The 124,209-nt window shown below is 38.6% G+C and overlaps 1 protein-coding gene across 4 annotated transcripts; it reads right to left on the bottom strand.

Annotated features, from left to right (window-relative positions):
- Positions 1-62,140: 62,140 nt before the first annotated feature.
- On the bottom strand, positions 62,141-119,166 carry Cytip (cytohesin 1 interacting protein). 4 transcript variants are annotated; one of them, XM_051184666.1, is made up of 11 exons: positions 119,050-119,166; positions 88,942-89,040; positions 86,751-86,910; positions 78,942-78,991; positions 78,597-78,651; positions 76,130-76,232; positions 75,879-75,972; positions 73,173-73,242; positions 67,462-67,528; positions 65,298-65,399; positions 62,141-63,637 (listed from the first exon to the last, which is right to left on the bottom strand). In XM_051184666.1, the coding sequence occupies exons 3-11, from the start codon at positions 86,817-86,819 to the stop codon at positions 63,171-63,173; spliced, it is 1,077 nt and encodes a 358-aa protein (XP_051040623.1). In that variant the 5' UTR covers positions 86,820-86,910; positions 88,942-89,040; positions 119,050-119,166; the 3' UTR covers positions 62,141-63,170. The 4 variants fall into 4 exon arrangements, with proteins under 4 accessions (XP_051040623.1, XP_051040624.1, XP_051040620.1 ...); XM_051184667.1 differs by having other exon boundaries at positions 86,751-86,830; XM_051184663.1 differs by lacking the exons at positions 88,942-89,040; positions 119,050-119,166 and having other exon boundaries at positions 86,751-87,016.
- Between the last annotated feature and the right edge of the window lie 5,043 nt (positions 119,167-124,209).

The raw sequence follows: 124,209 nt of genomic DNA, 5'->3' as shown, positions 1-124,209 counted from the left end.
AGAGTCTGTGAGTGTCTTAAAAAATAGAAATGGGATTTATATGTGTATTTATAAAACCACAGAAAGCATTTGTGCGCACAGAGTCTTTAGTGGTTTGAAAGCATTACATGATCCTCCTGGGGAAGCAGAATTATATTGACTATAATGTGGATGTCAGCATAACCCATCTCCAACTATTTTCAATGTCAGTAAGATTTAAGGCAACATGTCTCTTAAAAAAAAAAAAAAAAAAAGAAAGAAAGGCAAGGAAATATTGAGCACAAATTCCTTTAAGAAGAGAAGGAAAGGGAATCTATTGTGAGTCAGCACCTGTAGGAACGCGTAATGGTGTAAGCATAACAAACAGATTTTCTTAGGCTGCACCTGTCAATTATGCTGACTCAGTTTTGTTTCAGTTAATAAGAAAGATTTCCATACTGCCAGTGAGCGAAGCAAAGACAGACATTGTTGGCCCTCCTATCGAGCCTCTATACAGCTGAACAGCTGTGCAGATCCTACTGACTTTTGGATGATGTAAATAATGGCATGAGGCCTCTATTAATGCTAATTTCTTCATCTTTCCAGGAGTAATGAGGCTGGAGTGATGGCTAAGGACACATGGTGTTCTTCTAAAGAATGGAGGTCTATCCTCAGTATCCATGTCAGATTGCCCACACCACATGTAATTTCAGCTCTAAGGGATCAGTTGTCTCTGGCATCCTTGGGTACTTGAAATCGTGGTGTGTTGTATGTGCCCTGCCACCACATACACACAACTTAAAATGAAATAAATCCTTTAAAAAGTAAAAGGAGACACAGGACTTTCGGGACTTGGTGGGTAAATGCACTTGCCACAAAACCCAGATGCCCTAAATTCAATCCCCAGAACCCACATCAAGGTAAAAGGAGAGAAACAAGTCCACAAAGATGTTCTTTCATTGCTATTAATATATTGTAACATGCACATGACCCCCACACAGTTACCATTTGCATACACACAAGAAAGAAATAAAAAGGAAGGAAAGAAGGAAGGAAGGAAGAAGGAAGGAAGAAAGGAAGGAAGGAAGGAAGAAGGAAGGAAGGAAAAAAGGAAAGAGTGAGCTAGGTAGTAAATGCACTAAATGTGTTACTGGGAGAAGAGAAATGTAGGGAGAAAAGTATTTAGCAGACTGTGGTTGTGGTGGTTTGAATAAAAATTGCCCCCATAGGCTAACATTGCCTGGCTCTGTTAGTAGGTGTGGCCTTGTTGGAGTAGGTATGATTTTATTGGAGGAAGTGTGTCACTAGGGGACAGGCATTATTGTCTCAAGTGCTCAAACCAGGTCTAGTGTCACATTCACTTCTGCTGCCTACAAATCAAGATTTAGAACTCTCAGCTCCTCCAGCACTATGTCTGCCTGCATACTACCATGTCCCACCATGATGACAATGGACTAAACCTCTAAAACTGTAAGCCAGCTCCAAATAAATGTTTCCCTTTAAAAGAGTTGCCATGGTCATGGTGTCCCTTCACAACAATGGAAACCCTAACAAAGACATAAGTCCACCACAAATTAAATATAAGCCTCCATAATAGTTCATCTGGGCCACTGTGAGAGCCATTTAACTGGTCTCCCTACTCCATCTGTCAACCTACCAACACCAGATTAATATTCTGACAGGCTTCTAAATTACATGCAACAGTAAAACAGCTCAGATGAGATTGGAAATCTGTCCAGTTCAATGGATGTATTCAACAAAAGTATATACTTGTAAGATTCTCTATTTGCCCAACTTCTACAGTGGCAGGGAGTGACAGACAGACATAGAGAGACAGAGATTGAGACCCCAGGCCTCTAGTCCTCTTCATGTTAATCACTGTCTCATGATAGCACAATTCCACAATTTTTCAACACCAGGTGCTGAGTTCTTTTGCTTATCCTCACCACAGTGAACTCTGTGTATTACCAAGCCTAGTTCCCTGCATTGATGTCTTCCCTTATTCTTTCCTGCCTGGAATGCCTGCCTCCTTGCATAGCCTACCATCCCTTGTACTGTCTCTACCCAAGTCAGTGCAACTCATGACCACCATTCTCAAACACTGCATGTTTGCCACAGACCATTATGAAAGTGTCACCCAAAGACTCCACTTGTAGCTGTCTTCAAGCCCACTTGGAAATTTATTTGATATTATTTAATGGTAACACACCATTCTGCCTTGCTTTAATAATTACATGATTGTTTTTCCTTTTGTTTAAGTAGAAAAATATCAACGCAAATCCCAGTTTGTCATGAAAAAGGTATACTATCTCAGACAAATTCTTTAAATGCATGGATCTTTGGGGCCTCTGATTCATGCATTCTTCATGGAGTTTTGAAAATACTACATCCCATGGCAAAATATATGTGGTTCCATAGCTTGCAATGCTATTTGTGGATATATGGTCATATCATTGCTGGTATTGTGTGAATGTTTTGCATTTCTGCATGGGCAACCACAACACTTGTTTCATGACCTGTTATATAAACATACTTTGAGTTGGTAATAACTAGCTAATTCAGGGATTAGATTATGAAAGTAAATTTATTTGAAATATCCCCAGCACCCATTTCCATCCTTTCTGTCTGCATAAATTATAGAGATTCAGGATCTTGGTTCTGGATTTCTGACAGAAAGAGGTTGTTGTGTGGCAAATAGGCAAAGAGAGTTTAAGTTGGTAGCTGGTTCCATTCACTTCAAACTCAAATGTGCATATCCACTCACATTCCTAAATGGCTGATAGACAGGCTTGCTCACTGGGATATACAGTCTTGTTTGGAGTGGTCAGTGCTGTCTTTGACTCATGTGATGACTCATGAGGAACAACTGACAGAAAACTCTCTGGCATGGTCATGAGCACAGAACCCTAGCCAGACAAACCTGATTCCATCCCCAGTATGCACTGACCAATAATTTAACAAAGGAATTGCATGGGCTACAGTATCTAATATGAAAAGTTGAGCATATGCTAGAAGCTGTCCTCTGAGACTGCCTGTGGTTATTAAATAAGATCCTATCCTGAGAGATCAGTGGCTCTGTATAGCATAACTTGCAGACAGAATTATTGTTTTAAGTATGAAAAAGCAGGCCAGGCTTGCTCTGCTCTGTTATCTTCTGTCTCCAGCTGGCCTGAGAATCCTCTGGATACCTCATTTAAAACAATGCATTTCTAGACTACATCCTCTGGTATTCTGATAGTTTTGCTTCCCGGAATGTGCATTATAAACAAGTACCTGTTCCACCTGATTCTGATGTACACATTCTATGAACTAATGATTACTGTAGTAGTAGTAGTAGTAGTAGTAGTAGTAGTAGTAGTAGTAGTAGTAGTAAGCATCTCTATAGAGAAAGATGTCATACAACAGAATTCAAACGGAGGTTTATTAGTAGTAGTATTAATTAAGGGAAAAGGATTGTAAATGGGGGAAGGGGAGGGAGGAGATCAACCTCCTTGGACAGGAGCAGCAGGAAAGAGAAAGGAGAGAAGAGAGACAGAGACATAGAGAAAGACAGAGGCAGAGAGAGGGAGAGAGAGGACCCTCTTAAAAGGGAACAGAGTGAATAGGCACAGGTAGCATTCTTAGTGGCTGTAGCTGAGAGCATATCCTGTCAGAACTCCAAGGACAGGCCAGTACAGATGCTTAAATACTAATATTTCCTGATTCCCAGCCCATACCCAAACAGGGAGAAATAAAAGGCAGAAGATCTCTTGGAGCAGAAAGTAGTTGTTTTTTTATTTTACATTCATCTTTCTTAGGAACTCAGAGCCTCAGGGCAAGTAAACTTCTCAGAATAATGGAAATACTGATAAGAATCATGCATAAAGCCTTTACTGTGAGCCAACAGTTAGTCATGCCCTTTTCACAAGCCTTTAATCCTCTCAATAGCCTTTTAGGACAACTGTTCTCTTCCATAATTTTATATGTGAAAACATTAGGGTGCAAAAGTAGGCAACTTGTCAAGCTTATCTCTATGGTGAAGGCCAGAACTCGAAGCACAGGGTATGATCTTAACATACATCTGTTTTATAATATGAACATAGCAAACTGAGCTGGGCATACAGCTGAGTGAGAACACTACCTATCTAACATGCATACAGCACTGGGTTTGACCACAGCACTTCAGAGTTACTTCATAGCAGGAGGGTGAGGAGTTTAAAGTCAGCATGAGATGCATGAAATGCTGTCTCATGCAAAAAACACACATGTGCCCGCATGTGTTCATGCATGTGTGTTGACCATATCATATGTAATTCTTCAAATTAAGAAAACAGATTTCTTTCTGTTTAATTGTGGATCCAAGTGAAAAGGTAAAAACATCTGAAAGTGGCTGGCCATTTCCCCCATTCTATCAATGTGTGTGTGTGTACACTAACTTAAATGAGATTATCTCTGTTTTCTTCCTTTATGTTGCAATATCCAAATGCTGAATTCTCATTATTAACAATTCTTTGGTCCAGGATTCATGGACATCTGCAACTTATCCTTAGAGTTGTTTGCATTCCTAAAAAAAAAAAATCAGATGCATAATAAAACAAACCCATTCTTTATGGTAATCAAGATTTTGCAAAGAACAAAAGGATGAAGAAGTCCTAGGAAAAACGACTGACATATGCCAGAATGCACAAGGCTTACACCTACTCTTCCCATTCACAGCATGGCATAGTTTGATGGTTAGCATCTCCCAGGCTTTTATAGCTGAGAACAAAATCTATGCCTACAGCAGGTTTGGGGATAGAATTTGGGGAGCCACTTATTGCTTCTTTCCAAAATCCCAAGGGAGAAAAGGAAAATGACTCAGAGAACAAGAATCAAAGTTCAGTCATTATTAAGGCAAGATTGGTGGCAATTTCACAGGAATTTGTTTACTTTCTCACCTCTAACCCCTGTGCTCTTTGTGAACCGATTTGGATAAATTGATAATATGCATACAGGTGATAGGTTCTAATCTTTACAACCCTTTCACTAGAGAGTCATTTGATATGCCAGAGTTAAATCATAGGAGAGGGATTCTATTGTGAGCTTTGCAAAAGCAACACCTAGAAGCCCAGCATCTTAAGCATCTGGTCACTGACTTAGAAAAATCAAAGGATGAAAAGGGAGGGCATCACAAAGTGCCAGGTACTGAGTATGTGCATTTTAGATGATGGCTGGATGATGACACAGAATTTCATCCTATGCTCTCCTTCACAGATGAAAGATCCCGTGCTCATAGAGATGGGGCTGTAGGAGGCAGAAGTAAAGGAAAGGAAAGTAAGAGCACAAGTAAATAAAATATACCACCCTTCCACTTATTGCACTTGCCTTTTCCACATTCCTCATCCTTTCTTTGCATGTCCTGCATCTTAACATGTTGTTGGCCTCTCCTTCACTAAATTAGCTGGAATTAATAAGAAACTACAATACATTTATGTGTTGAATTGAGACAAAAGTGAATATTTCAAAATTCTTCATAAGAAATAAGCTCGCCTCGTTTAAGCTGCTTTCTCTGTGATAGGGAATTTCTTTTACTCATCCCTCTTGGGATTTGTTATCTTTAAAGGTAAACAAGTCCTCAAGTTGTTCTGTAATTTATCAGAAACTTGTCTTGCTATTTAAATTGCAATATTATCAGGGCTACAGATGGGACTAAATTTGATAATCTGTACAGAATTTGTTCATGGAGATGTCACAGTTACCACCAAGCCTCCATGCCTCTTGTACCAATGATACTTGAGATTGACATTATCTGCAGAATTAACTGTATCTCCTCCAGAACATCTACTTAACATTTGACATCTATAGAGTTTACTCTGTGTTTCTGAACATCTTTTAATAATGGCGTATGTGGTACTTCATGGGAGCATCCTCTAAACTTTGCTGAATTCTAAAAACTATTCCTTATCTAGAGCTGAACTTTCATGCCCTATTGCTTTCATATATTAACTGTTCTTGATTGAACTCTTTAGCGATAAAGCTAAAGTCTAGCCTGTCTTCCACCTGACAAGCCTGTAGATTATTTGCAGACAGTTTCCTGCCCACCCCTTTCCCTCAGGTCTTTGCCTTTCTTGGATAAGCATCTCTGGCTCTTTGAGTTGTTTCTTCTACAGCACTGCATTATGTGTCTTTGCCCTTTATACATTTTTCTCTGTATCATGTGACTATGTGAAAGCCGACAGTGGGCAGATGTGTTAGTATAGATATATATGTATGCTATGTACTAACATACATACACTGAGTATTAAAATATTAAACTAGTTTCACTGTTATTGATATAAATATCTAATTCATTTTTTTAGGTTGTAACTGTTTTTTGTTTGTTTGTTCATTTCTTTCTTTTTATTAATTTTTTTATTTTTTATTTTACATATCTATCCCAATTCCTTCTTCCTCCCTCCCTTTCTCCCTCCCTCTTTCCTTCTCTCCCATCCTTTCATGCCCCCCAACCACCCTTTCCTACCATCCCCCCACTCCACATGTACGGTGATGCCCTCCAGGGGGGTCCTCTAAATCTGTCACATCATTTGGCGTAGGGACTAGGGCTTCTCTCCTGTCTCTAGTTTAAGGGAGTATCCCTCCACGGGGGATGTACCCTTAAAGTCCTTTTGTGCACCAGGGATACATCCTCGTTCCACTGTCTGAGGTCCCTTAGACTGCTCAGGCCTTCTAGCTGAGACCCATGTTCAGGGTCCTGAGTCATTCCAATGCTGAATTCCCAGCTATCAGTCTAGGTACCCATTAGTCCCTCCTTGTTCAGGTCTGCTGTCTCTACGTGTTTCTGTAGCCTGGTCTTGTCCTCCCTTTCTGCGTCTGGATTCCAGTTCTACTCAGTGTTTAGTTGTGGGTGTTTGCTTCTGTTTCCATCAGCTACTAGATAAGGGCTCCATGGTAGTGGATAAGCTAGTCGTTGATCTCATTATCAGGGAAGGGCATTTATGGTAGCCTTTCCACTGTTGCTCGGATTGTTAGTTGGGGTCAGTATTGCAGGTCTCCGGACGTTTCTCTAGGTTCAGTTTCCTCTTCAAACCTATAATGGTTCCCTCTTTTATGGTCTTTCTCTCTCTCTCTCTCTCTCTCTCTCTCTCTCTCTCTCTCTCTCTCTTCTTATCTATTCTCCCCCCACTCAATCTTCCTAGTCCCTCGTGCTCGTGCTTTCCTCTCCTCCCCTTCACTTTCTCCTAGTTCTCTCTTCACTCACTGCCCCCTCCCCCGCTCCCCTTGAGCTCTGGAGATCTTGTCCCTTTCCCCTTCTGTAAGGGATCTTATACGAATCTCTTAGAATTCTCCTTGTAATATAGTTTCTCAGGCGGTGTGAATTATAGGCTGGTGTTCCTTTGCTCTATGTCTAAAATCCATATATGAGTGAGTACATACCATGTTCCTCTTTTTTATTTGAAACAGGTTTGTTTTACATGCCAATTCCAGTTCTCGCACCCTCCTGTCCTCTCCACCAACCCCTATCCCATCCTCTTTCTCCTCCCCAGGGAGGATGAAGCCTTCCATGGGGAGTCTTCAAAGTCTGTCATATCATTTGGAGCAGGGTCTAGGCCCTTCTGTGTGTGTCTAGGCTGAGGAGTATCCCTCTATGTGGAATGGGCTCCCAAAGTCCATTTGTGTACTAGGGATAAATACTGATCCACTACCAGAGGCTCCAAATCTCTGGTTCTTATACTTATCTTAATTGTCCACCTTTACCCATTTCTTGGGACCCTCTTCATAACACTATGAATAATAACAGTCATAGCCCAAATCATAACAATTGTTAAATATCTCAAGCATGATTTATTTCTTACAATCATTTTTAAGGCAATGTCCCCCAAAGAAAGAAAAAAAAATAGTAACTAAAAATCTGTAACATTGATTCAGTGCTCTCTCTGAGCTCCAGCATGATAACAAATGTTTTAAACATTGTTCTCATTTAGTTTCTGCAGCAAGACTATTAGAGGAATCATCATTCATATTCAATGCCCTAGCAAATTGGATCATCAGAGATTATGTTTCTTATTCATCACTTCACAATTTTTAAATGCAAAATCCAGAACGTAAGAACACATCATGGTCAAAGAAGTGTGGGAAATGCTGCAGGATTTGGTTTTTGGGAAATCACAATTGACTCTAGAACACTAGTGTTTCTAGGTTCTCTGATAGAGAAATTAGTTCAGTTTGGTGTGTTCAGAATATTGAACCTCTTCTTTAATGCCTATAAAGCACTTAGGTGAAATGGTACTTTAAATATTGGGTATTTGATCCTCAACACTGACTCATAGTAACCAGAATAATGATTTGGATGTTTTTACTAAACAAGATGGAATACTAAGATTCACCTCAATTTCCTATCCTTGTATAATGAACAGGTGTTGAACCCTAAGCTTAGTATGAGACCTTTAGTTAAATGTATACAATTGTTTCAGGGAGCAATAGGATGGATATGCTTCCTTACATTGTTATTTTCCCTCTTGATGCAATTCCATTCAGGCTGTCTGACCACATTCTTCACACATTCACCTATGATGGTTATAAACAGTAAACTTAGAAGAAATTAGAACCCCTGTTTATAGGTCCAATATGTATCAAGGTTGGAAATTGTCTCTTCCATAATATGACAATGAAAGGCTGAATGAAGTGAAAACCAGTGACTTCTCCTGTACTCTTAGGAAACCAGAGTTTGAGGATAGAATGTTTCCCTTATAAAGCTGGAAAAACATGTTCATCTAGAGGCACACAGGTGCCTACCTGGAACAGAAGCTTCTAGAGACATAAGCTATGGAGAACACTTAAAAAAAAATCTCTTGTAGCTGAATGTGGACTACAATGAAGGGAGAAATTCATAGGGCCAGTGTTAGGCACACCCTGCCATCTCCACGAGCACACATTCCCAGGTGCCTATTATGCAAAGCTGACCAGATGTCAAGATGAATATCTGAGGACTATTCTCAACTTGATAAGACAGGACAAAATATAAAGGATATTCCCAATTCCTTCTCCATAACAAACACCTATTTGACAGGTGAAGACTTGCCCTGAGACTTTTCCCAGAGGGATAAGGGCACTTCTCTTTCCCCAGATCCAGAAACTATCCAGCTGTTCCTAGAGAACTCTTAAACAGGACATGTCCTTCACCCAGCTGTTGGAGTGGTAGCTGTTAAGAACAGTTAGCCAACTGTTCTGTTCTGAAATAGTAGATCTTTACTGCATCCAATAACTTGTATTTCTTTGTAGTTCTTCTGACTTTTGGTTGGTGTGTCTCTGATGATGGGGAATACAACTCCACATGGCACATTATGCAATCTTAGGAGTCATCTTGGAATGCAGGTCCCCTACTCACGTATAGCTGAGATTCTTGTCTCAATTGCACAGAAGAAAATTTGAGAAGTGAGTGGTATCAGAATGAAGTTAGTGAGTTTAATGATTGGAAGAATGGACAGACAGCTCAAAGATTCAAAGTGCAGGAATCAGAGGAGGAACTCAGACAGTGAATGCTTCAGCAACCTCTATACAAGTGGTTTGGGGGCTTTGATGTTACATTGCTTAAAGGAAATGATTCATAACTGAGGCTAAGGGAGACACAAAGTATGTTTTTCTACTCCTTAAAAGATGGCTGTGTGTGTGTGTGTGTGTGTGTGTGTGTGTGTGTGTGTGTGTGTGTGTGGCTGAGGGCAGGTGCCTGAAGAAGCCAGAGGAGACTCTGTGTCACCAGAACCAGTGTTACATGCAGTTGTATGCCACCAGACTTTGGTGCTGCAACACAACCCCAGGTCTCTGTGAGAGCAGTGCTTGCTCTTAATCACCGAGTCATCTCTTCAGTCCTGATAATTGTGTTTTTAATAAAAGAAATCACAGGAAATGTATTAGTATACTTTGCAAGCTTCTACTGATGAAAAATGTAGCAAAAACAAAAACATAGGTATGATTTCAGAGTAATTTTGCTATATTTAAATTACACGAAAACTTAAGACATGTTTTTATCCTGAGGATGGTTCATTAGCATTTTATTACATCACTTGTAGTGTACTAAAGAAAAATGGATGCATTCTGTATATAGTCTGTATGTAGGACAGTTTCCTCTCAGCCGTGTTAAAACTCTGGCCACTGTCAACAAGAGTTGTAAGTCAGGTTTGGGTGAAAGGGGAGAGCTTTCTCCCTTTTCCATGTCCTCCCAACCTCTCCCTGTCTTCTATCCTTTCCTCATAAGGCTGGAAGTGATGACTTGAAAATTTAAAGCATATGAGCCCTGTAAGAACAGAATGTCTAAGAACTTCAGGATAGTTTAAAAAAAACACAACATTCACAGGGTGCAAGAAAGGGGAGAAAAATGGAGCAGAAAAAAAATAGTCTAAGTAAAAGAAACCAAGAACTTTCCAAAACTGTGGAGAACTTCCAAATCACAAATGCAGAGAATGTCATGCAGCTTAAATGCCCCAGGTTTGATGAACTACTTAATCATATAATCAAACTAGAGGAGAACAAACACAAAATGAAACAATCAGGGGAGAGTCCAGAGACAGGAAGACATATTTATAATAGGAAGTGCAGCAGTCTCCTGTCAGAAAGCAGGCAAGCACGCACAGAGCCAAGTAAAGCATTCAGTGTTTAAACGTGTACACACTAGAAGCTGACTATATATCCATTAAGAGGAAGTCCATGGACAACAGAGTTGACATAATAATGATCCATGTAAATGGAGTTGAGGACATAACATTAAGATTCTCCTGTTTGGATGGCACCATTCTGTCAGGCAGTACATGTGCAAGTGAATGTAAACCATCTTCCTGATAGATATTTATCATTGTATTAAGCGCATTCTTTTCCATGATTTCTCCAGAGACTTCATGTAAGAATTGAATGTTACAGAATATCAGGTGCATTCATTTAACAGAGAGTATTTCTTACCACAGAACAAAGTGATGTTACTGTTATAAACTGATTTTAGTGAACTGTAAGTTGAATCTGTTCTAGGTCTTCAGGAATCTTCCCTTTAGTAATTCACTCTGAAGCATTATTCAGAATTAAGTTAAGACTCAAAATCTGTCCTTTGCCTTGCTATAAGCCTCATTTAGATGCTGAAGGGCCCTGGATTGGTCAAACAAACTGGCTAAATAAACTTTTTTCTCAACTCTCCTATGAACATGTCTGATTAAACCCCATGAACTGGGCATCAAATACCACTGCTCTCACACCCAGTTTCCCCAGTAATGCATGGCATTCCTCTGTTCTCTTTCATTGCTCTTTATGCAGACCTCATCTAGTGGTAATCATGTCTTCTTAATGTCTCTTCTAAGCCAGTCCATCAATGACTTATTTCCTTAATACTGCTTCAGGTTGTGCCAGCCATTGTCTGATGGAAGATGTCATTCTGTATATGTTTCTCATACTGGTTAATGAATAAAGCACTGTTGGCCAATAGGAAAGCAAGATAGGTGGGACTTGGAGACAAGGAGGAAAGAGGAAGTAGTAAGGAGGAGTCAAAATGGAGAGTCTGGAGAAGGCAGAACTGCCAGCCGCCTCTCCCTGGTAAGACCATGTGGAAATACATAGAAATGGGTTAATAATTAAGACAGCTAGCTGATAAGAAACTAGTACCTGGCCAACAGCATTATATCAAATTACAGAGTCTCAGTGTGTTAATTGGGGCTGGTGCAGCGGCTGGACAAGACCAGGTGGTGGGCAGAAAAACCTTACTCATTACAATTGTCTCAAGAATTATTCAGTCTCTTTGCTTCTGCGGCACTCAGATTCATACCATCTACCCCTGTGATCCACAATCTCATGATCCAGTCTATGAGAGGGTCTTTCAGTGCTTGTGTTTCTCTATTTCAGTAGTTCAGACTGTAAATACTCCTTGATTGTCATAGTTAAGTGTGTTGGTTTGTACTAAGGCCCCAATTAGCATGGTGATTAGTGGATTTTCCTTCCTCTATATGAAAGGTGTCTTCTCTCACCTCTACCATGTTTACTTTCATCTCACTGTCCAATTATTTCCAAGGTTCTATAGAGTTCTATAGAGGGGTAATAACTTCCCTTTTTGTTTAATCCTCATAGATTTCCCCCCTCTTTTCTTAGTTAATCCCCAATTGATCTGTTCATTAATAAAAAGCTGGATTAGAGAATATGTTCTGGGGTCTACATTTCTTCTAGGAAATCAGTAGTACTCTAGTAAAGGCAAACATACTTCCATTGTCTCATGTAAATATCCTCAGTATTGTTTTTCAACAGAGAAATTATTGTAGCCCAATAAATTTCACAGATGAGAAACTGAGACCCAGAGTTATTAATAGACTTGTCATAATCTCACACAGAAACACTTTGTCAGGAAACTATAAATTTATTGTATTAACATGTTAATATCCATGTTTATACTTGGAAAAGGAGTTCTGGAAATAAGTTTAATGAGAAGGCAGGTTAAGACCTTACTGAGATGATGAGGGCAGATATGGACCACCCTGAGACGTCTGAAGAAAATTAGGAACAGATTGATGCACTAAAGGATAATGAACTGCTTCTTCCAAAATGTTCCCATAACACACACACACACACACACACACACACACACACACACACACTATTAATTATAGCAATATCATTTATAGCTATTGAAGTGTTCCTTTCTAGTGTAGGAGCCAGAGGGGTCAAGGACACCATGGAAAAGCTTACACAATCAACTAACCTGGGCTCACAGGGGCTCACAGAACCAAGAACCAGGGCCTAAGCATTCTGCATATATGTCACAGTTGTGTAGTTTGGTCCTCTTATAGGACTCTAAGCAACAGGAACAGGGACTGTCTTTTACTGGCTTCTGAGACCCTATGTCTCATACTGGGTGACCTTAGCCAGCCTGAATAAATGGGAGTTTCTCAGTCTTACTGTAACTTGATATGCCTCAGTCTTACTGTAACTTTATATGCCATGTTTTATTGATACTCACAGGCACAGGAAACCTGCCCTGTCCTGAATGAAGACAGAAGAAGAAGGGATTGGGGGATAGGAGCAGGGAATGGGTGAGAAGAACTCAGAGGAGAGGATGAGGCAGAGAGACTGTAGCTAGGATGTAAAACACATAGATGAATAAAAAATAAATCCTGCTTTATTCCCGACATTATAAAGAATGCCCATATTCATAAAAAGATAAAGATACCAATTTCTTATCCACAGATCCACCTACGTCTATCACCTGGTATATTAAATGTTTATAATGTTCCTTTTTTTAGCAGTGATACCCAGGTTGGGACTAAATTTCCCCAAGAGGAGGAAAGTATTGAGTCAGCATCCTTTCAATGTTTTGCTGATAAACCAAAGCCCACCCCCAATAGCATTTACTGTAGAATAATTACTACTGGGATGAGACCATGAGAAAATAAAGGAGAAAATAAAGTAAAATGGTCTCTAATATACTACCTTAGCCAGAAATTTTATTGCTGTGAATAGATGCCTAGACCACAGCAACTCTGTGAAGGAAAAAAGCTCAATTGGGCCTGGCTAATAGGGTCAGTGATTTAGTCCATTATCATTATGGTAAGAACCATAGTGACACATAGGCAGATGCAGTGCTGGAAAAGGAACTGAGAGTTCTGTGTTGACTGGCATGTATCAGGAAGATGGGGGTGGGGTTGGGGCTTGACTTGAGCATTTGAAACCTCAAAGCACAACCCCAGTGACACACTTCCTCCAACAAGCCATACCTTCTAATAATGCCATTAAAGTTTTCTTCATATCTCTAACTCTTTTTATCTTTTTTAACTGCAACACACTTCTTTCTCTTGAGTTGGTTCCCCTCCATTAGCAGCTTTCCTCAGCAGGTATCCCATGACTCCAGGATCTTCAACACCTTGAGGTCTCTAAGACAATCCAGACTTTACCTCCACAGCTTCATGCAAAGGCCTCTCTGTCCCTCCATGAAAGGACATCCAGGATATATTCTTGGCTTCAGCAGCTTTCCTTAGTCACGAGGGAGGTTCAGTAAACCCTTTCTTATATCCTGAGTTTCAGGATATAAGCCAGAACCACATGGCTGAAGCTGTTAAGTTCTATTGCTTGCTGGGGCTGGAACATGGCCCCTCATTCAAATACACTTTAACCAGCTTTGCCTTTTTGATGCTTTACTTCACTATCTCTGCTTGGCTGTCCTGGAATCAATCTGTATATCAGTCTGGCCTCAAAGTTTGCTTCTTTCAGCAAATCCTACTGGCATAAACCAAAAGTGGCCCTAAGTTTTTATTTAATTCCTTTTCACAAATTGGAAGCTTAGCAAGATGGGGTGTTACTCTCAGGTCACCACTCCCTTTGTACCACTTAGCATCAACTTTTTGTTTAGTTGGTTTACACTTCTTGGATCCCCCTTTTCCCTCAAACTGTACATTTTGTATTTTTCCTTTTTCAGCATGCTCCTTCTTCTTATAGATCTACACAAGACTATTCACTATTAACCAAGCAATGCAGTCAATACTAGGTTGTTTTAAAATCTCCTCTGCTAACTACATTATTTTAAAACTCTTAAATTTAGCCTCACAGAGACTTCAGACAAGGGGAAAAAGTAGCCACACTCTTTTCCAAAATACCACAAGAATGTACTGTAGGCCACATACTAATATTCCTCCCCTTCAAAATGCCTTGAACTGAACCTTCATAATACAAATGGCCCCCAGCACCACCATCTTCCATGACCCTACAAGGATGACCCATTAAGCTTCCCTTAAAGTGTTGAACTGCTTTCCTAAAATCCCAAAGTCAACATTCCTCCAAACAAAAGCATAGTCAGGTCTGTCAGAGCATTACCCCACTCCTGGTACTAACTTCTGTCTTGGTCAGGGTTTCTATTGTTGTGAAGAAATGTCATGATCATAGCAACTCTACAAAGGAAAACATTTGATTATAGCTGGCTTACAGGTTAAGAAATTTAATTCATTATCATCATGCTAGGAAGCATATCAGCATGCAGGCAGACTGAGAATAAATGTCCTTCTAATACTTGTCTCACTTTCAAGCCTTCTTAAATATTTTTGTGGGGTGGTAATTTGTTGGGCTTTTTGCTTTTGTTTTTGTTTGTTTGTTTTTTGAGAAAGGGTTTCTCTGTGTAACTAGCTCTCCTGGAACTCATTTTGTAGACCAGGCTGATCTCGAACCCATAGAGAGCCACCTGACTCTGCATCCTGAATACTAAGAATAAAGGCATTACCTCCCAGCTTTAAATATTCTTTTTAAAATAATTTTTACCAAGAGATAAATAGAAAACAGAAAAAGCCTGAAAACCTCTTTAAAATTTAGACAACATGACTTTGATACTTTGAGTTGATTTGAAACCATTTTTGAAAATCCAGAAGGAACCTGAATAGATAGCTCTGCAGTTAAGAGCTTATATTTATTTTTAAGAGGCCCAAATTTGATTCCCAGCACCCATGGGTATGGAGAGACTTACACTGTGTTAACTACAGCTCCATGGGAATTCAGCACCTCTGGCCTTTGCAAGTACCTGGACTGATATATAAATATTCCTCCCCAAACATATATGCATAATTAAAAATAAAATATTAAAATAAAGGAAGTTTTCACTAACATTAGAGTCCAATACATGGTCCTTAGAGCAGTGGAAAAAGGGATAGATAGAGGAGAGTGTCCAATCCATAGCAGAGGCACACAGGGTCTGTGTGTCTAGAAAAGTTCTCAGGATACAGTTTCTGACTTGATGTTAATGAAATTTAGCTGACTACATGGAGATTTAATTTTATAAAGAAGACTAAAATAACCCTAAGTCAAAATGGATACTGCAAAAACAATAATAATAAAATAAAAAAAGAAGAAAGGATACCTAATATTTGTGGAGGAAATAAACACAAACATTTTCATAGGGTTACATGACTAAACATAGTAATCTACCTAGAAAAATCACAGAAAATGCAGCAAGCTAAAAAGAAATGTTAAATAGAGTGAAACAATAATCATCATGTTCTGAACCCTTTTCTACAGATCATACACTACAAGGCTTCAAATACAGCACTTCCTTCTTGCTCATAGGACACTTGGGTCCATTTTCAGAATTTGAAGGGCATGCTCCCAAAACAAACAAATAAAACTCATAATGTCTGTATACTTCACTGCATTTTTGAACCTGTTAATGTTTTTGCAGAAGATGAATTAGAAAAGACAGCAAAAGAATACCACTAAATCAAGTAACTATGACTACAATTAATTGGCATACATTTCAATCCAATGTCGATGTTTTAAGTCCCATTATGCAAGAACATAATTCAAGCTCCCTGTGCCTTATAAAGTTAAGGTCTACTTGGCTGCCATGTATCTGGAGACAAGACTGGATATTACTAAAATTTAATTTATAAATAAATTTAATTTTTTATTTAATTAATTAATAAAATAAATAAATAAAATTTAACTGATGTACTAACAGGAGAAGGCTGTCTTTACCAAAGTTAAGATGAAACTTTAAATGAACTATTAAAAGAGAACCAATGTTGGGGGTTCTGTGTAATATGTCACATGGTGTTATATGGAATTGGGGTGGGGGGATGGGAGGGGAGGGTGTTTAGAGTGCATATGAGAGGGCAGAGAGGGTAAAAGGGAGGGAAGGAGGGAGGGAAGGCTGGGAGGAGGGAGGGAGGGGTAAGGGAGGGAGGGAGAGGGAACTGGGATCGACATGTAAAATAATAAATCAAATTAAAAAAAATGCTTTGACTCCAAAATTTAAGTTGAAGGACAAGTTACTGGGGAAAAGGATTTCTATTTTTGTTTCCACAGAAAATGAAAAGATGTGGATTCCTTCCAGACTAATGTGGTTTGATCACGCCAGACCGCCTGAAACAGAGTACAAGGTGATCCTACATTCAAAACAGCTGGACAAAACAGCCCTACAGACTACAGCCAGGATGTCTGAATCTTCTTCGAATCCCCCCAAGACAGTGCCCCTTACCAGCAGGAAGTAGTTTGGAAAGAACGACGCCCAAATTCCCAAATATTGTGTATAAATGTTTGTTTTCATTTAATTGGACTTTGTTATATAAAATTAAATAAAATAAAAAAAGAAAAAAAAGAATCTTGGACTATTTTATTGGTATAGATATATGTCTAGAGGTTTAAGTTTGATGCTTATATTCTTATATTAAGTAGATTGTCATAAAGATAATAATTTAGTCTTAGTTTCTACTTAGTTTAAATTTCAATTTACAAAATGGTTCGATAAGCTTTCTCAGAAGAAAATGAACTAGTGAAAAACTGGAGAAAATTCAAGCAAAGATTTGCTAGATTTTACTTAAAAGCTTCCAGGGAACAGAAACAATTTCCAGTTATCCACTTACTACATGTCTCATTCTAAAAACAACAAAAGAGCCTCAAAAATCTCATAGCCATATTTTTAAAACAAAGTTAATTTTACTTAATGATTTCTGTGATTCACAACATCTTCAGTCTTAGAACTATTGACTTAGTGGCACTGACATCATCTCTGACCTCATTTCACTTCTGTTCTGATTCATTTTCCCCATACAGCTAACTCAGTTGTTCACATGGCTTTTACTACATGTGTATATTTACAGGCTTTACCTGCTCCATGACTTCTCATTGCTGGTTCCTTTCCCTCCATTTGGCTTCAGATATCTCTACTATTTAATAATTTTCCCTGGACTTTCTTTAAATCCCCCTAGTTTATAACTATTGGATTGTCCTGTCACCATATAGCACCATCACTGCTAGAGTGCTTCTCAAGTCTACTAAAGGACATGTTACCCAAATGTCTGCCTCTGACACAGAATCCCAGCTGTGTGCAAATGAATAGCAAACATTGTGACCTAACAAAGTTTTGAAAAGGAAGCAAAAATGACAAACACTTTAATGGGCTACCCAGAAACACTATTTGATGCCATTAGTTCACAAACAAACTTTTGAACTAAAGTGTAGGTAAGATCTAGTCTATACTTTTGACAAAATTATAATTCATTCTGTTACATTAGAACAAAATCTATTATTCTTCTCTAAATCAATAACCTGAATCTCAGATTTTATGGTAATAATAAGATTACTAGTGCCATGTTAATAAAAAGCATAATAAAGCTCATACAAATTCTTTGACAGAAGCCTCTAATCCAGGCCACTTACCAGCAAGAGAAAAGGGGGATAAAAAAAAATGAGAGTAAGATTCAAATAGACAGAGATGTAGTAATTTATTTCCCATATTTCACCTTGGCCCTTTCTTATTTAAGCAGATCTGTCTACATCTCTGAGATTAGGTTTAATTATTAGAAACATGCATAAACTCTATCCCGATTTTCAGATGGTGGGAATTAAACTTTGTAAGTATAATTTTTTATGTATTAGCAAATATCTATAAACTCTTTACCAATAAGTCCAAATGATTCAAATCACAGAGCTTTCTTTCTATCATCATTCGTGGTGGTGTGTAGGATAATGTTCTTGTTCACAGTAAAGATTTATCATTCATATTGGCTTAATAAAATTGTGATTGGCCAAGAAGGATAGGTGGGTCTATCAGACTAGGAGAATTCTGTAAAGAGGAAAGGCAGAAATGCAGTTGCCAGCCCAATGCAGATGCAGAGGATACAAGATGAGAATTCTTTACTGAGAAAAGCTACAAAGCCATGTGGCTAAAAATAGATAAGGATTATGGGTTAATTTAAGTTGTAAGAGGTTGTTAGCAATAAGCCTGTGCAATAGGTCAAACAGTTTGTAATTAATATAAGTCTCTCTGTGTTTATTTGGTACTCGAACGGCTACAGGACCAGGCAGGACAGATAATTCCTTCTACAGAATAGAGTGGGTTTTTAGATATCTGCTTGGTGCACAGAATAAGAACAAGGTATTTGGAATTCAAATGGACAAAAATGTTCAGTCATTCCCCCATAACTATTTTACCACAAGGTAGCTCTTCTTACATCTTTCCCTCCCCTTGTTTCTGCCATTTGATTTCCTTTCACGATTTTTAAATATAAAGAAATCAACTGCTTTCTATACCATATTAAGCTCTACGAGACACACTGAGTTCTAACTTAGGCAACAACTCCCAGGGGAGATGTTCAAAAGCCTGTCATGACACACCTTTTGTTCTCTGACATAAGCAGAGTAAGTATCACAGAAAATAAACTAGACAGTAGAAGAAATAGCAACAGAGATGGGAACCAAGAAGAGTTTACAGTGTGTGACTTGAGCAGGCTCTCAGAGAAGAAAAGAGTTGAATGGTGAGAAGATTTCTAAAGAGTAAAGAAAGAGGATAGCAGTAGAAAAAATAGTTGTGCTCCAGGAAAAGAGGGCAGCGTGTGTGGCATACAGGTATCAGAATGCACTCAGAGAGTGCACATAAGGCAAAAGCCAGACTATGGATGCATACTCATTGTTATAAGTAGATTTTTCCACCAGCCTCGTCCCACAGCCACACCAGCCCCAAATAACACACAGAGACACTATACTTGAGATAAAGCTGTAGGCCAGTTACTAATTTCTTATCAGCTAGTTTTGTCTTAAATATTAACCCATTTCTATTTATCTAAGTATTTCCACGTGGTCTTATCTTACTGGAAAGGGACTCCAGAATTCTTCTCTCTCAGTCCTTCATCTTGAATCTCCTCCCTACTCCTTCCTCTCTCCTTGTCTCCTACTCCCGCCTATCTTGCTTTCCTATTGACCAACAGTGCTTTATTCATTAACCCATACAATAACGAGAAACATATTTACAGAATGGCATCTCCCATCATCTCTGCTTCTCTGTCTAAAATAAAAAGAAGGGTTTTAACTTTCACATAGCAAAATATATAACAAAACAGTTATCAAATAAGAACCATGGTTAACAATTAACATTTAGCAAGATTTAAAGAAAATATTCCATCATCTATCCTATCTTTGTGAGTCTGAAGTCCTATATGTAACTTATCTTTAATCCTAACTAAGGAAAACTATAACCATAACTATCTGTCTTCAACTCCATCAAAGACCACAGAAGGATAATATATAAATTCTATAATTGACAAAGACATCTTGCTACCTGATTAGTCACCTGAAGTTCTTCTGTAATGTTTCATCTTCAGCCTATAGGCCATAGTGTGACTGACTCAGCAAAGCAGGAAACTTTCTACCTGTATTGGCAGTTTGTCAGTCACTCTTTTCTGTGTCCTGCAGAATGTCTGGCAGACTCTTTTATGAAGCAGGAACCCAGTAGCAATGTCCATCTTGAATCAGCAGTCACTTGTCTGTGGGTCCTGCATGTCTAGTTTATACAGGATAAAGTTAAACAGTCTACACAAGAGCAGTATCTTGCCCAAATGGCTAGTCTTGCTATATTGAAAGCAAACTCCATAACAAATTTCTTTGATGTCCTTCTTTTTTGACACAAGTGGTGTTACCAGGATCAGTTGTGCCTCACTGTTAAGAAAAACCCTATACTGTTTTACATGCCATATTCTGTAGGTCTTTGAAAGCTTTTAAGAATTCCTATCCATCTCAAATACATCTTGAAAACCTAAATAATTTAACTCTGTTTTGACTATCATAGGTAACTATCTATAATTTGTACTAAATTATACATTATATTTTTAAATGATCTACATAAACACAATACATAAACAAAAGGAATATACATATCACAAAATTGACCTTAAATTTGTATCACTAAATGAAAATCCATTCTAAAACAAAGTATTCATATCTATACCATAATCCCCTTTTTTACCTTTAAAGATATTGGTTATGATCATTAACCATTTAAACCAACCCCATATAAATGAAAATAAAAATTTATAAACAATATTTAAGAATTTGGGTGTTGTTCTATCCAAACTGCTTCCTGCTGGTAGGGGGTTCTGTCATGGGGATCCTAAGAAGACATAGAAATCTTGGCTGTAGTCTGTAAGGCTGCCTTTTCCCAAATGTTTTGAATGTTGGATCACCTGGGACACTGTTTCAGGGGATCTGGCTTGATCAAACCATGTTAGTCTGGAAAGAATCCACAGCTTTTTATTTTCTGTAAAAACAAAAAAAAAATCCATTTCCCCAGTAATCTGTCCTTAAACTTAAATTTTGGAGTCAAAGAATTTTAAAAATATATAAATTGGATTAATCCAGCAACATTTATTTTAACAATTGTTGCTATTTCCTCAACAGTCGAAGACAACAGAACAGCATATAGCATCCAGACTCTTTTTGTGTTTTCCATCATTACATGGCTTTTTATTACTCTATTCTACTTCTGTTTTTTCATTTTTTGAGACAGGGTGTCTCTGTATAACTTTTGCCTGTCCTGGAATTAACTCTGTATACCAGATTTACTTTGAAATCACAGAGATCTGCTTGCCTCTATCTCTCGAGTGCTGGAAATAAAGGCGTGTGCCACCACACTCAGCTACTCTTCCTTTTTATTATTCTTTTTTGAACCATTTTATCTTGTTTCTTTTTCTCTTTCAAGCCTATATATATTTTAAAACACACTGTATACCTTTAGAGGTTTTCTTAATCTGAATCTGTCCTTACTATAAATCTTTATCTTTTTCTGGCCACGAGTCTTTATCTGGTAAACAACATCACTGCTAAAATGAAAGTCACAGCTGTATTAGCCGCAGTCTATGCAATATGGCAGTGTGTACTTTTACCCACCAGAACTGAGAGCTATGCTCAATGCCTTGGTCTACGCTGCCATCCAGCAGCATGTTGCTGGCTTGGAGATGTGGTCACTGCCACTGCCAGCTCTCATACACACCATTCAGTTGTTAGCAGAGCTCTTTAGAAGTCTTGCGATTCTTTTGCCACTTATGCTGAGTCAGGAAATCTCCCTTAAAGGAGCCGCATAAGTCTCTGCTTGTCTCTAGTAAAAGAGTCCAGCCGAGAAAAATGCTGTTACCAAGAAACCTTGTTTGTCTCTGTTCTTTTGTTTCTAAAACCCTTTTTAAAGCTTAAGTTTTAAGTGGAAGTTCTTAGTAGCCACATTGCCGGCACCATTTTGTTATGAGCAGTTTTTCCCTGCCGGTCTGGTCCCACCTCCACGCCAGCCCCAAATAATAAATTGAGACGCTGTATTAGATATAATGCTGTAGGCCAGTTACTAGTTTCTTATCGGCTGGCTCTGTCTTAAATATTAACCCATTTCTATTAATCTAAGCATTTCCACATGGTCTCATCTTACCGGAGAGAGGCCCTGGCATTCTCTCTCCATCCTCCATCTTGAATCTCCTCCCTACTACTTCCTCTCTCTTCTTTGTCCTCATCCCACCTATCTTGCTTTCCTATTGGTCAATAGTACTTTATTCATTAACCAATAAGGGAAACATATTTACAGAATGACATCTCCCATCAACTCATGAAAACCAGTTTTTAATATAATACAACTTCAATATGCAGCAATTGGACAGCAGAACATTTATAGTTAAAAGCTCAGTCTGGTTATGTACAGGTGGAGGTAGAAATGAAAAGAAGTAAGATTTCCTGTGGGGGTAGAAATGAAAAGAATTAAGATTTCCCCCTAACACTCCATGCTTGCCCAGCTTAACCTTGATCAGATCACACCTCACTTCCTCATCACTGTATCCTGAAACATACCTCTGGCCCATCTAAGGCCAGGCCAGCTCTTTGAAAGCCAGGTAAGATACCTCTTTCCACTGTCCCAACTATACCTGCCCAATATAACCCTAACTGTCCCTCCTGTCCTTGTCATTATATCCATCCTGAACCCCAGGTGATACTAGATCCTACCCTTCCCATGTTCAACCATCCTCTGCTCCACATCACCATAGTCTGGCTCACACCTCTGGCAGGAGTCATCCACCCCATCAGAGGCCAGGCCAATATCCTGAACTCCAGAGACCAGGCCAACTTCCTGAAAACCAGACAGAAGCCTCCTACCCACCAGAAGCCAAGTCACAATCCTGCACCCCAGAGGATCCCCGGCCAGATCAGAGGCCATACACAAGCATAGCCAGAACTTAAGCCCCAACTTAGGCAGCAACCCTCTGCTAGACCAGAGGCCATACAGGTCATCAGAAGCTTAGCCCCCAATGCAGGTGAAGGCCCTCTATTCAACTACAGGTCATATCAGCACAGAAGACCAGAGAGGAAAGAGAAACTAAGAAAGAAAAAAAACCCATCCAGAAATTAGCACCTAGGCACCTAGCTCTATAATCACTCTAAATCCAGATGCCTAGACACCAGCATAAGAACATAGTCAACAAGAGGCAAGGCATTATGTCACTGCCAGAGACCAGCCATTACACTACAGCAAGCTCTGAATATTCCAACACAGATGAAGCACTTTATGATGATGATAGAGGTCCTTAAAGAGCAGAAGGAAAAAATCCCTTTAAAATTTGAGGAAAAGACAACCAAAAAATTGGAGGAAATAAACAAATTCCTGAAAGAAAGCCAGGAAAAAACAAACAGGTGAAGGAAACAGTTGAAGAAATGAAAATTGAAATAAAAACAATAAAGAAAACACAACTGAGGAATTCAGGTATTGGAAAATCTGGATAAGTAAACAGGAACTACTGTTTCAAGCATCACCAATAGAACTCAAGTGGTGGAAGAAAGAATCTCAGGTGTTAAAGATACAATAGAAGAAATAGATGCATCTGTCAAAGAAAAATTTAGATTCAAAACACTTCTAACAAAACATCCAGGAAATCTGGGAAACCATGAAAAGAACAAACCTAAGAATAATAGGAATAGAAGAAGAAGAATTCTAGCTCAAAGAATCAGAAAATATATTTAACAAAATCATAAAAGAAAATTTCCTTAACCTAAAGAAGAACATTCCTATAAAGTTACCAGACACAGAACACTGAATACATTGGATCAGATAATAAAGTCCCCTCATCACATAATTATCAAAACACTAAACACACAGAATGAAGAAAGAATATTAAAAATTTCAAGGGAAAAATGACAAATAACATATAAAGTCAGACTTATAAGAATAACACCTGACTTCTCAATAGAAACTCTAAAAGCAAGAAGGACCTGAAAAGATGTCTTTCAGACTCTAAAAGACCATAGGTGCCAGACTGGAGTAATATACTCAGCAAAGTTTCACCATAGATGGAGAAAACAAGATTTTTTTCATGATAAAATCAATTTAAACAATATTTATTCACAAATTCACCACTATAGAAGGCACTAGAAGGAAAATTCCAATTCAAGGAAGCTAACTACACCCACATAAATATAGGGAGTAGATAATATCACACCAGCAAAATCCAAAGAAGAAACACACACACTCACATACACACACACACACACACACATACACACCACCACCACCACCAACAACAACAACAACAACAACAACAGCAACATACTAACAAGAATAAACAATCAATTACCAATAAAAAGACACAGGATAACAGAATGAATAAAAAAAAATCAATCCATTCTTCTGTTACATACAAGAAGCACAATTCAACATCAAATACAGATAGTACCTCAGAGTAAAAGGTTGGAAAATATTTTCCAATCAAATGAACCTAGCAAGCAAGCAGGTATAGTTACCCTAACATCTAACAAAATAGACTTAAATTAACACTAACTGAAAGAAGTGGAGAAGGATATTTCATACTCAATAAAGGAAAAATCCATCAGGAAGACTTCTCAATTAAAAACATCTAGGCCCCAAATGCAATGGCATCCAGAGTTATAAAAGAAACATCAATAAAACTTAAATGACACATTGATCTCCACACATTAATAATGAAAGACTTCACCACCCCACTCTTACCAATAAACAGGTCACCCAAACAGAAACTAAAGAGAGAAATAATTATTCAAATGGACCTAACAGATACCTACTGAACATTTCATCCAAACACAAAAGAACATACCTTCTTCTGAGAAACTCAGGAAACCTTTTCCAAAGTTGACCACATTCTAGGGCACCAAGCAATTCTCACCAGATATATGGAAATTGAAACAACCCCATGTGTCCTATCAGATCATCATAGATTAAAGTTGGATTTCATCTACAATAGAAACAACAGAAAGCCTACACATTCATGGAAACTGAACAACTCTATTGAATTAGCACTGGGTCAAGGAAGAAATTAAAAACTTCCTAAAATTCAATGAAAATTAATACACAAAATAGCCAAATTTATGGAACACAATGAAATCAGTGCTAAGAGGAAAGTTCAGTTCAAACCACTGCCTACATAAACAAACTAGAGAATTCTCATACCAGTGCTTAACAGTATACCAAAATCTCTACAACAAAAAGAAGCAGATGTACTCAACAGGAGTAGATGGAAGGAATGTAGAACTGAAATAAATAAAATAGAAACAAAGAAAACAATACAAAGAATCAATGAAACAAAGAGTTGGTACTTAGAGAAAATCAACAAGATAGACAAAGCCTTATCCAAACTAACTAAAAGGCACACAGAGAATATCCAAATTAACAAAATCAGAAATAAAAGGGGCACATACAGAGACAAGGGAAATTCAAAGAACCATTAGGTCATACTTCAAAAACCTATACTCTACAAAATTAGAAAATCTAAAAGAAATGGACAATTATCTTGATAGATACCCCTTACTGAAGTTAAATCAAGATCAGAAAAATAGCTTAAATTGACCTATAACCACCAAGGAAGTAGAAACAGAGTAGTCAACCAAAAGAAAAAGAAAAATGAAAAAAAAAAATTCCAAGGCCAGATGGCTTGAGCACAGAATACTACCACACCTTCAAAGAAGAGTTAATACCAATACCCCTCAAAAAATATTCCACAAAATAGAAACAGAAGGGACATTACCAAGTTCATTTTATGAGGCCACAGTCACCCTGATACCAAAACCACACAAAGACTCAACAAAGAAAGAAAATTAGAGACCAAATAATTTTCCTCATGAACAGATGCAAAAATGCTCAGTAAAGTACCTGCAAACAAATTTCAAGAACACATCAAAAAGATCATCTACCATAACCAAGTGGGCTTTTTCCCAGAAATGCTGGGATAGTTCAACATCCAAAAATCTATCAATGCAATCCACCATACAAAAAAGTAAAGGAAAAAAAAATCACAACAACACATGATCATCCCAGTAGATGCTGACTATAGCTCTATAGTAGAGCTTGTAGTCAGGGATGGCGATGCCTCTGGAAGTTCCTTTATTGTATAGGATTGTTTTGACTGCCCTAGGTTTTTTGTTTTTCCATATGAAATTGTGTATTGTTCTTTCCAGGTCTGTGAAGAATTGTTTTTGAATTTTGATGGGGATTTCATTGAATTAATAGATTGCTTTTGGTAAGATTATCATTTTTACTATGCTGATTCCACATACCTAAAAGAATGGAAGATCTTTCTGTTTTCTGAAATCTTAAATTTTCTCCTGAAAGGCTTAGCAAGCTCTGGGCTGAGCTTCTGGAGGTCAGTTGAAGAGAGGGAGGAAGAACAAAGATGGCTGACCCGAACTAGTGGGAACTTATGGACTCTGGACCGACAGCTGAGGAACCTGCATGGGACTAAACTATGCTCTCTGAATATGGGTGACAGTTATGGGGCTTGATCTGTTGGGGGCCCCCGGGAAGTGGGACCAGGACTTATTACAGGTGCATGAACTGCAATCTGGATGTAAAATTAAATAATAAACATCTAAATAGCAGAAATAATTTAGCTATTTAGACATTCAGTAATATAAACCAAAGTGCATTGGTGTTGATTTGCCCTTCTGTTGCAGAGTAGAGGCAGACACAGTCACTTTGAGAGCTGGTCGGATTTAGAATATATTTTGGAAGCAAAAGCAGAAAACCTTTATTTATATGACATTTAAAGCAGAGGAATTAAGACAGCAGTTCCTTTATATTGGGCTTCTCTCTTCCCTGCATAGTTGGAGTTCAATATTAAAGTTAAAGACAAAACATAATCATAAAACAGTGAAAATGAGGAGAGTTGACCAGATGTTATAAAAGTGCAAAGCAATATATTGTGAGACCTTTGCAAACACACAAACATTGTTTCTAGCTTTTGTCACCATTGTGAGAAAAACAAGTGATTCCAAGCTTGTGGAATTCTTCATTTCTTTTCAATGTCATGAGCTGTTATTTTTTTTAATATTTACATTTTACACAAGACCATGTTTTTTTTCACACTTTCACTCTCTACTACACAACCTACATAACCAACAACATAACCAAATCTCAGTAAAATCTGGTCTACAATATTTGTGGACAATGAAAAAAAAAAAAAAAACCTGGAAAACCACGAAGTCCCAGAAGGATAACAAAAAACATAAAAGGAGAAAGCTTTAATCATGCCTGCTGGAAAATGCAAAGAGAGATCCTTTCTAATCCTCAGTTCTTTGTACTTTTGAACCTAGGAAGTTTGAGCTGATTGGGTTCAAAAGGTGGCCAAGACAGATGAAGTGCATTCGTTAACAGTTAAATTTAAACTAAGTCTCTCAAGAAAGGCATATTTATAAATCCTCTGATGAGCTTCTCAATGGGAAAAAATGAACTTAATCTTTTGGTTCACTCAGAAGGTTCTCTTAGTAAAAAAGGAGTCTAGCAAGCCAACTTTTACAAAATGCTAAAAAACTCAGCTGTGTGCTGGAGCTCTAAACCACGGCAGCTTTGCCTTGCCTCTCGGCTTTCCACATTCTCTTTGTTAGCTAGTTATGGACTGTTTTTCAGGGTGCCAGATAATGCAGAGGTTTGCATCTTTTGTAGTAAGATTTTTAAGTAATCATATTATGTGTGTTAAAGCTTTGTCTTTGTGGAGGTGAACAGTACAACCCTGCATTTGTATCACAGACATAATTCTCAAGAATATTTGTCCTTATTGGAAGAATAGAATACTATCCTAGGCTAAGTCCCTTACAATGCAAGTATAATAATTTCCTTTAGAAAACCCCTGACTTGAATTTATAGTCCTCAATGTATCCTAATAAACAAAACAAAGGGAATTCAATAAAGGTGTCATGAAAGTAGACAGGTTATAGAAAATTGTAATGATCTTTATTTCTATGAGTGGGTATAACAACTGTAAACATTGTTGCCAACTTAATACAGATCAGTAAATAGATCATTGCAGCCACAGTATATAGAATGCTTAAAGTGATTTAAAGACTCTAAACAGTTTTAATCAATTCCTTAAGACATTTTGTTGTATTTTGAATAAAACAAAATGTCACTGGAGTTAAATTTTAGATATCATGTTACTAACCAAGTATTAATATAGAATCACAGTTAAAAAGCCAAGGTGAATTAGATAACTAAGTAAGTGGTAGAAGATTAGGGACACACTCACGCTGTAAACACAGGTAAGTTTTCCTTTCCATTAGCTTTCAGCAAGCAGTAGTGTCCCTCTCTAGAACTTAGAACCAATTTTTGCCTTCAGTGGAAGGAAGGGAGCTGGTATCTACAGACAAATAAGGGCAACAGGATTAGAAAAATGATGTAGTACTAGAAAAGAATGTGGTACAGAGTAAAAAAGAGCATATTTGCATACATAATGTGTCTGTCACCAGCCATGTCATCTGAGGCCATCACTTATGAGCCAAAGGAGTAGCAGGTTACCTAGATTAATAGAAATGGGTTAATAATTAGGACAGAGCTAGCCAATAAGAAGCCCTAGCTATTGTCCAACAGTTTTATAATTAATATAGTATCTGTGTGTTTATTTAGGGCTGAGAACGGTAGCAGGACAAGACAATTTTCATTATCAAAATGGTGACAGCAATATGGGCTGCACAAATTTCCACATAAAACCTGACAAAAACTTAAAAGGGGATTTTAGAAACAAAAGAACAGAGACAAGCATAGCTTGTCTGGAAATCAGAGAATGGAGCTTGCCACTAGCTACCTATAGAGGTCTGTACAGATAGACAGGAAATGACATAGCTGGACAGAAACAGGATACAAGCACAGAAAAACAGGAAATTGCTCTCTTCTCCACTGAGGCATTTAGGAAGTAAGATGCCTTGTGGCTTGCTCCTTCTCTTTGATCCCTTTGCATTTCCCTCTATGTCTGACTTTGGCTATTACATATTGGTGCCCAATGTGGTACATGAACCCATAACCCTGGGATTAAGAGTCCCATTCTCTACCAACTGAGATAGCCAGGCTGGCATTGAAATCACAGAAACTTTTGGTATTGATGGTACTCTCAAATAGCAGGAAGCAATTTTGAGAGAATGATACCCAAATGCCCAAATATTGATCATAAATATTTTTATTTAAATAGGGTTGATAATAAATAGTTAGTGGTCACACCCAATCTCTTTTAAAAGGAAAAAAGGGAATATGATATAGAAATAAATACTTTGTATTGGTATGGACATTAGCTTATTGATACAAATTAATTAAGGTCAATTTTGTTATGTATTGTAGTGAGATAGTCCTTCTGTGGCACTGACCACGCCCATTGGGGGGTGGAGGATGGGCGGAAGTGACCTGTGGAAGGAGGTCGGAGGAAGAGCCAGGAAAAGCTCTCTTGCTGGTGGGACTCGGACAAGAGAGCATCCGGTGGAAATTGCTGGTGTTCATCTGTCTAGGCAGTAAGTTATTTCTCCCTGAATAAACATTTATTCGGCCTATTTGTTTATCCTGATCCTTATTTAACCACAATATCTGGTGTCAGAAGTGGGATTAGGATTTTTAGGGGACCTGGGTTTCACCCAGGCAGCAGACGCCGCTCCCCTCCCCCATCATCCGCAAGGGGCAAGGTCCCTTGCCTAACCAGGTGGACTCACCACAGCTTTGGGACATTTGCCTCTTCCTTATGGCAAAGGAGATCTTTGCCGCCAAAGCAGGCCTGAGAAGGCACTCACCCCTTCCTATTTTTTGCCCATTTCCGCACTGCACTTTGCATTCATACAGAGCCGCTCAGCAACCACCCTGCTTGTGCATTTTCCCGGTGGTTAGTCCTGAGGTCCCAGCAATTCCACAAGTCTCCTTTTAACAAAATTTTGCTTGCCATAGTTTGTTAAGAGCTATTCTACAGGGACCGGGATCAGAAGGATTGTCTGCTGCCAGACGATATTTGACGGTACACTTCTGGGCAGAACTGGGATCAGACGGGTCCTCTGTGGCTGGAAGCTATTTGGTGGTACACCTCCAGGCATAACTACCACAAGCTGAGATCTACAACTAAAAGCATCAAAGTTCCAGGACAGCAGAATTACACCTCAGGTAATTGAAACATCCTTTGCAATTTAAGCTGATATAATATCTGAGATCAATTGTTCCATAACTATGGCAGATAATTTTACAATGCAGGACTTTAGGAATTATTTTACTTCATATATAGAAGGGATTTTAGCAAAAGAAACTTATGACTGGACCAATATGTACTTTTATTTTGTAATAGCAATGGGTTTCATCATTAACATGATATTCTTAAAGAAATGGTTTGAGATTACAGGAAACAATAAGGAAATTGTACAAACCATAGGAGACTTAGTAACAAGGATTCGAAACATTGAAAATGATAGAATTCAAATCATAGAAAGTATAGAAAGAAAGGTTCAGAATATTGAAGATGGCGTTGGAGAGCTGACAGGTAGAATACAAACTGTGGAACATAAAAATGACCAAGAAAAAAACAGAATTTGTTTCATGTCAGACACCTCAATAACCAGAACAGAAACAATGCAATGCATTAACAAGCTAGCAGAAACAGCTCATTCCTGGTCGTAGGAAGCTACTAATAAGTTTAAAAAACTGGAACATCAGATAGAAAGACTAGATGATAGAATCTCTTCCATGTCTGAGGATAATGGCAAGCTAGCAGATAGAACATTGTTTCTGGAAGGCAGTTTACATGCCATTCAGATAATATCTAAGGATGAGAAGATTAAAAACATGGAATCATTTGTAGTTGGAGAAAGTAAGAAACTGACTGATGCAATGAAGTCTCTAGAAAGTTATTTGATTCAAGAAGTTCAGACACTCAAAGAAACAATGGTGAATAGATTTCAGGCTTTAGAAGACCTTCAGTCTGATACATCAGAAGAAGAACTACAGGTAACAGGGCATGAAAAAGACTTAAAATTTTCCACACCATTTAAGGTCAGGGGAGCTTTCCCTGTATCTATTAATGAAAAAAACACCCAAAAGGTGCCATTGCATATCAGTGGGAACTAATACATATGAAAGATTTAAAAGGTATAAAGGAAGCAGTAGTCTCTTATGCCATGCACTCACCTTATGTGAAGCAATTAGTAGAATCATGGGCAAGGAATAACAAGGTAACCCCTAAGGATTGGGATCAATTAATATCAGATGTCCTTGAAAACTCCTCTCAATTAGAATGGAGGGCTTTATGGAGAGAAGAAGCAAAAGCTCTGAACTCCAGGGCTTAAAGAAAGGTTATAAAGCTCCCCAAGATAAAATTCTTGGTGAGGGTCTCTATGCTGACCCAGAAACCCAAGCTGCCTACAATGAACATATCTTGTCTCTATGCAGTACAGCAGCTCTGAATGCTTGGGATAAGGTTCATGAATTAGGAGAGAGGATAGAACTCTATTCCAAGATAAGGCAAGGACCTAGAGAACACTTTAGTGTCTTTCTAGAAAGATAATCTAGGGCAGTATACAATTAGAGGTAGCAGACATAGATGCTAGGCGAATACTCATAGAATCTTTAGTGTATGAGAATGTGAATCCTCAATGCAAACAGGTGCTTTGGCCTTTAAAAATTCGATCAGCACCCTTGGATAAATGGATCCTATATACAGGCAACACTGAGTATAATGACAATAAGACTGAAGCATGGGTAGGAGAAGCCATATCTAAAGGTCAGAGAAGACATCAAGATAACAGAGTTCCTTACTATGGTGACTTAGAAGCTTGGGTAGGAGAAGCCATCTCCAAAGGTTTGAAGAGATATCAACATGTCAGATGTTATAACTGTGGTAAAATAGGACATCTAAAAAGAAATTGTAGGCAAAGCTTCCCTAGAAATAACACTCCCAGGAATGAATCAAACAGAAGGCCTCAGCCTCCTGGGTTTTGTAGAAGGTGTGGCAAAGGCAGACACTGGACAAATGAGTGTAGATCGACCAGAGACAAGCAAGGAAACCCTTTACCATCGGGAAACTCCTTGGGGGGGGGGGCTCTTGAAGGCCCCCACGTCACAGGTTGTCAAAACATTCCCAGTCACAGTGGAAGACAATCTCCCACAGGACAATTAGAAAATTATGTGCCTATTATAAAAACTCATACCGCTCTGGATGAGAAACTAGTGATGGAAGTTGAATCAACCATGACAGAAGGAAATAAAAAACATATATTTTGGCAAACCGCTATAGATAGTCATAGGCCTAGATTGATAGTTAAGATGAATAATAGACTGTTTCACGGTCTACTGGACACAGGGACGGTTGTAACTATCATATCTAAAAATCTTGGCCTCGAAGATGGCCCCTGCATGAGGTAAATGTTCAATTCTTAGGGATTGGAACCCTGTCTCAGGTAAAACAAAGCATGAGATGGATTGAATGTATAGGACCAGAAGGACAGAGAGGAAGGTTGAGACCATATGTGGCTGATGTAGTGATAAATTTATGGGGTCATGATCTATTACAGCAATGGAATACACAGATTAACATTCCTCCAGTATTAGATAGGAACCATAAACGACCTCATGATTTTGGAAAAAATATTATAAAGTACTATACAAGACAGATACCAAATATCCAGGCTGTACAAAAACAGAATACAAGTGCTGAACAGAGGAACCAAAAGCCCTACCTTTAAAATGGTTAACAGAGGAACCTGTCTGGGTAGGACAATGGCCTGTGACCTCTGAGAAGTTAGAAACTTTAGAAAGCCTGGTTCAGGAACAGCTAAATGCTGGACATATTGAGGAATCAACCAGCCCTTGGAATTCTCTTGTATTTGTGATCAAAAAGAAATCTGGTAAATGGAGAATGCTTACAGACATGAGAGCCATCAATAAAGTTATCCAGCCAATGGGTTCTCTACAGCCTGGAATGCCCTTGCCTTCTTTGATACCCAAATAATGGCCTATTATAGTTATTGAGTTATATATAGTTCTATAGTTCTATATATATAGTTCTATAGTTATAGAAATTTGCCTTCACGGTACCTAATTACAATAATTCTCAACCGGTGAAGAGATATCAATGGAAGGTTTTGCCACAGGGAATGCTAAATAGCCCCACCCTATGCCAATATTTTGTACAAAAACTCTTAGAAATAATTCGTAAACAGTTTCCACAATCCATAATCTATCATTACATGGATGATATATTGTTACCTGACTCTAAAGGAGAAATATTAGAAAAGATGCTTGAGAAAGTAAAGGAAGTTTTACCTCACTGGGGATTACAAATTGCACCTGAAAAAATACAAAAGGGAGAGTCTATCAACTACTGAGGATATAAAATAGGTCTACAGAAAATTAGATCACAAAAAGTACAGACCAGAAGAGATCGCTACCAGACTCTTAATGATCTTCAAAAATTACTAGGAGAGATTTCTCAACTGCAAACCATTATTGGAGTAGAAGGGCATGATTTGAAAAACCTGAAAATGGCCCCAAAAGGAGATAAGGACTTGAATAGTCCATGAATACTATCAGCTGAAGCTGAGAAGGAATTAGAATGGGTAGAAAAGAGGATACGAGAAGCTCATGTGGACCCAGTGGATCCAAACCTAGACTGTATTCTGGTAATATTACCATCTAGAGAATATCCTTCAGGGATTTTGATGCAGAGAGAAGATATCATATTAGAATGGATATTCCTACCACATAAACAGAATAAAAAACTAAAAACATATATAGAAAAAAATCTCTGACTTGATTATAAAAGGTAAATTAAGACTTCGTTGGCTAATAGAAAGGGACCCAGCAGAAATTATAGTGCCTTTAACTAATGAGGAAATTTCCTTCTTATGGAAAGATAATGAATATTGGCAGAGAGCTTGCAGTAACTTTTTGGGAACGATTAGCAACAACTATCCCAAAACTGAGAGAATCAAATTCATAAAGAAAACGATTTGGATCCTTTCACGCATTGTAAGAAAAACACCTATTTCTGGAGTTCATACATTCTACACTGATGCAAATCAGGTAAGGCAGGACATAAATCAGGAAAAATTAGCAAAGTGGTTCAAAGCCCTTACAATTCTGTACAAAAGGCAGAATTGTATGCCATTCTCATGGTACATATAGATTTTAAAGAACCCCTCAAAATAGTTACTGACTCTCAATACACAGAGAGAGTCGTTTTACACATTGAGACTGCAGAATTTATTCCTGACAATACAGAATTAACTTCATTGTTTATACAGTTACAATATACTATCAGAAAGAGGACTCATCCTATATATATAACACACATCAGATCCCATACGGGTCTGCCAGGTCCTCTAGCACAAGGCAATGATGAAATTGATCATTTATTGATAGGAAGTGTGCTAGAAGCCTCAGAGTTTCATAAGAAACACCACGTGACCAGCAAAGGTTTAAAAAGATTTTTCTATCACTTGGGAACAATCCAAGGAAATAGTAAGGAAATGTCCTACTTGCTCATTCTATAACCAAACTCCTTTACCACCAGGCAGTAACCCTAAAGGTATAAATAGGAATGAAATATGGCAAATGGATGTGTTTCATTTTGCAGAATTTGGAAAATTAAAATATGTACATCACACTATAGATACATTTTCAGGGTTTCAATGGGCTACTGCTCTGAGTTCTGAAAAGGCTGATTCTGTTATCACACACCTATTAGAGGTAATGGCCATTATGGTCATACCTGCACAAATAAAAACTGACAATGCTCCAGCATATGTCTCCAGCAAACCGAAACAGTTTTTTGAGTATTACAAGATAAAGCACATAACTGGTATACCACACAATCCTACAGGACAAGCAGTGGTTGAGAGATCCAACTGTACTTTAAAAGAAATGCTCCATAAACAGGCAGGAGGAACCAAGACACCCAAACACAGATTACATAATGATTTATTAACATTAAACTTTCTTAATGCTGATGAAAAAAGGAAAAACAGCTGCAGAAAGACACTGGACAATAGAAAAAACTTCTGAACTAAATAAGCCAGTGTACTTCAAGGATATACTGACCTCAGAATGGAAAGCAGGATATGTGTTACGTTGGGGTAAGGGTTTTGCATTTGTATCAACAGGAGAAGGAAAACTATGGATACCATCTAAGTTAATCAAGATCTGAGTTGAACAAGAGAAACATCTTAATGAAGAGAAATGACAAGTCATCCAACAAATTAGGTCACATGAGGTGTGCGGAGGCCTCTCAAAGGTAGGGGAAATGTTCTGTTCTTGTTCGTACAGGAAAACAGAGAAAACCTATCACCAAACAGCCAAAAGACACTGAACATGTAGGTACGTACAGAATAGAAGACAGCTCTTCAGAAACAATCACTTAATGAAGCAGAATCTAATATGTGGTAAAAAAAAAAATATTTAATTATAGTAAACTATTTCCATACAGAAATCTATTTCTCTCTACTATCTAGTATTCCTGAAGTCCCAATTTATGTAAACCAATGCTGGCTTTGGAGTTGGATTTGGCTTTCCGTCTCTAAATTCAAGCATGTTGTTAAGATTAAATCCATGGTTTTTGCCTTAAATCAAGAAGCCAATTGGTGTAAGGCAGAAGAAAACAAAATCTGGGGACTCATTACTTATACACAATTTTCTCTCTGAAATCCTAATTTTCTCACATACTTTTTAATGCTTATTGTTGTCTTTCCCTAATGCACACCTTAAAACTTGAAATTTTTACTTTAATATTGATGTGTAACTTTTCCACAAGGAATAATAACGATTCCTAACAGCAGTCTTTGAACTCTCCGGAAAGAAGATGGGGCCCCACATCATTGTTTCCACTTGACTCAACCTGATGCATCTGAACCACATACATCACCCTAAAACCTGTTTGAGACTGTTTTGCTCGAGACAACTCATGACTAGCTAGCTGTAATGGTACAACTTTTTATTACACCCTGGCCAGAGTTTCAAATAGAACTACAGTCAAGAATTTTCTGCCACACAGTGACTAGCTATATATGTCACAGCCAGTTCTGTTGAGAAATTTGGTTGCTAAAAATTTTCTTCCTATAGGATCCATTGGAGCAATCATCATCCCATTTCAGCAGGAAGTAACCTTAAGATAATGACGCCCTTTCCCTACCCTTGTAATTTTGGGATAATAGTCATCGTCTTTGGGTTGGTTTTAGTTGTTTAGGGTTCGGTATGGAAGGTGATGCTTACACTCGGGGTTTATCGTTTAGACAGTAATAGGGAATGGTTGGGAAAGGTATGGTTTAGATGGGATATAGGTAGATTAGCCTATTTTCTTGTGAATTTGAGTAAGAATGAGATAGTATTCTTATGTGTGGTAAGCTATATAAAATTAAGTTTATATTTTGTTATATTGCATGAAATCTTTCCACTTACAATGTTTTATGCACATTATTATTTTTTACAGATATCTAAGAAATTTCTTTTTTTTTTTTATTTTTATTTTTTTTTATTTAATTTTATATAACAAAGACCAATTAAATGAAAACAAACGTTTATACACAATATTTGCAAATTTGGGCATCGTTCTTTCCAAACTACTTCCTGCTGGTAAGGGGCGCTGTCTTGGGGGATTCGAAGAAGATTCAGATATCCTAGCTGTAGTCTGTAGGGCTGTTTTGTCCAGATGTTTGGAATGTAGGATCAGCTTGTACTCTGTTTCAGGCAGTCTGGCGTGATCAAACCACATTAGTCTGGAAGGAATCCACATCTTTTCATTTTCTGTGGAAACAAAAATAGAAATCCTTTTCCCCATTAACTTGTCCTTCAACTTAAATTTTGGAGTCAAAGCGTTTTTTTTTTTTTTTTTAATTTATTATTTTACATGTCGATCCCAGTTCCCTCTCTCTCCCTCCCCTCCAGCCCTCCCTCCCTCCTTCCCTCCCTTTTGCCCTCTCTGCCCTCTCACATGCACTCTAAACACCCTCCCCTCCCATCCCCCCACCCCAATTCCATATGTAGGGGAATGCCATCCAGTTGGGGTCATGTAGATCTGACAGGTCCTGTGAAGTAGGGACTAGGGCTTCTCTCCTATCTCTAGAATAAGGCAGTTATCCCTCCATGGGGCATATGTTTGCAAAGTCCTTTTGTGCACCAGGGATGCATCCTGGCTCCACCGTCTGAGGTCTCTTAGACTGCTCAGACCTTCTGGCTGAGACCCATATTCAGGGGGGTCCGAGTCAGTCCCCTGTTGGCTTCCCAGCTATCAGTCTAGTGGCCCTTAGCTCCTCCTTGTTCAGGTAAGCTGTCTCTATGTGCTTCTGTCGCATGGTCTTGTCCTCTCCATCCGCTTCTGGGTTCTAGTTCAACTCGGTGTTTATGTATGGGTGTTTGCTCCTGTTTTCAACAGGCATTAGTTGAGGACTCCATGGAGAAGTTAGTTGTTGATCTCACTCTCCAGGAAGGGCATTTATGATAGCCTTTCCACGGGAGCTGAGATTGTTAGTTGGGAGCAGTCTTGTAGTTCCCTCGACCTTTCTTTGTGTTCAACTTTATCTTCAAACCAATATTGGCTCCCTCTTTTATGTTCTCTCTCTCTGTCTCTGTCTCTGTCTCTCTCTCTTTCTCTCTCTCTTTCTCTCTTTCCTATTTTCCATTCCTAACCAGGCTCAATCCTCCTGGTCGCACATGCCTTCCTCTCCTCCCCCTCATTTTCTCCTACTTCTCTCTCCTTTAGCTGTCCTCCCCCACTTTACCTATGGTCTGGGGGACTTGTCCCTTCCCAGTTCTGTGAGGGACTTTATATGAATCTCTTAGAATACAACTTGTATCCTAATTCCTCTGGTGATGTGAATTATAGGCTGGTGATCCTTTGATCTAGTTCTAAAATCCATATATGAGTGAGTACATACTGTGTTTCTCTTTTTTGTGACTGGGTTACCTCATTCAGGATGGTTTCTTCAAGTGCCATCCACTTGCCTGCGAATTTCAAGATACCATTATTTTTTTCTGCAGAGTAGTATTCCATTGTGTAGATGTGCCACATCTTCATTAACCATTCTTCAATTGAGGGGCATCTAGGTTGCTTCCAGGTTCTTGCTATTACAAATAGTGCTGCTATGAACATAGTTGAACAGATGTCTTTGTTGCATTGATGTATGCACATTATTATTTACCATATTCTATGTATGTATACTTTTCTTGTATTCAAGACATGTTTTATATTGATACAATTTGGGATATTTATCATGCTGCCCTTTATAGTTCTACCTCTTGTCTTGACATTTCTACTCTACCTCTATTTTAGGGGTTTATATATATGTATATATATATAGTTATATTGTTTAAGTATTTGTTCATGCTTTACTCAGGGAAGTTTTAATCAGTTTTTTAGCTAAGTTCCTGAGTATTACAGATTATCTTCACTCATGTTTCCTGTACCTATGAGATTAGTCAGATATAGATGCTTAATCTTCAATTACTTCATAGACATTCAGAACATGGCATTTAAATGTTTTAATATTAGTACTCCATTGACATGAGACGCTGTTGCTTCTGACAGCACCATGCATTTTCCCAAAAATATGTTGGACACTGTGTTGCTCCTGCTGGAGTTCATTCTCGCCTCAGCTAATGGCCTGTTGGGCAAAGAATTGCCCCCACCTTGACCACTGATTTGGACATGCAGTCCTATGTGCTTGCAGGAGACAAATATAGAAGACTGCTGGACCTTGCCAAGTCAGGGTAATACAGCCATTCTACCTCCCTGCTGTTGTTGTAGTCTGTCAAGTTCTCTTGGCCTTAGCCAAAACTGGGTGTACCAACATTGCTGTGAGACCTAGGGTGACTGTCCAGGTGGCTTGCTGTTTCTGTCCTTGCTGCACATTTTGGAAGTTGTCCATCCGCACTTTCTGTCTACTCTAGTATCATTATTTTCCTTCTCAGGTCTTAATGAGGTTGAAGATTAAACTATCACAACTATTATTCTCTCTTCCTAGTTACATATATTAGGCACTAGACTTACGTTTTCCAGTTTAGGACAACTCTATTGTAAAACCCTAGGACTAGATATGTAGGTCATTTTGTTCTCGATTTTCCTTTTCTTAGAGCACACTTGTTATTCACTGTTTTGTATATAGTTTTGTATTAAGCCTAAATCTTTTCTTTAGACTAAAAGGGGAATTGTAGTGAGATAGTCCTTCTGTGGCACTGGCCACGCCCATTGGGGGGTGGAGCCATGGGCGGAAGTGACCTGTGGAAGGAGGTAGGAGGAAGAGCCGGGAAAAGCTCTATTGCTGGCAGGACTTGGACAGGAGAGCATCGGATGGAATTTCCTGGTGTTTATCTGTCTAGGTTGTAAGTTATTTCTCCCTGAATAAACATCTATTCGGCCTATTTGTTTATCCTGATCCTTATTTAACCACAACAATACAATATAATGCTAATATCTAAAATTTGTAAAGAACTGAAGACATGGCTATTAAGAAAATACAGAATCTGATTAAAGTGGCGTACAGCTCTAAACAGAGAGTTCTTAAAAGGTGAAACATAAATGGTTAAAAACCCTTAGAAATGTTCAATATCTAGTCATCAGGAAAGTGCAAATCAAACCACTGTGAGATTTCATCTTACAAGTCATCATGGCCAAGATCAATAAAACAGATGACAACTCACACTAGTGAAGATAAGGGGTATAGAGAAGAGCCATAGGGTAAAAGGGGGCAGCAAAAGAACAACCTGGCCCCGAGACCAGAGATAAGGAAATACATCCTGCTCCTAGCCTACTCAGGAATTGAAATCTAATCAGTTCCAGAGCATGAAAAACAACCAGTCCCTAAGCACAAAATCAACCAATCCCTGAGCATGAAATCCAATCAATCTCTGAGCTCCTCCAAAGTTCAGGAATTGAGATCCTCCCAATTCCTCACCCTGAAAATGTCTGCCTTGGAAAAATCTGCTCCTTAAGAAAACAAACCCTACTGAACAAGGAGGAGCTAACGGGCCTCCAGATTGATAGCTGGGAACCCAGCATGGGACTGACTCAGGCCCCCCTGAATATGGGTCTCAGGTAGAAGGACTGAGCAGTGTAAGGGACCTCAGACAATGGAGCCAGGATGTATTCCTGGTGCACAAAAAAGACATTGCAGACACATCCCCCATGGAGGGATACTGCCTTAACCTAGAGACAGAGGAGAAGTCCTAGTCCCTACTTCAAATGATTTGACAGATCTACATGACCCCACCTGGATAGCATAGCCCTACATGTGGAATGGGGTGTGGGGGGATGGGAGGGGAGGGTGGTCAGGGAGCATGTGAAGGGGGAAAAAGGGTAAGAGAGAGGGAGGAAGGAGGAACTGGGATCGACATGTAACATTAAAAAAATAATAATTAAAATTTTAAAAAAAGAAAATTTCAGTACTATAAACAAGTTAACTATTTTTGAGTTTCTGGCCAATGGAGTTCAACAGACCTCCCAAGTCACAAAAAAGAAAGAAAGAAAAGAAAAACAAACCCTATATGAGCCCTATACCTGTTTGAGGCTGTGCTTTTTCCACCCTGGCAGAGGCAGCCATGCTACTGGATTTCTCCCTCTCAATAAATCTCAATTTCTTTCACAGGAGGAGAGTGGAGCAGAGATGTAAGGACTTTCACAGAAGCAGAACAGAGCAGAGCTGTAATGGCTCTCCTCACAAGAGCACAGGAGCAGAGCAGAACTTTGACACTTGGGGGAAACTTCCCTTGCTACAGCATATTGTTAGATTCTGGGGAAGCTGAGCAGTGATGTAACATTTCTCTGGAGCAGAGCTGTACAATTTCTCTGGGGAAACCCTTCTCTGCTGAAACAGAGTTGTTACACTTGCATCAGGGAAACTTTTCCTGGAGCAAGGACTGTAACACTTTGCTGGAGAAATTGCCCCCCACTGTAGCACTTCTGTTGAGATACATTTCCTTTCAAAGTTGTAGATATCCTTGGCATCCAACTACCAGCATACCTTTCCTTTCCAAGCTGTAAGCACTCCTTGGCTTCTAACTGCCTTTCCATTCTGAGCTATAGGTATTCCTTGGCTTTCAAATACCAATATACCTTTTGCTTCAGAGATGCAACACTTCAAGAACATTCACCAACCCACTGCTGGTGGGAGTGCAAATTTGTACAGCCACTATGGAAATCAATGTGGTGGTTTCTCAGAAAGATGGGAATAAATCTCCCTCAAGTCCCAACTATATCAATCTTAGGCATATACTCAAATGACACTTCATCCTACCACAACCATATTCAACCATGGGCATAGCTGTTCTATCCATAATGTCCAGAATTGTAAATAGTTTAGGTGTTCACCAGCAGTTGAACGGATAATGAAAGTGTGGTACTTTTACACAATGAATTATTATCCAGTTGTTAAAAATTAAATCATGAAAATTTCAGGTAAATGGATGGAGTTAGAAAAAAAAATCCCAAATAAAGTAACCCGGATCCTAGAAACAAATATGATATGAATTTGCTTATATGTGTGTGTTATCTTTAAAGCCTGCTACAATCCATATAATCCCTATAACCACAGAGGTTGTGTATAGAGTAAGGGACTTAGGGGCATGGGGTTCACAATAAGAGTAATCTAATATATAGTTTTAGAGAGATCTGGAAGAGCAGAATCAGAAGGATTAAGGGAGAAGGAGGGAAGAGGAAAGGGAAGAAGGGAATATGGGAAGTTCAGCTAAAATTAAGTACCATTTAAGGGATTATATAGAAACCTAGTACAGTAGAAGCTTCATTGTTGTTTGTTTTGATTTTAGAGGTAGGATTTCTCTGTAGCCCTGGCTGTCCTGGAACTTCTCTATAGATAAGGCTGGTCTTGAACTCAGACATTTACCTGTCTCTGCCTCCAAAGTGCTGGGATTAAAGGCATCTGACATGGCACCTGGCTTTAAGCTTCTTGATATTTATACCTACATGAAAAAAATCTAAATGGAATCACCAAGCCACAGGGAAGCAAAGCTTAAACTATACATTTCTCAACATTAAATGAAACCTCCAACAAGAAGAATGGGTTACATCTCATTGAAGTTTTAGTCAAAGGAGTCCCATGGAAATCTCCATACAACCCAAGCTGTTGCCAATACCATTTATTGCACTCCATAGACTTATGGTAAGCCCTTATTGCTGAAAACCTACATATATTATTGGTCATGGAGACGTTAAGGTAGTGCCTAAATAGAGCCTTCACACCTATGGAATAGTGTTCACAGTACTGGAAGGTACTCCACACATTACCAAAGGAGAAAAATAAGTATCAACCAAGCTATAAACCTTTCAATCTACTATTGAGAACTGTGTACATGACACACTGTGTAACATTGGTGCAAAATTGTGGGAGTAAGCAATTATTATGTGATTGGACTTACTGCCAACTCCATGAGATGTAACCATGCCTGACACTGCTTAGGTGGCCAAGAACCCAGAATCAGATAGGGTACAGACTTAGGGGGAAACTGACTATTGTTTTTCTTCTGAAGACATGCATCAATAGAATGACTGACAGCCAGCTACACCCCTAGATCAGTGACTCACACAACCATCATCAAAGAAGCTCCCACTTGCAGCAGATTGGGACAAATACACAGACACACAAGTGGATAGTGTACAGAAACCTTGTAACAACCAGTTCCAAATGGTGGGTATCCATCAAATCTCTCTCCTCTTGGCTCAATGAACTTTGAGGAAGAGAAAACAGATTTTAAGAGCCATAGAAGATGGAAGATACCAAAGAAGCAATGCCTTCCAGACTCATGACTGATGCACACTTGAACTTACAGAGTCTTATGGCAGCATGCACAGGACCTGCACAGGTCTAAGCCAGCACTAAGAGGGAGAAGTGGACATGATCTCCTATATCTAATCCAGAAGCTACCTCCAATTAACAATCTCACAAAAGAAAAATTAGGTTTCTTTTTTCTAGTGGGATCCAACTAAAATGAACTCAATTATATTCTCGCAGCATTTTTGTCTCAATGCTTTGTTTTTGTTGTGGTGGTTACTGCTTATGTTTTATGGTTTCAGAAAAAGAAAGAAGCAACAGAACAAATAAAGGAAAGGAGAGGAAAGGAACAGAATAAAAAGGAAAGGCATAAGGAAGGGCCGGGTAAAAGGCTTAGAGGTTAAGAACACAGGGTACCTTTACAGAAGACCTGGGATTGATTCCCACCACTCAAAACTATCTGTAATCCCTGTACTAAAGGATCCACTACCTTATTCTGGCCTTATAGTTTTCTGCATACATGCGGTGCATATATTTACATGCAGACAATGCATCCATGCACATAAAATAAATAATTATTTTTGAAGAGGTAAAAATGAAACTATTTGTGCAGAAGTCATAATCTTTTACTTAAAAGTCTAAAGATTTTTACCAGAAAGGAAAGGGTTTCTACTTCAGTGAACCTGGGACTTTTACACACTGAGGTGGGAAATGACTTCACAAATCTTCAAATATGATCAGGAGTCCATTTTCTTCCCAGGGAATGTTAAGTGTTATTGACATTTTTCTTCTAGTCCCTCATTAATCATAGCTCTCACCCTTAATCCATGTCAGAGCACATAAATAACATTTTTTGAGCAGTATGCCACAAAATATAGTTCCTTGACCATACATCTTAAGTTTTCTGAAAAAAATGGAGCATCTCCAGCCCTTGGTGCCTGTAAATCTGCATTTGCCACACTACAAGCCTGTGGTTGCCTGCAGACTGAAGATCAGATGGCTGAGCTCATGTCTGGGCCAGCCAGTTGCATGGGTGACTCTTTACCCACATCCTCTTTTATCCAGTGGATCTGTCTAGTTTGTAAGCAGATTAAGAGTGCTGTGTGCTGTGGTGAAGAAGTAACAGTCGGTCCCTCAAATACAGCTCACTGAGACAAGAATCTCAGCTTTTGTTATCGTCCATGTTCTTCATCCTTTTACTTTAAAAGAATTTCAACATGTCCATTAACTTCAATTTTTTTTATGACAAAAATGACAGTTACTATGGCAAAGCAGTGTTTATAATAAGGTAGTGCATGTTCTGATCAATTCATTTCTTTCTTATTTTCTCTCTCTGAAAAAGGAATAAAATCAAGAGACATATCCACCCAATTAATTACCTCCTGAACATTTTAAGAGGAAGTAATTACAAAATGTCATCTTCCAGAAGAAAGACCACATATCTCTTCCTTTCCCTCTGTGCACTGGTGTCCTGAAAGTTAGTTAGGCCATGTTGATTCCATGTCAGAGTGCAAAGAGAGATTTTTTTTCCTCCTCACCTGAGAAATTTATATAAAGCTGTGATTGCATTTCTGATGACTAGGACATTTCTGCTAGGTATCAGCACCAGAGTTTAAAGAATCGATTCATCTGCTGATGGACACTAAAACTCCATACTATACATACTACAATGCAGTAGTGAACTTGGACCTGCCGACATCTCATTGGCAAGCTGATGTCAGTTGTCTAGGTATTGACTTAGATGTAACATTGAGATAAGATAGTGCCATGTCTAGTTTGTTGAGGAACATTGATGCTATTTCCAGAATGACTGGGCTAACTTTTCACACCACCAGAAGTATTCAAGGAAGGATGATTTCTTTTTTTCTATATCCTGCCAACATTTGCTATCTTTTATTACTTTTCAGAATGGCTGAACTAATAATTCCTGTGGTGGTTTTAATTTGATTTCTCTCATGACTAGAAAAGTTGAAAATAATTTCCATGTACCTGTGGCTATTTGTGTGACTTCTTTTGTGTCATATCTATTTGAGTCCTACCCTGTTTTAGAAACAGAATTCATTACTTATTATTGGGTAATTTGCATATCTTGTCTAGTCTGGGTTTTAGCCCCCTTACCTGATATATAATTCATAAAAAGTTTCCCCAAACAGATTTTTTTTTCTTATTTTACTTCCTTGCTGTGTCAAAGCTTTATAGTTTGGCATTACCCTATTTGAGGTCTACTTTTTGTTTCATTGTCTGTATTTTTGTTATCATCCTCACAAAATCTGAGTTAAATCCTTGGGCACTGAGAAAAGTTGTGCTCCATCTAGGGGCTTTGCTAAGTTAATGTTTTACTTGTCATTTAAAATATTGAATTTCACTTTGATATATGCATACACACACACACACACACACACATGCACACACACACATGCACACACACACACATGCACACACACACATGCACACACACACACACGCACACACACACACACATGCACACACACACATGCACACACACACATGCACACACACACACACACATGCACACACACACACACATGCACACACACGCACGCACACACACACACGGACACACACACACACATGCACACACACACACATGCACACACACACATGCACACACACACATGCACACACACACATGCACACACACACACACACACATGCACACACACACCACTGTATCTCCTTTTTACTTGCCCTCCTCACTACCCTTCCCTGCCTTTACTCTCCCTTCCCCTACATATCTTTACTTTCCTATCTCCTAGTTTTCCTCCCCTGAAAAGTAGCCATTTGCTTTCCAGTTACATCCAAATATGTATCTATAAATATACTTATTTAAAATCTAGATTCTACATCTGAGAGAAAACTGGCATATTAAGTTTTTGTTCCATTGCTCCGTGTTATCCTGCCTTGCCCCTCCATTTAGACTTTCCCCCCAGACTCATATTTTCTCTTCTACATTAATGACTTATAAAGCTGTCATATATGAGATAAAATTGTTATACCTGTCCTTCTGAGTTTGGCTTATTTCACTTGACATCCACTGAATAAATGAATAAATGTCCCACATGTTCTATCCATTCATCAGTTAGTGGACACATAGGCTGACCTCACATCTACAGTGATGTGAATTGTGCAGTAATAAATGTGGATGTACAGGTAAGTCTGTGGTATGCTGACTCATGCCCTTGTTGGTGTATATCCAGGTGTGGAATAGCTGGACTGTATCATTGTTGTATTTTTAGTATTCTAAGGAACTTACATTCGAATTTCTATAGCAGCACTACAATGTCCACCTTGCCAGCTGTTACTGTTTTTGTTTTGTTTTTATGTTGGGCCTTCTGAATTACCCTGCCCTCATGGATAAACATTGAGCAATTCTTCTTTTGAAAACTACTCATTTACCCTTCTATTGATTTGTTGATTTGAGTTTTGGGGGGTTAATTTTTGGAGTCTTTGTAGATTCTAGATAGTAATTCCTGTCAGATGTAGAGGTAGCAAAGGTTTTCTCCCATTCTGCCGATTGTTTCCTTTATTGTGGAACTTTTCAATTTCATGCAATCCTACAAACCTTGTAAATTCTCAGGAATTACCTAAGTTGCTGGAAAAAAAATTCACATAGTTCTTGTCTATACCTGTATCTCAGAGTGCTTTCTCTTAACAATGCTAGAGAATCAGGTCCTATGTTATTTGTTCACTGTGAATTTTTTTCTAAGCATGGTGAGAGATATGTATCTAGTTTTATTCTTCTTTATGCAGATATCTGATTTCCCTTGACAATATTTATTGAAGGGGCTTGTCTTTCCTCTATATGTTTCTGACATCTTCATCAATACATGAATGGCTGTACATATGGGACTTCATATCTAGGTCCTCTATTCCTTTCCATTGGATTATATGTCTATTTTTACACATACACCATGCTGTTGTGTTTACTGTGGCTTTGAGATCAAAAATTGTGATACCTCCAGCATTGACCCTTCTGTTTAGGATTGATTGGTATATAACATTTCCTACGTCAACACAAATTTTAGGGCTATTTTACTTAGTTCAGTGAAGAACATTGTTGAACAACTGCTAGAAATTTTGATGAATCTGCAGGTTATTGTCGGTGGTATATACATTTTCACAATATTTGTCCTGTCAATCCATGATCTTTAAAGATCTTTCTAGCTTCAAGTCTTTATTATAGAAGTTTTTGATGTTGGTGGTGGTGAGGTTTTTTGTTTGTTTGTTTGTTTGTTTGTTTGTTTGTTAGGTTAGGTTAATTACTTGATTGGGAGAAGGGTTGTCTCCAAGGCCTTTGTGAATAGGATTGGGACAGGATTTCTTTCTTGGCCAGCTCAGTATTTGTATTTAAGAAAACCACTGATTTTTCTATGTTGGGTTTGTACCCTTACTCTGATGAGGTATGTATCAGCTCTAAGAGCCTTCCTAAGTTGATCCTCCCTAAAAGATTTCTTTGCAACATATCTTAAAAATTAAGTCCTAGTGGTATGAGTTCACTCAACTGTTGTTTGTCTGATAATCTCTTCACTTTTTTCTTCATTTTGAAAGATAATTTCATGAAGTAAATTATCACTCAATCTCTTTCCTTAAAATATTTCATTTCTCTCATATTGTTTCTGAAATTGAATATATAATTAATTGCTTTGATCTAAAGTAAGTGTTAAAGTTTGAGCCTTAAAAATCTCACATACTTGCATTTTGAATGCTCACTCTCTTCTCAGCTTATGTTTTGAAAGCCATGAAGCAGTTGGGAGTTGGTGGCACACACCTTTAATCCCAGCACTGAGGAGGCAGAGGCAGGCAGATCTCTGTGAGTTTGAGGCCAGCTGGTCTCAGGACAGCTAGTTCCAGGACAGACTAAAAAAAAAAAAAAAAAAAACAGGAACAAAGAACAAAGAATAAAAGGAAAAAAGAAAGCCATGAAGCTTTTAGGATGTAGGGACTGGCTGACACTAAGTCAGCAGCAGTAGGTCTTTGAATTTGTAACCAACTGTGTTTCTGGTCTGCTGTCTCTGCCATTGGTTGTCTATGATGTGAACAGAGTTGCCATATATTTTCGCCATTGTGAAATATAAAATATAGAAGTGTGGACAGAAACATACTTCATTCACCATAGTTAAATGAAACCATGTGAAAAAAAAAAAAAAAAACAAAAAACAAACAAACAAAAAACCAACTTCCCTGCCTTAGGCTGCTTTTTTCCCAGGTGTTTCAATCACAAATACAAAAGTTGGTAAGAGAAAGTGAGCCATTGCTATGATTACCTGACCAGATGGTCATTAGTAACATAGCCCAAGGAGGGCTGTCTTCTAGAGCTGGCAGCAGTATCTGGGACATGCAGAAGAATGTATAGAGTTGTAATCTCCACTTAATTGGTGATTCTGTCATAGTCTGGGACACCAACTATGTGCAGACACTAAGGACTGCACTCACAAGCTTTCACATACACACAAATACTCTACAAGGAGCAGAACCCATTCATGTTGCATTCTGTTAAAGACTCCTGCCAAATTCTACCTATCATATGGAAATTTGGATGATACTAAAATAAAAGGTAATGATTGGATTCTATTTGTTGGAGAAAATTTTAAAATGGCCTATCATTTAATCTGTGTCATGGTTATTGCTTGCTGCTGCTTTTAATTTGACTTTTATCGAGAATTGCGAGTAAGAAATAGATCAGAAATATTTAACTAATGTGTAATTTGGTAAGGAATAGAGCATGAACATTGTTGAAATTCCAGACAAAGAAACCATGGACAAAACATCTGTAACTATTACAAAGATTAGGGGACTGTAGAGATAGATCAAAGCTTACTGATCTTCCAGAGGAATCTACTTCAGTATTCAACAAATGCACAAGCAGGCTCTCAAACAATCACATTTGAGTTTGAGGGATCTTTGGGAATTTTTGGACAAACACATATACAAATAAATATTTTAAAACTAGAGAATAGTACTACTAAAGAAAAGTTAAATCACTTTGCATTAAGACAATTAGAAATGAATCTTGAATGGTAGATTCCACCTCATCAAACTCTTCAGAGTATAAGATTGAGACTTTATTCTAAAGGTAGAATGTTACTGGGGTGCCTTATAGGGAAATGACCTCATAGAGAAATATTTTTTCAGTTTTAGTTGTGTAGACACTCAACCTTGTTCATGTGATACTAGGTTTTTAGGAATAGAGAGTTTAAGATTTACAAGATCTTGGGGACTGGTATCAAGGTTCCAAACAAAGGCCTGTCAGCCCAGGAAATGAACATCAGTGTTAGACTCCTTATAGTGAGTCCTTGTGCTATCAATACACAAATGAAGCTATGCAGGTGAAGCCTGCATTTCAATAGAGACCCAGGATGTTGGTATGTTAAGAGCATGTAACATCTGTAGGGAAGAGATGCAATCACTAAGTGGACCTAGTCCAAAAGAGATCATGCTTTGACTGCTCTGTCTCATGGCACTATTTTGAAGGCCATGCAGCCTTTAGAAGGTAGGATCTACCTAAAAAAGTAACCCAGTAGGGGTGGGCCCTTAAAGATTGTACCCACCTACTCTGGTCTACATTATCTCGTTCTTAGTTTGACACCAAGTGAACAACTATGCCTCATACTCTTACCACCAGGAATAGGGTTATTGTCCTGTGCTTTCCCTAAAACTGTGAGCTAAAATTGATCTCATCTCCTTTGAAATGTTTCTGTTATGCATTTTCATCACAGATACACAAAGCTAACATAGTAGGTTCGGTGTGCTTTTTTTCTGTTTGCTTTCAGGTATGACATTTAAATATCTGCCTACTTGGGGTGATTTTTGTTTGTGATAATGTGTTCTTGGCACTTGGTTGAGGGAAGGGAGGAGTGGAAAAAGTCTTCAGTTAGCTTACCCATTCCCCTGGCCTGCTTATCTGATGCATCTTCAACAAATGTGTGCTGCTCTAATTGAATGTTTGCATGTAGAGGAATACAGGTAGACCCATACTTAGCACCCTGCACAAAACTGAAGACCAAATGGATCAAAGACCTCAACATAAAACCAGATACACTGAGCCTGATAGAAGAGAAAATGCTGAATACCCTTGAATGCATTGGCACAGGAGAAGACTTCTTGAATAGAACACCAGTAGCACAGGTGCTAAGATAAACAGGTGCTTCTGTAAGGCAAAGGGCAACATCATTTGGACAAAGCAGAAGCCAACAGAATGGGAAAAGATTTTATAGCAACTCCACATCCCATAGATGACTAATATCTAAAATAGTTATAGAACTCAAAAGATTAAATACCATAAAAACTAAGAATCCAATTTTAAAATGAGATACAAATCTAAGCAGAGAATTCTCCATAGTGGGAACTAAAATGGCCGAGAAATACTTAAAGGAACGTCCAACATCCTTAGCCATCAGGGAAATGCAAATCAAAACTGAAGATTCTATCTATTACCTGTCAGATTAGCTAACACAAGTGAAAGTTCATACAGATAAGGGTATAGAAAAAGAGGAACACTCACCCATTGCTAGTGGGAGTGAAAACTTGTATAACCACCATGGAAATCAACATGGTGATTCCACAGACAATTGGGAATCAAAACACCTCAAGATTTAGCTGCACCACACTCAGGAATATACCCAAACAAGTGCCACCTTCCTACCATAAGCACACTTACTCAACTATGGTCATAGTGGCTTTATTTATAATAGCCAGAAACTGGAAACAACCTAGATGTCCGTCAACAGAAGAACAGACAAAGAATTAATGATCTCTTTTAAAAAAAAATGATAGCATGAAATATGCAGGCTAATGGATGGAATTAGAAAAAAAAAAGTTAACCCAGAAATATAAATATGGTATATATTATTTACTAAAATGGTGGCACAGAACTTGTGGGAGCAGTTACCAATATCTGACTTGACTTAAAGTCCACTACAGGAGATAGACCCCATACTGAACACTGCTTGAGTGATCAAGAACCAGAGACCAAACACTACAGGCTAAAGAATAACTTTTTAAAAAGTATCAGTAAAATGACTCCTAATGATATTTGGCTATACTCATAGATCAGTGCCTCATCCAGTCATGTTCAGAGAAATCTCCTCTAGAAGAAGATAGTAACAGATGCCACAGCCCCACAGCCAGACATCATGCAGAGAGCCCCTTTGTATCACAAATCTGTACATTGGATATCTCCAATCAATTCCCTACCTTTAGAGTTCAGGGAACCCAGCAGAAGAGGAGAGGGGAAAAAATGTAAGTGCCCGAGGGGATGGAGGACACCAGGAGAACAGGTCCTTCTGAATCAACTGAGCAAGGGTCATACGAACTCAAAAGAGAGTGAGCATGGAGCCCAAGGCCAACATTGGTCTGCCTCAGGTCCTTAGCATTTTTATGGGACTCCTGACTATGTAAACAAGTGGTTCTCTGATTCTTGTCTCTGTTCTTGAGGCACTTTTTCTTCTGTTGAGTTGCCTTTGTCTGACCGTGGTGTAATGTTTTTTGTTTTATCTTATTATATTTGATTTTGTCATATTTGGTTGCTATCTCCTAGAAGTCTGTTCTTTCTAGTAAGACAGAAAGGGAGAGAATCCATAAGGGAAGGGATGTGGGGGAAGAACAGGGAGGAATAGATGAGGGGACTGTAGTCATGATATTTTGTATGAGAAAGAATCTGTTTTTCAATAAAAGGAAAAAGGAAAGAAAAATATGAATAAGGGTTTATTATCTATTTCATAGGCTCTGTAAATTGCTTTGGAATTATGAAATTTTTAACATTATTAAATTGTCTTACATTATGTACATGACTTTTTTTCTTGGTTAGTACATGCCTATTTTGAATTGTCAATACATCTCTTCCATTTTTTAAGTTTGTTTCCAGATTTTTTCTTTTTGATGCAAGGTAAACATGATTGGTTACCTAAATTAAATTTTTGTTTATATAATATATTACTGATTATTAGAAACACAACCAATTTTGTGTTAATATTGTGCTGGTTAAGGGGTTTTTTGTTTATTTATGTTTTTTGTTTGTTTGTTTGTTTCACATAGCAAAAACTTACTCTTTCCAATTGTGTTTGAACCATTGTCCTAAGGTCACCAAAGGTCAATCTGAGACAGCTCATTGTCAAAAGTCATTTAAAAATTCACTGGTTATTGTGAACTAAACCAGTAAAGGGTCCTCACATTCTATGCATGTCCCACTAGCCCAACTAGGGAGATGATCATGTGTGGTTTGTGTGTTGTCTCCCTGTCTCCAGTTAGGGTGGTCCCTAACTCCAGCTTTGTTAGTTGACAGTGACTGTCTGCTAGCTGTTAGTCACCTTGCTTTGAATATTTTCACCACTGAGTATGATACCAGTTATGAATTGTTCACATATGGCCTTGATTACTTTGAGGTAATTGCCTCTTATCCTTTGTTGAGCTTTTGTTGATCATATGACATTAGTTCTGTATTTATTCTATTAATTTGGGATATTGTAGTAGTCAATCATCATACTTACAATCACTCCTGAATCCTAGTGGTCAGTATTAATTGCTTTGTGGGATGATTCCTTATTCACTAAAGCCCTTAGAAGTATAAAAGAATAGATAGGCAGTGTGGTAGTTTGAATGTAATTGGTGCCTGTAATCTCATAGGGAGTGGTACTATTAGGAGGTGTGGCTTTGTTGGAGAAAGCATGGCCTTGTTGGAGAAAGTACATCACTGTGGGCTTTGAGGCTTCCTATGCTCAGGATACTACCCAGTGTCTCAAGAATTCCTGTTGCCTACAAGATGAAGGCACATCTTCCAGTGCCTCATCTGCCTGCACACCCTGCTGCCGCCATGACAATCATGAACTGAACCTCTGAAACTGTACCCACCCCAATTAAATGTTTTCTCTAAGAGTTGTTGAGGTCATGATATTTCTTCATAGCAATAAAAAAAAAAAACTGTAACTAAGACAGGCAGTATAGCCTAAGAAATGGTTGTTATGTCTCCAACCTGTTAATTACAGGATCACTGTCATGTCTGGTTCTCCTTCTAAGGCTTCCTTTTTCTCTTCAAACTAAGTCTTTTCTTACTTAGTGTGTCTTGTAATGCTGTCTTCATTGCCCAACATAAAGTACCAGGTAAAGGAATCACTGTAAATGGATCTTCCTTATAATGGACATGGGGTTCAAGGGTGGGGAGCATGGTACAGTTTTGTTCTGCCTTGTTGTTTCAGCAAGCATTGTCTCTGTATTGGGTGCTTCTGAAGTCCTTCTCAGCCTCCTCTCCTTAGTGGGGAAGGAAGAAGACTAACTAGGCTACTGTCGGGTGTTTCCTTCCCTTGAGTCAGAGTCAGTTATGCTCCAAATGAAAACTAATCGTTTAGAATTAGTCAAAACTTTCTGCAAAACTCCTTAAGAGTAGGATACCCAGGCATTTTCTGCTATATATACTGTGAGAACTGCAACTCACAAAAGTATGAGGCTGGCTTTCCAACAATAACCATGACCCCAGGAGCTCTGGAATATGTTCATATGAACCTCAGGAATTGTCAGTTGACACTCAGGCTCTCCTATGTGCATCAATTCTCTGTAGGCACGTGCTCTAGCAAGCTGTGATTTAAAATTGAATCTCTGTCTCAAACTTAGAGGCCATGTTTTGCCTTTGCCTTGTGAACAACCTTCTTCATGATGTGTCTAAGAAAAAACTTAACGTTTACTTTGCTTGGTCAATTTTTTTTTTTTCAAGAGTGGTGACTTCCAAGTTTCTTAAAATTTGGCTAAAAATCTAAAAATATTTATTTGGACCTTTCCAATCAATTTTCATGTTTTTTTTGTTTTGTTTTGTTTTGTTTTTTACCCTACCATAGTTTCTCTTGTTGTGGCATGTTATTTTAAGTAGGCAAAGATGTGTTAGATTTGTTTATTCTGGGGAATATTACTTTATTCAAAAGTGTTACATTTGTTTCTGCTGCCTTTGTTAACTATGTGAAGATATGTCACATTTGTTTGTGTTTTATTTGTTTAATTATGTAAAGATGTGTTGCATTTGTTTTACCTTGCCTGCCTAAGGCACCTGATTGGTAGAATAAAAAGCTGAAAAGCCAGTAGTTAGGCCGGAGAGGGATGAATGGAGCTGACAGGCAGAGAGAATAAGTGGGAAGAGAAATCTAGGCTCAAGAGAGAACAAAGAGAAAAAGAAGAATACACGTGGGGCCGGAAGCCAGGCTACCTCTAGCCAGCCAGACATGGAATAGATATACAGTAAGAAGGAAAGGTAAAAAGCCCTGAGGCAAAACATAGATAAAGAGAAACATACTAAAATAAGAGTTAAGACAAAATTACTATGTATCATGATTGGAAGCTGGTTAGTGGCCCAAAAGAAAAAGCCTCTTACATTCTTTTTTTTTTTTTTAATTATCATTCATCAATTTAAATGTACTTTTTTCTTTACCACATTCTGGTTTTGAAGTTTTATATTTACAAAAAATAATTGTGATGATATCCCATTTTCCCCCATATACTTTGTGCACAGTTTCCGCCATGGTTTGCTTCTTGTGTTGTTGTAGTTGCAGTATATGACTTTTCCTGTCAGCATGTGAAGAAATGTCTATTTGCACAGAGCATTAAAAACTGACCACAGAAATTATTCCACCCAAGTCTACCTTAGTGAATTGGTGAATTTCTTAGAGCTATTTATTGGAGCATGTGGTAAGAGTTATATGAAGGAGTATGGGTCCTCAAAGGTAGATGCATGAACAACAACAGGAAAACAATGCCCTATCTCATAAAATCTCCACTCCTGAAGCTCCTTGTAAAGTCTGCCAGAGCTCTAATGGTGAGTCAGCCTACAGTGATTGTTATTGTTTCTGTAACCGTAGGGAGAGGCTTTGTGACTTGTTTCAGGAGTGTACTGAGAGTGTGAGTTTTGTGCACAACTGAGATTTCTTTTATTTATTTCCTGGTCTTTTGTTTGTAAGGTGTGTGTGTGTGTGTGTGTGTGTGTGTGTGTGTGTGTGTTTGCGCATGCATGTACAGCAGCCAAGAAGGATTCCCTGGGACTGGAGTTACAGGTGGTTGAGCACCACCTGAGGTGGAAGCTGGGAAGTGAATTTTAGCCCTCTGGAAAAGCAGCCACCACTGAGCCTCTCTTGAGCTCCTATTTACTGAATGTCAATGAGCCTCCTCCCTCTAGAGAGGAGTGTGTCAGTTTGGAAGAAGTAACTATACAAGTGTGCTTGGTACTGTTTCTCAAAATTAGTACCCATGTCTATATATTAACTAAAGTTTATGATTCATTCAGCATTTTTTCTTACCTGGTATCTTCAGCTCTTCCAGAGTGCTGCATTATATCTGGTCATCATGTTTCAGGCTCCTCTTAAGAATGATACAGTCTCAAACACCAATTGTTTCTTATGATAGTTTTTAGAGGGGCAGACTTTTTTATTTTATAGTGTCTGACTTGGGGATTGTCAAAGTGTTTCTTGAGAGTGTCCTGGGGCTGTGGGCTTGTGGGAAGAGTGCCTTGGAGGTCAAGAGTGCTTCTCACTATAAGGTGTCAAGGGTGTATGTTACCAACATGACCATTACTTATCTTGACCACCCAGCTGAAATAAAGTTCACTAGGTAACTGTAGTCCAGATTTATTCCTTGCTCTCCTTTTTATGCCAGAGTCATTGCAAAGCAGTCTCTGGGCTACACCCACACTACATGGAAACTTACAAGAATGGGGAAGATCTACATAAATTATGTGTTCTCTTGAACCTTAGAGATTTATAATAACTGAAAATAGGACACTTTAATTTTCTCTACTTGGGTCTTTTTCTGCAATATTTTGTTGGATATTTTAAGTGGTTTAAATTCCCATGTAAATTTAAAAATAGCTTTATGCATGCCCACCAGAAGTTTATTGGCATTTAATTGAGGTGAAATTAAACTATAGATTAATTTAAAAATAGGTGATGTCTTAAAACCACAGAGTCTTCAAACCCACAGAACTTGTAGTTATATGAATTTTTCTTGATCTCTTACATTCTGTAGCTTTTCACACAGAAATCTCATACACATTTTCCTTGATCTCTGTGTGTGCATATCAATTTTAGCACAATATAACAGTTTTGATATTTTCTGATCCTACCTGTTAATAGCTGATACATAAGAGAGCATTGGCTCTATACTGACCTTGCCTCCTGAGACCTTGCTGCACTTAGGATTGGTTCCAACATTTTCTATTGATTTAGTGATGCTTTAGTTTGTTTTATATAAACCATCGCATCAACTAACAAAACTTTTCTTCCTTAACAACTTGGATGTTCTTTACTTCCTTTTCTCATTTAATTGCACTAGGCAAGATAGTCAGCACTGTACTGAACAGGAAATAAGAGCAGCAAGAAAGGATAGTCTTGCTTTGTGCCTGACCATGGAAAAGACACACTTAGTTTTACATCATTATGATAATTGAAAACTGTTAAATTAATTGCAGTTTTTTTAAAGATGCTTTGTTATCAAATTGTGAAAATGATCATCTATTCCTAAAATGTAAGTATTTCATGGTTTTTTTTTTTCAAACCACTTATTTTCCTCACTTTCTACTAATTTTGATTGTGTGTCTCCTGATCCAGTCCAACCTTCATGCCCCCTTTTTAATAGGGTCTATATAATGAAGAGTTGGCTAGCCTGGTACTCACCATACAGCACAGGCTGACCTCAAACTAGACGCAATCCTTCTACCTCGGTCTCCCAAGTGCTGAGCTGATTGGCATGTGCCACTATGCCCATCTTGTAGCCTGGCTTTTGTTCTTTTTCTGCTTTATAATTTTGATGGCATTGCTTTGTTTACATTCTGTGGAATCCCTATGTCCTCTGATTTTGTTTGTTGTTGGTTGGTTGATTAGTTTGTTTGTTTTGTTTATGTGCTTTTTGTTTTTTTGTGGGTTTTTTTTGTTGTTGTTGTTGTTGTTTTGTTTTGGTTTGGTTTGCTTTTTTTGAGACAGGGTTTTTCTGTGTAACAGTCCTGGCTGTTAAAGTCACTCTGTAAACCAGACTGATTTTGGACTCACAAAGATCTCCCTACCTCTGCCTCCCAAGTGCTGGGATTGAAGGCATGTGCCATCAGTTTTTTGTTTTTGTTTTTGTTTTTTTTTGTTTGTTTTGTTTTGTTTTCTGTTTTTGCATCCTCTGATTTTAAAGAGACAGGTATCATTAAATTTAGATAAATTCTCCAAGTAGGATTTGAAGGGAAGCACTTACTTCCCTCTACAGCATCTATTAACAAATCCCCATCATTCAATACACATTGAACACAAAGTTAAGAGGTCAATAACAGACTTGGATCCAGAGTTCTACTTTGTGACTATTCTCTAATTCTAAAATTCTGAATGTGACAATTTCTTGACATTAAAAATAAGATTTTTAAGACTCACAGCTTATTTATTACTCAAAATGCTTTAAGGAAATCCTGACACCTTTGCATCATTCTGTCCATTAAGTCTTTGAATGGTGCTGCAAATAGATGCTCTGAAGGTTAAGTTTCTCCACCTCCTATGCCTATCCTCCTTCAAATTCCTGCTTCTCATGCCTGGGGAGGTGGGTCACTGATAAGTAGCCCTTCCTGCTGTTCTAGAAGTTCAATTCCCAGTACCTACATACATATAATTTCAGCTTCAGGGTATACAACACCTTATTTTGACTTCTCTTTGTATCTACATAGGTGATATCCACTCATATACACATAAGTAAAAACAATTTTTTAAATATGTAAGTAAAAACTACCCTGCCTCTAGAAGATGGAGCCCATGTCTTGCATCCAATATAATGCAAACACACTGATAAGATTGAGCTCCAAGATTATATTCTGACACACAGCACAAGTGTCAGGATGCCACTCCCATGTTACATCATCTGGCACAGCCCATGAGAAGACATTACAGTGGTCATGTTACACAACAAAGACTATGGTCTATCACCCATGACTAAACTGAATTACTTAAGATTCTTCATTGCCCTTGGCCTCCCCCTTGTATTGATGGATCTGAAGAAAGGAGATAACTGGAATCATAAGGCAACAAGGACAACACTCTGACAATAGCCAGGAATTTACAAGTGAATTCTCAGTCTAGACTTCAGATGTGAACTCAAACCTGGCCAGCTTCTTTACTGTAGGTCTCTCTCTGAGACATTAAGCAGACCCGAACTTGTGCCTGGACACCTGACCCAGCTCAGTCTCTACAAGTGTAATAATTTTTTTAAGTCATGATAGAAAATTAATGACTATAAACCCTGAAAAAAGTTGGTAACATTTGGTTTGATTTAGCTATATGTGGTAATGGGATTGAGCATAGAGCCTTGTACACACTAGGCAACAAACCCCCCCCAGTCCCTAGAAATATGGTTCCTTTTAACATTGTGTTGGTTACTTTTCTATTGCTGTGATAAAATACCATGGACAAGGCAAATTATAAGAGAAATCATTTAATTTGGGCCTTATGGTTTCAGAGGGCTAGGGTCCATGACCAACATGGCATGGAGTATGTCATCAGGCGGGCAGTCCTGGCTTTGGAGCAGTAGCTAAGAGCTCACATCTTGAGATAAGGCCATGAAGTAGAGAGACACTAGGATAGGACTGAGTCTTCTGAACCCTCAAATCTCACTCCCAGTGACACACCTCCTCAACAAGTCTTCATTTCCTAACCCTTCCAGAAGAGTTGCATTGACTGGGGACCAAGTATTGAAACATAATAGCCTATGGGGGCCAATCTCATTTAGAACACCACAAATGGCATCATAAAGCCTCAAGTGGCCACTCAGATGTTTTGAAATCTGCCTTTAAAACAAACTCCTCACTTATAATAGAAAAAGAAGAAAGAAAATGATCATATCCAAGAAGAGCATTCCTTATTCCTAAAAAATAAACTTTTTTTTGTAGTTCACAAGTCTGTATGCAAGTAGACAACAAGTGACACTGTTTGTGACCTGGAGGGTTCAGTCTAGTTATGTATTATTTACCCTCCTTTGCTTACCGGCATACATACACGTCATAATGAGTGCATAGAAACTATGTCCAAGTTTAGTTTCTTTGGCTGAAACTGATATTTCTATTGCCATTTATGTCAGGCACTCAAGATATAAAAGTAATAAAAGTAGAGTATTTTGAATTAAAAAAATGCATTTCCTGGGGCTGGAGAGATTTCTCATAGCTAAGAACACTGACTGTTCTTGCAGAGGTCCAGGTTCAGTACCCAACACTTACACTGAGGCTAACAACCATCTATATATAACTCTAGTTCCAAAGGAATCTGATACCTTCTGATCTCCACAGGTGCCAGGTATATACATGGATGTAGGTACAATACTCATACATGTAAAATAACAAAATTTTAAAAATGCATTTCCTACTTGTTTGATACAATATTCTTGTAGCTACATGATTATGCAGTTCAGAATATGCATGACTCAGAGGTGGTTTGTCAGATACCATTCTAGAAAACAGTATTTTCATAACAAATTGTCAATGTGATACACCAAAATTACAGACTTGATAACTTTGGAATTTAAAATGGCTATTAAATTATTTTCCCCTATAAACTGCATTCAGGTTAGTCACAGTGCCACTGAAACTTTTTCTACTGTCCTACTCAGGCCAGATGCAGATTAAGCATGGTGAGAAATTCACTCCCTTTTCAATTAGACTGCTTTTCAAAACCAGCAACCTCCCTTCCTGTGCCTTGTTAACCAGTGTTGCTTCCTCCCCACAAACCTCAAGAACACAGATCTACCTCTTGATGCTAATTCTCCTCAAGACAGATGAACTTGATACTTGTTCTGTCCCTTCCCTGTCCCCACTTTGCATTTGACATTTACTAACAGAAGTTTGTACTTCTGCATTAAAGTCACAAGAGAAGCTGGTGACCTATGATCTGCTTTTCTGAGATGATTAGAAGTAGCTCTGCAACAAATGAGTTTTTGTGTAAGAGAAGGGGTTTTTTGTTTTGTTTTGTTTTGTTTTGTTTTGTTTTTTTTAAGTCATCTTGACCCATATAAATCCATGTCTCTTCTTGGTACTTCTTGAAGTGAAATTTCGTTGTGTTCCTAAAAACTGATGTTTATGATATCAGCTTAATGATGATCCTAGGAGATGAGAAAAATGCTGTACCAGCCGAATAGTGACTGATTTATGAGCTCTTAAGGACATATTAATGTATTGCTAATGATTTAGGTACTAATGTGCCTATAGTTGAAAACTTGCTAATGAATTCTAAGGAAAAGGACCATCCTAAATATTTGGTTTCCTACTTGCCAAAAGTATTACAGTGAGAACTGAATAGAACTGAGGCAAGAGCTATCTCACTGCACGTAGTAAGGGAAAGGGGTTCATGGTGAAGACTTTTTGTTGATCACAAAGATGAAGCTCAAAGCAGATACTAGGGTTAAAATGAAGGTTGGAGTTAAAACAATTAAGTTTAATCTGCCAAGGAAGATGAAGAAGAAAGCTTGCAGCTGAGTATGAGACAACTATGATTGATAGGAATACATGGCAATGGTTTGGGACCACATATGGCAGGTCCCCAGATGATGGTAGTAGGCAGATGGATAACAGAGGCCTGAACCTATAGATGTGACTGACATTGAAAGTTTTATTGGGGGGGTAAGAAAATAAGGGAAAAAAGAGAAAAGAGGAAAAGAGACACAGAGATACAGAGAGGATAGAAGGGAAGAGGGAGACAGGAAAAGTCCTGTCTGCCCCTTCAGAGGAACAGTGAGAAAGAGAATGGAAGTGGGTGGAGTTATTCTTTTAAAGGGTTAGGGTACATACACCTGTCATGCACAAGTAGATAAGAAGGAGGGCAAGATTTGCCTGGATTACAATAATGATGACTAGATACAAAAATAAAAAAGATAGGCTTTAGGTAGCAAGGCCTCTACTGGCAGGCCAAATGGCCAACGGCTTGGGGAGAGGATAAGTCTAGAATGAATATATATTGTTGACATGAACTCAGCCATGTCAGAAGACCCCAGTGTCTCAGACCCACAGGAATGCCAAGGCTTTCCCCTTGTCTGAATACAGATGTTGACAGTGTGTAAAAGTTTCAACTACAGCTTTCTCCTCTGGGATGACTGAAGCCTTAGCTTGCTCCCCTGTAGAGACATCTTAACAGAAATAGCTAACCCATGTCCTTGTTTTGCTATATATTCTAAATTGGCCTCCTTGTTCGGCTGTGTAATAAACATGATGAGTTTCCAGGATGCTGGTTTGTCTCCATCATAGATGATGGCCTACTCCAGCGATCATTCCCTGTTCCCAAATTCAGTCAATCCAATACAGGTAGCATGACTGGTGGAACATAACAAGGCACAGTTGCCCTTTCATATAGTCTTTTTTCCAGTTCAGCTGTGACAGACTAAATTGTGGGTAAAGATATCTTCTAATAAGAAGCTTCCATGTAGTTCAGAAAGGCAGCTACCCCACACACAATGTTAAACTGAAGTAACAAAGGACAGAAACAGCCACAACTTGGTAGCTGTGATCAAGTTAGCTTTCTGCCATGATAAAACTGCAAGCAGGTCTTATGAATGTAGGAACAAAGAGACGGTAATTTAATTAGCAGCCAGAAATATATCTACTAACAGACAGAGATCAAGTCCAATAGCTAAGAAACAGATCTCAGTCTTTGTCCAGTTTCTGCTGCAAATTCAATAAATAAAAATAAAGATTTCTAGACATTTCTATTGCTTTTCTACTCTTTAAAAGTGTTGTTTTATCCATCCAACTTTCAGGAGTTTCTCTCTTAATTTCTCTCTTTCCCCAGCTTTCCTCAATAAAGCTTCATTTTCTCTGCTCACTCCTATGTATGTCTGTGTCTTTAATCTTCATCTGAGACAACTCAAGAGCCACTGTTAATTTCTGGTGAGAGATACACTGTTGATTTTTGATGAGAGATACAGCCTCTAATTGGTATGTCTTAATTTAGAGGATTTATAAACAGCAGGTCCCACCTAGATATCTTTTACTAGTTTCTGACATCCTAAATCCTTGTATCATATACATCCAGGCTGAGATAGGCCCAGTTGTTCTAATGTAACGACAGCAGAACAAGCAAGCATATGGAAATCCAAAGAGACCAAGAGTACTGGCTAGATCCAAGAAGCAATGGCTTCCAGTATCAGCCAGGATACCAATAGGCTAACCCTGTCCTCAATTGTTCCAGGATCATATGCAAGATGATCTCAGAATACCTGATACTATTTATTTGGGAGGAAAACTGCTGGAATGCCTCGGAAATATGCCATATACAGCCTCTAATTGGTATGCAGCAGGTCCCACCTAGATATCTTTTACTAGTTTATTGGTTATTATTCTATAAACTTCCTTATCTCACTTTTGTTTCAAAAATATGTTATATGGATCAACTAGAAATTCACTTAAACATAGTAATTCTGTTCACACACACACACACACACACACACACACACACACTTGAGCTTGGAATCAACTTAAATCTTCATCACATAGTTCATTCTGTTTCCTTCAGCATATAGATAATAAACAGCTGTATCACCAGGACAAAGACTTTAATGGATGTTGAAATAAAATAGAAAATGATTGAAAGGTGAGAACACAATAAGCATAGCTACCAGGGAAGCAAGGGGTGAGGCGACACCTATGTGGACTGTATAATGAGGAGGAACAGGAAAAACAAGGTCTTTTTCCACCCACCTTTTTAGAATTTTACACATTCGTAGCAAAATATAATCGCAGATCCATTGGATGCTGAAATTTGGGGACTTGGCATCCATGTTTAGGCAGAAAAAAAAATTGAAATTGGAAAAAAAATGAGAGTCTCATTCATTTTATTTAGACATCTTCCCACCCAACACACACACACATACAAAGGCTTGGGGTAATGGTTCCAAGTGCCCATTCCATGATTCTCAGGAAGCTCAGCCCTTCACCTCCAACACTACCCTCCTGCCTCATTGTCACTGTCAAAGTGAGAAGATGCCTATGGTCATTTTGTTTATGATCCTTTAATAGTTTGAACAAAATGTAAATTCTTTCTTATGAAGGCTCCCCCAGAGGCTACTGAGTAAATTAAGCAAACAAAAGGTGTAGTTTATCAAATACCCCATAGAAGGCAAGCCAATAATTATATCCTGACAGTCCACATTCACACTTGACTCCAAACAGTTCTCCACTTCTTACAAGCATAGTCAGTAAAATGAGTTTGTACTTCCATGGCCAGCATTAGAATGGAGAGGACTATTATTACATTATCTAACCTATTACTTTCTTCCCCTGGTGACTGCTTAGAACTTGAGCTGTACTAGAAGAAAAACAATGAAATGATATTAGACCCCCAAGTAACAATGTAAGAACTTAAAAAGGTCAAAGCTGCTGTGAAATGGGATGTGAGCTTCTCAACCAGGCTGTACTTCCCCCACTAAGCCAGGTGGAGCTCATCTAGGCAAGTGCAGGGAGAATTGTGAAACGAGCCCACTCAAATGGTTTCTGCCACCCATCAGAAGCGACTCTCTTCCTCTTCCACTGCACGATGAAGGCCAGGGATGAATTTCAAAATTTGTTTCCGGACACTTCCCCGTCTGCTTTTCCGGGGTAGAGTCCCAAACATGCTTGAGTAATTGCCCTCCCACAAGGGAGATAAAGAACCATTGCTAGTGACACTGATGCTCCTGTTTTTTCTGGAAAAAGCATTCCTCAGAATGTCATCTCCGTCCTTAGAGAGAAAGCACTCATCATCGGTGCTGGTCTGCCTGCTGAAGGCACCCCGGCTAGAGTCCTCAGACACACTTGTCCTGTAGCCATCCTCACTGTCCATGGTCACTGAACTCAACCGGCTCTTACAGCTGCTCTCACTGGACAGTCGGTTCCGGTTCAAGAGGGCTGGGCCCGGCCCCAGAAGATTTCCAAACAAAGACAACTCATCCAGGTCCATGTTTTCCAAGTTTGGGGAGTTAGCTGCATCTCCTACAATACAGAGAAGAGTCTATTGTGGAATGGATATGATCGCCAGTCCCTATCGGAAAGCACACCCAGCTTTAAAGAATGAAAGAGAGGAAGGACAAACAAATACTTTTGTCTGAGTTTTCACTTGCACAAATATGATTAGAAGGGTTTCCCAGACTAGCATCCAAGTTAAAACAAGATATTTCATGCACATAGGTTGGATGTGGAATGTGCTCCAAGAGACTTTCGTGTTGGTGCTATTGAAAAGTGGTGAAAAGTGAAAGATTCTGCCTCCTGGGAAGATTTAGGTCACTGGGGACATGGTCTTGGATTACAACTTCTGTGTCCTGGTCCTTTTCTCCTCCTCACTCTCCAGCCACCAACTCTTTTATCCTATTGAGTGCTTCAGCCATGATGTGCCATGATATGCTACCATGGGGCCAAACCTGGTGGACTGAAACCTCCAAACTCCGAGCCAAGTGAAACTTTTATTTCTGTAAGCTGATTATTTTAGTGGCAGGTAGCAAACACACTCAGTATGAAATTAGTTCAGCCCAACTGACACTATGACAGTGTGACTCTATGAACCTCCAAGTGCTAATTTCTTGAATTGTGTAACCCTGGAAACTTTTATGAAAATGCTCACAGAAGTGAGGTCAAAATAAATGCTTCTTTGGCTCTTATTAGCTGTCTTTAAAGAATTATAAGTTTATTATCAAGCCATTTAAAGTGTATGTGAAAACAAGTTACAAGTCAGACCATGTTTTTTTTTTTTTTTTTTTTTTTTTTTTAGGCTTATGAAGTCAACTATACCTTCTACTGCAATATTCCAAATTTCCTCCTGGAATGTCTTAGGAAGCATCTCTGTCCTCAAGCATGTACCTTCAAAAACTGAATTCTATCTACTTGGCCAAGTTTTTTCCATCAATGCTTCATAACCCACAAATAGGTTCCCCAAACTGAGTGATGAGTCACATTCTCTCATGCCCCACCAGTTTCTCATTATACTCGTGCTCAGAAAAGCATAACTGAGAATGTGAGATGTGAAGCACTCCACAGGCTGTCCCATGTTAGTCATCTTTGCTCTCCTGTGTCTTTGCTTGGTAATGTATAAAGAGACACTGCTCTTACTCCGTTTGATCTAGGAGGCCATGTGCACCCAACATGCATGCTACTTTCCTCTTTGCTACTACAACCTGCTCAATCTCATCTAACAATAAACTGATAAATCTGGGTGGATGAGCAACTGCTTTATGGACCCTCATTTTCTGGGTGCTTCCTCTAACTCTAGAGATGTGAATGAACACCCTGAAAAATATGCAGCAGTGTGCTCCTGATATTAGATCTATTTATGACTGTTCCTGCATATATGGAAACTGTACACAGAGGTTGCTTGGGAACCATCAGTAGTTCAGGCTTCTGCAATACCCATGTCTATGAAAACCAGGAAGTTGAACAACAAGGCCTCAAGAAAATCTTTGTCACTCTCTCTTTCAAAAACAAAAAACTAACCTTCTAATTCCTCAAAATGTAGTATGATAGACCTGGGCATGATGATGCATTCCTGTAATGTGAGCTAGCATCAGAAAGTGAGGAAAGAGGCTTTCACCATAGCAAACCCTCTCTCAAAATGACAACAATAAAAGTTAACTGAAATTCATAGAAAGGTAAGTAGACCAACCTGATAACCTGAGGTCCCTCCCTGGGACCCATATGGTTAGTAGAAGAGTAGAAGGAGAGAACGGACTCCTGCAAGTTGTTCCCTGACCTCCACATATACACTCTGTGGCACAAAACATATGTATGAGCACAAACACACCCAGATGGTGTAAATAAATAATTTTATAAAGAGAAGTAACTCATGCAAGTTTCAAACGTGTCTAGTAAAAAATGTGAATTATATCTCTACACTGTTGTCAATGTCTAAATGATGTCTGAAGGTTTATAATGAAGTCCAGAAAACAGAAAAATAATATATACAAAGTAGAATATACATGGCTAGATAACTATTAAAAGGATACATCAAATTGGCCAACAGATGTGTGAAAAATGCCTGGTGTCATCAATTAACAGGTAAGCACAAATAAAACCACAATTACCTCCCCTGTAAGAATGCTATACCAAAAGGACACAAGATCAAAATTAACAGTGAATATGTAGGAAAAAAAAGCTTTCCCACATTTCATCTACCATGGGGAATAGTATGAGAGGCTACGCGCATGCCCACACACACGTGAGCACACACACAGAAACACACACACATACACATCTGTCATATCATCCAGTAATGTTACTAGTGCATGTATGTATTTCTAGAGAAATCAGAAGAACTGTATCCACAAAACCTGCAATTTCATATGAGCTCAGATTTTCACTGTTCACAGAAGCCACAGTATGCTACAAAGATACCAGTCAGCTGAGAAATGGAGTGTGAAAATACACTACATGCATAGTGGAATGCCATTTATTCATGAAAAAAATGAAGAAATTTCTTTATTTGTGCTAGTATGGGCTTGGAGATTGATGTGTCAAGTGAAGAAGCCCAAGTACAAAAACGGAAATATGAAATGATCTCATTTCGTGAACTACCTGAAAATGTTTGCTGGTCTAAGAGTTGTTGAGAGTGGAATGGTGGTTACCAGAGGCTGGGCAGGGAGATAAAGAGGGTAGAAGTTAACGGAAACCCTGACCCGTAGGCACTAGTTACAAGTAGATAAAGCTCAGACCTGCAGTGTGCTTCACCTAGTACGGTAACTACAAGAATCTACAATAAACTTCCAAAGCTAGAAGGAAGATATTTTAAGAGCTATTACCACCAAAAACTAAAAGAATAAATGTCTGAGGAGCTAGTTAGTTTATCTTGACTTAAACATCACAAATATCCATATCACATCATGACATATCACATGATATTCATGACCAGATATAGTCTGTATGGTTTTATGACTCAGTTTTGGATGATTTTTATATGGTAGCTTCTCCTGCAAAGTAGTTACTATTTGAACAAATATTTCAGGTGGCTAAATAGAGGTTATAGCAGAGTGTTACCTAAAGAAGAGATGACCTACATTCCAGCCCACACAGCTAGAGATATCAGCACATTTTTTGTACATGGACTTCCTTCCTGCTATCTAAGAAGGTGCATGCCTGGAATTTCAGTGCTTGAGAGATGGAAGCTTGAGGATCCTAGCTTAGACTGCATAGTAATCACCAGGCTATGTAGGGCTATACAGCAGGAACTGCCTCAACCAACCTCCCAAAAGAGAAATTCACTTCCTCAAGTAACACAGCAAAGAACAAGCCAACTGACCAGATTCAACTCCTGGCTTCAAAATGTATAGACAGCAAGCCCCTCTTCAAAATCTAATATGCTTATATGTTTGTCTTGGTCCTGAGATTCTCTACATAAATGTAAACAATATAATTTGAAAACTGGTTTGCACTCTACCTATACAGGATGCAGTCATGCCAGTTTGAACAGCCTCAAACAGGATCATTTCCAAGAATCTAATTCATTGTCTGGGTTGGTAGATAGAAATATCAGGCAATGTTACCTTCAGCTCTTCTCTAATTGTTGCTCACCTATGGCAAGTGTGTGCATTCCTATGTCCATACATGTTTTCATATGCATATGCACTGTTTGTGGATAAGGGAGTGTAGCTTGACTCACCCTCCTCCAAACACACAGGTCACACAGTGTTTATTCTAGTAAAACACAGACTAATGTCCTTCATCAATGCTAACTAGACTTTTACTGAAATAGTGATCATCTTAAAATATTTGGAGGCAGAAATACTGAGAGGGTGCGATGAGAATGTGGTTTCCTGACAGGAAACTGAGCTTACCATACAGCAGGCGCTGTTCCTGTAAGTGCAGAGATCTGAACTCCACCCATTTTTTCTTCAAGGTTTGCTGTGAGAAAGAAGTGGGGAGGTCTGAGTCTTAGGAAATCCCAACCAGGTCAGGCAGAGGAAAGAGGCAACATAGCCAGCCACTCCCATTCTTCAAAGACTTCTGCCGAATTACAGAGGATATTAGAAATACTGATTTCTCAAGGGCCAACAAATCTTCTCTTCACAAACAAGAAAACCAATGAAGCTTGTGTAGTCTTATTTAAAAAAATGTAGGGCCCAGATTGCTTATGTTTGAAAGAGTGTTTTAGCTGTTTCCACATGAATGATACTGATGATGTGGAATAGATACCAAAGAGTTAACAGATGAAAATTTTGAAACAGCAACTAAAGGTTTGTAAATGCTTAGCAATTATCATCATCAATCAATGAGTCTGGGCTTGAAACAAGCCTTTTATTGAACATCTACCTAGAACACACTTAAGTAACCTGACTTTGTTGTTTGTTTTGAGACATCATCTCATGTAGCCCGGGTTAACCTTGAATCCTGATCTTACTGTGTAATTGAAGGTGATATTGAACTTTGGATTCTCCTACTTTCAATTTCCAAGTACATGTTCTACCATGTCATTTATGAGACCCTACAGAGCAATCCCAAGGCATGATGCATGCTAAGCAAGCACTCTACCAACTGAGCTGTATCCCCCGACCATAACCTGACTTCACAATTCTTCTCTTGGCTGCCATGACAAATGAAAACAGTGGCCATCATAAGAACGAGAAGGCAAGCACGGAAAGCCTGGCCAAGTCAATGGAGGTCAGAGCCAACTGGGAAGAAGCCATCTGGAAAGGCAGGTGTAACATGCTCACTCTTCTTCCTGTTTCGTGCCCCCTCCTTTACCTCTGCCTTTGCTATTTTAGGTCCCCATGGTAAGGCCAGCATGTGGGCTGAGCTCAGACTTGCCAAGGACATTTATTCATAAGAAAGATGGCCTAGTTGGAAAAGTACTTTGTATACCACCACCTGGAGGGAGTAAATGATAATTAAAATAGAAAGATTTTTTTAATGTACATTTGAAAGGGAATATGACAAAGAGAAGAAAATAAAATCTCAAAAACATCATTAAATGATTACATAGAGCCATTCCTCGGTCTGTAGAACACTTAGTTTGGCTCACAGCAGCACCTGAAGCTGCTATCAAATTACAAAAGCAAAAGCAACAAAATTGCTTAGCTTGGTTCATTTGTTTTCTTTATGAACTGTGATATCATTCCCTAGCAGTCATAGGAGAACTAGCTGCATCAGTCACTGTGCTTGTCATCTTATAAGTCTGTAGCTATGTAAAGACCAGAATCAGAGGCTTGAGGAACACAAGACAGGTCAGAGCTACCATGTGTATCTACACATGTCTTCCTTGCTAAAGATATTTGTCTCCTACAAGAGAATAGAGCAGAGGAGAGGAACAGAATGGGTTGTTGGTCAAATCTAAAGACACAAAGACAAAAATGCCTTCCTGATTTCAAAAGTACATGTACAGAGCTTTCCAAATTGCTCATATTTGTGAAAGAAGGTTCTAAAAATTGCTGGTGTGCTGGTCTAACCTAGTCATCTTAATGTGCCATGACTTACACCAAGGAAACACCAATATAAAAAAGAGAGACAGCAGCCTGCCATTGGTGGCACACGCCTTTAATCCCAGTACTCAGGACGCAAAGGCAGGTGGATCTCTGTGAGTTTGAGGCTAGCCTGGTCTACAGAGCATGTGCCAGAATAGGCTTCAAAGCTACACAGAGAAACCCTGTCTCAAAAATAAATAAATAAATAAATAAATAAATAAATAAATAAATAAAAAGAAGAGGAAGTGAAAGAAAAGAAGTGACAGAGTGACTGTTGTCTATTATCCTCAGGGTTATTTCTCTCTTTATTACTGCCATCACAATCATATATTCAGTCAAATCTAAATTTTCTATATCAGATGAGTGTTAAAGCATATTTGAATCGGGCCATATGATACCATCTTGTGTCACTGGACTCATACATGGCAGCTGAAGGAATGGATGAATATTATTGAATGAATATACAAGAGAACAGCTTGTATATCTTGTATAATCTTTTCATTGTGCTCTTACAAATTATGTGCCATTTAATTTCATAATTTTGTTGTAGGATGAAAAACAAATTTTCACTGAAGCAAAATATTTTTCTAGGTATATAATAGAACTAGTAGGTAACAGAGATATATTTAAAACTAGGTCTTTTAACTAGTTCTCTATTTGTACTAAGCATCTGAAGCATAGGTTAAGATAAAGGAAATCCCTTAAAATGTTACTCAGAAAGGACAACTTCTTCCAGGGAAGAGATTGGGGATCTACCCAGACTTTGCAAACTGAATGGTCACGTATATAGGATGTAAAATAAATGTCATTGTGCAGAGGGAAAGCCAGACTGACTTCAGTTATAGGTCAGACCCAGTCATCTCTGCCTTGAGGGATTAACTACATGTCTCATAATTTTAAGATTGAATGAGAGACATAAATGCAAGATGCTAAACAGAAATGAACTTCAACATATATCAACCAGGAGCATCAAGAGTTAGCTAGGAATTTAGATCCTGCGGTAATATGTGATTTCAATGTGTCTATTTCACACAAGGAACTCAGCCAAATTTTCTTGACAAGTGACCCCTGGCTGAGTATTAGGTACTACAAAAATGGATATGTAGTTCTTGCCATTTGTTCTTGTTACCTCACTGGCAATGGGTGTTAAGTTTGTATATTCTTAATTTTCCTTTTGCTAGAGCACACTTGATATTTACTGTCTTTGTATATAATTTTATATCAAGCTTAAATATTTTCTTTAGATTAAAAGGAGAATTGTAGTGAGATATCTATCCTGCCCACACACTGGTTGCACTGACCACGCCCATTGGGTCATGGGGATGGTCGGGCGTGACCTGGGGGACTAGGTCTGGGGTCCTAGACCCCAGCTGGCTCTCTTATTTCCTGGTCGGAGACAGAGAGCATCCAAAGTCATCCTTGGGACAGGAACCTGCAGTGGTCAGGTTTCTGGTCAGGTTTCTGGTGTAAGTGATTTCTCTCCAAATAAACATCAATCAAACAAAACAAAAAACAAAACAAACAAAAAACCAAAAACCAAAAACAAAACAAAAAAAAAAAAAAAAAAAAAAAAAAAAAAAAAAAAAAAAAAAAAGGAGAGGAGGCTGACAAAAGCTGCTAGCAGCTGGAGTCTGGTGTCTTGGAAGACAGGAACACAGTAAAGCCTTACAATCTGAGCACTGTGCTAGTTAGAAAAACATTCTACTTATGTCATTGTTAAGGAAGACAAATCAAAAGACCCTAACATATTTCTAATAGAATTTCACAAAGGAATATGCAAAGTAGTAAAGACAGTACATCCAATGAAATGCTTTCTCTAGAGTGGACCACAGTGGAGAACTTATGAGTAAATATGGACTTACATGAAAATTATTTTAAAATAAAAGTTCTACAGCAATTCAGTTGAGGAAAAAAGCACAATATAAAATAAATTATATTGGGAGAACTTCCTGTACATATGGAAAAAATCAAATTATCACATACTTTGTAGTATGTACAAATAATAATTTCTGGATAAATTAAAGACTGAAATATGAAAAAGAAAAAAATTAATGTAGATTACTGACAACTGATCAATATTTGGGTTAGGAGCTCATTTATAAACATTTTATAGGTTTTTAAAGAACTAAGGAAACAAAACATAGACCTTATTAACCTAGTTAACCTAGAATACTTTCAATTACCTAGAAACCAGTTCTTCAAGAGTAGCAGAAAAATATAAGAACATTTCCAGAAAGATCAAATGGTCATCATTTAATGAAACAATACGCAAGATAAGTGTAAAATGAAGGAGCAATGAAAGCTCACCAGTGAGACACATTAGTATATGTTTTCACTTCAAGTTATTCATAATAAAACCTCACATTATGATAATTGATGAAATGCTCTAAAGTAAATAACAGGAAGATGGGTACTTAAGTAGACATTCAAAGTATATTAAGGACCTACTTATATTCTAGAAAAGAACAGAGATACTAAAAGGCTTGCACACTGGTAGATAAAACTAGTTAATTACATATGTTAAAATTATAGAAATTTTGTTAAAATTATGTTCAAAGAGTATAAATTGATGAAAAACATTAAGTAATGCTTTACTTAAGTAAGCACTGAATTCCAAGAAATATGAATGCATTATGTCATGTGATAAAAGATAAAATCACTAGTCTATTTTTTATAAACACTTTTCTAAAACAAGAAAGTGAGAACATTTGAAAGAAGATGTTCAACAAGATTATTTTTCTGTTTACAAAAACAAACCAAATTTTGGAAGTGTAACACACCTAAAAATAGTATAAAGCACTTACTACCTCTCATAAACATGCAATAAAAAAGATAGAAGCAGTTCTTTAAAGTGAAGAATAAATAATACATAATTTACAATATATTGACAATCCTAGCCAATGCTATATGAGAAGAAAAGTAAATTAATTGAATAATTGAACTAAAGATATGAAACTTCAAAGGATTATCTTTTATTAGCTAGAGAATACATTTATTCTGGAGCAGATTAAGTATGAAATAAAAATGGGAAAACTTATATTCAAAGTGAAATTATGAAAGCCATAAAGATTTCAATTGTCCTCACATATTCTATCCTAAAATTTAAATCCTATCAAAATCTGAGCAGAGAGTATTCTCAATGATTTTTTAAATTGATTTTAAAATTCATGGGGATGGACACTACTGCAAGAGTGTCAAAACCAATATTAATGAAATTTGCTAGTGAATTATCATGGTGCAAAGGAAAGATTCTAGATAAAATATAAATACAGTCTCCTTGAAATCTACAGTTAATAAGTGTATTACTTCATGAGAAAAACTAGTGAATGCAGATTTTTACAAAGTAGAAGTAAGTAGTTTGGTTATAGCCAAGCCAACCAAGTGTAGACTGGCTCCTTTGTCCTACAAGGGGTAGTACTAGGATGAGGTAGCCAGCTGGGACCTGGGAGGAGTCAGGAGCATCTTTGACTCACTCTATGAGTGTCTGGAGTTCATAACTTGGAAGGCTCACCAACAAAGAGAACTGAGAATTTGAAAATCTTTCAAGAGCCATGCTAGGGAATTTGCATTGAGCATCCTGCATAGTCTCTGTTACCTGACACTTTTTTTTTCCTTCCAAGGTGGTAGTGTGTTTGCAAGTGGACAGCCACAGGGTTGGTGGAAGATAGTCCATTTTCTGAGAGGTGTGGAATGAACAAAGGAAAAGGACATTGGGAAAGCAAAAGTGATGGGCCTGACAGCATTTTGCAGCACTCAGTGCTCCTACTCTTTTTTCCTCCTTTAACAAAATGTAAATCCAGAGTGATCACAGGTGCATCATTGAATCCTTCTTCAGGGAAGATGCCTTCCCTCCCGCTGGCTTTCTGAGCCTCATAGACTCTGAATGAGGAAGGAAGAGGGTGATTTACACATATTCACAGTCCTAGATATTCCTGCAAAAGTAATTGTGTGGCCCTTGACAAGTCAGCAGTTTAGATGCATCCTGACATTTCCCCTTCAAGGGCTACCTCAGTTCCTAAGATAAGTCATTATTCTACTCCTCACACATTCAAGGATGAGAAATAATATGCTGTGTTAAATCAAATTACCTTTAAAGCCTGCAGCTTTGCTTCAAGCTCTGCTCTTCTGTGAATCATTGTTCCATTAAGAGTTTCTATCCTGTTTGAAGAAAAGGGAAAGGTGGGGGTAAATAGCACAGCTATGCCTTCCAAGAGGTTCCATCCACTGCATGCAAAGGGCAGACTGTACTAGAAGTGCAACCTAAGTGTCACCTTGTCTAAGGCTCTCCACAATGGAGTATGGATACTTGAGTGTATGGATCTAAGCCAAATTCCCAATAACATTGGGAGAGAGAAAGGGAGATGAAAAGCTGTCTGACAAAGAGTAGAGGGAAAGATCCTGACTAATTTACAGACCATAGTTTATTTTCTAGAAGGCACTATGTGCTAATGGTGGTTGCTCTCCACCCGATTCTATTCTAGCCTGGACGGGCTGAATAATCTCAGTCATTTGGTGAATATTCATTGGGCACCTACTATAAGCCAAAGAGTATGTCAACAAAAATGGTATTCAGCACTCTCACTACAGGGGACTCGAAGTGTTGAAACAGGGAAATTTTCCTGTAACCTCATATGGCTAGTTAATCTCAATACCGTTAGTTTACAAATGTCTATCCTACAATTATCAGTTTAATGATGTTCTTCTCTTCCTACATCAAAGATTTCCTAAAAACAGGAACCTTGTTCTTCCTGAAGCTGGTTTGTTTTCACCATTGTTTTGGCTACAAAATCCTTGGTCTAAATACAGTAGCTAATTTCACCTTTGAATCATACTCTTAAGCATTTTAAAGTATTTGTTCTAATCCCCTTTGCATACTAAATTGTAATTATATCATGGAAGTATGAGAAAAACTTAAAGATGTGGTAAGAGCACTATATGTGAACTACCTTTCCTCTCTTCTTCCAGCGTCAGACCCAACACAATAAGATGGTAGTACAAACACTGATTTCTACTTGAGACAATCTCTGCTTTGTGGACAATAGAATCATCATAAAGCTGCATGAGACTCTCAGTGTCATTCTAACCTATCTGAGCAATGAATGTGCACAAGTGTAGAGATGGGCCCTTCCTTCAGTATGTGTTCATGTAACCTCACATTTTACCAATCTGTCTGGTTCTAAGAACCATCTCTAATTTTCTTTATTTGTGGTCTTCTTTCGTCATCTATGTGGCACATATCTTTCTGACTCTAACCAATAGCATTTTATCTATCTGGTTCTAGGTTTCTTTGAGGCAAGAGGTTTTTCAACTTTTACCCTTAAGAACTAAAACTCAGAGGGTGGGGTTCAACTCTAGCATCATCAGTCATCTTTTAAAACTGCCTGGACACACCCATCCAAAACTTCCTTTGAAGCATCAGTGAAGAATCTAGTAGAGTCTACAGGTAGCTCATGATGAACAGCTTTAACTGGCAGAAGCAAATTCTGACATCCATGCAGGTTAGATCCTATTGTCACCCACTACTCAACTAAACTTAACTGACCCCTCTTTACCTCAGGCAATTCCTGTACATAAAGGAATAAACCCAGGCTGAAAAAGATGCTATGGAAAAATGAATTAGGAAATGTTGAAACTACGTAACTCAGAATAAATTCTAAACTCCCTGGCACAGCAATGCATCTCAAGATTTGATGCTTGGCCAACAGTGGCTTCATCACTCATACTTTCTCTCTAACCCACCAGTCACCAATTTCACTTGTCCTCAGGGTATATATGCCAAATCTATTTCCAGGGCTCAAAGACATAGTTCTTTACCAACATGTTCCTGCCAGGAGTTCATATGGCCATTACTTCCCTCTGTTTAATCTCAGCTCTAATTGTGCATCCCTAGAGTGGAGCACTTTGAGCTCTGAATCTCTCTTGACCCCCTTCTTATTCAGTGTTATCCCCTGCTGCATTATTCTCCTTTCTTATAATGGTTACCAATAACTTCAATGTTAAAATTTCAGGCTTTCCTTAGAAATCTACAATTTTTAGAGTTCTTCATTATTTTTGCTTCTTTAGAACATACACAAAAGCCAGACATTGGTGACACATGCCTTTAATCCCAGCACTTGGGAGGCAGAGACAAGCAGATCTCTGTGAGTTTGAGGCCAGCCTGGTCTATAGATCTAGTTCGAGGACAACCTCCAAAGTAATAAAGAGAAATTCTGTCTGGGGGGAACAAAAGCTCAATGCTGTCTATTTTCTCAGACAGTTATGATGTTGTCGATAACAATAGGTGTCCCTGTAGGTATATCACCTTCAGTTTTTTAGATCAATTTGAGATTAATTTAAATTAGTCCTACTGAGCAGCTGGGAAGACCAGTGCCATTTTGATAAGTTGAACATTAGTACATGTTACTATGTATATTCCAAGGTTAGATAGGCTAAGGAAACTTTTTTTCATTATTCTTTATGGAACAGTAACAGAGGAAAAACAAGAGGCTTCAGAAATATGAGCGAGAGAGAAAAAAAAGTGTTAGAGCTGAAAGATTACATGAACCTTGGAAACAGAACCAATTTCTCTTGGTCCAAAGAAATGTATGCCAGTTTTCTTGAATCACATATGAAAAATACATTAGTAAATGATGTCCCTTCTACAAAGCACCTTTGTCTAGTAACATGCCCTGACTTCAGATGTTGGCACTACATTTATGATGCATGATACCTAGAGAAACAAAAGGAGCCCATAAAGCTGTCTTGCGCATCCCAAAACATCTTTGAAATCCCATAGCAACTAAGTGGGTATTTACGTTAGCAGGTTTCCTGATGATCGGATCAGGTCAACCACTTGTTTGTGGGTAAAGCCTTCTGTGCTCACACCATTGATATTTGCAAGGATGTCACCTGGGAGATGCCAAGAAAAACAAGGATTTTGTTAGTTACTTAAACAAAGCCTCCTGTCATGGAAATGACCACAAACAAGCAAGTTTCAACCACAGTGCCACTTGAGAAAATTCAAAGCAACAACTGCTTCCTTAACCCATGAGTAGAACTACATTACCAGCTTGCAGGCCAGCACAGTGAGCTGGGCTCTCTTCCTGTACTTTGCAGATCACGGTGCATACTTCCGAGGAACAGATGTTCTGGTTCTGGAGTCTGTAGGTCTATAAAATTTAAGTGGATAACACAGTAACTTTTCAAAAAAGTCAACAAATATTTGTCAAAACATAAATTCATGCCAGCAGCATTAAGTGGCACAATAGGTAAGTGCAAAAGATAATTGTGGCAAAGCTTTCCTTGATGTACACTGAACTGAAGGTACCAATTTTGTAATTCCAACAGATGAAGGGCAGCCAATTCCATTCATAAAAAACATCTGGCATAAAAAACAAAGTGGGATGCAAGTGTCTCAAAATGGTCTGTTTTCAGCCCAAGAGACCACTGGATGTATCACTGTGTATTCATTAAGAAAAAAATATGCTTCTTGTTTCTCAACATGATAAACAATGGTAACCATTTTCAAAGCAAAAGATCTTTGTGGGTCTTACAGACTAAAGCTGACATTAGGGGAGAGTATGAGACACAAAATATCCATCAGGAAGACGGGCCAACACTGGCTATATTAAATCAGTTCTGCAAATAATGACAATCTGCCCTGTGTTTGTTATAAGTGGTCTAATTGATTTGATCAATTTCATTTTTGAGTACACAAGACCCCTCCTGTGCTGAATTCTCAGCAGTTCCTCAGTCATCCAACTAAATGAAAAGAGACATGCCTCCCCAGGTTTAACATAAATAGTTTAGTGGTACTGAGTTCTATTGTTGATAATTTTAGTTTTTGCTTCAAAATGTATAAAAATACTAAGGAAACATTTGCTACCCATGGCACTCCCGTAACTTCAAGCAAGCATGATTTCCTATTTAATACATTTGAATTGTGGGGGTGGGATTCCATTTAGAGCCAAAATCGGTGTTTTGAGTTGTCTTTAAGAGATCTGATTACTACAAATTAAGCCACATGAGAGTATTTCTTCCTTCTAGAGAAATTCATGCCTGAGACACCATAATCAGTCACATGCAGATCACTTTCAGAGCTAGCCACTTGACTCTGTTAAATGCTAAGAGATTTTCATTCAACTATAATGCACTTAGAATCCTCTATTTGAAAAGAAGAGCAGCTTTAAGTGGCCTGTAATACAAGTCCCACCTTTTTGAGAGTTTCCTGCTCTGGACCACACTACACTCAGCTCCTTCAAGAAATGTTTCTACACACACACACTTGTGACAAGAGAAACTGAAGGGAACCAGAGTGGGAAAACAAGATGGGTAGGCACTCAGGTCCCTGTTTCTAGTTGCTACCTCTAGGCAACCTTGAAGAGGCAGTGATAGACATGGAGTATCTCATGCAGGACTTCTTAAGAGAAAGGCAAATGCTTGTGTGAGGGGCATTAACTTCTAAAACCTTATAGATTTAGCCCATTTTTGTAGAAAATTATGTATGGGGTAAAATTTAAAGTAGGGAGCTCAGAAAGCAGAAACATCTTCTCCCACGACTTCCTTGTTCACTCCATGTTGTTTCTTTACTCATAAAACATGTTTAACGTAGCAGCTTCCTGCTCCTGCTCCTGCTCCTAAAATATACACTAAGTTTCCTTTTATGGGGTTGACATCATACCAAAGTTTTCTGAAAGCAGCACTCATTGGAGCTAAGATCTAAAATCTGACATATAGCATAAAAATATGATTATGCAAAGCACATGGAAAAGAAATGCAGAAATGATGTGGGAAAATGCAGACTTAAGTTGCTACTACCGAGGCACTCAATTAGACTGCAATCTATTTGACTCAATTCGCCATAAAATATAATCATGAAAAGACAGGCAACAAATAGATTAAATTTTTGGATACCCACATTGAAACCTATGAAGATGGGCAAAATCTTCCAGCAGTGGTTTTCTAGTAATAAAGTGCTATTATCTTATTATCAGTGTGTAGAGGGAAGTAGAAACTTCTTATTATACCCAATAAGAAATGTTTGGTCTCTGTTATGAATTTTATATACACAAATATGTCATCTCCCAAGTATTCCTTGTTATTTTTTGAAACAGGTTCTCATAATGTAGCCCAGGCTAGACTGGAATTCCTTTTCTGCCTCTGTGTCCCATGTGCTGGGCTTAAAGCCACGAACCACCATGCCCAGCTTAAGTATTTAGAATGTGATGTGCATACAGTACACGAATATGATTGTATAAAAATAAACTTGTGTAAAATGTCGTTTGTTTTCTTCTTTAAGGTCCTGAAACATCCAACATCTGTGTCTGGGATATCCTGAAGACTGCAGTGCCTTGGTACAAGGAGTGAAGAGAATCTATAGGAACAGAAGGCCCAATGTTGTCTTAACATACTGAAAACCCCCCACACACATCTTCATTCTCACCCTATTCTAGCCTCTTTGCTCTTTTCAAATATGTGATGTAATTAGTGTCTGATTCTTCCTTGGAAATCTAGAATGGTTACAAACTGCCCACCTGAATTTCAAATCCAAAAGCTCCATTGTCTTGCTTTTCCACAGTAACAAGCTTTCTGTAAGAAAAAAAGTTTAGACTGCATAAATAACCAAGTATCATATTTGGCATGTATTTAGCATGAACAATTACTGTTACAATGAAAACTAGCTTTCATTTCTGTAATTGTAGTTAGGGGTGTATATATGCATTCTTGTGTGTTTACATGCATGAGTGTGCATGTTCATGTTTGTGGACATGCACACATACTGGAGCATTTACGCCCCTAAACATCTTAGGAAGAGGCTTAATAAAAAAGAAAAGAAACAGAAGGAAGAAAGGAAGGGAGGAAGGAAGGAATCTCCTTACCTTTGAGAACAGGAAAAGTCACCTAGAGAACTCGATCTGGCCAAAGCAAGCTGAAAAACACAAACAGCACAGGGTTATCTCAAGTTCTTTAAGATGCATTTACAACTATTCTGGGTCACAAAGGACTTTTTTCTTCATCATCATCCTGGAAATCTTACTAGATAAGATTAGTAATGTTCGTTCTCTCATAACAGCAAAAGAGTCTGGGAGAAAAGGGACTCCCAGATGTTCTGTTGAGATGAGGAGAAGCTCAGATAATAAGGTACTGGGCAAAGAGAATGTTCACTCTCTGTAGCAGAGCTCCAAGCTTCCAATAACTGTTTTCTGTCTAACCCATGTTTATGTTGACCTCTCAAAATGAACTTCAGCAAATTGCAGCCATATTGAAACCACCTAACCGTAGGATGGCATGAAAACCACACAGTCCATATTTTCTTTAGCTGCTAATGGAATGCTTATATTTACTATAACAGTTTAACATGTTACTTTTTTTCTTTTACGAGGCCATTATAATCTACAAAGAATGTGCTACATGCAGAAATATGGCACTGGCAAGATGGATTAGTGTGTAGAGATACTCACAGGCTTCATCACATAGGTTCGATTGATGGGAAGGGAGAACCAACTCCTGCAATTTGTCTTCTGACCCCCTCATGCATAGCATTACACATATACACACACACAGAGAGAGAGAGAGAGAGAGAGAGAGAGAGAGAGAGAGAGAGAGTCTTTCCAGGTTTGCCCCCTACCACCCACACATATAATTAGGATAGAAAATAAGAAATAGATTCAGAAAAAAAATGAGGGAGAGACTCAAACCCCCACTTCTGATTGTGATTTATTTTCATAATAGTTTTGGAAGAATGTAGTGAGATTTCCTGCCAAGAAGCAAAGAAACCTCATAATTCTATAAACAACATCACATTCACTCCCCTACACGTTTTGGGAAAAGTAATATAAGCATAATCTTCTGGAGCAGACCCAAATTCTTATAAAGAGAGAGAGTCAGCAAAAGGGAAGACCTTCGTTTCAAGAGACTATGACCAGTTTTAGTTTTGGTTTCATTTGTTTAAGAAATATTTAGAAGATGTTAATTATTAACTAGTCTGTTCTTAAAAATTGTTTTAGGTATTCAAAACATAACATTATTCACCAAATTAAGCCATAATATTGTTTAAAAGATTTATTTTTATTTTATATGTATAAATGTTTTGCCTGAACACATGTATGGATACTAAGCATGACTGGTGTTTGTGCAGGTCAGAAGGAGCCACCAGATCCTTGGAAGCAGAATTAATGACTGCCTTCCATGAGAGTACCAGAAATTGAATGGAGGTCCTCTGCCAGGGCAGCACATGCTCTTACTGCTGAGCCATCTCTCAGCCTATAGAACACGGCATTTACCTGCCAACATATTGTAATTGTCATTCATAAGCAAATAGATAAAACAGTAAATAAGGCAGTTGATATAGATAAATAAAAATGGTATGAGGATAAAAACCACACAGAGAAAATGCATAGGAGAACTTATTGCATACAGGACAAGTTCCACAGATGATTTCATTAGCATAAATTCAAATTGTCAGGTACCAAATGCCAACAATTTTGCAAATTTTCTGGAATGCCTCAGTGTTCAGAATTCAGCCACCAGTCACTATATATAAGAGAGAGATTATGTCATCCCACAAACTTTATGGGTAACAATTACATTGTCTTCTTTGTCAATTATACCTGGAGTCTCCAGCAGGAAGTCTCAGACCCCAAATTATCCAGTAGGCTTGCAATAAGTTTCTAATCATGATTTATAAGGACCAGTTATGGAATACCTACAGCAATTTGGATGGTTGTGTATAAAGTATTTAACATAGATGTGTATACCCTTGTGCGCACGCACACACACACACAGAGAGAGAGAAAGAGAGAGAGAGAGAGAAACAGAGAGAGAGGTTGAGATGAACAAGAATGGGAACATTTTGGTTACATCAGAAGCTGCAACCCAGTGAATGGGGTAAAAAACGTGATATTCACAAGCACTTCACCCTTACAGTGTGTTCATATTTCCTTGATCTCTTTTCATTATTGTCGTCTCCTTGGATCTCATCCTTCATTCAGACTGTCGAATACTTAGTTTAATTCTGTTAACTATAATCACAATTAAGGGTTTGTGTTTGTAACACATTGTTCTCACTACTATGGTTTATCATTTCCCTAGCATTGCCATCCACATGGAGGTTTATATATGTCCACATCTCTATGAGGAGCACTTTTGATCATATGCTTCATTTCTTCAGTTAATCATCTGTATGCTTTGGGACTCTAGGGAAATGCACTGGCTTTACTTTCCGCCCCAGTGCTTCCCACAAGGCCTAGAGTAGACTGGAACTTTAAAAATAGTAAAACAGACAGACAGAACTAAGCCTCAGATGCCATCTGTGACTGAATGATGGATGGTGAGCAACCCCAAGAAAAATATTTAAGTTCAGTCGGATGTGCTAAGATTTTAAGTTTATCCTTCATTAGGTTAAAGCTTCATGGGAAAGCTTCAAAGATTAATTTTAAAAATTTAAAAATTAAAATCTCAAACATCAAGATTTTTTTTTAAAAAAAACCATCAAGTAGTAGAAAGAGAGCCAAGAGAAACAAAGTAAAATAGTGGCATCTTACTATCTAATGCTAAGTAAACAAATATTTATAAGAATTAATCAGTCCTAAAGAATTAACCAGAAGGCAAGGGTTCATAAAATGTCTTGCTACCACAATGTTAAATCCCCCAATCTAAGCCCTGTATCCATAGAATTGATAGGGACCTTAGGATTTCCTCAGCCTGCCTTTTAAGTGACAGGTTATTTTAGATATATTCAAATCCAAAATCTTTTAGGTCCACCAACTAGACCAGACTTCTCCATACAGAAGAGAGTGTTCCTCACCTCCCTCCTTGTAACAGTTCTGTGTAGCTTGCTGGCTAAGAAGTAATGAGGAACACTCCCACGGATAATATGTTTGGGTTACCAGTGACACAAAAAGATCAGACAAAATCAGCTTAGAAATTACTTTCTTTCTGGACTGGTAAAGAGATCTTAAACAGTGAACATGTAAATACAAAGGGATTTAAATACTTTAGCTACCATCAAACTCTCTGATAGTTGCCAGTCCCATCTTGACACTGTCTCCCTGGTTTTGATCTGAACTGTCTAAGTGGTGACATAAAAAGAAACTCTTAAGGCTCTGCCTTGCTCACCTGCAAAACTGCCTGTCAACTTGGAGTGCGCCTAAGGCCTCATCAAGAGTCTTCTAAGTCAAGTTTTCTCTGTGTGCATCTCCCTAGCAGGCATCAGTCCCATTTGAAGATGTGGCCTCAGAGTAGGTGTTACCCAGACAGACTGCCCTCACAGCCAGAGTCTTTCTGAGTTGTAGTGATGGGGCACACACACACACACACACACACACACAGAGAGAGAGAGAGAGAGAGAGAGAGAGAGAGATCATGAATGGAGAACTGGTGTGCAATTCACAGCATATGCTGGCAACAGCTGTCTTTTATTACACATTATCTAATATGAGAAGTCTAGCCTTAGCGATTTGGCAGGCTTGAAAGATACACATTTAGCTCTAAGTACAGCAAACGAAGCTCCTTAGCTTCTTACTAGCCAGGAGTCTAGTGATGTCTAGGGCTGATCTTAGAAAGGTTCCTCTGCTTTCAGGGGGATGACTTAAAAGACAAAGCATTAATATTCTACACACAATGTCTCCCGCTATGCAGTGATTCGCAGGTCTCTCTTTGGTGGAAAATCAAGACCAAACACAGCAGCTGTCAGTGTGCAAGGAAGACAGGAAATTGGAAACACAGCTTGATGCTGATCCCTCCTCAGAGCAACTCAGAGACCAACACAGAAGGCACATTTGCTGCTAAGGCAGACCTGTGTTCTTGTCCTCTGTGTACTCATTTTCTGCAAAAGTTTTGGGTGTAGTTTAGGGGACGGTGCAGATTTAGAGGTGGACTTTAAAAAAAAATTTGTTTTGAATTATTTTCTTGACTCTTTCCAATTCCCTGCCTGTCTCACTTTTATTCCCAACTGTTTCATGAATACAACTCTCCTCATCTTTTGAAAGATGATAGAAAGAACCACCAAACTATCCAAAGACACAACAGAAGAATGAAACTTGAGTCCACGCCCTAACTTATGATACCCTTATGGGAGGTGAATACGACGTTCCAGCTTCCAGGAAGGCTGATTATAGCCCCACACCTCTTTTAAAAGAAGAATGGTTGGGGATTAGACCCAGCATAACACTGCAAGAATTGATGTTGGCTGATGAGATTCTGGCAGAAGTATAAAGAATGTTCCTGTGGGCAGAACCCAGCCCATAATTATACTCACTACAAGCATTCAGCACCATCCCTAACTGAAATTGTATGTGAAACCAGCTTTCTACAAGCTTCATATTTAGCTATAATTTCACCACTCAAAGAAAATTGGACAGTGACAGTTTGGGTCCAATTCATACCTGTATCCCTGACTACTGGTTCTCCCTGCCATACCAGGTGAGAGCCACCTTCATCCAGCTTGGCGAGAGTGGCAATCAGGTACAATTTCTACCCCTGGGACATGGCATGCTTGCAAGATTTCCCTTCTCTTGCAGCAACCTCCTTCTGGCTTTTATATTGCAGGGGTTTTGCCCCAAAAGACTATGTTCAAAATTAGAAGCATCTCTGGTGTGTCTCGCACTTCCTACCAATGCAGGTACTGAAGTAATACGCACACACAGAAATCTATTTTTAAGTAACTCTGAGTGCAAACACCCTGTGGATTCCGAAGCTTAAGCTGAAGCTAGAAGCTAGCCAGATATAGCTTTGCAGAAACCAAAGCCACAATAACAAGAAGTATGAATGTTGACGTCAGCCCTCAAAGTGTTGAAAATAACAGCAGACACAGGAACACCTGCTGGGGCTGCTACTATTGCTTAACAGGAATCCTTCTGCAGACAGGTCAGACAGTGCCAGAGGGGTGGGGTTTTGCTCTTGTTAACGTTGTTTGTTTTTCTAAGAAAAAAATAATGATGATTGTTTGCTAACTATTAATTGATTGTTAATTGTTCATTAATATTAACTAATAAGCAAATGTCCATGTGGAAAATCACAAAATCTTGGCATATACACCTGCATGAAGTTTCACTGATGGTGATTAGAACCACCAGTACCATGCTCCAATGGTTTGGTTTATGAAAAGGGTTCTGTTATTTTTTTTAAAATTCTGAGACAGGGTTTCTCTGTGTGGCTCTGGATGACCTGGAACTCACTCTGCAGACCAGGTTGGCCTTAACTCGGAGATCCAACAGCCTCAGCCTCTAAGGTGCTGGGATTAGAGGTGTGTACCACTACCAGGCCAGAAAAAGCTTTGAGAATAGGGGAAGTGCATGGCACAGTGTGTTATAAAGAATACAAGAAGAAAAAGAGAAGAAATTGAGAAGAGCATGGACATAAGTTACTCGTCTAGGAATTTGGCATGCTCATACCTTTTTATATGCCTAAATCTCTCTTATAATTCCCTCCAATAATCACCCAATCCTACTGGTGGTCCTTTCCCAATCCATACTACCTTTGCCGAGGCTTAAGAGCCAGATATGCCTCATTGGTCTTCAGTGCCATTGATTACCAAGTCTTTACCTTTCCTCTCCATTGCTTCATTTCCTCTCTCTCTCCAACTACTGTAAAAGCCCTTCCACCAACCTGCCACTTTCTAGAATGAAGTTCCTAAAATCCACAACCTTTCAAGTCTAGTCAGTGTCTCTGGATGCTGGTCCAATCATAGTCAGCTCTTTGCATTCATTCATGCAACTAATTGCAGATGAAAATACTCTACAGAAACAAAATGCTGCATCTGTACTGTACGTGTATATATTTCTTTTCTGCCATCATTCTCCAAATGATACAATGTTCGTACAGCCAAAGATATTATGCCTTAGGTAGTACCCGGATCCTGGTAGTTTATATGCAAATTGGCTGCTACTTTATATCAGGGATTTCTGCATCTGTAACCTTTGATTTCCATGGTTTTAGATCCACCATAGATAGCAACAGTCAACTGTACTGCTTTCTCAATTTATGCACAAGTCTGTCTCTCCTCTGTCCTCTGTCCTCTGTATATATCTTCCTGACACACCAAGCACTGTGTTACTGTGCAACCTGCCCCCAAGTCACACGAGTCTATGCCTCCACTGCATGATGGTTTGCAGACACATGTTACATATCTGCTGTATAACACCTGTTCATTCTGTCCCTAAACTGTAATCTTTCTCCAGGAAGGAAACACATCCTTGTGGCTTTTTTTTTTTAACCTTGCAAGGGTCCAAAATGATGTAATACCTGAGCTGAAAAAAAAGATGTGGAAGGATCTCGCTCTTGATGCTAAATTAACAAGTTGCTTTCTTGATAAGTAATATAACAAGAGAGTGAATCATAGGCTAAACAAACGAGCAAAACTTAGTTTACCATCTGCATGGCAAATAGAAATGGAAGTGGACTGTTCTAGACTCTAAGTAAAAGTGTTGGTGTTTCCTATGTTGCCCATTTATAAATTCATGCAGCTGTTTATCAAACTTTGGAATGTGAGAGCACTTTGGATAGAGAGTGATAATCAAATCATGGGAAATGATGCCTTTACCTTCATCACTAAGGAAGATGCCAAAAAATCTGTTCACCATACCACTGAAAGAAGAACTGGCCTCTCCTCTAAGCTGGGATGCTGCAATGCGGAAGTTAGAGCATTCAGAGGAGAACACAATGCACACAAGAATGCGGGCTGTGGAGCTATACTCTGATGCTCTCTGTCAACTCTAAACTTCTTGTGCACAATTGCTGTGTGTAACTAAAATATACACATTGGACCTTATAGCAATTTATATGATCAAAATATACAGGGGTATATGATTAATTAAAAGACCAAAAATTCAGAACAAATTCATGTAGACCTAGATTTTTTCTAAGTAAATGTTCCTATCTAAAAAAACTTTATGCAATAAAAATTTCTAAACAGCCTTTCCTGCATGTCTACGGCCCTGCACATGTCCTTACTTAAGGAGCACAGAGTTCAAGAATGGTGTCTCTGCTGTTGCCTCATCAAATGATTTTTTTTAAGAACATAATGTGAAGGAGGCTGACAACTTGCTCAAGATGCTGCAGCTACTGAGCAGCCAAGCTGGGTTTCTAGCCAACATTTACCTCCCCCCATAAGCCTTACTTCCCAACATCCCCAAGTTAAGACAGTGCTCTGGAGCTGAAATTTTTACTTAGTTGACAACCTTTGTGTTCCAGGAGACGTCTTCTCATGATTAGGAACAAGTAAGACTACCAACGCCTGGATGTGAGACTAGAAGGCAGAGAGTCAACAGAGACATGGAGGGCAAAAGCCTGATGGCACTGGGTGTGTTCCTTTATACCATCTTCAAGCTTGTTGTGCTCAAGAGCTTCATCAACTTGAGCACATCCTTAAATTAAAAAGAAATACTTAAGTCTTCCTTTCTATAAAGGGGGGCTCGTTCTTTTTTTTTTTCCATCTCTGGACTGCTACTCTATCTCTTCGGTGCATGGCACCTCCTCCCTCACATGTACTCTGTGAATTGACTTAGCAGGCAGAGGTTGTCCTCAAGAGGGAAAAGAGTTCTCTTTTGAATAAGAGCCAAAATGCCCATTAATGATGGGGAGAGAGGCCAGGAGTCAAGGAATTCATGGAGTCACACAGGAAGGAGCAAGTACCACTTTCGGCAGTAGTCAGACAAACATGAACATTCTAGACAGAAGGGCAATCATACCTGCTTTCGTCCCCGTGGCAAAGTAGCCACAGTGTCTGCCAGCATTTGAATCCTTCTGCTGTCTTCCATTGTGAGCGGGCCTGGAAGTGTGGAGTAAGAGCTGTATGCAGAATCAACGTTGTACTCCAAGCTGCCATTGCTGTTCTGTAGCTGTAGAAGCCTTTGCAAGGACATTGTGGGCAAAGATTAATCCTGCCAGCACATGCTGCAGTGGCCTTGCAGAAGGGGGGAAGCGAAATGCACAACCCTCTCTGACACGCAGTCAAAAAAGTAGCAAAGCATAAAAGACCCACGTGACTGCTGTGGTTTGAGGTACAGTTACACAAACCCTATCTAGGAGTTTACTCCCACTCCCCGGCGCTCCTGAAAGAGGCTTGTGCTCCTTTTCTACAATTAAAAAAATGGGGCGGGGGGATAAGCTTACTTTTTTCCCCTCATAGAACACTTAGAACTTGATACTCTGTGGTTAGGTGTATTCAGAACAGAATTTTCCACTCTTTAAAAGAAAGGAAAAAGAACCTTGCTCAAGTTCTCCCAGTTGTTTCCTACCCATGCTCTCAGTGCACAAGGTAGACAGAACAAACATGTGTGGAAGCATCACACATGCTTGTCATGTTGTTCTCCATAAAGTCCTTGTAATGTTCCTCCCCCAAAGTACACCTTAGCTCGTTAAATTCATCAAAAAGACTATCTATTGCTTGGATCCTTTGGCATCCACCTGGCTTCCTTTATTCTGTTCTTCCCTTACTTAAATTATCCACTATTATTTGAAGGCCTAATGGGGAGGGAAAGACAGCATTTATAGTGCAGAATGTTGGTCATATCTGGGACTGAACATAGCTGCAGCACTGGAGAAAGAATGGGTAGGCAAGAAGGGACGAAGTAGCTAAGATAGCACAGGATGGCCCATTGTTGCAGTGTGCTATCACAGGTACTTGAAAAAAGTTGATTTTTTAAAATTTTTTTTATTCGAGTCATTTATAGACAATTGGTTTCACAGAGAAGAAGAGTAGGAAAGTCGAAGGTAGAATCAAAACAAAAGTTAGAAAGGGGAAGTTTTAAATAACACAGAAGTCAAACATGCGTCTAAAAATCATTTGGAAGGTCACTACCAGAGTTTACAAGAATTTGAAAAGCTTTGAGCTAGAATGGAACATGTGAATTCAGCTCAAGAAGAACTTGCCCAATGTGAATTATAAAGTCTTCAGGGTTAATCCAAAGAGGGAGCCAAGTAAGGAAATGGTGACACCCTACCATTTCATACCCTTACTATTGGAACTGGATAAAGATAGGAGCAAAATGGTGTCCACCGAAATATATAAAATCCAAGTCAGAATTTACAAACACACACCCCTTTAGAGGACAGGGAAGTATAATTCAAGAGGGAATGGCAGTGACTTCAGTAGCTAAACAATAATGGATCATAAAAATATTCATATAGTGTATGTGCATCTATGCAAGTGCATATTATAAATGTGTGTGTGCCTTTGTGTGTGTGTTCTTCTGTGTGTGTGTGTGTGTGTGTGTGTTAGAAAAGGATATTAGAGAAGTTATGAAGCATGTAACAATTAATGGATAACATCAATCCTTTGTCCTCTAGGAACTTTACAGTTAGGTAAGTATGTTAATATTTCAAAACAATAAATCAAGCCAAGTTTTATAGATGTAAACTAAAATTCTATGAGTTCAGTGTTAAAAGATTTTAGACTGTAGACTACAGACCTTAATGATTAACTGGAGAAATGAGGAAGCATCTTTCACTATATGAACTATGAAATGCATTTAACAAGATGAATCATTTAATAAGTATACTTACTTGTATTTTCCATGAGTATAAATACCAGTCAAACGCAGGTCTGCTCCCTGACCATAACTCATCAGTCAGGTCATACCCACTGATTATGTGTTTGTGAACTGGTCAGTTTCCATGATTCTGCTCTAACTCTTAATGCCTGTGTCTAGCCTTACATATTGTAACAATTGTAATACAATATGTTATTATATATTGTAAGTCATATCTCCTTCAGAAGTGTCAGTTGTGATACAATGTGGTAAAGTACTAATCTTTCAATGTGACTTTCTCTGGCACTGTTGGCTTACAAAGGTGTCTTGCTGTTTAGATTTCAAAAGTTCTGTGTTGTTTCTTTTTGTCCTCTAGGATTTGCTTTCAGAGAATTGTGAGTAAGCTTACCATACCCCTTCAGCCTCTACATTACTGTGAGGAGGGGATGCTGAAGATAGCAGTGGTCAAGTTGTCCATCATGCAGGTCTCAGGTGTGTTTCAATGTCCCTGGAACAAAATGGATACATTCCAAATTCTTTTCTCACTCTATCTTTTAAGGGGCCTGTCGTTTTCTTAATCATTACTTTAAGACCTAAATATTACATGTGACTCATAGTTAGACACATATAAGACCATTTCTATGTCAATCCATCATTTTCTCTCATTTTCTTAAGACCAGAAGACATCTTTTAACTTTGGGTTTATATTCATGTCTTATATGCAAAAATTGTTAAGGGAATGTCTGTCAATAAAAATAAGAAATAAATTATATTTTTAATTAATTAAAAAATAATTTCTTAAAGAATCAAGGAAAAAACCTGAGTAAGAAAGAAGTAAAGAGAGGGAAGGAGAGGGGAAGGGAGAGAGAGAGAGAGACATTCCAAAAGGGCTATAGTGTTCCCTAAGTGTGACCTATGTGTGAGAACAGATCTCTTTTAAAGATTGCCTGCCATGTGCTCCAAAACTAACTTTCCATTGTCTGAAGGCAAGCAATCCTTTTACCTGGAGCATTTTGTTTATATGTAGAAATCTATCCTTAGTATGAATGAAGTGAACCCTGGGACATGGGAAGACTTAGTAGAGGCAGGTAAGAAGATAATGCTGACTCCAGAACACGGACAGAAAGGTAGGAAGTTCTTCAAGAAACTATGGCCAACCTGCTAACCATCCACTAATACAACAAGGATAATGACTCCACTGCTCCTATGCCAGACTCCCTAGATTCAAATTCTGGTTTTGATGGTTTAGAAAAAGACACTAAGGAATGTCCACTATGTGCACCTGTGGAAGCCCTAACCTGCAATGTAGACTGTCATTGGATAATGACGTAATCAAGGTCAGTTGAGGTCAATAGGCTGGAACTCTGATCTAACAGGCTATATCCTTGTAAGAACAGAGATCAGAGAGGTGTCTTCTGATGTGGGGACACAGCAAGAAAGCAAGCATCTAGTGGCAGGAAGAGATCCATGGTATGAAGTGGATCAAGCACCTTGATCTTGCACTTTGAAGCCCCCAGAACCCTGAAAACAAAGACCTGTGTTGTGTAGAGCCACCCAGTGCATGGTGCATCTTATACTATGGGATTTGCTATGTTGGCCATTGTCTAGCAGCCTGAGCTGATACACACCTCATGCTAAACCTCGGTTTCCATGTATTTAAACTGAACATTTAGGAGGAACAGATAAAAGAGCCCATGTGTAAGACACAGTACAAAATAAACGATTACTAGTGAAAAGAACTCAAAAGGGAACACTGAGAGCAAACAACCTTAACTCCACATGAACTTTCCTGTCAACTACCCAGTGTCCACATGTGCAGCAGAGGGCCCTCGTCACCTGTACAGAACACTAAGCTGGACTACCTGTGAGTCCCTGTAGAAACTCAGCAAGATGGGTTTACAGAGCAAGGCCAGAGCCAGTTCCTAAATTTCTGTATCCCCTTTAGCTCAATAGATCTATTTGTTCACATGAACATGGAAGGGAAGTGAGTGTGTACTAAGTGAGGAGACTTCCACAGCCATCTAGTTAGGTTTTTGTTCTGGCTTTGTAACATTATCTGTTCAAGATTTTATTTGGCTTCCTAGAGTAACATAGTGTTTTGTTTTATTTTATGCCTTTATTATACACGAGGCTTTTGTTTGGCTCCCTGAACATAAGTAAGACATAAGTCAATGCTACATAGATGAAAGTGGACTACTGTGTATTTGAATTTGCAGAAAGTAAATTTAATTTTGTAAAGTTACTTATTTTGTTTCTTGTTTTTTTTTTTTTTCTTTTTTGGCTATACAAATCATCTTAATGCTTTTAAGATTTTAAACAATATTAAGGTGTGTGTGTGAGAGAGAGAGAGAGCATGCACTTTCTTGCAGGTTCCAGAAGAAGTTGTCAGAACTCCTGTAACTGGGGCTTCAGGGGTTTGTGAATAACCCAACATGGGTGCTGGGATCTGAACTCTAGGCCTCTGGAAAGTAGCAAGTGTTCCTAACCACGATGCCACACCTCTAGCATCCTTATTGCCTAGTTTAATGATTGGCTTTGGTAGATTGGTATTTCCCTTTCCCCTGAATCAATGGGAATTAGATACCATTCTCAAAAAAAAAAAAAAAAATAAGTATTCATCTTAAAAAAAAGGCAACCTAAGATTATTGTGCAAAGACTGTCCCTGAGAGTAGCCAGTTCAAGGAAGAAAAGTAACAAAGTCAGTCCATTAAAACTCTCTGTAACTATAATGTGGAAAAGCACCAAGTATACTATTAGAGTTACTAACATACATTTAAACAAAAAACAGAAAAATTTAACCCTAACATCAGTAATAATTAACAGAATGTTCTTAATATTCAAACTTGGAAACAATTTTCTAACCTACTCAATTGACTTGCTCCTGAAGCTATGGATGGACCATATCATCACCCTAGAGAGGCCCCTAAATTCATCTGAGGCATTTGATCTTATCAAGATCAGCTTTTCTTGCAGTAATCCGCTGAGCTAACTCTGTCTTCAAGTGTAAAAATAGATATCTTTCCACACCCATTCACTCACTTATCACAGAGCAATATCACTGAGGACTTTATAAAAGTTCCGCTTCAGCCTTGGAGAGCATGCACACAGCAGTGGGTGTGTGGCAGAAATAGGTCTGTAAAAAGTCATGCTATCAGTGTAAAGAGGTGTGTGTGGGTCATTTGGAGACAGGAGTGTGCACAAGTTTGAAAAGCTACCTTCTTTGCCTGTGTATGGCTTCAGGTGTTATCCAAAATTATCTTTCGGTGTATAAGCTTTGTCTGGGGTTTTAGAGGCAGTCCCTGAGTAATTTTAAATTTGTCCCTTTCCAGATGAAAAGAAATTCCTTAAATTTCCTGTTGAAGGGAAAAAGGTGATAGGAGTCCACATCTAATTTCACCTTCCAGCCTGGCCATGACCTGGAGTGGTTCTAGTGTAAACCCTTTGTGCTGTACTCCTTCCATACTGCATAATTCACTTAGGTGACAAAAATAAAAGCCATTGGAAAACAGCAGGCCTGTAGAAGACAGAAAGGAGCCTACACCCAGCTGTGAAGAACAATAGCCTATTCACTCCTCTGTAACAGTGTCAAGCTATGAGCAGCTCCTCCAGTTTCTGTAGACATGACTTTCTTGTAGGGATAAAACTGGCACTAGGAGGGAAAATGTCTCCTTCAATAAAGAGACAAAGCAAACAGTGTCACCATTAGTTAAAAGAAACCTGATTGAGTTTCTCTAAAACTTTTCTGGGACCATCTGAAAAAGATGCATTTGCCAAGTTTGGCCTGAGCTGAATGGAACCACATTTGCTTCGTAAAGATAGCCTTGTAGCATTCAGTTACCCTTCAGGCAGAGGGTGAGACCCAAAAATATATAATTTTTATGTTTTGAAACCCCAAGCAAGCTAGGTTTTAACAGAAACAAGTAATCTAATCTAAAGTAGAATACCCACAAATACATGCTAAATATTGAAAAGTCGGTGTCCTTGGCAATTTCACTTCCTTTTGTGCTCCATGCACACAAATAGTGTAGTGAGGGTAGGCTCTTCTGACTGTCCTCCCAAGGTAGACAGCTGCTTATAGAGCAGTTAGCTGAGCATAGTGCTACAGTCCCAGTAATTCCAGCCTCTCGGAGCACTGAGGCAGGAAGATTGCATGATCCCAAAAGGTAAAGCTAACCTGGTCAGCATAGTATGAATCATTTTAGAGGGAAGAACAAACTTAGCAATTGTTTTCTACAATATTAGATGTAAATAAAATATGAAAATAAGCACTTTGTTTATATAACAACTCTTACATATTATACTTCATAATGCTTGTTATACTTATACTCAATTATTACAATTATTTCATTATTACATTGCAATATTATAAACAGACTTAAAATAGTGGGTAAAAGAACCATTATCACAAACAGCTACAATGTCATAAACAAGCATTTTTAAAACCTTATGAGAGTGGTTTATAAAGTCTAGACTGAGGGAAACAGACTTCACTCCCACGAGCAGAGGCTGTATTATAACCTTTCTTATTTGTTAATTACACTGGGCAAGAATAAGAACACTGTCACAATTTTGACCCAAAACTGAAATAATCTTTAATTAAATACTGGCCAGGATAAAGGACTCTGACCTAGTTCACTCTGGGTTTCCCAAAAAATGACAACAAATTACATTTTGCAGAGGCTTATAAAGTCAAACTTATAAGGCCACCATATTTCCCACTAGGGGCAAGCATATGTCCTGATAAACTTCCTACCTGCACACCTCCTGCCTACATACAATCAGGGGAACACATATATGCATATATCCCAACATATTTCCTGCCAACGTGTCTTCCACCTACATGTGATCAAGCACATTCAATAAGTTGAGTCAAACAATCTTTTTTTTTTTTTTTTTATGGCTTTTTTGAGACAATACTTTCTCTGTAGCTTTGGAGCCTGTTCTGGAACTCACTCTATAGACCATGCAGCCTCAAACTCACAGAAATCTGCCTGCTTCCTGAGTGCTGGGATTAAAAGCATGTACCGCCACCATACCACCCAGCAAACAATCTTGTTTATACGAGAAAAAAACATGTGGCTTCTTTTTTTTTTTTTTTTTTAATAGTACTTTTAGGTACAGAAATTAAAACGCAACTTCGGATGCCACAGTAATCCTCAAATGCTCTAAAATATTCAATGAGCTAATCCATAGGTTTTACTTACTTAACAAACATTCTTACAGTTATGTGAAAGAGAAAGGGGAGACTAGTCAAGATAAATTGCAAAATAATAATAGTGGTATATAGAAGTAAGGAGAGGATTTGGAAACTCATGAATATTGAGTAATACAATGTAACTCAGAGCTGCATTGCTAAATAGATGAGATAAAAAAAAAAGAATATTATCAAATGCTGTCAAATGAATAGAGAATCCCCAGAATCCTCAAACATACCTAAGCATATGCACAAATTCATATAATCAAGTGACTTTGAACCCTTAGTAAAATGATATACCTTTCAATAAAAAAAAAATATTCTTTTACCATAACTGAGTAAATTGCTAATACTTTAGCAGTCACAGGCAAACATTTAGAATATATAAGACATGGAAAATATAGTGTATTTCAATAAGATAAGGTCAAGAATGGTTTTCCTACATAAGTCATAAAAACTCAGAGGTATCAACAGCACATAGATGAGAATATTCTGTCCAGGGAAAACTAGGACAGACAAGGCTGAAAACTGAAAGCCAAGCAGGTATTACTTGTGAGAAACAATTACTTAGTGGTTACAATGAATGGAGTGAGTGGGTTGGGGGTCCTGCTGACTTGCTGAAAAGTACAAGGCCATGGGTTCAGTCCACATGATTGGAACATGAATTATAGTGATAAAAGGAAACAGTAAATAGAGTGCCTCAAATGATGTTTCTTAGAAAAGTATTTTTTCAAAATGCAATGAACACATAATTTAGAGGAGAAACATAAATAACCAATAGATTTGTCAGCCTTATTAGTGAAACAGGAAGTAGAAAATTGAAATAGTAAATATTAACTGTTGCCTATCAGATATTAAAAGGTTGATGATACACAGTACTGAAAAAGTTGCAAATAAATGGGCAGTTAGACACTTTGAGTAGGAATATATACCAATCAAGCCTTATGAATGATGTCATTGTATCAAATTAAGTATGCAACCAGTAAATCCAATTTTAAGGGTCCTCACAAACCCTTCTATCTGCAAAAACAATCCAAGAATGACTTTTGTGAGGTTGTTTATAACTACAAAACATTTGAAGTTGTAATTGTGTATCATATGGTATGTGCTTAAATGATGTGTGGTGATTTAATGCTGTGGAGTGCATTGCACTAGTTGGAAAGTGTGAAACAAATTTCATGTGCTGATCAAGACCCTTAAAGAAAAGGCAAGAGAACAACAGGTGTAGTATGAAGTTGCTTTCGCTTTTTTTTTCTAAGAAAAAAATATGAACACTAACATAGACAGACATAAAGAAAGATCAAGCAAATGTGAACCGATAATCCCAGTTATCACTAGTGATGGCGGAGAAGGAAAAGAGGAAGATTATTGCTGGAGTCTCTGTTGAAGAGGGTTTAAACCTCTCATGTATGTTCTCATCTATATACTTAAGTCAACTTTCAAATTCAATAATTCAAAGATAAGCTTAAAAAGTCAGTTATATTTTGTTGATATCTCTTGGTTTTATAAGTCCTCATCCTTTGGTTTATCTTTAGTAATGTTAATTATTGTTTTATCCAATGAATGCCTGATGTTGGTTGGTAAACATTTTATTTATCCTTCATCCTCTTATCACCTTCTTCCAATCAAGCAAAATTCCTCCTCTAAAAAGGTCGAATCAGGTCTCTACAAAATAATGGCAAAGGAGGGAATGAAATCACGGGCAAAGGACATTGACCTAGGCTATTAAAACCCATTGATTGTTCTATAATGGCCAATCTGTGTGTGTGTGTGTGTGTGTGTGTGTGTGTGTGTGTGTGTGTGTGTATGTGTGTGTGTGTGTGTGAGAGAGAGAGAGAGAGAGAGAGAGACAGACAGACAGAAAGAGAGATGCACACTTTGTGTATGTGTCCATCTGTCTGTCTTTCTGCTTGTCTGCCTGTCTCTTAAGTCATTTCTTATCTGTTTTCTTCCTTACCACACTCACACAGTTACATTTCAAAACCAAATCTTTCATAGAAATTGAAGATAAACAAGTGAGGGAGGTTTCTTCCTCTTCCCCTAACTGTTCCCCTCAGGCTCACCTATTACATAACCCTTGCACTTGGGTATGGGTAGTTGACCCTGAAGAATTGGGAAAGTCTTTAGAAAGCAACTTGAGGCTTGAGAATGGGAATTGTATGAGATACTTGGAATAACAAAAGTCTTACATGAAGTCTGGGTGGTTTCCCCTTTGTCCACCCTTCCTGCTCATGCTTGTTCTGTTAGATACCTGACTCATACCACACCACAGCTCGTCTTTCTGACCTTCTATCTGCCCTTTCCTCAGAAGAAGCTTCTCTAGGGGACTTTGGTACTCCTTCTTTGTCCCACAAGACTGCTCCCCCAATCCCAGTTCACTTGTCTTTCCTCTCCATTCAAAATGAACTAGAGGCACCAGTTCATCTCAATTAGATGGAGGAAGATGTTCAACCAAACACAAAAGGAACAACTCCCAGGAAGCATTCCCTTAGAGTTCTCCAAATAGTCCTCCCTCCAATCTGCTCTCCATCTGTTGCTGGGAGTCACTCTGCCACCTGTAGAGGATGTCTTTGAACATGGTAAGTGAATCAGCAAAGAGGGTCAGCATGTAGAAACTGATGGAACATGCCTCTCCTCCATCTTGTTTCCATAATCTAGAAGTGTGTGTGTGTGTGTGTGTGTGTGTGTGTGTGTGTGTGTGTGTGTGTGTGTAGCAGAAGGAGCTACAGATGGGCACTAAGGTAACTTCTTAGAAAACAGGAATCCTTTATTTTATTTCTTCCCCAACCTATTTACAATTTTAAATAGATATAAAATCTCAGCTGCTTTAAGATTTAAATACAATACAATGAAAAATAGTATATTCATCATTTCTAGTAATTTTTGACCTAATACAAAGCCTGACTTAGGGAAACAAAAAATAGTTCTTAAATTTTATTTAACTAAAGATAGTAAGTGTGAGAATCAAAGTTACTTTTTAAGTCTTAATTACTATACCTAAGAGATCCAAGGGGGAAAAAAGCCTCTGATCTGCAAGCCCCTTGCCCAAGGACAAATAGATTGTTACTGAAATTCTAGAGGCTTTTTTATGGGAGACAATAAGTCACATGTTTTCGCTCCTCTAAACATGTTTGTTTAACCCATCTATACCAGATGTTCTTGGTCACATGTAGGCAGGAGGTATGTAGGCAGGTAATAAGTTAGGATGTATGCTTGCCCCCGATTGGACCTTGTGGTAAATGCAGTGAATTATGAGTTTGGCTTTCTTAAGCCACTGCAAAACATGACTCTGGGCTATTTCCCTGAACCTGGGTATGGATCTGGCCAGAGCCCAACTACCTGAGCAGTGTTTAATTAAAGCTTGATTCAAATTTGGCTTTAAACTGTGGTAGTGGTCTTATCCTCAACCTGTGGGGTTAAAATAAGTTAAATAGATATAGTACAAAGTATTAACCTTGAGACATAAACTAATAACAATATGTCCTTCCATAAATCCATAATATTTATTACTATCTCCAATAAAATATACAATTAGTAATCCCTCGCTTGTTTATCCTCACTCTCTTGCTCTCTCTCGTTTAAAGTTACAAGAAAATATCAGGATACTAGCTAAATTTGCAGACTGAGCAATAGAAGAAACTTCTGAGTCACATTGCATAACTTCTTTTATTTTCAGGTGAAAAACTGAAGCCCACAGAGACAGTGCTTTAACAGTAGAGTGCTCAATGGTCAGTCTTCAACAGAATTCTGTAAGCATTTCCTAAGTGAATAGCCATCATTACTACTAGGCAAACTGCAGAACATGCTTAGTCACATACTAACAGTAATGATAGTACTATATTCTCCTTTTCCAGGGGAGGATGTTGAATCTAACACACTTGTCAGAGGGACACAACCAGGATCCAGCACAGCCAAGGTTACAATCCAATGATTACACTGCCCTGTTTCCTTTCCTGAATACACAGGGTTCTAACTTCTCACTTTTGTTCACAACACATGGTTCACCTGAATCCCTCTACTTTATCAATGTTGATACCCATCCTCTCAGGTTCAATAAATTTCTTGTCTTTCTCCTAACACCCTGTTGGGGCTCTCTTCCATGATTTGTCACATTCTGCCTCATACAAATGAATTACATCTATCTTTTCTTCTACTGAATGTCACCCATGTATCTCCAGTCCAAGAAACTGGTTTTGTCTCATTGATTTGTATTCTTCTAACACTAAAGAGAAGCACATTTCTCAGAGTTCTCAGTAAGTAGTGTTGCATGCAGTCCTAATGTGCTGAGAACTCTGAAGGTGAGTATGTTTTCTGTGTTTATTTACCTTGGGCAAAGTATATGTTCGCTGAATGATATTCATGGTGTTTTCAATATTTAAATGTAATTTATACTTTGGATTGTTTGACTTAATCGCAACAAGTATGGCTATTTTAAGGCAAAACTAAATAGAGTAATAATGTATATTTTATGTTACAACTTGATAATAAGGCACCATTGATTAAAATATGCACCATTGATTTACTAACTGATTTTTAAGGGAAAAAGTCACACCAACTGTATTCAAAGGTGATGAGAAATATCTGATGTCACAAACATAAAGATATCAAGGTATGCATTGGAATTCAGGGAATAGAGTTTACAGCCTCCTCCTTGCCACTAGATGCTCATACATGGGACTATAGATAGAACCAGACTGTCTGGGCCAGCATTGTACAGCAGATGCAATCTGCCATCCTATTTTTCTTAGATTTCTCTTTTTATATGATAGGACCTCATGTTTTATCACCACTTCCTCTGAAATATCCTACTGTCTCATCTATCTCCATCTTGTCTTGAACTCAAGGCTTGGTCCTCAGCACAAAAAGACAAACCACAAAGTTGTCTGCCTATAGTTGGTGTTCCCAGTTTTCTGTCTTCTAATGTTATCATCAGCACATACCGTGACTCCATACCTGTCAAATCAAGCTTTAATTTCCTATATTTGCATTTGAACTCATCTAGAAAGTAGTTTTTAATCTAGATTTTCAGTTAGCAATTTTAATCTAAACAAACTGGCTCATTGCTCCAAAATGTGATAGCCTTCCTTCTGTCTGTTCACCTGGGATAATCATTCCTGAGTATCTGTAAGCTCTACTACCTGCCATAACCTGCTTTTCTCACACATCATTAAATTCCATACACTCTGGGTGGCTCACCCTAATGCCCCCTCCTCTGAAGCATCTTCCTATACCAGAAGCAGAGAGTGTGTCTTTACTAATCCTAAACTCTTGTACCATTCACTCTTTGGGTTACTCACACTGCCTCTAATACATCTCCACTTATTTACTCACTTTACCATTCAGGGATAGAAACTTCATTTTATATATTTGTGTGATGCTTCCCCACAGGCTGAAGAAATGCTGTTGCAAAATTTGGATGACAAGATGACAAATGAAGAAATAAAATTATTTGAAGTGGATAGCTGACTTAATGAAACCTCACAAGGAGGTTTCTGGGGAGGTGTGGAAGGAGACAGAGCAGATAAAAGACACTAAATGAAGAATTTTATTTCAAACTATATCACATGTCCCTTTAATAGGACACACAAAGCTTGGTAGAAGAATGCTAGGCATGTTTAGGGAAACACAGGAGACAATGTCTCCATTGTCCCTAAGAGATGCATGTTGTTTAAACAGAGCAGAATGAGTGGAAAGTTGATGTGTTTATTAAATACTTAGAGTATCAATAAATAAGAGCCAAGCTCAGGTACAATCATCCATACACCACATCTTACATTAGCAGCATCTGAAGAGATGTCCTTGACCATTTTACATTTCACCCCTTTCTTTTTGGTGTTTTGAGACAAGATGTCCTATAGCTCTGGGTTAAACTCCTGATCCTCCTGGCTTGACACCCTGAAGCCATGTCCCACCACACCTGGCTAGAAGGATGTATTGCTTCTTTGTTGCAGCCAGTACCACTCCAATCTTTATGACAGCATTTCAGAGCATTTCAGCCTCACCCTACTTACTCCACAGCACCGGAGCATTAACATGCAGAACATGTCAGAGTTGTGTCTGGAAAGAGGCAGTAATTACTGGCCAGGACTGATGTAAATTCTTGCTAGGACCTCACAGAAGCACCCTGATCATGGCTGAGCCCTGAGAGGAAGACATAGCAGCTGCTTGCTGGAGCACGTGTGCAGTGCAGAACAAAGACAGCAAAATATATCCCTGGCTCTTAGCCACGAGCTAAGAAATTGAATGAAGAAGGAGCCAGATTGTATCGATCTGTCGCTCCTCTCTGGGATATGGCATTCAACTTCATAGTCAGTATGTAAGACAACACTCAGCTACAGGGAAGAGGCTTGCTAATATTCGCTAGTCTTTCTTATGCTATTGCACCTTTCCCTAAATGGTAGCTGACTATGTGTTCTTAGAAGTGTATGCTGGTGCCCCATAGTTTGTCTCACTCATAACATATAACAAAAAGCTTTTCTATATATAGGAAGCACACAAATGATCCACCACAAAGAGGTGTTTCCTTCCCTCTTCACTCCAGATGCCAGGCCCAAGTTTTCACCTGCAAAACCAGGGGTGGCAAGGTGGGTAGGGCTTTTGCTACTCTATTGACTTCTTGCCCATATGTAGTCTGCTTGCTAGTGTTATGAATAGCTGTGCTAGGAGTCTTTTCTCAAATGTCAGAATAACCCTGATCAGTGCATATAGTACAATTAATTTTATTTTGTAACTACCGATACTATCACAGGTACAGATGTGAGTGCAGAAGTTAGATCCTGAAAGCTCCATATCCCTGTACCACTTTAGAATTCTGTAGACACAAAGATAGGAAACAGGAGAGTTTACTTAGGAGAAGAGACAGAGGGGCCTGAGGATGTGCCATGCCTCCCCTGTAGACTGACTCTACAAAGGCAAAAAAGTGCACGGAAGAATGAGGTGAGACCTCCAGTGACATTTTTGTGGGTCATTAATGTAAAGTGCTGGTCTTCTCTGAGAATACTTCCCTGACTCCTTGAAGCACAGGTAGACTTAAGGCCACCAGTTTTCTCCCTACATGTCACCTTGCCTGTGTTAATATCCAGAATTCCACCTTCGCTGTTTTACTGCCTCTTTATCTGATTTAACTTTTTCAAAAGGTCAGCATCTCCTTTAAATTATAAATAGTTCACAAGTTGCATTCTGGACTTTTCCCAACCTCCAGTGTGTCCCTTTTCTGGCCACTTGCCACACTTTGCTTATTAGCTTCACTGTTGGAAAGTGGCTCACTATTAGAAGACTGAAAAAGTAAACCATCTACTCTGGTGAACAGTTCAGGTGAAAAAAATAAAATGCCCTTTGTCTGAAATGAATGTCCCATGTGTTCAGGGGCCTGCAGGAAGGGTAGGAGTGGGACAGCTTCTGTTATTTTCCAATGAAACACCCCACCTCTGCTTAATCTAGGTTTCTCCTTCCTCAGTTTTAAAATGTGGTTTCCCTGAGGGCAGAAATGATACTTTGGAACTTGTGGAGTACAGGGAACATTGAAGATCATCTAGTGCTGGCTACATGCACACACACACCCTAAGGCACACTGCACCATTTTCCAAACAAGCAGTAGATAGTTAATTATTTACTCTGTCCACGGGCTCCTGGAGGACTTGGGTGTAGAGAGAAATACACACTTCAGTGTTGCTTGCTCTAAGCACAACAGTCTGAAAGTTTTATACAGGTTTATCACTGTGATTCTTTTCCCTTAAAGAACAACATGTTATTTCTTGCAGAAACTAACAAGATTTGCAAAGAAACACCCCAAATTGGTATGCAAGCCAGGTTTGAGAGAAAGTAGGGCAGGCTGAGAACAAACCAGTAGATGCCACAGAAGAAACTGAACTTGCATTAATTTTTCTATTTTCATTCTTTTTCAGAGATGATGTTTGGACATGCTTATGAATACAGAAGACACAAGAGGTTCTGCTGTGAGAAGGAAAAAGAGATGAGCATCACACAGATGCCTACAGTACAGATTGGAAATGCTCCCCATTGTCTATGAGGATTTCATCCACAGCTTTAGCAATGATGTATTTCCCCAGCAAGATGAACTCCAGACATTCTGCACCTCTTCTTGTTTTGTAATCCAACTAGGTGAGAAGGTGAGGAGACATTAAATTCTCCTCATGCAGTACTACATTTGACTGAAATGGACAATGTGAAGATACAGTCGGCCATTGGAAAGAGCTGTAGGCTGAAGACCAGCCCTCTGCCTCCCAGGGAAGAACACTATTATCTACTAGAAGATCATCAATTCAGCTTGGCCTATTTTTCATTTTTTCCCAATAAAAATCAGCCTTCCAAACCTTCACTCATTCTTATTCTCTTTCAATTCATGTCTACTAGTTCAACACGGCACAAGATAATGGAACTTTTCAATAAAACATAAAATAATCGGTTCATGTATTCATCAAAAGTCCCAGCCTCCTAGTTTTACTATTTTTCTCTATCTCCCAGTAAAAATAATTCTTAACTGCTATTTCCTGACTTAAGACCAAATTCTCATCCATATTTCTGGCTTTGCTCTTTTCCTATGCCTTTTCATGTGCTACAGATCAGATTGCTAAGATTGCCGAAGCCTGACACAAGGATCGTTTAGCACTCAATCTTACTGCCTACTGCCTGTCATCCATCCATCAATCCAAAAATGAATATGTACAAATGTATTTCACAGTCTTGGCAGAACAAAATTTTTAAAGACTCTGATTGATTTTACAACATCTACCAAATTACTTGACATCTATTCTGAGGGGAAAAAAAAAAATCTTCAGTGGTAAATTCTAATTATAGAAGAGCAAGGGAAAAAAAATGTTTCCTTCTTCAGGTACATAGAGGGAGTCCAGAGAAAATAGCCATAATACGGAATACAACTTGTCCCTTTTCATGTCTTTTAGAATTAAGAATTAAATGAATATAGAGAGTTATTTTATAACTCAGTTATTACAAATGCTTAAGAGAAAATGGAAAATACAGTTAATCATGATAGCCAGATTTTCATTTGAAAATAAAAAATACAATGAACTCATGAAAGCAACAAAATTCATCATAATCAGTGTGCACACATGAGTTAGCATATCCTTTTATCATATAAAAACAAGCACGTGGCTATGAAAGTGCTTTTATGCCCATCACAAACTCTTGACTTCTAAGGTGGGAAGCTGGAAAGATGTAAAGTTATTCTGACACAATGGTAATCAGTTTTAAAAGCACATATAAGCATTGACACATTCTTTGTTCTCTATATTGGCCCATTGGAAATGAAGAATTTGAGGATAATCTTTGCAAAACTTTCTTTTTATGTTACCTAGAAAAACTGTTTTTTTTAAAATATATTATGTCCAAAAATACATAGAAAATAATTGTAAATCAATTAAAAATCATAAATACATTCCACAACAACAACAAAAAACTCCTGGTCAGATGAAGAATCCTTTAGATTCATCACATACTTATTACAACATACCTTACTGTAACAACATAATTTAAAAACCACTTACTGTTTATGCCCCAGTTGTTAATCCTCTGCATATTATGGTAGCCCACTGAAATTTTCAGAGCTCATTTGTTTATTTATTTTGTTGGTTTGCATTTAATTTCTTGAGGCAGAGCAGCTCTGTAATCCAAGCTGGCCTGGAAATTGTTGGTCACCTGGCCTCTGCTCTGTGAGTGCTGGGATTCTGGAGTGTGCCATCATGCCTGATAGAGGCCTAAACATACTTTCTACATAATAGTGAAAGCTGTCACAGGACTATCCCTTCCAGATTATTGAGTTTCTTTCACAGAAAACTGGAGCTGACCTAGGTGGGAAAACTCCAACTTCACATATTAAGTTTAGAGCATGTAGGAGAAGTTTAATATGGAAACTTCAGTCCCTTTAGCCTGGCTGATTTTAGTCATGAAGATCTGAATTCAGACAAGAAAACTGAAGAAATTAATACCTCAGTAACGGGGTCTGGAGTAGTCAGATTGTCACAACGGCTTCTGCTAACCACATTTTCATTGTTTTGAAGAATGAGGTTGTAAGCCCTCAGAATCTAGTGGAAGACAAACTGGCAATGAACTTAAGCAACCAGGTAAGATGGCATTTTGCTGAAAGTGAAGTCCTTCCCACATTGGCAAGGACTTCCAAGGCAATTTAAAGAGCATCAAAAAATCTACCGAGTTAAATAAGACACCTGGAGAAAAGACTGAAAGCTATCCAGTGACCAAATACAAGAAACTAAGCAATGTGGCTGAGCCCCTTCCTCCATCTAGAAAATCTTAACAAGCAAGGGTCCAAGTGGACAAAGCAAAATATAGTCTATTCTTCTGTAAAGGGGAGGCACAAAAGGAATTGCTTTAATCTATCTTCATGTACTTACTATCAAGAACATGCTGGAAGACAGTGTCAAAATCCATCAGTTTGTGGGTCACAGTTTCCGCCACACTATCCTAATTGTCTTTGACTCACTTATCTGCATGGATGTGGTAAGAAAGGCTGTTGTTGATCTACAGCACTTAGTCTCACTGTTAAATATAGGAAATACACAAAGAAAGATTCTTATCTACAGAAGAGTGAAACACTTTTGTTCCACAGCAGTGATGAAAGAGTCCAGTACCGGGCAAGATAGAAACGTCCCCCCTCCCTGCTTCATGTTTCATCTGTGCACAGAGCTCCCACCAGCTTCAAAGGAAGAGCTATGCCCAAAATATTAACTATGTGTGTAGCAGAAGCCAAATAGCAGGGCTATTATGAATAGCATTACCCAAAACATTATGAAATATCCAATAGTACTGATGGAAAAATGATACACCATTCAAAACTAGAGCAGGTAACTGAAAGACTGTGGCAAGATACAAGGAGAGACCACTCTGAGATCTGTGCCCTTTGGTATAAGAAAGATATGGAAGAAGATACAACAAAAAGCTTTCTTTAAAAATAAAATGATTTTTTCATAAAGCTAAACAGCAGGTTGCTCACCTACCAGCTCTTCTTAGTGTAACAAAAGAGTGAAACAAACAGTATAGGTCCCTCTTCTCATAAATATACCACAGCAGAGCTCAGTTGAAACAAGAAGATGAAAACAAAGGTAAGGTTGTGTATTCCAAAAGTTGTAAGGTTGTGTATTCCTATGGTGATATATTGAATGAACAACCATTGATACTATTAACATACTTTGGGTTTGGATCTTGGGCCCCCAAGATGGCTCAGAAGGTGAAGGTGCTTGCTGTGTAAGACCACATGAGCTAAGTTCTTAGTCTCCTTTATGAAACCACATTTTGAGTTTTTTATTTAAAAATGTAATTTGAGTAATTAGATACCAAAGCTACCAGACATTTTTTGTATTGCATTTGCTTTACATGCTCTATATACAAGAAAAAAAAAAAGGTTGATGGTCTACATTAGACATAACCTCTTCTCAAAAAGAATCTGTGAAAATTTCAACTCTGAAAAACTCTATTGAACTAAGGCCAGTCACTTACTTCTAACTCTAGGAAAGTGATGCTGAGGATGGGAAAACTCCAACTCTGCTCTACACAAGTCATTCTGGGAAAACATCTTTACTGTCCACCACAACAGAGTAAGGGAAGGGAAGAAAAGAAAATCTCTCAAGGGTTCAGAGAGATGACTGTCCTATCTAGTTGATGATAAGAGTTGTCTTAGACAGAAAAAGACAATTGTAACAATGGAAAACAGAGGCCAAGGAGAATGAGGTAAGGGGGGTTGTCAAGAGGAGGAAATAGAGTGGAAAGACCAGTAACAAATGCTTAGTGCTTGTAGACAAGTGTGTGATAACATCCAAGGACCTCACTAAGCATTATGGATGAGGGCCCACATCTACCATGCTAGGCACTTTGGACTTGATTGTAACATAAAAGTAAAAATTACCAGTTTTTTAAAATTTTAGTAGAAGTTAATTCATTTTAACTTGGTTGTGGGTTTATAATGGAAAGGGATACTGAAGAGAATTCAACTTCTGCTATATAATATTGAAAGTGGGTGATAAGCGTTTGAATTAATGCAATGGGGGGCTTGCTGTTTGGCATAGGAGTGAGAAGCACCTCCAAAAACAATTGATAGGATTTTAGGACTCTGTGACTTTGGGTATTAAGAAGAAATAAGAGAGGGACTCAAGGATTCTGACTCATATCCAGGGAACAGTAGAAGGATGTTTTCATGAACAATGATGGCAGTGAGTCTGAATAGTTTCCTGTGGTGTCTGACCCTAATTTCATTATCAGCATTGCAGTCAAACTCTAGAAAAACAGTATTCAAACTCCAAGAGCTGGATATTAAACCCCAAAGCCTTGCCACATTGGGAAATTTAATTTCCATTTTCTCATACCCTACCAAAGCCATTGGCAATGAAACATCAATAACCATCAAGATCTTGTGCTTTCCAAGAATAATCATTCTTGAAGCCACAACTTGAACTCACTTAGAGAACTGAGAACACAACCATCCCTTTACAACATTATCCCATCAGGGAATCTAACCCAAATATTCAAACATTCTCATGATATTATGAAACTCACTTTTGAACTGCTTGTTCTTTCTGGGTGGAGAAACTTCTAGTGATTACCATGGAATCATACTGTACTGCTGAATATTATCAGTCAGGGAACATGTGCAAACAGTGATAGGTGGATAGGTAAAATTTGCCCTTAATATATGTTCAAAGGCAATGCTTCAAAAAATTAAATAGCCATAAGTCCTAGGAGGAAAATGTACTCATACTCTGAATATACATCTGTGTGAAGAACCAAAACATGCTGTGTGACAGACAGCTCCTAAAAGTAGCCAGACTCCTGGCTGGAGTGGTGTGCACACATAGCCAGAGAATGTGAGGAAATTATATTATCTCCATTGATCTGATAGATGTTTTCCAAATATAGTTAAACCTGAGTAATTTAAGCTCCTCTGACTCCAGGTCCTTTTTACAGATATTTACTGATTGCTAGCCTTAACTCTACTTAAGCAAAACTAGAAACATGTGAACAGCCCATGCATCTTGCATGTTCATATTAAGAATCCCAAAAGGGAAGACAGAGAGTATTTTACAGACACACACAGATACACACACACACACACACACACACACACACACACACACATAGGCCTGTGAAGCATGAGGTGTGGAGATTTACAGGGGCCAAGTTAGTGTACAGGTTATCATTTTAAGTGAAGAAATGCCAGAAATGAGCAACTGTAACAATTTCCTGAAAGCAGAGGGAATTGACATAGGCTGGGAGATTTGATTTCCTCACCACCTAGAATCCAAAGGTTCATGTTCTTTAGAAGCTCAAACTAGCACCACCGTTCATTCCCCCAAACAAGAAAAAATGTCACTGTTAAGAATCCTGGAGATGAAGGCGTAAATATATGTGCCTTTTCTAGCAAGCCCCACCATTTGTCCTGAATAAGACCTTACACCCTATACATGGCTTTTTGTAAACAACACACCTCCCACCTGTGTTAGATCATCTCAGTGAAGAAAGTTGCCTCCTCTTAAATTTGATTCAGTGGTTATATTTCCTGGACATTAATTTTAAAATGTACTGTTGATAAAACTGAGAAGTAAAAACCTAGAGCATGGAATGATGAACCTGAAATGAAAGCATACTTCACCATAACATACATTTCAAAGATGGCATCATCCTTAAATCCCATAGCACACAGTATTTTTACATTGTGGGTTTTGAGACACTCTTTCTACTGAAGTCTGGTTAAGCCCACAGAAATGAGAAGTTCCCAAGCAAATTATTATAAAAGTCCCTCCCCACCCCAGTTCTCCTAGGACCTTTGGAAGCCAATCATTGTGATTGGGGAAGTCAGACTACTCCATAGAAAGACTGCATATAGATTCCACCTATAACACTTCCTGAGGTCCTAGCTGAGAACAAGATAAAACATGGCATACATGAGCAATGGAGCTGTATCCAACCCAGTCTTAGCCTCTGAGCCACCGTAGCTAACCCCAAGTGAGTGGAAGACAGCGTATCTTCATTGAGCCTTGCCCAAACTGAAGGTCTTTGGACAAAATCAATGCTGTTAGTCACTTAAGCCATTAAGCCTTAAGCTCATTTGTTACTTAGTACATGACCATAACAGCATAAAGAAATCTTTTAGATGGTCAGTTCAAGGAGATAAGCATGTAGGCAAATGACCACAAAATGGCAAGAAATCACTTAACATGCGTTGAGAGAACCATGAACAGAAACTAAATGTGTGTACTTGCATGTGTGTTTGTGTGTGTGTGTGTGTGCATGCATGTGTGCAAGCATGTGTGTGTATGTGTATGTTAAATGTACACTGGGACACACAGAAAGTGTATGGAGAGATGGAGGGAAGAACTAAGTAATGCTACAAGTCCCCTCCCTATAAGGGCAACATGCAACAGATACTGTCAGTAGCTTCATCTTGCAACTGTATGCCTCCACTTTCATGATTATATAGAAATAATAACCTTTCCAGGTATTATTAATTAAATTATTAGAGAAATGCTTGGCATAGTGGTAAGCATTCAATAAATGTTAGTTAAAAATACCTCAGGAACCCAGAGATGTTGACTATTGGCTTGACCTGGACAGAAAGAGGTTTGTTTTAGGAAGAAAGTCACCCTTTCTTTTTTATTCAAAGATCTAAAAGTCAATAGCATTCATTTATGTATGTTTTTGCAAAGGAAAATTAAGGTTTTGAAAACAACATGACAGGCACAGATACTAAGCACTATACTAAGAGGAGAAGGACCCAACCAGGCCCCCTGAATGTGAGTGTCAGTTGGGAAGCCTGGACAATCTATGGTGCCTCTGGCAGTGGAACTAGTATTTATCCCTTAGTGCACGAATAGGCTTTGGGAGCCCTATGGAGGGATAGACTCTCAGCCTAGACACATAGGGGCAGGGCCTGGGTCCTGCCCCAAATGATGTGACAGACTTTGATGATCCCCCATGGGAGGCCTCACCCTCCCTGAGGAATGGAAGGGGAGTGGGACAAGGGATTGGTGGGGCTAATGGGAGGATGGGAAGGAAAGGGAACTGTGATTGGTATATAGAATAAGACAGCTTTTAAATTAAATAAAAAATAATTTTAAAAAGAAAACAATATGATAACTTCTGCATTTTCCAAATCCCTAAAGACCACTAAGACTTGTATGTTTATACACCCTTTCCACTTCCCCTGCTTGCTTCCCTTTCTTCACTGTTTTCATTGGGTGTAACAAGTTGTCTGCGTGTTACAGATGACTGATCAACCACAGGCCAAGGTTCCTGCTTTGCACCTAGCACTTATCTTACCCCAAGTTTTAAGAAACCCAGTATCATATCCAGTATGTCAAAAGAGAACAAATTTTCTCATTTGATTTCCCAGTCAAATTCTAAAGGGTAGGGAAGGTCACTCACAACACTGGGGGAGTAGAATCCGTTATATTCCTACCCAAAGTGTCTTCTGTTTCTTAAAACTTTGTAAAAATATATTCTGTCTAAAAAGTATTAAGTATTGGAGTTCAAGGTAGAGAAAAACAGTGGAGTTGCCCAGGACATTCCTTGTTACAAGAGTGAAACCATAGCAACCATATCACTTTAGACCAGTTGAATTTCATTACTTCAGGACAGTAGCATCATATCACTGCTTGTAAACTCAAATGAGTAGAGAGCAGTTCTATGACTCGGGCTTCCTCTGCTCTTTCCTGTTGGTTTAACCTACCCACATAGCTTAGAAACACATGAAATATTTTGGTCCTTTCAGAGTGGCTCAGCTTGACTTTGTGCATTGAGAAAAAAAATATACTATATCTGTGTTTCTTCCTTTACTGATACCAATTTCTCAGCTGTAAAAAAAAGCTCTATCATCACCATGAATGTTTTCATGTAAAAGCTTTCTGAAGAATAGAGAAACTGTGCCAAGTGCAGTCAAGGAATTGTGCTCTGCATCTCATGAACTTAGCCAATGAAACTCCTTTTGGTATAAAATGGAGTTTAAACAAATGAAGAGACTGACTAATATCAAAATCTCGCCAGCCTGTCTCTGTGTAGTGAATATAAACGAATGTGTATGGGAATTATAACAACTATGAGAGGGCCATGTAAATTGCACACTCAGTGTTCTCATTGACACAGAGGAATGATTGCATAGGGGCATGAAGTGTCCTTAATTAGCCCTATATGAAGTTATTGAAGGGGAAAAAAAATCACCTACAAAGATTCTATGGTACTTGGAAAGCAGTTAATTTTCCTAGTACATAAATTGTTCATAGAATCTGTATGATGCCCTGTCAGTCCTGGTCTTCCCAATCATTATCTTCTCATTTTAGAAAAGGAAACCATGCCAGACAACAGAGAGCCAACTACTTTAATATCTTTGAAGTACCCTCTAATCATAAGTCATCAGTACAAGGGCTGCTTCAACAGGAAGGCCACTGGGGGTGGCACAACTTCAGAAAAATAAGAAATAGAGCCCCAGTGGCCTACACTGTGGTTAAACACCCCCTTCTGTTCTTAGCCTCCCAAATCACCAGGGATTCCTGGCTGACTCTTTATGTCTGTGATGAGAGACATGAGTGTTCCCACTTTAACTTCAACTCCTCCTACAAGCTTTCTGAGGCAGGGGTATTGAAATGCTGCACATTGTCGACGAGATAAAGGAAACTGAAGGTGCTCATTTCTCCATTGATCATCAACGCCTGGCCTGGTTGCTTTGGAGGACATCAATTCTGTGGCCCTGGTGTTTCTGGGATCCCAGCACATCCCATGAGGAAGGGCCTAGAAGCAGAATGCCTCTCAGTGTGAAGTCCTTCTCTTTCAGGTTCTAGATCATTGCTCTAAGGATTGTCCCCTAACCACCCTTTCCAAAGCCCACCCTGAAGTGTCCTTTTTATATGCTATGTTCTGTCACAGCACAAAGTTCTCCTGCCATGCCAGTCTGGCCCTCTGATTGTCTATTTCCACTAGCCTTACTTTCTTTGAGGGTCAAATAATCTCTTCCTGGTTTTTATTCTTGAGTTTCTAACATGCACACAGAGAGCCCAGCAATGGTTCTTTGTTCTCCCAAGCCCTTGGGCTCTCTGGCTCTCACCTAAATGAATGTATTAATGCTGGAGCTAGAAGCAATGGTGGTAGTATATGCATCAGAAGTTAATGGCAGCATGGATTCCCAAAAGGGAGAGGATAGGGCTTATGCGACATGGTAAAAGAATGCATGAGGTCGCTACAGCTCCAGGCTTGTAAACACACTAAATGACTCCAGAAACACCTCAGTCTAACCTGATCATATTCCAGTTTTACTTAGCATTTTGTAATTCTGATTGTACCTTTGTTATTGACAAAACTCCAACCAAACTTCCAGCCATGATACCGGTAGGTGGGAATATGCCCCAATGACCACCCCTGGAGATGTGATGTTCCCAGAAATGAGAACAACACCATTTGCATTTGAAAAACTGGCGTGTGGGGTAGTTTTTTGGTAGCAGCCAAACTGCCTTCGGAGAGAAGGTGGAGACAGAAGAAGATGAGAGTGGAGGAGTGTGAATCCCCATGCATCATCTCTTTGGCTCAGTACAGCAAAGCAGAGCAATTTTGTGTGTGCCATGATGATTAATGCCCTGGGATGCAACGACAGCTTGTTTGCATGATCCAAGAACCAACTTCTTATCCTGGGTGGGGAAATGATACAGTCTCCTGAGACTGGGTGGTTAGAAAATGTTCTCTAAATAAAAATAATTCAGTGAGGATTCAATGGAAAAACAGAATTTACTTAGTTACTGTATAAGATTAAAAAGAATTGTGTGTGCATAATTGTTTATGTTTCAATCTTTTAATGTATTGATATTTTCTAAAAGGAAATGAAAGAAAACAACATTCTTCATTGTGTGACCTACATAAACGTGTCCACTCACTGTTGGACTTTGTGCCTTGAGTAGTTACAGTCAATTTCATACAAAGGAGGCAGATTAAGTTCCAGAGTAATTTGAAAAGACAGGTGAAATCCAAAGGTGGAAACTGGAGTGTGTTAACTGTGGATGTGTTCTAATAAAAATATGCACATAAGGGTGCGGCTCTAGAAGCTTTGCTGAGAACCAAATAAGCAGGTAAGAGCTGAAAATCAGGACCTTAAATTCTCCTAGGTACAGAGCAATGCCTGCAGGCAGGAAGAGGCAACTGTACATGCTCTTGGGGAAGGGAATGCTTGAAGGAAGTAGCTAGGCACTCACAGTCCTCTAAGGTGTTTCAGAAAGTCCAACTGAAAATAAAGCCAAAAACTTCCAAACACCTAGACTATAGGAAGCAAACCCATAGCAAATGGACAAATGACATTTGCTTTTGCTGTTCATCTCTGCCCCTCATTTATAATTTAGCATAAATGAGAAAATTTGTCAGTGGTGAGAACAGAGAGAAAATGCTAGACTGGATCCCAAGACTCATTCCTAGACTATCTCAGAGACAAAGTTGAAATTTTATATGACCTCTTAAAAAAAAAAAAAAAAAAAAAAAAGTTTGTCTGAGAACTGACTTGCTTGAGAAGCACTCTGTCTTTTCTCAAGATGCTCCAACACAGAAGCACTCATCTTTCCTGCAGCCATGCTGCCCTGCTTTAGACCAGCTACACAAAGCACCAACTGTTCTGAGGTGCAGATTTACTCAAGTACAGTCCAGCTCAGCCTTGGGCTCAAATGTGTGATCACCTGCTGCATCTCTCACCATACCCAACCATCTGACCTTCCTTCTCCACCTGAATCACTAGTGCATTTCCCCTCCACCTCCTTATCTTAAACAAGCCCTGCCTCCCACGGTTATCTGTGGTTGCTAGAAACAATCCGAGAAGTACACAAGACCCCACCCCTACTGTGTCTAACATTCCAGTTTCAATTTTGAGTCTCTTCTGGTTCTTCTAACCTACTTTAAAAAGCCAACTCAAGTTCTGAACACAGAAGTTTTCTAAGAACACAGAATTCCAGGGACCACCGTTTTTCTGAGTAATAGTCATTGTAGAATTGCGTCACTCAGAACAGTTAAGTGTGATGTACAGTTCTCTGTAATGTTGAAAGTACAACCTGATCACTGTCTAGGCTCAGGTTTCCAGGAAGGGATGGGCTCTTTGCACCTACAGTGTTGCTCCATAGTCACCTCAGGGTGAAATCAGGCAGAGTCAGATGTCCTAGTGGCCATCCTTAATCCCAGGACTCAGGGGACAGAGGCAGATGGATCTCTGTGAGTACAAAGTCAGTGTGGACTACACACTGAGATCCTATCTCCAACAAACAAAAAATAACGGCAGAAAATAAGGGATCAAACTATACCTATGATTTTATAGACAACCTTTATCCATGGAGTGGAGTCATATAGCATCATTCTTTTATAAATGATGCAATCTGCTATGTCTGGCTAAATGTGGCTATAATAGTGTTAGTAATATAAAATAAGTTTCAATGTATTTTACTTTTTAAGTACGACTTAAACTCACAAAAAAATTGAATGAAAAGTTCAGAGACTTCTCATGTGTCCAGTCACCACAGAATCAAGGACTCAATCATTACCAACATCCTGCATCACAGTGGTATAGAGTTTGTACTTGAGACAGCATCAGCACCCATATCCATAGTTCACAATAACATTCATTCCTGCTGTCCTGTATTTTATGCATGTGACAAGTATGTAATTATGAACAATCAACATTGTAACATTGTACAGAATGTTGGTTTAACTATGCTAAATTCCTCTGTATTCCATCCCATTGATTTCTGTTTCTTGAGAAGCCCCTGACCTTTACTGTGTCCTTGTGTTATCTCTATTACGCACGCTTGCACACAAGAGCACGTGTGTAGCAGAGGGGAGCTTAGTTTTCAACTTACTTAAAAAACACCAAGTAACACAATTTCTAGATTCTATTCTTTTCAAGAGGCTGCCAGGCTATTTTCTAAGGGGAATGTGTCATTCTGCATTGCCATCAGCAATAAGTGAAGGTTTCTCTTGTTCTCACTCACTATCTGAGGATAATTTAGATCAGTGCCTGGAGATTCTATAACTGCAGCAGAGTTAATACTATCTCCATGTTTTCACTGCAGTTGTGTGGTATTGAGTGCTATCCATTAATCTCCCATTGGGGAATGTGTTTTCAGTACTCTTGGACACCAAGTTATAAACTTACTCTTGAGTTCTATGGGTTCTTGGGATAGATCCCAACTTGTAACATACCTTTCCATTGTTTTTGGTTTTGGTTTTGATGGGGGGTGGGGAGAGCATGTTCTCACTGTGTAACCCAGTGTGGTTCCACATTTCAATCCTCCTGGTTTTGTTTCCACATGCTGAGAGTACAGCTGAGCAGGCCCATGTTTACCTGCATTGTCATTCCTTGGCAGGGTTTTATACAGATCAGAAATGTTCAATTTTACACCAATCAATAACACAACCCTCTGCAAAGTTCATACATATAGCAGGTGATTGAGTACATGCTTTCCTTTTGCCAGAGTTTGCAGTTATAGACTCCCAATATCAAGATTAAAATGATAGACAACGGATAGCACCTGGATCAAGACACCTTCTACAAAGCTTACCAAAGGACAGAAAAAAAAACAGCTCTTGTGCTCTCAACTTTCATGCCAAATGGTGCCTGACTCTCCCTACAAGCCAAATCTAAGAGAAGACTGTGGAGGGGAAAGAACAAGGCATCCTGGGTGGGGAGAAAATAAAAGTCATGCTCAAGTTTTTCCATCTTCTCTAGAGGGTATGCCTCTCACCTCTGAGCCAAGGGCATGAACCAACAAGAGAAGTATTCTTAAGCATGTAGGAAGACTCAGCACCAACTCTCTTGAATCTGCACCTAAAATAGCCTGGATCATCTTCCTCCCCGTCTGATAGGAAGGAAAATGATGTGGAAAAGAGAGCAGGCCCAGCCCTAGGCTACCTGCATGTGTATGTCCTTGAACCAAGCAACTCAGGGAAGTAGCTAAGCTTGTGATACCTTGAGAAATTCACCAAGAAGAGCTAGTTGCTAATAAGAGGACCCCATCAAGAGGATGACAAAAAATGATGACAAGAATGAGATCTTCCTGGAGCTACATCTGAGATCCATAAATGAAGAAGGCCTTCTGAGAACTCTCAAGTAGGTACTTTCTACACAAAGGGCCCCAAAAGCCAGGACATAGTTTCCAAAGGACAGACTATAACTACACTATTAGATGTGTGCAGTGAATTATCCCTCCTTGTTCATGTTCCAGTTGCCTCACACTGTAGAAACCCAAAAGATGAAAAAGGAGATTATGTTCCAGAAGAGTGAATACCCAGATGTCTCTGTTTGACTGGCCATATTGGAAGAAATGCCTTCAAATTGAACTGAGATGGAAACTTTCATAATACTGAATTGTGTTGTATTTTTCTGTTTTATAGAAAAACAAAACCCCCAGTATCTGCCAAAGGAAAAGAGAAAGCTGGCAAAGTTTAAGTAATTGGAAAGAAAAACTTTAGTTCCAATACCTAAACTCCTGGCAAGCTGACTATTCAGTAAACTCATTAATAAAAGTACAAACAACACGAGATATTCATCTCTTCCACTGGAGAGATCACAAGTGAATACTGAATCAGTCCCTTAGCTATGAACTTTGCATTTAAACAGTAAGATGAAGCAGAGACTTTCAATCAAAGAGAAGACTATACAGTATTAACAATGTGGGGCTCAGAATAGCAGACTTGCAATGTCCTGTAGGATTGGAAACAGATTATAGAATAGGAAAGCCATGTATTCAAATTTTGACTCTAATTTGAGGTAGAGAGGAATATATTTTATATATTCAAATTAGTACAATAATGTGATGCCCATAATAGAAAGAGTCTAACAAACCCTAATGATGTCTAACACTATGGTAGGCTTCTAATTTGGTAGGTAGGATGTGGCATGAGGAAATTTGCTAGCTGGGAATTTGCAGCTTTGTATTTAAAAGGTAAAGGGTCTGGGTTAGAAATATGCAGGGAGTGGACACACAGGATGTCTTGAAGATACTGGAAGAACATTACCTGATTTTCAAATGTCTTCATAAATATTATAAGCATAGAACATAGCATGACATAATTGGCACAACCTTGTACTTACCACAGACATTAACTGAGGCAAGAAGAAATGGTATTGTCTCGCTTATTAGTCACTTTCAATTATACACAGAGTCAAATCTAGATAGAATTTTAATTTTACTGTCTCTTCATAATTTTGAAGGTTCTCTAGAAATATTTTGGAGCAAATTAATGGTGCATTCAATTTTTTTCATGTAAAAATACTGAAATACTTTTCAGCTGTGTAATATTTCATAATTCATGTGCAAACAGCAACAGTGATACCTTGTAATGGGATTACTAATGCAATGTAATCCAGCAGATGACAGAAGTTCAAAAATGGTGGCTACTTTTGCCAGCCCCTTTGTCTTAATTACCATCAGTGATTGTGAAAATGTGAATATACTAATAATAACTAGAGAGAGAAAAGCACTGGTAATGTGCTGTTTACAAACTATATTTAAATTAAAATTTTTGTTTGTGCAAAAACGAAAAAATTGGTAGTTCAAATAAAATTTCTCAAAATAGCTAGCAAATAGTTCAAGAACTATTCTGTCAGTGGAAAAACTTAAAATAAGATGTTGAATATTGTCAAGTAAACCATGTTACAGTGGGTAGAAACTGATTAAGAAAACTGTCTGAATGATGAGAAGCTGTGACAATTTGACACTACACCCCTTTGTCCTTCCTGTTCTGTATGTGTGAGTTTGTTGGTGATGTGATTAGATAGTATGATTTTCCCCAATTCCATCTTTGTCTTTAATAAGAGCACCTGAGATATCATTGTTGTTTGTTTTACTCCCAGATCTGCCATTTGGAGAGGGTACATGGGATCAACCACATGGAAGCCGGACGACTGGTAGACCATACCATGCACAGCATCACTAGCTTATTTAACTTGATCCCTGTATCTTTCCTTTATCTTATCTCATTTCTCTTTATGCATCACCTCCATATATGGTGACTAGTAGGTGTGAACAAATCGCAGAATTGGGTGTACTTCATTTTGTTCTCTTCAGTGGCTTTCACAATGATCTTCCCAAGAAAAATTGACTGAACTATTGACTGAAATACCATTGCAGGAACAATTATAATTGCAAGTACCAGTGCCATCTTGGTTGCTTACTACTAGTTTTAGAAGGGGAAAAATGTGGTGGTAAAGAAATATGTCTCCATTAAGGCTCGCTGTGGTATAGATTTAACCCAGGACTTCAAGTATGCTAACATGCTAGCACTGCACCACATCCCCAGGTCTATCTTTGTCTATGGTCCAGTATAGAATCTACCCATAAACATTGGCCTTTGACATTCATGACTTAAGACCCAGTCCCCTAGTTGTTGATGACCTATCTGTTCATTTTCCTGCCATACAGGGCACACCTGACATTGTTTTTCCAACAGTTAATAAAAGTTTTATGGCTAGATAACTGGCAGAATTTTCTGTCAAAGAGCAAGACTGTCTAACTGAGTGTCTGGTGGTTCATTCCCAGTTTCCTGGGAGCAGAAGCATAAGGATCAGTAGTGGCATCCCAGCCTGGAACATAGAATCAGAATCTATCTTGAAAGAAAGAAAGAAAGAAAGAAAGAAAGAAAGAAAGAAAGAAAGAAAGAAAGAAAGAAAGAGAGAGAGAGAGAGAGAAAGGAAGAAAGAAAGGAAGGAAGGAAGAAAGGAAGGAAGGAAGGAAGGAAGGAAGGAAGGAAGGAAGGAAGGAAGGAAAGAAGAAAACAAAGGAGCCTAGGGAGACAGCTCAGTGTGTACAGTACACATTGACACATTGTGCAAGTAAGAGGACCTGAGTTCTGATCCCAATACCAACATAAAAGCTAGGCATGGCAATACAGGCTTGTAGCCTTCATTCTGGAGGACAGAGACAGACAGATCCCTAGGAGCCATTCATTGGCCAAGCAGTCTAATTTAAAGTAAAAAGTTCCAGGGTCAGTGAGAGACCCTGTCTCAGAAATAATAAAATGGTGAAGGGTTGCTAAAGACATCTTCACATCAACCTCTGGTCTCCACATGTTTCTATATATGTAAACACATTCAGACACATGCATGCATGCATACAGACATTGCAAAGAAAAAGAAGCAATGACTATATCCATTACAAAATGAAGATTCTCAGAGGCATATATCCTCCACCTCAGATCTGCAGCCTCAGAAGTTCTAGGGCTGAGATACACACTCTCCTGGGGCCTACATGCACCAATTTGAGATCCACTGGGCTATGCCTTTCTTCTAAGATATCAAAGAGTCCTTAACAAAGGCTCTCTGGACACAGTGGCCCCACCCCTGGTGGTCTAACCCTAAAGTGTAACTCAGATACAACAAGGCTTAAAAGAATACTTTGTGTCTGGCTTAAAGTAAACAAGTTTTGCTGGCAATTTGACTGTCAGCTGTTCCTGGATGCTCTTCAAGTACCTCAGTCAGACCTGTCTCACAGAGAACATCTAAAAACAGGGAATTCACTGACTTGTTTTTGTAGCAGCCACACAACGTGATAGTGTGTCAATTAATGTTTGTCTGTTCTCTGCAGATGATACAGGGGTGGAAAGACAAGAAGAGCTGATGTCAAGTTTCCCCAAACACACATACACACACACATGCATATATATACACACACACACACACACACACACACATACACACACAAACACACACGCATGCACACACACGCTTGCATGTACACACACACTTGAATGCACACACACATGCACACACACAAGCACACACATGCACAAACACGCACAAACCTATATGTACATGTGCACATATGCACAGAGAGCAAATTCCCACTAGCCTTGGCCTTGGCCTCATGTTTGAGTTCTACTGTGCAATCAGTTTTAATTTGACTCCTTACCAGTTCTCTTGTCTTTGGCTTTCTTGTAGTGACAAAGCACTCTCACACTCATTAAAAGTTTCTGACCATAATAAAAATTTAACTAAATGTCAGAAGCTCAGCATTTCTCATAATACAAGATATAACCACCAGCAAATCCACTGACCATATGCTATTTTATATATATACATATGTGTATATATGTTCATATATATAAACAGATCTTCAAGCAAAGCGGAGAAGTCCAAAATATTTAGAAAAGGAGCCCCAAAGAGTGAGTCACCTTACTCACTAAGCACACAAATGAAAAAAATCCCAGCAATAACTTATTTATCTTAATATACAACACTTCATTAAAGTGTGCCCAATTTCTCCTCTGCTTTAAATCAAGTAGAGTAACGCATGATGAGAATCAATCCCCACTTTACCCACTCAAACTTACCATAGGACTGTAGTGGGCAAATGTCAGTGAGAACATCTCCTATTCTCCAAGCCAGAGCAAATGAGGCCTCATCTACTCCATTCACAGGAGTTCACCGCCCCCTGCAATGCCACAAGACACTTAACAGAGAAAAGGAAACAGTGTGGCCCTGGCTTCCTCTACACACCTCCATTTACTTAAAGGATAAAGTTCAATGTCACTTATGTGAATCCCCAACACTGGCCAAATGAGAAATACATTCTCTATTGAATCAAGAAGAGAGAGAAAGCATTTCTTATCTGGGGTCCCTCCCAAACAGATGTTTTCCCTACGGCTTTCTTTCATGTGGACTGAGAGCTTTCAGAGTGCTAAAACTGCCGATTATTCTGTAACTACAAATTTCACTCCACTTCTTTTGTTTTCAGGTATACAATGAATGCACCCTAACTAGAAGGAAGTTTGTCTATTTTTTTTGTTTTAAAATCTAAAGGCCTACTTCTAGTTAACCCTGTGGCATGTTAAAACCAGACTTACCTGAGTTTTTCTTTGATGCAGAGCAGGCATCTTTTTTTTTTTTTTTTTTTTTTTTTTTTTTTTGTGGTCTGTTGCTTTAACAGAATACCATGTTAATTTTTGCCCACATGACATTCATTTCCAGTCCCTAGAAACAGTTTTGAGAGAGCAAATGTGCCACATGGACAGCAGCTATGGTATAAATATGTATTATGGAAAATTTCCACCCACACAGAGAACCTCACGGGCTGCGTTAGAAAACAAGTTGCTTCAGTGCAGAAAATAGGCGTTGTTGCTGCCTTTAAAGCAAGCTCTTCAGTGGGAAGCCATTCTATTTATCTGCAGCCTGCAACTGTATTGCCTTGGAATCTTTATTGTGTGTTATTAGTTAAAAGTTAATATGTCACAACCTCCAAACTAAAAACATCTTTTGTTTGAATTTACTCTGATGGCCATCCATTCTCCACAGAAACCATAGCTTTGTTCTTCAAACAATATTTCACCTTTTTAATTGTCACATTCCTAAACCTTAAGATAGTGTGTTTAGTGACGGTAACAAACAGGTTAGAAACCATGACCACTCTAGCTAACCATATGCTGATTGAACACTGCTGTTTGCAATCATGAAACATGAAGAAGAAAAACTACAAGGAAAGAAATTATAGCAGATATAAGTCTTGCTCATATAAAGGAAATCTATCTATAAGAACTTTCTAACAGAACAAAAAGCCAGACATTAGTTCAGGTATGTGTATAATCCACTTAAAATCTACAGAGGCAACTTCCGAGTATGCTGTCTCTAAATCTCTATACCCTCAGCCTATCTGGACGAAGCTTGATGCTGCCTTTACTGAAGAGTGTGCATCCAGTAGCTTCTCCCCTGACTAACCAGGTTTCTACACCCCTCTTAACACCAAACCCTCTAAGGAGCATTAATAAGGACCCTATTTTCACTTCTCCACACTTTCCCCAGAATCCTTAAAGAAATTTGTCGAAGGCTTGTTCCATTCCCACCTGTCCCTGTGTACCTACCTGTGCCAGAGCAGGCTAGCAGAGGCAGGAAAGACTGGGTTAATGGGAGAGCCCAGCCTTGCACAGAGGGAGGGCACAGCCCTGGCAGCTGGAGAATGGAAATGGGAGGGATTCATGTACCTTGGCAAGTATGATACAGTGCCAACAAAAACATTCTTTTTTTTTTTTCCCAAGAAGTTCAAAGCACTTTGTAAACATTAACCCATAAGGCTAAGTAGTCATGAAGTACCTGTTACTTGAATACACCCTTAAGATAACAACTGCAAGCCAATCGCTAAAAGGGCACAATGTTGTTTCCTTATTTCTAAATATTTACTGAGCACTTACTCTGTGCAGGGCCCTGGGGGGAAATGGGCTCCTGGAGTGGGGGGTTCACATAGCTCCTGGTTCTTTGGCTTGTCTGCATGGGTCCCAAGATACAACTACTTATTATACTTACTTCCATTTTATTTTGGTCAAGTCATTTAAGGCAGTGTGCTCCATTCTTTAGAATGTGCTTAACGTGCTGAGTGCTGAGCAAGTTCAAGAGAAAAGTATTTAAATTGTCTGTACATCTCGTTACAACTGTAGAAATTAAGAAATATAAATTTAGAGTGCTTCCTTTCAAGAAGCCATAAACAAAGGTTTAGTATGGATGATCTTTGTCTGTCTCTTTCAATGCTTGTAGGATTGCTATAGAAGACAAGAAGAACTAAAGTCGCTGTTGCTAGGCTGAGATGTTTATATAAATAATCTATATTTCTGTTGAAACAGACCAGCCGACATGACTGGTGAAACGAAGCCTCCCTCGGGACTTTCCTAGGTCTTTCATGTCGTAAAATGGCAAGCCATATGAATGAATGAAATCGTTTCTAATCTCCCTCAGACAATGAACTGCTCATAGAGTATATGGATCAGATAAAGGGGGGCTGGTGGTTCCTTTTTAGAATACATGACTTTCTAGTTAATAAAAAGGAATATACCCTGCTGTCTTCTACTGATTGACACAAGGCTAGGATTCTCTTGCATTCAGGGAGTCAACAGCACAGCTCAGTTATAAGCACTCAAAGAGGATGCTACAGGTCTCCAATTGAAACTTAGATGTACTTTAAAACTCAAAAGATAGTGTAATACCATTTACAAGTGCTTTCTTCTCCTCGATCAGTACTTGCATGACTAGATAATATACCATGAAAACAAAATTTGATCTGTCATTAAAGATCTCTCTCTCTCTCTCTCTCTCTCACACACACACACACACACACACACACACACTTTGTTGACATAGAAACCATCATTCCTGAAGTTCAGTTGACATACCAAAACGACTTTGAAAACAAATGCTGGTCAGGAAGAGCAGAGAGGGGAACTCTTCAGCACTATTAGTGGGAATGTAAATTTGTACAGCTATTGTGGAAAATGTTACGGAACTTCCTCAGAAAAGCCAGAAATAGAACTCTTGCATGACCCAGCAATCGCACTACTGGGTATATATCCAAAGAAAATAAGGAAATGAAATCAGCATACCAAGGAGCCAAGAAATGGAATCAGCCACGGTTGCCACCAACAGATGAACAAAGAACAAAGCTCTGCCACTTGCAAAAGCATGATGAAACTAGGAAACATTGTATTAAGGGAAATAAGCCAGAGACAGATGATAAGTATATTATTATTATCGCTTATTTGCCAAAGCTCAGACTGATCTGAAAGGAGAAAGAAAAGTATCAGTGGGTACTAGAGCCCAGAAATTGGCGTAAGCCTAGGAGAGGCAGGAGGTGAACAGGTATAGGGGTTCAGTTGTACAAGGGAAGTAATTTCTAATATTATATAGCACAGCAAGGAAACTGGTTAATGACATCTGATTGTCTGATTGCATCATTCAAAATACTTAATGGAAAAGATTTGGAATGTTACCAACCCAGAGAAATAGTAAATGAGCAGATGAACATGTCAGTTATTGCAAACAGGTCATTAAACATTAAAAGATATATTAAAATCCTACACTACACCTCATAAATGTATGTTCTGCATAACTATATGTATACATATATACATTAGAATTAGTAAAAGATTGAATTCGGAAGAAAAAGTCAGAAGACACCTTCTGCTATTTCCTTCCTAATTCCCTTATCATCAGCCTAGCACATATTTATTTACATAGACAGATACCTAACTGGAGGCTCAATATTTCACGTGTTGAGATCATCTCTGTGTGTCTTCAGCAACTACCCTCAAAATTTTATTGACCTTGGACTTCTAGAAGACATCAATATAACACTTGCTGAGGCTGGCAAGATAGTCAATTGTACTTACTCTTCAGCTAGACTTTCAGATGGGATTTTAAGACAGCTTTTTATTAAACAGAGATGTTAATGAAGACAACAAACTCAACTAAACAAATTAAGTTACAAACAGACCTGTTGCTATTACCAAAGAATGACTACATTAATATCATCATCACAGTCAATTGCTCACCACCCCTAAGGTGGCCATCATCTCAAGAGCAGGGCTATCTGATGTCATTTTAGCAACAGCACTGGAGAAAACATACCTGTGGAGTTGGTAGTGGAAAGTGAGGACCAGCTAAGTGCCCCACGGCACTGGGAGTGCCTGCTCAAAACACTTCTTTCTGGGTTTAAAGTAAAAAGGAGAGCAGAGAGAAAGCCCAAGAGGGATATAGAAGGAAGGGAAAAGCACAGCCTTGAAAGAAACTGGTTGCTGTAAAAGATGATTCTTTGAATTCATTTTGCTGATTTTTACTAAAGTTGAGAATGTTGAGATGTGTGTATAAATTGTAGAGAACAACATGGTAGATGATGGCTGATCAACCCCAAGTAGCAAGGCTTTCTGTCTCTTCACCCTTCTCCAAAAGTTACTTTTAGGGCATTCTGCTTTCTTTCTACATGTTTAGAGTCATTTTGTTCTCTAGACTTACATTCGTGCCCGAGTCTCTGTTTTACCCAAACTGAATTTCAGGATACCACTAGTTCCACGATATTGTTAACATGGAGCACATAGTGAACTGTGGATCATAGGTGTGCTACAATTAAATGTCACACTTGTCTTGAGCATGGGGAATGCTAAGGTGCTTTGTGTGGTGGCCCTACAGCAGCATTTTAATGTAGCTCCACCTCGTTCTTAGTCCAGACAGGCTGAGCCCAAGAGAACTTTAGCACCTGGGAGAATTAGTCTGTCAACCCAGGTTTTCCTGGGCTTGTCCCTGTCTTATCACAAGTCTGTGTGACTACTTGAAAAATTATTCAAGATTCAGTTTGGATTGTTTACCTTTCTTTGGAAATGGTGGCATGGAGTATTTATTATGCAGAGGGAATGTACTTGATGCACAGAGATGTTTGTCTCGGATACCTGGAAATCCTCTGACGATGAAGACATCCCAGAAGGAATGCATCTCCCGCTTAATTAAAACCCTCATCAGCATGCAAGCAAATATTTATTTTCAGGCAAACCTAAATGCTTCCAGCTTTAATTAATTCTTTGTAAGGCAATGCAGACTCATTTTCTTTCTAGCTCGATCCAGCAGAGGGCAGAATGCTCCCACCAAGAGCCAGCTGGCTTCAGTCTCTAGTCAGAGCACTGAGACTCTAGCAGAGGAGAGAGCATTACCCTGGTATCAGAGCAGTCCTCACTTTCCTATGG

The sequence above is a fragment of the Phodopus roborovskii genome, unplaced genomic scaffold (assembly GCF_943737965.1).
Source record: "Phodopus roborovskii unplaced genomic scaffold, PHOROB, whole genome shotgun sequence".
NCBI classification, from domain to species: Eukaryota; Metazoa; Chordata; class Mammalia; order Rodentia; family Cricetidae; genus Phodopus; species Phodopus roborovskii.
Note: the sequence above shows the minus strand (reverse complement) of the source record. Positions and strands in the feature narration are given on the sequence as shown.

Bases quoted from the DNA above. Each gene is read 5' to 3' on its own strand.
- Cytip (XM_051184663.1), bottom strand. From the start codon at position 86,924: ATGTCCTTGCAAAGGCTTCTACAGCTACAGAACAGCAATGGCAGCTTG. The intron at 75,973-76,129 runs GTAATGTAGTTC...GGCATCTCCCAG, and splicing joins CTGTGCTGGCCTGCAAGCTG to GTGACATCCTTGCAAATATC. The intron at 63,638-65,297 runs GTTGGTCTACTT...TCTGTATTGTAG, and splicing joins GAGGGACCTCAGGTTATCAG to GAGATGCAGCTAACTCCCCA.